Genomic DNA, 144,179 nt, shown 5'->3' with positions numbered 1-144,179 from the left:
AAAACAACCCCCGGTGTAGTAATATCATTCATGTATACTTTGAATACATATGGAATTTGAATCATTTCAGTAGGACCAAAGATATCATACGGTACTTTATCCAAAGCAATCCCATCAGGAACTGGAACAGCTGAAATGTTCAAATGGTACAAGTCTCTTCGGACCTTGTGTGATGATAGGTAAGGTGTTAAAACCTCATCTACCAGTTCAACAGTAGAGCATTCAGGAAGATAGTGGCCATGTATCAGTAGAAAGAAGACGATGACAAAACCAATCCAAAGCAGAAAGGCAAGCAAAGTCAGTAGTATCCACAGACAGTACCATGGACGAACCAAGTAATTATTTTTAAGCCAGTTGAAAAGCGTATGTGCTCTTGATACAGGTTCAGTAGCTGAGTTTGAAGAAAAGTCATCAATGTCTGTAAAGTAACCAGAAGCAGTCTGTGAAAAACTGGATACGGCGCAGAACTGGTAGATGTACCCAAAGGTGTTGGTTAATTATAAACAATTTCATTTGTTTGCGTTGCATTGGAATAGTATAGAACTACATCCTGGACATTTATTGTTGTTGACGTGGTGAAAAGTTAATTCTCTGCCCTCCCCAAGCTTGGGGAGACAACTGTATCATTAAGTGCTTGAAGAGATATATCCTATGGGGTAGTGAGAGATGCAAGGGAATTACCCAGGAATCTTCTTAGTCTACTGTGCAGGATCTGCCACATGGCACAACTTGATTTTGTCAATTGAAACTAAATGATTTTCTTTAGAACAAGGCAGCAGTGGTAAAATAACAATTCTGGTACTGTGTATTGCCAAAACTTGAACCAGTGCTCAATTTGATGGACCAAACTGCATCTACACAGGTATCTTTTCACAAACCAGATCCCCAGGTTTAGGAATTCAGCCTGTGAATGGTGGTAAATCCCTAATTCCCAAGGTGGCGACATGTGTGGATGAATTTTCATCACAGAACTGTTGTATTTCTTGCAAGATAGTGACATGTTCATTTATGTCAAAAGGTGTTTCTGCCGCCACCGCGCCAGGGCTATCAAATCCTGGGACATACGTAGGTATCCCAAACAAGACATCATAAGGGGTCCGTTCTCCCAAAGACCTTCTGGCCAGATTGTTTAGTGCTCTCTGGACCCCATATAGGTGATAAAGCCAGCTACAACCAGAACCTAATACCCTTGCTGTTAAGGATTGCTTTAAGACCCATTTCTTTTCGCTCACAATCAAATTTCCCTTGGGATGATAGGAAGAACTGTAATGCACTCTAACACCCATCGTTGCAATGGTGTCCCTGAATGCCCTGGAGGCAAAAGCAAGACCCTGGTCCAAGCGGAATGCTGCGACTGCATATGTCCTGATGAAGAGACTTGCAAATCTTTAATAACAGTTTGAACCTCAGCCGACCATTGTGGCTACCTCCACAGAAATCTGAAGTGTGAATCTAAAGCGACTAAAATACAGTTGTATGCACCATCTGGTTGTAAGGAACCACAGTGGTCCAGGTACACACACTGTAGCGGTTTGTTGGAAATTAAGAGGGGTGTCTGCAGTGGGCGTTTCTTGGTGGACCCCTTTATTTGTTGGCAAATGTCACAACTAAGGACATATTGCTTGGCCTGTTTTTAAAGACCGGGCCACCAATAGTATTTCTGTAATAGTGAGTTGGTAGCCGCCACACTGGCATGGGGAGAAGCAACACCCTTATGAGTTCCTTTGAAGAGATCTAATCTGGTCTTGGTTGTGGATCACACGATCACCCACCCCTAGCATTTTTGCAAAGGCAATATTCTGGGCGCTTGAATGGTAAGAATATTTTGCAGGATATTCTTTTGGTAAGGGCTTGCTGTCAGCTGAAGCTTTCACAGCAACCAATGCTTCATCATCCATTCTGTCTGAGAACGAGTAATCGCAGCAAAAAAAGCTGTAGCAACTGCAGATTTGGCAGCTTTATCAGCTAAAGTGTTTCCCACAATCTGTATTCATACACGTTAGTAATCCAATGTATGGAGTACATGGGCCTGTGGCAGCTTCTCTTTTAGATCAGCTACCTTCTCCCACAAGAATTTGTGTTTTATGGTGTCACCCTATGAATCTCTGAAACTATTAAGACAACAATAATGTATGAATTACACACAATCAAAGATGAAATTTCAGGATCCGTGTGCTCCATTGCCAAGATTAGAGCCTTAAGCTCTGCACGTTGTGGTGTGCCGTCCCCTAGGGTCTGTGTGTAGATATGGAATGGGTAGAATTCACCATCCCTCATTAATCCACTGATGGCTGCACAAGCCGCGGAGTATTGGTGTTTTGAACCTATAGCTGGTTGTGCTGAACCATCAATCTAGATGATGATTCTGTATTGATCAAGAGGCAAAATGTTAGTGGACATGGGGTACTCAAGTTCATATTGAAGGAATTCTTTGGTCCGAAGTTTTTGTCCGAAAACATAATTAACACTGGTTGTGATTTGTGAGGCGGCCCATTGAATCCAACCCGTATGTAATGCTTTTGCGTTTGGAACACTTGCTTTTGTAACAGCCTCTAGGGCTGGTATTGGGGTGATGAGAAATATGTGTTTCCCCTGGGCAAGTGGCCTCTCCTTAATGACAGCCATCTGAACAGTAGTCAACATTTTTTCTATTGATGCAAAACGTTTCTCTACATTAGAGTAGAAATAAGATTTGTATGCTATGGGTAGCTTGTCACCATCATTAAATGTAACACATGTGAACCCGATGGCACCAGGAATTATCTTTATTATCAAGTTTGTTTTGTTGTCACATGTAAGTGTTTTGCTTCAAACATGTCAATCTGTAGTGCTCTGAGAATTTGTTTATGTTGTGGTGTCCAATGTTTGCTTGAAAAGTTTGGAAGTATTAAGTCATAAAGAGGTTATATGCGCTGTGCATATTCTAGAATGTAGGTCCTGCTAAAATCGAAGAAACTCAGCAATGACTGCAGTTTCTTGATAGTACTAGGAGGTTGTAGTTGTGCGCACTTCTCTGCAAATTGTGGTGCTACGCTCTTTCCTTCACCAAATAATTTGTAACTCAGGAATAGAACACTAAGAAAAGCAATCTTGGTTTTCTTGAAATTAAATTTGTAGACCTGAGTGGCAAATCCCAAAACGTGTGATCCACCTTGGCTAAGTGTGTGTTGAGGTCGTCATCTGTGAGATAGATGTCATCCACATAGGACAACGTCTCTGAATCAATATCATGCAATATTGATGTCACACAGGCCGAGAACAATCCTGGACAGGCCTTTTACCCCTAGGGCAAACAGCAAAATTTTCTCTGAGAGCCGAGCATTGTGAAGGTGCTCAAGTCCATGCTTTTAGGTGCTAGATTTTGGCAGAGAAAAACATTGGAAATATTCAAGGTAGTTTTGTATTTTTTACACACAATATTGGTCATTATTGCTATACTATGCAAATTTTGCATTACAAATGTGTGTGTGTGAGACTGTTTAAGTGTCTGTAGTCTAATACTATTTTATATGAATGGTCAGGCTTTGCTATGGGAAATTACGGGTTGTTCATTTCAGAGACGTAGGGTTCAATTACTCTCTGATACTCCGGGTTCAATTACTCTCTGATACTCGAACTGTGAGAGAATTTCTCTCACTGGTGCTTTAGCTTCATGTTTGATAAGATACTGAGGTTGGATCGGTGGTGTGGATCTTATTGGAATAATGTATTGGGGGAATCTCTATCCCACCTTAGAGGGGTGCAGTATATCGCTGCCACTTGTGCCGATGCACAATCTGCAGCGTAAGCTTCTTTTACTGTGTCTGGAACTAGGACTAAAAAAGAAGGCAGAATGGCACCTTCCCTTTGTGGGAGCACACAGATAAATTCAGGTGGTTAATCTTTTGCCACCAACAATATATCACCATTTAGTGTTAATCCTCTCCAGAAGACTACTTTAATAGTGCGCTATATGTCTCCCTCAATCTGTATTCGTAATTTATAAACCCTGTCCGGTGAGGAGATGCGTCTGTCCGCTGTTTCAATTTCAAGAAAATTGTTAGTTGGTTTCACACCCTGAAGTTCTCTAAGACTCTGGCGACATATTGTGACTTCTGGTGTGCTGTCTAGCAGAGTCATTGCTCACGTCCTGTTCTTCAGTAAGGTTCTCAATATTTTTGGCATGTTTAGCTGAAATAGCCACAATCTTTTTCTTTTTGAATCATGGTTTTTGTTGTGGAATTTTCTTTTTCTTTTTATTGTGAAAGTTTCTGAAGATCATTGTGAGTCCTTTTTCGGCTTCACGTAGTCACTTTGGTGTCCTGACCGCCCTCCTCTCTCACGCCATTTGTCTGGTGAGTTCTGGAAGGAATGAGATGAGCGATTGTCAGTATATTGATATCTGTCAGGAGTTTTAAAGTTTCCCTATTTCTAATGTTTTGTCACTTTTCTAGGGACTCCAAATGTGGAGATCCTTCTCTTTGGCTTCTTCTATCTTTATTAGGTTTTGGTTTATCCCAGCATTTTTTAGAGTTCTCTTGTGCCTGATTTGTACCTTCCTTACCGGAAGTACTCTGTAATTGTAGTTTAGTTGGTCTGTCCCCCAGAGTATCCCAACCTCTGCTGATATAAGTTTCAGAAATAATCTTTGTCAGCTCGAGTTCCTGATCCCGTTGCAGAACCTCCCTTAGCCTCTGGCATATCGCCAAAGCTCCTGCTTTCCCTTTAATGTTACTTAAAATAATTGAGGAGACTGTGTGAAAATTGTGCATCAGTTTCATCCCCGATTTCCGGGCAGGGGCTGCCCCATGTTCATTTTGAATTTGTTTTAACACTTCCGGAAGATTCGCAAGTGTGGGTGTATCATGTGTTGTGATATATATTTGCAGTACTGACTGTACCCCAAGTGGTGAATTCCTCTATCGAGGGAACCATTCTGAAAGGCAGGCACATTGTGAGAATTCTATGTTTATCTTGGGGTCCCATATGAAGAAACACTGTTTCAAGCAGGCTTGTTTTTGTACAACCCAGAATGTGATGTTCTCCCACTCAGTGGATGCTTTTCCCATTGTTACATGGACAGTTTGGGGGTTTATTCCTAAGTCGGCCAACTGACTTATAGCTGGAGCAGCCCACGCTGGGGCAGTGTTTAAGGTCTGCATTACGAATTGTATTAAACATCTATATATATCAACAATATTGTTTCATAAAATACTCACTTCAGCCACTTGCATAGCTTGTACATTAGGATGTGCTGTACATGTAGTCAATGTTTACCATGTAGGTCTATCATTCATTAAAGGACCTAACCTAACTGGTTGTATTACATGTGGGAGGGTGCCATCAAACCAATCCTGGTTTTCTTGATAAGTTAGATGTGTTTCTAAATATTGGTATACTCTGTATTGTTGTGGTACATTTGCTAATCTGTACATGTGAAGTGTATTTGAGTCTGCGTTAACTGCAGAAAAGGTAACACATGAGTAGAATAGTTCTGTTCTGTACGCGTTGTGTGCCTTCCCAATGAACGTAGCATCCCCACCCTCATTTGTTAGTCCATGAGCTAAAAGAAACTGTGTGACATGTTGTCTACGGTTTTCTTGGATAATTACGGGACATGCGTTAGCCATATCATAAAGATAGAAATCACAGTTGGGAACACCAACGGGGGAATCCTTTTAAGGTTTAAGCTTGAACAACCTACAGCCTAAGATACGTACTATGTATTTAGCTGAGAAGGATTTTCCCGGACACCATGGACGTCTCTGTATAAGGTATTTGGGGTACCTTTAGTATGTGTGAGAGAGATACTCATGAGACCTGTAAAATTAGTGACTTAACAATGTTGGTGGCGCCATGTTTAGGGCTCTGCTGTTTTTCAGGTGGCAGCACCATCATGTGTGGGTGACTGAGTCATTCCCTCAGTGGTTGGAAATTGTTGTCCTAACCATTTTGGCTAGCTAGCAGCACCTCACCTAAACATAGGAAGTAAAGGTGATTTGTGGCAGCCTAGAAAACATGACACTATGACTCCTCAGGGAGGTCACGGTTGGCAGATCTTGCCCTTACCTCTCATCTGCAAAAATCTCACACATGCAAAGACAGACAACGAGATGCAGGACAGTTTTCAATGTGTGTATTGAAAAGACTGCATTCTATGATAAAAGACATGAGCTGTGATTATTAGGAGGATGAAACATATCACAGTTAGAATTGTGACTATTTGTGAAAAATGGATGAACAATCCCAACATCCTGGAATAAACATATGTCTAAGGATTCCTAAGTAAATCGCTAGCATCTATGTGAAAGCACAGCAGTCATAGCCCATTCTGCCTGTACTAGTCCATGGAAGGAACTCCCGCCCCATCCCTGAAAACAGGGGTCTGCCCATCGTCTCCTCGGTTGACTGTAGAGACATGGCTGAGGTCAGCAAAGTTGTAATGAAGTGGTGCACAGCATAGAATGGCTCATCTGGCTGGAATGACCTGTGTGTTGTTTTTATAACAAAACATGTTGTGTTCTGAGAACAGGCCTGACGTAATAATGCGTCTAAGTGTTGAAGGTTGGCTCTGCACTCCGCAATACTAGATAAATGATCAGGCACAGCCTTGAGCAAAAGCACAACATGAAATGTTGTGCAAGGGAACTAACAACAACGCTTTTGCAGAGTAGCAGGTGATTAGAAATATAAAATATTCCTGCTAGCAGCAAGCAGTGTTAAAATGAAATAAAATGAATAAATGAATCAACTAGGTAACAGGGCACAGGCCGCAGAACTAAGCTAAAATAAATGTGCCCAAGCAAGGTGCTAAAATGAACCTATAACAACACTTTACAGGCACTTTTCCCATAATACTGTTTATAGTCTGTGGACTGATTTCTGTATGGCAAACTGTGCCTATGGTGCAGGTTCTGTTTGAACTGTTCTGCCTTCTCTCATCTGCAGTTCTAATTGTCGTAGCCTCCTATATTAGGCTACTGTCTGATTTAATATACCTACTATTTTCCTAGCCTGTAGGTTTCCTGGAATAGGAAAAGCTATATACTTGGCCAATACGGGCCAGCTGCCACCATCATTACTTAGTGAACCCAATCTGACATTCTGATGTGTGTTTGGTAATTTGCCACCAAACCAATTTTGGTGTTCTTGGTCAAAGGGACCTCCAAGTCATGATATGCTTGGTATTGTGCAGGAACGGCTGCAGATTTGTATCTGTGAAAATGCCCACTATTGGCATCTATAAGATTAATTTCCACCCATGAGTAAAACTTTCCAAATGCATATGCAGCATGTGGCATGTGCATGTACAACTAATGTTGCTGCACCCCCAGTGTTGGGGATGCCTCTGACTTTGAAATGTTGTGTAACTGCTGCCCTGTAATTTACTCCTATCGCAACAGGAGCTGCCATTTTTAATGAGTAGATTCAATAAACATGAGATCCAAATCCTTCAACACCTTCCTCAAGGCCAAGGATTTTCAGGTTATTTCGCTGTTGCTTGTTCAGAGGAAAGATGGCGACCGTGTGAGAGGTTGTGCTCAAGCTCTGCTCCTTCCCAGCTGAAGGACCCATACGATCTGGAAAGACAAGGCAGATCTGCGGCATGAGCCTGTGCCACTGTGGTTATATGGGGATGGAACTGTGGTCATGCTGTTTCTTGGTCTTCAAGATTCAAGGAGCTATGAGCCATGCATTCTGGCGTGGTGCATACCGGCTAGGCAGCCATGGCGGACACCACTTTTTTCTCCAGACTCTCAGGAAGCGGATGTGCTCTCTGCAAGGCATGCCGCCAAAGATTTTGCACTCGGCCTGGGTTGGAGAAAGTCTGTTGGCAGCACCTCTGGCCAACCCCGCCTGAAAAAGGACCAAAGTGGTGGGTCAACACAGAAGCCAAAAGGTTCTGAGTCCCAGTTTACTGAGAGAGACAGCGAAAAGACGAGTGCTGCTAGTGCTGCATTGATTTTCAGGCTTGGGCCTCAGTCCTCCATAGAGGTCCTCCTTGTGGCAATGGGAGGGCTAAAAAAGCCCCTAGGAGACCAGGATTTAAATGGAGACCATGGTCAAGGCACAACTGAGACACAAACTGAGAGGCAGTGGAAACGCAGTTATTGAAAGTGAGGCCTTGTGTTTGTATGGGGAGTTCGACCCCTCAGTTTGGACTATGGTTGTGCTCTAGGCTTGTTTTACTGAACTGTCTGCCACTTTAAAGGACAGATCATCTCAGCAACTCAGCACTACTCACATGGACTCTGGGGCCCAGGTCAGTCTAACCTTTCATTGTGCTAAGCAGTGGGGGTGAAATGGCCTCATGTGATGTGGTACGTTATGAGGCCTTGGTAAGAGCAGAGGCTAAAGGGTAAACCACGAGTTGGATACAGCAAATGCTAATCTACAGAGTGAGAGGGTGCCCTCTACTGACTCCTTGATTTTGATCTCCCTTTGCTGAGCTATCCAATATGAATTTGCCCTTTGCTGTAGCGATTGGATCTCTACTACCCGAGTAGAAGCACTAGAAGCATCAAATGTTCACCCACTTGGCTCAATTGGAGCTGCAACTGGGGGTCTAAGTCGTAGGATTCCTGCAGTGATCAGCACTCATGGCAGTAAAGAGCAGAGATTGTGGGAGAACATTTAAGAGGCTAGGCAAATGCTCATAGCCGGGAAATAGATTATTTTTGTTAACTGAAGGATCAGATACCTCTAGCGAGGAGGACATAGACTTCTCATTAGCATCGGACAGCACCACCAGTGGCTTATCAGAAGAGCGGAGCCCCATAACAGCATCTAAGCATATGAGGTGCTGTAGGAGGTTCAAAAATCAAAAGACAGTAGGAGGAAAGGGCGAGAATTTATCAGCTCCTCCATTGAAACTGGATTATTCAGCAACCTAGCAGATGCATGATGATTTACCAAACCAGCAGGAGGCTTCCTCACGTTACATAAGCTCACCAGTTCCACCAGAGGAGCAAGGGGGGGCAACATTGGAGCTTATATATCATTCTATCAGGCAACAGCAGGAAGAAACTTGCTCTGATGGTCACAAGGTGAGAATGGCAACAAAGAAACTGCAGGGTGCAATGAGAAAGATTTCTACGGCTTGTACTGCAATTGGAGAAACGATTACAACATTTGAAAGTCAGGCCTCAGTTCTGGAGATAGAGCTGACTGGGCTGAAAGGCTAATCAGAGGCCCAAGAATCACAGATCCTGGACATACAATGGCAACTTGAGGACGTTGGGAACAGGCAATGGCAAAATAACCTGAGAAACATATTGCCTTTGATGCATTTGTTTTTACAATAGGTAAGCAAGGGCTACTTGCTTTGTTGTAACTGTAACTTTTCATTATAGACAGATCACACCTAAGGAATGTAATATAACCTTTCCCTCTAGCCTTTACCAATGGCTTCACACTGTATACAACATAGGCCTACTGAAGTGGGCATAAACTGGCAACCATCAGTCATACATTTATAAAATTACAAATATGTACACAATTACAGTTAGCAGAGCAATATATAACCCCTGTCAATATGGGCCTAACAAGACTCAACAAAGTAAAATTCTACTCCCAGGCCTTTGACACAACATTTCATCGTAAGCAGACTAGAGCTATAGCATTGGGCATAATTTTTCCCAGTACACCAACCAGGCCTACAACATCTTGTCACCATAACCAACTCAGGCCTACAGATTTGAATACAAGCTTTTCAATAGGGCTACCATTAGATACACAGACACAAAAAATTAGAAAGGTATACAAACACACAGTTGGTTAAGCAAAATACTATGGGGGTCATTATGACCCCTGCCGTGAGTGGAAATGTGGCGGTAGTACCGCCAACAGGCTGGGGGTACATACTGCCACATTATGAGAATGGCATGTTGGCTGCAGCCAACCCGCCACTCCTCCACTCATACCGCCATGGTGGTATCAGCCCCTGGGCCGGAGATGTCAATCTCCAGCCCAGCGGTTGGCACAGTACCGCCGGCAGCATTATGAGCCTGCCTACCACCATGGTTTTCGTGGCGTTAGCAACGCCACGAAAACCATGGCAGTAGGCCCTACCGGTGACAGGAAATTCCTTCCCTGTCACAGGTAGGCGGCTCCCCCCAACACACACCTGACACCTCCCACCCCCATCCAAACCCTCCCACCCCCTCTGATCAACACACACACACACCTCCTCTGATCAACACACACCCCCACCCCCTCCGATCATCACACACATCCCCCACTCCCTAAGATCAACACACACACACACCCACCCCCTCCAATCAACACCCCCACCCCCTCTGATCATCACACCCCTAACCCCTCTGATCAATGCACACACTCCCCCACCCCTTCCGATCATCACACATACCCCCACCTCCTCCGATCATTATAAACACATACCCCATCACCACCTCCGATCTACACACACACACCCACCCCCTCTGACCAACACACACACACACCCATCCCCTCTGATCAACACACACACACCCCAACCCCCTCTGATCATCACACCCCTGCACCCACTCCGATCAACACACACACCCCCCACCTCCACCCCCTCCCCCTCCGATCATCACCCCCACCCCTCTGATCAACACACACACACCCCCACCCCTCTGCTCAACACACACAGATCCACCCCCTCCGATCATCACACCCCCCCCATACACGCACAAACCCGCAGACACACACCACGCATACACCCAATCACTCACAGTGGGATACACACATTCATACATGCAGTCCCAGACATGCTTGCACACATTCTTACACACAACCATACTGAAATGCAGTCATGCACTCACTTCACCATTCTTACACGCATTCACTCACACGCATACAACTACGCAAACAACACAACACACACATACGCATTCACACACACACTCACACATTCATGCACACAACCAGACACACACACAACACCCCCTCCCCTGTCGGAAGCTCGAATTACCTTTGTCAAGGAGGTCTTTCGGCAGGGAAGGGGCACTGCTACCTCCAGCAGCGCCCGCCAGCAGAACACCACCAGGCCGTATCACAGGTCATGATACGGCTGGCGGCATTCAACTGGCATGGTGGTGCTGGTGGTAGCAGCACTAGCTTATCACCATCTGCCAGCATGATCACTGCTGGAATTCCGCCCTTCTTGTGGCAGAAGTCCGGCAGTGATCATAATATTGCGGATGGATGGTAGCCGCAGTGACAGAATTTTGGCGGCCGTCACCGCGGAGGTAGGCGGTTTTTACCGCCAATGTCAAAATGACCCCCTATGTCTCCAGAGTGAGCCTAGAAATATTTTCAATTAGAAAATCTTCTACAGCCACACTTTGTCATGTGGGGCAAAAAATTAAACCATTCTGTGAGATTCCATTTAACAAAATACCTATTAATAGGCTTTGATTTAGATTAATAGCTAGCTACCTTTAAATTCCTATTGACTGTAACATATGCTTTTCGAATAAATGTCAGGCCTAGTGCCTTTACCCTAACATTTCATAATAAACAGATCAGGTCCATTGCCATGAGCATTGACTTGCCACCATAACCCACTCAGTCCTGCTGTAGCCATTACAAGCTTTGCCACAAGCCAAAAGTGCAATACAGGCAGTCTTTTTAGTGGAAGCACACACATTTGCCCCAATAAAATCCTGTACTCAGGGAAACCAACATGTGGGTGGTACCTAAGCCCTTCACACAGTAGTACGCTGAAAAGTCTGTTTTTGATGATGACATAAGGTCAGGTGACAGTTGGACTCTCAAGCTAGACTGAAAATCCATGTAGATTAGTGTAGCCCTGGGAATCCCATGCTGCTCTCAAACACAAAAGTGGACTCTGAAATCTAAAGGTAATGATGGAAGTCTTGGGTTCTAGAGTTGCAATACAGTCCACATAACTGTGTCCTTCAATCTGAGGTGCTCATAGAGAAAAACAAACACCATCAATTACTAGGTATCTAAGTCAATTTAACAACATTATAATATCCTGTCGGTGCCTCTGAAGTTCAGGCTCAGGCAGCTGGGTAAACAAAAAAAAACGCAGTTGTGTAGAGGGGAAACGCTGCTTTTCTGTGAAAGCACACACATTTTGCTCACTCCTGGCTGTCAGCATGTGGGCTGAGCCAAAACCCCTTACTGTAGTACTCCTGAAAACTCATTTTTAGTTTGATTACATAAGGGCTGGCGAGAGCTGCTCCTTGAATCTAGACCTAAAAATGTATTTTAGAGGAACTGAAATGTTTTAGTTGAATGTTTTTGCAAAAAACAGTAGTACTACACACAATTCTTAATCAGTTCTGAATGATCACCATCATTCCTATACACGGCTTCCTGCACTATTAACCAATAGTTAGGATATTTGCTTAGGGCTATGATATGTTTTTATTTAATAAAACCACATTAACAGATATGTTGCATTACTGTAGGATCTGATGTGTTGTGTGCTATAGCATACACCTATTGTAATGTTAACCCCTTGATTGCCCTATTATGTAATTATACCATATACATCATGACAAAGTGCACAGAGTACCCCCATTTGACACATGCCCATGTAATGGGCATGACATACAAATATCGAGCTAAGTGTTTATATGAAGCCTTGGCTGGCAAAGGAGGATTCAAACACACCATTGGTGAAGGGGTTAAAATGCAATGCAATATCTAATTTTTCCATGAAACACAGACCTAACTGCTTATTTTATGCAGCAGCTCCAACAGTATTTTTTTCCGTTTTGCAGCAAGTTGAATAACAGGTGTCCCTGTCAGGTCCGTGATACTCATTTTATCTGTCCTAGAACCATGAAATGCTGAGATGCCCATTCAAGCCATGCCATTCAGTCGTGGCACATATGCCCATCTGTATACATGCCCATATCATGTAGAACAGTGGTTCCCAACCTTTTGACATCTGTGGACCCTCACATTATCATTACTGGAGCCACTGACTCACTATTGGAATCCGGGGACTCACCACTGAGTCATTACTGGAAGCCAGGGATCCCGGCCTAAACATTGTCGATGATTTGAACCACAAAACAATGCACTGAAAATACAGAAACAAGCATTCATCAAACACATACACAAATAACACATGGTATTTAATTTTCAAACAAAATAAATAAAAATAATAGGAAGGATGGAACTATTCTAAATTCAATTGAAGCCACACATCATCCATACTATATTCTGTTTGGCGCATTGCTCCAATGAATCAATCCGAGGACACTAATAAAATTTTGAGCCTCCAATTTCAAATTCTTTGACATTTACAGTACGTTTTTAAAATGTTTGCCACTTTATTCATATACACTTCAGTAATCTGTTAATATCATTTAATTTTCTAGGCACTTGTTGACCCCCTGAGGAGGCTTCGTGGACCCCCAAGGGTCCCTGGACCTCAGGCTGGGAACACTAATGTAGACTTTGTAAAATGATCTTTTTAATGTTATTTGTTTAACCAAATGTTCATGTAAAACATTTATGTTATTCACTTTTTCCTATAATTTATTTTAGGAATGGCCTCACGACAGGAAGAAAGGAAAACATCACCTTGCTTACCTGCTACATCATAGGCAGGTTATATAACCTTGTTCTACTGCAAGGAAGGGGATTAGGCTGAAAGTGAAGGACTCACATCCACAGCAGGGGCCTCCTCCCATCTACATCTGGACCTGCTTGATGTAGTATAGCCACATACAATAAAAGTAGCCTATGGCATCACAAAAAGGCCGCCTCTGACCTCACTAAAGACAACAGAACCAACATGTGAATTCATCATACTCAACCGAAACAGCTTGTGATATCACCACAGACAATGAGAGCAGCCTGTGACGTCATTCCAGACAATGAGGGCAATCTGTGACATCACCACAGAAAATGAGAGCAGCCTATGATGTCATTCCACACATTAAGAGCAGTCTGTGACATCACAGACAATGAGAGCACCCTGTGATGTCAGTCCAGACAATAAGAGAGTTTGTGACATCGCCACAGACAATGAGAGCAGTGTGTGATGCCATTCCAGGCAATAAGAGCAGTCTGTGACATCACCACAGACAATGAGAGCATCCTGTGACATCATCACAGACAATGAGAGACGCTTGTGATGTCATTCCAGACAATAAGTACAGTCTGTGACATCCCTACATACAATGAGCATAGCCTGTAATTGTCATTACAGACAAAACGAGCAGACTGTGAGCGCAGACTGTGATGTCATTCCAGACATTAAGAGCAGTCTGTGACATCAAAGACAATGAGAGCACCCTGTGATGTTATTCCAAACAATAGGAGCAGTTTGTGACATCAGCACACACAATGAGAACAGCATGTGATGTCATTCCAGGCAATACGAGCAGTCTGTGACATCACCACAGACAATGAGAGCAGCCTGTGACGTCATTCCAGGCAATAAGAGCAGTCTGTGACATCACCACAAACAATGAGAGCCTCCTGTTACAACCTTCCAGACAATAAGAGCAGTCTGTGACATCACTACAGACAATTAGAGCACCCTGTGATGTCATTCCAGACAAGAAGAGCAGTCTGTGACATCAGCATAGACATGAAGCACAGCCTGTGATGTCATTAAAGACACCACAAACAATGAAAACTGCCTATGACATCCTTCCAGACAATAAGAGCAGTCTGTGACATCACTACAGACAATTAGAGCACCCTGTGATGTCATTCCAGACAAGAAGAGCAGTCTGTGACATCAGCATAGACATCAAGCACAGCCTGTGATGTCATTAAAGACACCACAAACAATGAGAACTGCCTATGACATCCTTCCAGACAATAAGAGCAGTCTGTGACATCACTACAGACAATTAGAGCACCCTGTGATGTCATTCCAGACAATAAGAGCAGTCTGTGACATCAGCATAGACAACAAGCACAGCCTGTGATGTCATTACAGACAATAGGAGCAGTCTGTGACACCACAGACAATGAGAGCACCCTGTGATATCATTACAGACAATAAGAGCAGTCTGTGACATCACCACAGACAATGAGAGGACCCAGGGATGGCATTCCAAACAATAAGGGCAGTCTATGACATCACAGACAATGAGAGTTCCCCGGGATGTCATTCCAGACAATCAGAACAGTCTGTGACATCACCACAGACAATGTGAGCAGACTGTGATGTCATTCCAAAGAGTAAGAGCAGTCTGTGACATCACCACAGACAATGAGAGCAGCCTGTGATGTCATCCAGGCGAAAAGAGCAGTCTGTAACATCACCACAGACAATGGGAGCACCCTGTGATCTCATTCCAGACAATAAGAGACAATAAAAGTAGTCAATGACATCACAGACAATGAGAGCCTCCTGTGATGTCATTCCAGACAATATGAGCAGTCTATGTCATCACAGACAATGAGAGCAGCCTGTGGTGTCATTCCAGACATTAAGAGCAGTTTCTGACTTCACCACAGACAATGAGAGCCACCTGTGATGTCATTGCAGACACGAAGAGTAGTCTGTGACATCACCACAGATAATGAGAAACGCCTGTGATTTAAATACAGACAATTGCAGCAGTCTGTGACATCACCACAGACAACGAGCGCAGCCTGTGATGCCATTCCAGACAGTAAGAGCAGTCTGTGACATCATCATAGACAATGAGAGCAGCCTGTGATGTCATTCCAGACAATAAGAGTAGTCTGTGACATCATCACAGACATTGACAGCAGCCTGTGATGTCATTCCAGACAATAAGAGACAATAAAAGCAGTCAGTGACATCACAGACAATGAGGGCCGCCTGTGACGTCGTTCCAGGCAATAAGAGCAGTCTGTGACATCACCACAGACATTGAGAGCAGCCTGTTATGCCATTCCAGACAATAAGAGACAATAAAAGCAGTCAGTGACATCACAGACAATGAGAGTCGCCTGTGATGTCATTCCAGACTATAAGAGCAGTCTGTGACATCATCAGAAACAAAAAAGTAGCATCAGGAGAAGCAAGTCAGTGAAGACAAAGAGAGTGATCAATGACATCATCAGAGACAAGAGGAGACTGTGACGTCATCAGAGACATCAAAAGCCGTCTGTTTTCATGGTGAGAACACACGAACTCTCTGTGCCATGACCTCCAGCAGTGGGCGCAGTCTGTGACATGACCTCACATCCTGGCAGGGGGTCACGGGCAGTGCGTGCCATCACATACAACCCTCCACCTGATCGCTGCAGCAGGCGCTCAGCCCACTGAGGTACATCGGTGCTCCTGTAAATCTCGCTGTGGTCACCCGGCCCTCCCTCACGCCCGCATGGAAAGGTTCGTGAAAATACCACCCAGCTTCAGCCGGGCCTACTGGCCCGGGGTGAAAACGAAGGAATTCGCCATCTTCAAAAGTATTTTTTTCATCCCTTAATTTCCACCGACTGAGGTCAAAGAAACACAATCTTCTTGTAGCCGGGCCTCGCCGTGCGGCGCGGGGCGCTTTGTTACCCGGGGCAGAGTCTCGGCATTTTGCAAGGGGATTAACTGGGTGGATGAAAGCGCTTTAATTAAACGAGCGGAAAGTCAGTGTCTTTGATAAGTGGGCGAGGTGTGGGCCTGAAAGCAGAGGGGCCGCCCCCGACACCGCGGCTCCTCCTGGGGTTTCCCCCGCCTCTGGAAACCGAAGCTCCGGGGACCCTTCACAGAGGTGGCGGGCCCTGGTGCCTGACTCCTGTTGGTGGCATGGACGGATCCAGGGCCGGTCCTTAGCATGGGCGAGCTGTGCACTGGCCCAGGGCGCCAATAACCTCGGGGGCGCATGGAGCTGTGTGTGTTAAAGTTATGCCAGCCCCTCTCCTCTTGCTCCAGCCTTGCCACTGCCTGTTCGTCTCTGTCTGATTTGCCAGTTTTAAGTGGTTTTAGTCTTTCATTATCATACACCGGGTGATATTTTTAACACCCCTTTAGCCCCTTCCTTGCCCCCCCACTTCACCCTCTGACCCCTGCTGATACACATAGGGTGGCCGGCTCCTGTTGGTGGCATGGACGGGCACTCTCCTGGGCACACCACTTTAAGGCTGTTGTAAATTAAGAAGTGCCAGGGTCCTCAGGGCCACTGCAGCTTGCAACTCCCACCGCCCCTGCCAGCGCTGACCCTGTCAGTACCAACACAACTACCAACCACTGTGCTCCTGCAAGTGGGACAATTCAGACTATTCCAGGCCCCCAAAGCTATGAGAATGTCCTTGGCGGCAGGTTTTAGCATTTTTTAATGTGTATTAAATTAATAAACATCTGTTGTTGTGCTCATCTCTAAACTGGAGTAAAGCAGCGCCACCATGTGGCGTGCTGTCATAAGTGCTGCTACTGACAATTAAGTGCCTGTGCCGAGCACCAGACATCACTGGCACAAATTAAGCACTGCTGTTTCTTTAAAAAGACAGAGGAGTCAGCCGCCTCAAACACACCTCCGTCAGCGCCGCACAGGGCCTTACTGATTCAGATGAGCCATACTTTGGCGAACATCACTATACATCAACCTCACAAAAGGTGATGGGGTAATGCTTGCAAGAAGTGTAACCGCTGGCGATTGCTTGGGGTAACATTCCAACCCATCCTTCTTTTTCCCATCATGCCACCTCAGATTAGACCCAGCCTTATGCAAAGCAATCTTGAACCTGCTCCAATAGGAACAGTCCAACCTGAAACGCCAGGCCAGGCCCTCCCTGAACTGCAACACAAGCAACCCAAGACCGGTTTCACCCTCTCTGGCGCTCTTCAGTCAGGTGTAGATTGGTTCCAGTGACACAGCGAGCAACAGACCCACACCTGGGCATACCCTTGGACACTCAGGGTGGTACATCAGATACACACAAGGTGAACAACACCATTGTCTTGAGAACATCAAATTTACGTCTGTTTCTCCAAACAAAGTTTAGCTCCATCATTTCATCTGCACCCACCCTTAGCTGCGGACAGACCATGTCCTGCCACGACTGATGGAGCTGGGATGAATGGCCTGTGCCAGACCTTTGTGAACCTCATGTAAGGTCCTTTTCCCCAACCAAAGTGGAGGCCATCACCTCAACCACACCTGCCCTCAGTACCGGTTTGACCACGCCCTTCCACAGATGGTGAAGCTGGTATGGATGGGTCACACCAGCCTCCTAAGAATCTCATATTGTGTCTCTTTCTTCAACCAAACAAAGGGTGGCCTGCCACCTAAACTGCACCCGCCCAGAGCTGTGGACCGGCCGCGCCCTCCCACAGCTGATATGGATGGAGTAATACAAACTCAACTAGAGTGCAGTCCACCACCTCCAGCACACCTGCACCTCCCACCCTTCCACACCTGGTGGAGCTGGTCTGAATGAGCTGCATCAGGTTCACATTACGTCTACTGGCCCAACTAAACAAAGTGGGCATTTTTCTGCTGCCCGATGCCTCCCCTGCCAATCTCCACTTGCACACAGGTACAGGCCTGTACGGAGCTGCCATGGACGACATCTGAGTTGTCTTAGTGTGTCTGGGCACTACGCCTCCCACATGGGCCCTCTTGGATCTTGAGTTAGTTGGTTTTGTTAAGGATTGTGTGCTGCTATTAACCTGCTTCTTAGCACTTTGGGGAGAAACTGGAGAGCTGGATTAGCGAGCTCCATGTTGCCAGCACAGTTTGTTTCCAGTCCTTCTTGAGGTCTCCAACTGTCTGCGGACCTATAGTTACCTATTCTTTAAAATACACAAATAGTGGACTTTGGCTCCGCCCAGAGAAGTATGCCCCTTTCACCTCCTGCTGTTGGTTGTTTGGTGTATCATTCTGCCTTGTATTACGTGTTTGCACTGCAATGTCCGAGGGACTATTTTACATCTAGAATAGGAAATCATAACACACTAAATTATTCATCCCATACATGCACAGTATACAGAAAACAATAATTTTTGTTTTTTTTCACCGTAGCAGAATTTTTAAAAATATGTTGATCAGGACTCGTGTGCCTGCTTTCCTTGACTTTTTCCCATTGCACCTTTCCCTCTGTGCTGATGTCTTACTCATTGGCTTTTTTACTTATGTATGTTTACCGTTGCTTTGTCTTTACCCATATGAATGTGTTATTGTTTCATCCTTTGTCATTTATCCATTGTTATATGTGCTGTTTCACATAAAAAAGCTTGGCCAAAGCCAATAGGTCTAGCGTTAATGAGCGATCACAAATACAGCCATGCAGACATGCTGATAGCACATTAAAGCCAGACCCATTTCCCTTGATGTTGTTACAAGTCATGCTTATCAGGTGCATTAGTTCAATTAGCACAGGACTACAACTCCCAGAACTCCTTAGGTTGTCAGAGGGTGCATGTTGAGGGACAGTACAATGGCTTGAGGTGAAGCCTCCTATAGTGCCAACCATTATGAGTAAACTGTAAAGTTAACTAGCTGAATGAATACCAGGACACCTTCAAAATGCACATTCCCTGGAGGGTCACTCACTTAAGTCCTGCGGCAGAGTGATTTGTATAATGTGTCACAGTTTCGTAGAGTGACGTTGGCAATTGAGTGCTTCTCTCATGTGCCCTGTGACAGTGTACTTTGATGTCACTAACTGAATGCAGTTAGATAGCAGCAGTGATATCAGGAATAAGACAATTTTATGGTTCAAGTGTTTGTCGATCCAGGTGTTTTGATACAGATGAATATGATGTCATGCTTGTGATTTGCTGGTGTAATACGAAATAAATACTGTTTTTTGACACAGATTGTCTCCATGTTTTTACATCCACCTTACAGGTCATATGGTTCCTGAAGAACTCAACATTCACGTGGAATTTTAGGGCTTTTTTGTGTAATTTTTTATTTTTAAAAATCAGGTCTTCTATGGAGCTGTAAAATGACCACCACACTGAGTTGTTTTTGTTGTTCCATGGAAATATATTTGATAGAACCCCACTTAAATATTTTATAGCTTTTGAGTGACTGTTGATGAATGATGTTTTTCAGTGCTGCAGAATGGCAATATGTGATGGTCAGACCAGTCGGTGTTGATAGAATATTCAACTTTAATGAGATTAATTAGGATAATATGAGGTTTTGTCAAACCAGCTAGGATTTTGTGATTTCGAGAGTTGCAAAAAAAAAGTGAAATTGGCACATATGTAAAAAATCCTGCAATTTTTACAAAAGCCCATGAGAAATCTTTAAAAAACACACTTAGTTTATTTGCCCCTCCTTTAAGTGAGCCTGCACTGCCACGCCTGGTCACTAAAACGAGGGTGGGTAGGAGAGAGGGGTTTGATTCTTTCTCTTGCTCTGCGACACTACTATGAGCATGGGGCTGCTGCAATAGCCCCTCCACCCTCATCCCACCTTATAATGGAATGATGGTGCAGGGGGTCACATTAGCTGCTCCCTCAAGCTATGTCATGCTGGGAAGTGAGGTGCCTGGCTTGCGTAAATTTTAAAATGTATTCTGCACTCTTCCTGGCATCAAGTGTCCCATTCTCCAGCTCACAATTCCTGCCCAGTGATGATTTGCAAGCTGGACCAAGGTATTTTTGTGACAGGCAGATCTTGTTTTTTTCTGCAACAATTTTCTTGTTTTGTAGCCCCAAAATCTAGCACATCAGGCTACAATGTCATGGGGGCGGGATCCGTTTAGTATGTTTCCTTTGCTATGTATTGTTAGATCAATTAGTTATGATAGTTTGCGTAGATTGCAGATTTCTCGTAGTGTAGTGAAGGGGGGGGGTTGCTGATATTTCAAGTTATTTTGAAGTGTTCACGGAAGATGTTAGTGGTATACTGTGTCCGCATAAATATCATGTTTGTGCCCAGAACTAAGCAAAAGTTCAGAGCGTACCCAATTTATGCGGTTTTGAGAGGGGAAGATGCCTTCAACGTCCAGTATGTTGCTGCATGCCTCACCATGTTGAGAGCAGGGCCTTGTGCCTGTCGGAGTCAATCCAGGTCCTCCGCATCAACAGCATCCGAGTGGTATCATATGCATAGAGTGATGGGTAGAAAGCGCCATGAAGTGTGGAATGTTAAAGTTCAGCTTCATGGGATCGCAAACACCAGCACATTTCTAGTCAAGGGTGTAGTTTAACCATCAAAAGTACCCTAACCAAGATGGTGGTCTCACCATTGAGCGTTATTGGAACTTCCCAATCCAAGATGTAGCAGAGTCGCTTCCTGTGAGGTCAGTTCCCGCTCAGGCTTAGAAAAGTTGGTGCTTCAAAAGGCAAGAAGCTTTGCAGCTCCTCTGGTTCCTGAATTTTCATCACACTCTGGAATCCTTGTTATATATTTCTGTCTCAGATTTTTCCCAGAGGTTTGGATTTTTGCTTTTGAAGTAAACCTATTTCATCTGTTGTTCTACTACACATTTTTTGCTATTGTTGTCATTTTTCCTCTAGTAGTTTGGATCAACTTTCTTGTGGCTCTTCTGACCATGGAACTATATCTACATCAGCTCTTTTCTTGTCAGCTCTTTTCTCCCTCCTGATGGCAGGGGGAGTTTGATTCCCTGCTGCTCTGCCCCGCTGGGTGTCTGTGTGACTCCTACCCGGCACCACTGGTGTCGGATTGTTATGAACGACTTTGTCACGATGCCGTGTTAACACCTCATCAAAGCATTTTGTGTTTCTAAGCGCTATTTTTAAGTTTAATCTTGAAAAATTCATAACTTGACTTGTGTATGTTGGATTTTTGTCGTTTTGGTCTTGTTCTGATAAATATTGGCAATTTTTCTAAACCTGTGTTGAGTCATTTTGTGGTGTTTTATTGTATTACTGTCTGTGTTGGTACAAATACTTTACACCTTGTCTCTGAAGTTAAGCCTACCTGCACGTGCCAAGCTACCAAGGGGGCGAGCGCAGGTTAACTGAGTGGGATTCTCCTTTACACTGACTAGGGTGAGGGTCCTTGCTTGGACCGGGGGTAACCTGCCTGCCAACCAAAGACCCTATTTCTAACAACATTAAATCAGTGTGTTGCTTTGATTTGCCCTGAAAAATATTGAGAGCTGTTCCTAAGAGGAGAATGGGCTTGAGTCAACTGGCCTTACTTGTGACTGGTTGCAACTCTGTCTGCATGTTTATTGGATCAGTCTTTTTGGGGGATCTTAAAGCTTTGTGGAACTGGGATGTCGAAAGAGGTTGAGGATGCTTGTGGAAGCCAAGTTTCTCTGATAACTTAGAGGTCTAATGAAAGCGCAGTGATACGTTCTGCACTCTTGTAAGTGTGACCATGCTTAGATCTAGGAATGAGGATTCTAATATTAACAAAACTACAAATAACACCACCACTAGAGTCTGGTCACTCACACGTGACACCAACACCTCCCACAAATGCCTGCTTGCAAGTACAATACCCTTCCAACCACCCGCTCCCTCATAGTGGAGTGTGCTATCCATAAGGTCATTCACGTTGGTGCCTTGTAATAACGTATCAAGCGCTATAGAAACGTGAGCACAGTCACATCTATAAACAGTTATTAATATTAGTGGTACTATCATTACTATTATCATGATTAGTAGCATTAGCATGATAATTATTATGCCAGTAATAATGATAACACTAATATTAACAATAGTATCATTATTATTATTATTACTATTAGCATTACTAATTATACATGTAACCAATAACAATAATAATAACAATAATAATAATAAAATATTATTATTATATTTGTTACTTTTATCATTAGTATTCATGATTATTACTAAAAGTAAATAGTAATATTTACATATCGATATTAATAGTTATTGTTGTTATTATTGCTATTATATTGAAAACATGATAACATGCCACATTATCATTCTTATTATTATCATTATTAATATTATTATCATTATTATTATTAGTAGTATTATTAATATTAATATTAATAATACTAATAACAATCATAATACTACTTGATATTATTATTGTTCTTATTATTGCTATTAATATTGAAAACATGCTAACACACTAACATTTATTATTATTATTATTATTAATAATAATAATAATAATAATAATTATAATAATAATAATAACAATAATACAGATTATAATGATGATAATAGCAACAGTGTTAATGATTACCATTATTAATGTCCTTTTATTATTGTATCTTCTAATATTATCATCAGTATTACACACACACACACAGGGTAGGGTGTGCACCCAGCAGGCAGTCTCGCTTCCACGGCCCTGGGGTGTCCACCTTGGGGTGTCAAGCTGCTATCCAAGCTTGAATAAAACTCATTATGTAGGTCCACCCCTCTCCCCTCCAGCCCAGACTCTGCTACCTACATGCTCGGTGCACAGCTGTCGATAGTCGTCCAGGTGCTTATAGCCTCAGGTGTCCTCTTTCCTAGGTGCTCCACAGTGGACTCTCAGTAGTTAGATTGTCACACCAAAAGAAACAAGCCTGTGGCCGCATTGCTGATGGAGGTATAAGGGCTGCCACTCAGGATTAGAAGCTCAGACTTTTACTCTTATTAAAATACGACTTCATTCCATGTAGAATCTCCATATTACACTTTGGTTGTGACATCACTACTCACCTGTAATAAAACAATGACATTGCTGTTCATCTGTAATAGTGTATTAGAAGTGAGTTGTGCCATCACATTGCTTGTTCTCAGGGGGAACTGATAATGTGAGAAGCAACTTTTACACAATGAAATAGAAAAATGGAAGACTTGCTCTTCAGGCCATTCTTTTCTAAACACAAAAAGTACAAATGATGGACGGAACGCTGAACAATGTTAAACATTCACCTCTAGTTACAGATGTGGGCCTAAATCCATTGTTTTGTCCTTACCACGCCATTCCCGTTTGAATCCAGCCATATGCAAATCAGTCTTGACCCTGATCCCCATGGGAACAGTCCAGCCCAAACTGCTAGACCAGGTTCTTCCTGGACTGGAAACAAGCATCTTGGGACTGGTTTCTGGGTATCACTCCCCATCAGCCAGGCTAGCTTAAATCTGGTGGCATAGCAAGCACAGGGTCCACGTCTGCGCATACCCTACCCACTTAGGGCAAGAAATACAAAAAGTAGAAATAATTGACGGAATGCTGAACAATGTGAAAAAATCACACCCGGTCACAGATCTGGGCCTAAATCCATTGTTTTTTTTATCTCACCACACTATTCCAGTTTGGACCCAGCCATATGCAAATCAGTCTTGACCCTGCTCCCCATGGGAACAGTCCAGCCCGGACTGCTAGGCCAGATCCTTCCTGGACGGAAACAAGCACCCTGGGGCCAGTTTCGGCATATCACCCCTCGTGACCCAGGCTAGCTTGAATCTTGTGGTACAGTGAGCCAGGGACCCACGTCAGGGCATACCCAGCGCACTTAGGGCAGCAAATGCAAAAACAACAAGGTGATGGATGAAATGCTTGAATTAAACTCACTAAGCTCATTAAGCCACTGGCAATCACTCGTAAAATTATTTGCACTAGCAGCAAGGATCTAGCTCCATGTTACACACACATTCTAAAACACAAAAGCTTTATTAGTGGTTCAGATTAAATGATTTATTAATGTGTTTGCAAGAAATTACAAGATGTTTATTGATGTCTTTATTTTCACAGATCAGATTCTACATTTTTATACATAGATTGCTGTCCTAAAATCTCTTTCATGAAGGAGTAAGAACCAAGGGGCAGATTTATGGAAAGTGGTGCTGCACTGAGGGCAGCAACATTTTCCCTGCGTCCCTTAGCACCTCCTACCCCACCATGTGTGCGCCGTATTTAAAATACGGTGCACCATGGCGGAGGGTAGAGGGCAAAAGAGTAATTTTTAATGACTATATTGATGTACTCTGCAGGAGTAGCTCCCAACTGTTGGCGCTACTCCTGCAGAGTACATAGGGTCCCATTCTAAAGAATGGAAGCCCCCTTTTAATGCGTGCTCTTGAGCAGGTGTTAAAAGTGCCGTAATAAATGGTGCAAGGAAATCCCATAGATTTCCTTGCACCATTTTACTGGCTCCCCTAACGAGGAAACGACCCCTTTGTATACATTATGTCTGGTGCAGGCATAATGTAGCGCAAAGGATATGGAGTGGCGCAATGCATGCATTGCGCCACCCTGTAAATACAGCACTGGGATTTTGGCCTCATTGGGCCACATTAACGTCAAAATAAATTACGTTAATGTGGCGCAAGGTGGTGCTAGGGGCCTAGAAATATGCCCCCAAGTATTTAAAAGGGGACTACGAGAGATAGTGATTGTGTGACCATGCATTATAATACATAGTACATAATGCATGGTACTTTATGCCAAATATTATTATTTATCACCTGTTGATATATGGCTTGATTCACAAAGGTAACTTACACTTTTGAGTAAGTTTAACTTTTGAGTAAGTTTACTACAATTTGATATTCATAAACTCAGAGTGTAAGTTACTACTAAAAATAATTTTGAATTTAAAAACTAATGTAATAATACCTTCCATTAAAAAAATTACATTATTTTGTATTAAATCTTTTTATCACTTCTAATAATTATTAACACATACTGAAGAAACTTTTCTTTTCTTTACATTGGAATTTATTTTTTGATTTAAACTACAGAAACATAAATTTAATTTGATATAGTTCCATTAATTAAAGTTCTAATTCAAACTAATTAAATAGTACTGAATCATTTCTTGTTCTAAATTTACAATAATATTTAACATAAGCAAAATTAATACATATCTTCAAGTTAAAAAACTTTTCAATTTTCCTCAGTACTTTCCCTATGTAACTTTTATGTGAGCAAATCTCATTTTCCCTGGTAAAATCTGCCCCATATGTCAAGTAGGGGGCGAGGAGGACGACCGGGATGACAGGGGAAACAACATTATTTAACTTACAGAAAGACCGCCGAAGCTGCCGGCGCCACTATACCGCCACTGCTGGCGGTATTTGTGGCTCCCTATTATGACTTTTCCGCTGGGCCAGCGGAAAGGTCACATCAACATTGCAGCCGGCTCATAATAGAGCCGGCGGCAATGTTGATATGCAGCGGGTGCAGCAGCACCCGTCGCGCATTTCACTGCCCGAAATTCTGCAGATGAAAAAGCTATCGTTTTATTTTTCATCTGCTGGCTCAGCGAGGGGGGCGGCGCCCCTCCGCCACTGCAGAGGAGCCGCCCCTGCCCATTTGGGTACCACTACATCGCTTTTTTCCCAGCATTCTTCTGAGGATATGAGTGAAGGTGTTTAGCATGACCTCTGTGCACAGCGCTTTGGACTCTCTCCAGCTGGCAGGAGATGTCAAGAAGACTTTCTTACATTTTGCACAAATCTGAACTCTTTCCTGCTCACACACTATTTGAATTGGGAACCCACGATCTCCTTGACCTCCTGTGCTGTTTTCCCACTTTCTGTCCTTTGGTCCATCCCTTTCTTCACTATCCCGGCACTTACCCAGAGCACTACTTCCTTTTTCATCCTATGCCCTCATGTCTCTTCCTCACACTCCTCTATCTGCCCTACTTATGCCCTGTAACTCACATATGATCACCATGGACCACATACCTAAGGCTTCAGTGCCACATGCTGTGGTATTAGAGATATCCTTTAATACTCATTAGTTGTTAACTCCAGACCTAGATCCCACAGAATGTTTCAACATAATCCTGAGGTCTTCGTCTCCAGTGTTTATTTACTATAAAGTGCACTGACACCTCCCGGTAGAGTGGATCTATAGAAAAATGTAAAATAAATAAATAAGTTACAGTCTATGGAGAGTTACAAAGTTTAGAAAGCCTGCCAGAACAAGAGGAGATCTTTTCACTCTCCATGACCCAGTGCAAGAAGCAATATGTTATATTATGTGTATTTGTAATGCACACTTTCACTAAAGAGGGTATTGTGGCACTGAGCAGGTGTGTGTGCCTAGCCCAACCTAGGGTAGATTGGTTAAAGATTGGTTAACTCAAAAGCCAGGTCTTCAGCTTCTTGTGGAATTCAAGAAGATAGGAAGAAGCTGTGATGTAGAGTGGGAGGCTGTATGGGATGGCAACGATGTGACAGGCCTCTGAACATATATCACAATTATATGTAAATGAGTCCCGGTTAAGGGAGACTTTTAGAACATTTTAAACATGGAAGGCCAGTTGGCATCTCCCTTGATGGAGATAAGCCTAAAGGCCTGTCCCCAACTAGGAATCAGGCTGCCACCATCACAAGTCCCAAAAAGCCCGGGCACCAAGGAAAGTAGTATCCTTCTGACAAAGGGACCACTTTGGCTGCCATCCTTAACTTCAGACCACCGCTCTTGGGTCCCATTCCATGATGCAGGAAGTCCCCACAATGAGCTTGCTTGAGTGTCGGGCTTTCTGGTGGCAAAATGAAAAAATACAGCAGCCACACAGGTAAAGGGACATAGGGCAAGGAGGACATGCACAGGACTTTTTACCCCAACAGACATGCATTAAGTTGCCCTGACAATACTTCTCAGCACAGGTTTGTGAATGAATCTGCAGGTGTATAAATCCAACATGAGCTTTGACAAGTATGGATTGTGTATAAATAGTGGATATGATTTATCAACAAGAACAATATTGTAGGAAGCTGGCCCATTGTGTGGGGGACACCTAAGGTGTTACACCTTATACTAGATCCAAGCAAACCCATATTAGTGAGTGTTACAGTGTCTAGACAGCCAGGGCTCTCTATGATAGCTGTGGTGAGAAGCCAAGACCTATCTAGAAGGCATATGAAGCACTTGCAGTACTAAAGTAGTCAACCAGTAGCTTATCACACATGCAAGGAACCACACAGTGTTGCAAAAATAAAGGTACTTTATTATAGGCACACCAAACTAGACTACCATTGGTATACTTCCCTGTGGAAGTATGAACATTCTAAATATACACAGGTAAGTAATTAGGAATAGCATAAATTAACAAGGGCCCTATAGGGGGCCAAACCATATACCAAAAAAGTAGAATGCGAACAGGTGCCCACCCCCCAGAGTGTATGGTGTAGATAGACAACAGCTGGGAGAGAGTGGAACCCCAAAAGGTAAGTACATAGGAGATCCCCAGCGGCAGGGTGCAGAGAGGTAAGTTACCCGGTTTTCCCATGGGCTAACATGGGGACGTTGCGGTTGGAAAATGCAGAAGCAGGAAAGGACCAGTGGAATCCAAGGGTGGATTCTTGGTGAAGAGGACCTGTAAAAGAAGGGGGCAGAGTCAAGAACACACAGGAGTGTCCAGGTGGCGCAGGAGCCAATGCCCACCCTTCCGTAGCTGAAGATCTGGGTCGACAGTGATGGATGAAGTCCCGATGCGTGGTCCAGGAGCTGCAGAGGAGTTCCTGAAGTCAGCTACGAGCTGGCCCTCAATGGTCACTAGATTGCAGATGGGTCAGTGGTCAGGATGGCCACCAACAAGTACAAGCAAATGCAAGAGGAGCTGTTGAAAGTTTTGCAGAGCTGTGGAGGACCAGCAAGCTCCTGGGGACTTGACCCCTCGAGGGGAGTCTGGGATGACCCTCAGAAGACAGGAGAGCCAGCAGAAGCAGTCGAAGGGCCAGTCAGCACATCTGAAGAGGAGCCCTACGTCAAGGTGTTGGTTCCCTCAGACCTGTGCAGTCTGTGGTCCTGTGAACTCAACACTAAGAGCCATTCCTTGCTTCATCTGAGGATTTCTTGATCCAAACCAGACACACACATCCTGGCTGCTATGACCAATGGACTCAGCAGCACAAAGTCATGCAAGGGGCAGTGGAGTTAGAGCCATAAAGCCATATACTGCCTAACACAGTACCCCCAACTTTCTTTCAGCTACATATCCACTGCCAATCTTCCACCACTTCATTTACACCACATCACTCACATTCACACACATACACACACCACATCTCCCTCAACAATATCTGAACACACTACGGGGACCCATCCTATAGTGCAGTGGTCCCCACACCAATGGAGCTTGTCAGACTTTGTGAGTGTGTACCAGCACTATGAGGACTCTCCTGGTCCCTGTAGTGTGGGGTATTCTTATTACGATTCTCTCTCTATCACACAACCACACAGACAGACACACATACAGACACACAAAGACACACACACACACACACACACAGACACACACACGTACACACACACACGCACACCAACACAGTCGCACACACAGATGAGCACACAGAAACACACACACACACACACAGACTCACACACACACAAACACAGACACACACAGACACACACACACATAGACACACAGACAGATACACAGACACACAGACACACACACACATAGACACACAGACAGATACACAGACACACATACACACACAGACACACACACAAACACAGTCACACACACAGACACACACATACATACACACAAACACATACACAGACACACAGACAGATACAGACACACACACAAACACAGACACACACACAAACACAGACACAAACGCCGGGACAGTCACACACAGACACAAGTACACACACAGACAGACACAAACACACACATACACACACACTCCTACACACACCCACACACAGACAGACACACACACACGTGGGTGCTTGCGTCCCCTGCCTCTTGCCATAGTCAGGGCCTTGCAGTGCACCCAGGTTGTATTGTTTGAGGCTTTAGCCTTCCTGCTAGCTTCACCCTTTCCCTGACATCTCTAAGCACCAAGGTGTTGCTGAGCATCACGCAAGCAGTGTGGTTAGGCAGAGCAGACCCAGGATACTCTGAAGCTTGAATGGTCCATGGCCTTTACATACTACTGTAATCTGTGAGACTGTATGCAACGAAATACCTGTCTCTAGCCTGTAACACAATGTGATAACCCCTAAATATTTGAGGTTTACTGGCTTTAACAAATGTTTCTCACAATAAGATAGACCAACTGCCTCTGTTGTATTGTTTCATGACAGGCAGGCCAGACCTATGGATACAACTTTTCCAGCGCACCAAGCAGGCATCTATAGCTTGTCACTGTAACCAGTTCAGACCTGCAGTTTTGAGTGTAAGCTTTTCCACGTTGCAACCATCAGGCACAGTCATAAAGTTAGAAACGTGTACACATTTACAGTTAGCTAAGTGAAATATTATCTCTCCTAAGAGGGCCTAACAAGGATTCTTGCAGAGCAAACCTTCCATAGCCATAGTTTGTAACGCAAAGTAACCAGTGCCAAATCCATGGCCTACTACATTGATCTGTAAGATTCCATGTCATATAACGCTAATCTGTAGGCTTTAATATAGGGTAATAACAACGCACTCTTAAATGCCTGTTGACTTTAAAATATACTTTTCACAATAAATATGTCAGGCCTAGTGCCTTTATTATAACATTTCATAATAAAAAGGTCAGGCCTATTGCCATGATCATTGGCTTGCCAACATAACCAACTGAGCCCTGCTGTAACGATTATAAGCTTTGCCACAAGCCAAAACGTGCAATACAAGCAGTCATTTTAGTAGAAGCACACAATTCCGGCCCTATCAAATTCTGTACTCAGGCTAACCAACATGTAGGTGGAGCCTAAGCCCCTCTCTTCATGGGTAGAGACACATTCCCCAATGTAGCTTGAATTGAGAGGGAATAGTGTTCCTTTCAAGACTGAAACGCTACATAGAGTAAATCCTGTGTAATTAGGGTAGGAATACACTGCCCCCCTAGCCATGGCAAAAAAACATTTTTTTTAAATGTTTGCCGCAAAATAACACCAGATTCATGATTCCACAGCGAATTGTTTTTAAAAAACAATGGTAGTGTCCCGCACTTGTTTTCAGAAAAAAAAAACATGTGGGCCAAGTCCTGAGGACATGAAATTATATTAAAAAATAAAGGAGGTGGAGCATGGATCCCCCCTCCATTGGACTCTTTGAGCCCCAGGGACCACCACCTCCCTGGGGCTTTAATTAAAAAAAGGAGGAGGGCCACGAGGACCCACCTCCTGGGCATTACTATTTACCGGGGACCACTACCTCCCCAGGCTAAACTATAAAAAATGGGAGGGCACCTTCCTGCACAAAAACAATCCTGGGTGGCTTTTTCCTCTTTCAAATTGTGCTGCAGAATACAGCACACATAGAAAGAGGAAACAATGAGGAGAAATTGTGAAATTTCTCCTCGTTGTGCATCCCCTACAGAGGAGTAAGGTTTTGGTGCATCCCTAGGTTTACAAGGTCTTGGAAATCTGGGGATGCATCAAAATCCATGGGTGTTGCGTGGGAACACCCAACATACCATAGAACACACCCATGGAATGCCTCCCTAGTACAGAGTAGGGCAACGCAGATGTAGGAAAGTGGAGTACCATGCAATACTCTCATAATACCCCAGAGATGATCCTTGAATTCACAATAATACATCCTAAGCTCAGTTCTGGTAGAGTGGCAAAGAGCAGTCAGGCTTTGCTAGAGGAACATGTGTTAAGCATTTCATTGCACCAACATAGATGATAAGTAATTGACAAGACTTGAAAGAAATCTGACACCAATTTATACAAATAAAGCTTATTTGATCTTAATTTAGACACCAAAATGAACAGAATTGAATCAGTATAACCAGACATAAATTTTAGAAGCAAAATTAAATCACATAAAAACTGGCATTTAAACATTATGTTGATGTCAATGGAGAAAAAACACTTGTGTCAAAAGACCGATTTGAGGTTGAGTTGCGTGGAACCATTGCAGGGTTAAGGTTGTGCGGGTCCTAGGACCAGGCCACAACAGTCAGTTCAGTTTTACCTGGCCGATGGCATCTGGGTGCAGAGTTGTCCTGGCTGTCTGTGGAGCTGAGTGAGACTCGCGCTGGTTCTGATTTTACCACTTACACAACGATGCAATAAAAATGATGCAAAAACTCAGCGTCGAGGGTGGCAGTCATTTATAGGACTGGCAACCAACAAGTCTTGGCAGCTGTAAAGGTGATGAAAATCTTTGGGAACTACATGGGGCATGGGGGACTGACTTAGTGTCCAGAAATATCGGGGCAGGTGAGACTACAATTCCCAGAAGACACTAGACCACCCAAATTTGGGCGATCCTATGGAGGGACTGATGGCCAGTGAATCTTCAGATCTTGCAAGTGTTTTATCTGCCGTTTGCAGGGAACTAGTGGCACTAGTCCAAGGGAGACTGAGAGTGCTTCTAGCATCCACAGGGGTAACTCTGATCGGGAGTGCCGAGTTTGAGCCAAGGACAAAGGTCATTCACACAGTTCCCAAGCTGTTGTTTCCGGGACAGAGTATAACTCTTTTGCTTTGATGCAGTGTCCGGTTGTCAGTGATGCAGGTCTTCTCTTTGTCCTTCTTCAAAGTCAGTTGTTCAGATCTGAGGCTCTGGTGTCAGGAGTGTCCCTTAAATCCTGGACTTAAGGGTGTGGAGGCTAGTGGCCAATGGGCAGCTAGCTCCTACAGCTAATCTGCCCCTGAGGTGACCACATCTGGTGGGGTGGTCACCTTTTGCTACCCAGAACCCTTTATTCTGCCACTTCTAAGATGGCAGAAACCAACATTTAGTGCACAGACCAGGCTGCTCACCCAAGAGTTGTGGTCAGCCTGCTGCGGGTGTGCACTACCCTCCATATCTAATTTCCCACCTGACCGCAAGCAAATGTGCCTGGGGGTGGGAGAGGACTGTTTCCTTCTCTGGGGAAACAACACAGATGGCTATCCGGGGCTGTGAAACCTTTGAAGCTCACCTCCCTGAAGTGCCTAGTCACTAGCCCAGCTGGGGTTGGGGTGAGGTGTGACCTCCTTCCTACCTCAGCCTTTGTCTCTGACTCCTGGGAATGTCCACACTACCTGGCAGGAGCCCTGTCTTGGTGGCAGCAAGTGGGGGAAAGCGTGGGCTGACCAACCAGAGCACAAATCCTGTTGGTGCAAACGGGTGGGTAACTTCTAAGGTGCCACCTGGGTACATGCCAGCTTCCCCTCCACACCAGATTCATGTCAGGGGAGAGAAGGCATGTTGTTTGACACCAAACGCAATATATCTAAGTGGTACCATAATGGAGCTAGCAACTGGAGCCTGCCTGGGTCCAAGTCCCATCTTATCCTATAGACAGGCAATCACTTAGAGTGTACCTTAATGGCAAAGTCACTACAGAGACATGTCAGCTCATGATTACATGTCTACACTGTTAATGTCCTGCACCCTGCCTCCTGGGTGGCACAGGAGACCAACTCTAGGGTGACTGACATATACTAAAAGCAGTGTAGGTGACTGTGCCACACGTGGTGTGGGCATAATCGAGATTGAGCAGTTTTTACTGCTCCTGCAGTCTACATTGGCAGGCCTGCTGTCAGTATTTGCTTGGGACGCTCAGGGTGGCACAACCGCTGCTTCAGGCCCTGGTGACTCCTTTAATACCCATGCCCTGGGTACCCGGTACCATTTACTAGAGACTTATAAGGGATTTAAAGCACAAGCCAATTGTGGATACCAATTAATGTTTATCAATTTAGAGAGAGAACACGGGCACTGGGACCTGATTAGCAGGTTCAAGTGTACTGTCAGATTGAAAACCAGCATCTAGTAGTTTAAATGTGAGCAAAAAGTGGGGGACATCTGCAAAAAGCCCGGCGTTTTCCTACACTTCTTCTCCCCCCCCATCCAACACACCCAGGAGTCGCAGCCCAATCATGGGTACGTTTTCCTGACCTGTCAGGCGGGGAGGAATGTAAAGAAAACTGTCTGTGTTATTGCAGGGCCAACTCTGCCTTACATCTTCCTGTCCAGGTCAATCCTACTGGGCAGTCGACCCATCTCAAAAGTAACAGGACCCATTTGAAATTGAACTTTCTCTACAGCTGTGTCTTTTTCTTTCTCCCATTTTACTTTGAGTACTGAGGTGTCCACATCTTCTAACGCCATACTTGCTAGCCTACCCACACAGGTCACTCAACCCTTGACCAACAGGGTCAGAGGGCCTAACTTACTTTTGTCTATGGGGTCTGTCTCCCATGCCAAGTGCAGTGCTGCCATAAAGGCCAGCACCCAGCAGAGACTACTGACAGCCGTCAGAATCCAAAACCACACCCTAAGCTCTCCACTGACATGTGGGTGAGTTGCTTTGGGGCAACTGTGGGTCCTTTGAACCTCTCTTGCTGTTTAGAGTGGGGGGGCTATCACTTCCTGTGGTGGGCACCCTTCTTCCACTCTCCCTTCTGTAAGTACAGGGAAAACACCCTGCTGCTGGACCGCTGCCTGAAAGCTCAGGACTTCTTTGTGGTCAGGTGAAGCCCTCCCCTTGTCAATTTTGGGTTCTTCCCTTACTGGGGTAGAGGTACCTTATCTTACTGGATCTCTAGTTAGGAGTGTTTTCTCTTTCTTTTGGGACCCCAGTCTCCTAACTACAGGGACTGGGTCTCCAGGATCTTTGCTTGGGGGGGCGCACACTGGATGGCCGCCCTATCTGAAACCAGACGAACCTCTGGGAGGTCATTGCCTAGGATGAAATCAAAGGGGAGGTCAAAACTGACTACGACCTTACACCAGCTAAGTATACCCTCCCTTTCAAGGGGCACTATGGCTACAGGTCTAACTGTGACCTCCCCAGGGACTACCCTCACCCTTCTGGTCTTTCCTGGCACATACTGATCTGGGGACACCAACCTGTCAACCACTGTGGTGTGACTGGCACATGTCTCAGCCCAATGGCAAGGATCCCATCCACCTGAATGGGGTGGAAGTGCCTACTACCACCCTCAGGGATTACTAGCTTACCATCTGGACCCGTCTCCCAGTTAACTGCTAAGAGGACCTTCTCATCTGAGGATTCCTCCCCTAAGGCTACACTGGACAGCCCAGTGCTAACCACCTTTTTTTGGGGAAAGCTACATCCCCTCTGTAATGACCTGCTTGCTGGCAGTCAAAACACAGCCCGTTGTCCAAGAGTTTTTAAGTCCTGGGTCACCCTGGCACTGTTTGTCATAGTTGGATAGGGCCTTGCTCTCCTCCTTTTTAAGGTTGTGGGTTCCTGATGGAGTCTCTTTGGTTGGATTACCATCTCCCTCTGTTGGTTTTTGTGGGCGGGCCTAACTCCCCCTTCTTAGAGTCACCCAGCTGGGTCTTTTGGGGTACTCTTGTCCTTACCCACTTATCAACATTCTTAGCCAGCTATCTGGGACTAGAAAGAGATGAATCCACTAGATGGTAGCGTAACTTGTCTGAGGTACAGTTTGTCAAAAAGTGTTGTTGCATAATAAAATTATAAAGCCCATCATATGTGTCAACCTTGTTACCATTTATCCAGTACTCTTGTGCTTTGACTGAACAGTCTACGAAATCTACCCATGTCTGGCTCTGGGCTTTATAGGTGTCCCCAAACTACAGCCTATACTCTTCTGTGGTGAGTCCAAACCCTTCTATGAGTATCTCCTTCATATTTTTGTAGGACTCAGCCACATCCTCAGGGAGAGTCACAAGTCTGTCTTTGCCCTTTACTGGGAATAATTCCCAAAGTAGATGGCCCCAGTGTTGATAAAATATCCTTCTCATTTCGCAGGCCTCCTCAAAGGCTGCAAGCCACTTACCAATATCACCACCACCACTAAACTTGGGGACAATCGCTTTGGGGATCTTTGGGTCAAAGGACTAGCCTTCTCCCTTGGATTTTTGTCACTGCTGCCATCTTTGTACTTCAAGCCCAACCTAACCCTTCTCACTTCAAGGGCTAGTTCCTTACCTCAAGTTCAAGCTTTCTCTCCTCCAAGGAGATTTGGTCAAGCTTGTCCTCAAGGGTTCCTACCACCCTACTAATGGGGAGGACACTACAGTGACTTCTGCCACTTCTCACTGGTGAAGGGGGTCTAGGAAAGGGTGGAGAATCTTGATCTTCACCTTCTTCCCCTTCATGTACTTGGGCAAGGGCATTTTCCTCAACCTCTATATGGTCATTCTCTGAGGAGGTGTCCTCCTTTTCTACTCTCTCTTGTTCATAGAGTCTGAGGGCCTTCTCAAGGTCCTCCTTCTCAGCAGTACCTCTATAACCAATGTCTTTTGCTTTGCACAAAGCACGTAGGTCACTGATCCTAAGGGCTGGAAGGATGAACAAGTTAAGACTCTTGTCAGCATCCATTGTGCCTTTTAAACTAGGAGTTGGGACCCTATTAAAAATTTAGGAAAACTTTTTAAAACATTTTCCAACTCACTAAGCCTTTTTGAATGTCTGGTGGAATGGAGGTCTACAGAGAGCCCTTACAAACCAATTAGAAAAATCTAAAAAACATTTGCAAAAATATTTTTTGATGCTTAAGTCAGTTTAGTGGATTTCTCGTGCAAAATTCACTTATGACCAAGTGGTACTGCAAAACACAAGATCAGCATCCCACCGCTGTAACACCAATGTAGGAAAGTGGAGTATTATGTAATATGGGGTTAGTCCTTACCATGTAATATTCTCACAAAACCCCAGAGATGATCCTTGGATTCGCACTAATAAATTCTTATCTCAGTCCTGGTAGAGTGGCAAAGTGTAGTCAGGCTTTACTAGAAGAATATGTGTTAACCATTTCAGAACACCAACATGGATGATAAGCAATTGACACAATTCTAAAGAAATCTGCCCCAATTACTAAAAATAGAGCTTATTTTTATCATAATTTAGACAACAAAATGAATGGAATTTAATCAGTACAACCGGAGTTATAGATTGTAGGAGCAAAATTAAATCACAGAAAATCTGTCATTTAAATTTTACATTGAAGTCAAGGGAGAAAATCCACTTGTAACAAAAGACCACTTATAGGCAGAGTTGTGTGAAACCGTTGCAGGGTTAAGGTTGTGAGGTTCCTAGAACCAGGTCACGACAGTCAGTTCAGTTTTACCTAACCCCTGGTGTCCAGGTGCAGAATTGTCCGGGTTGTCCGTGGTGCTGAGCGGGACTCACACTGGTGCTGATTTTACCGCTTACATGACGATGCAGTAAACAAGATGCAAAATCTCATCTGGGGCTGGGTTGACGATGTCAAATGCAGGCTGCACGGTGTGCCCTGTAGATGCAGCGTTGAGTGTTGGGGTCAGTTACCGGGCTGGCAACCAACAAACATTAACAGTGATAAAGGTGACGAAAAGCACTAGGAACTACACTGGGTCCAGGGAAGTGTTGTAGTGGCCTAAAACTTTGGGGCAGGTGAGACTACAACTCCCAGAAGACATTGGACCTCCTGGATTTGGCCGATCCCACAGAGAGCCTGTTGCTAGTGAATCTTCAGATCCTGCAAGTGATTGTACCTGCAGTTTCCAGAGGACTAGTGCCACTAGTCCAATGGAGGCTGAGGGTGCTTCTGGCATCTCCAGGGGTCCCTCTGGTTGAGAGTGCCGAGTTGGAGTCAAGGATGTGGGTCATTCATGCATTTTCCAGTCTGTTGCCTCAGGGACAGAGTATCCCTCTTTTGCTTTGATGCAGTAGGCAAAGTCCGGTTGTCAGTGACACAGGGCTCCTTTGGGTCCTTCTTCGAGTCAGTTGTCCAGATCTGAGGTTCTGGTGTAAGGGGTGTCCCTTAAATCCAGGATTTTGGGGCGTTAGGAGGTGTGGAGGCTAGTGACCAATAGGCAGCTAGATCCTACAGCTAATCCGCCCCTGAGGTGACCACATCTGGTGGAGTGTGTCACCTTTTGCTATCCAGAACCCTTTATTCTGCCACTCCTAAGATGTCAGAAATCAAAATTTAGCACAGACCGGGCTGCTCGCCCTATAGGTATGGTCAGCCTACTGGTGGCGTGCACTGCCCTGAATATCTAATTTCCCACCTGACTACGAGACATTGTGCCTGGGGGTACGGGGAGAGCTGTTTCCTCCTCTGGGGGACAGCACAGATGGCTATCAGGGGCAGTGAAGCCTTTGAAGCTCATCATCCGAAGTGTGTATTCACTAGGCCAGCGGGGGCAGGAGGTATGATCTCCTTCCTGCCTCAGCCTTTGTCTATGGCTCCTGGGAGCCTCCACACTACCTGGCAGAGGTCAGAACCCTGTCTTGGTGGCAGCAAGCGCAGGAAAGCGTAGGCTGACCAGCCAGAGATCAAAAGAAGTAGGGGCAAATGGGTGAGTACCCTCTAAGGTGCTACCTGAGTACATGCCAGCCATCCCTCGAGATCAGATTTGTGTCAGGTGAGAGAAGACACATTGTTTGACATTAAACTCAACATATCTAGGAGGTACCATAATGGACCTAGCAACCCGAGTCTGCCCTAGACAAGTCCCATGTTATGCTATGGACCGGCATCACTTATAGTGCACTTGAATGGTAAAGTTACTACAGAGACATATCTGCTCATGCTTACATGTCTACACTTATTTTATTGCACCCTGCCTCCTGCGCACAAGAGACCTTCTCTAGGGGTGACTGACATATACTAAAAGCAGTGTAAGGTGACTGTGCCTCACATGGTATGGGCACAGTTGAGATCAAGCAGTTTTCACTGCTCCTGCAGTCTGCAATGGCTGGCCTGCTGTCAGTAGTTTGTTTGGGTCAATCAGGGTGGCACAACCAGTGCTTCAGGCCCTAGTGACCCCGTTAATACCCATGCCCTAGATACCCCTAATACCATACACTAAGGACTTTTAAGGGAATTAAAGTACAAGCCAATTGGGGATACCATTTCACGTTTACCAATTTAGGGAGAGAACACAGGCACTGGGGCCTGATTAGCAGGTTCAAGTGTACTGTCAGAGTCGAAAACGAGCATCTAGTAGTTCAAATGGGGGCTAAAAGTGGGGGGACATCTGCAAAAAGCCCAGTTTTCTTACAGCAGCAATTTGCACTTCCTTGCCGTACTATGAGGCCATTCAAAGCCATGCAAGGTGGCTTTGCGTGACTTCATAAATATGATTTACTGTTTTGTGCTGCCGTTGCATCACAAAAAGTGAGACAACGACAGTGCAAGGGTGTGAATATCAGCCCTAGTTTCCAGGCTGGCTCCCTGCTCTGTGTTCAAGGCAGGGCAGTTTGGGTGTCCAGTGTCCAGGCTGCTTGGGTGGTGCGATATATAGGGACAGATTTATGAGAACTCGCACATTTCTGTGTTGCTGCAACGATGAGTCAAAAAGGTTGTGCTGCCCTCCGACAGAGTACAGCAACAAGGATGCGCCATATCTATGTAATGGCGCACCATGCCACAAGCTTCCAGGTGCGTCAGAATTCCTGACGCATCTGTGGGAAGGATGGCGCAACACATCTGCCCCCAAAGTGACACAGATTGTTTTAAGTGACTTCAGCTGGTCAGATTCCTGTATCACAGCCGCTATGTCATTTCCTAAGGCTGGGTTACCAATGTGCAGGGTTTTTGGCACATTCCAACCTCCCTTTAACGTAGATATATTTTATTATTATTTTAACAGCCACATTTGCGGTCTTGTTTTATTTTCTCTATCTAGATGTTCTTCGCCTGGGTCAGCACTGCATTCCTAACCCCTCGGGTGCCGTAGACCAGCTGGGCTCGCTCTCAGCCACGGTTGCTGTGTGTCGAGGATGAGCCTAGCTCGTCCTGCACCAAGCTCACAGAGGAGCGCTAGCACTCGCCCCGTGGGCCTTCCACCCACACCCCCATCAGGGACAGAAGGGGAATTGCTTCCCCTTCCACCCCGACCACTGATCCCTCCCAGTGACGTCTGATGACATCAGCACACGATTGCGTGCTGACCTCATCAGAGGTCACCTCTCATGCTTCCAGCATGGGAGGAGGGGGCAGTCAGAGGCATGAAAGGAAAGGCCTTTCCTTTCTTTTCATGTCTCTGCAATCATTTCTGTTGCGCGATCGAAATGCCCACTAGACACCAGGGATTTTTTTTTTCATACTTCCGCTCCCCAGGGTGGGCAAAATATTTTTAGGCCATCCGCCTATTATAATCAGGCCGATCTGCCCCGGGGGGAGGGCCAGAAACCCCTAGACACAAGGGATATTTTTTTTTTGTTGACTTTATGTATTTATGTATGGGGAGCAACCCCTTAGGCAAGGTTCGCTCCCCTGGGGGGCAAATTGTATTTAGGCCATTTCTGCCCCCCTTGGGGGCAGATCGGCCTATTTTTATTAGACCAATCTGCCCCCAAGGGGGGCAGAAACCACTAGACACCAGGGATTTTTATTTTTTTGCGTCAATTTTACGCAAGGGGAGCGACCCCTTAGGCAAGGGTCGTTCCTTGGGGGGAAAATTTATTTTAGGCCATTTCTGCTCCCCTTGGGGGAAGATCGGCCTATTTCTATTAGGCCGATATGCCCCCGGTGGGGCAGAAACCACTAAGGCACCAGGGATTGGTGTGTGTGTATGTGTGTGTTTTGTTTGTGGGGTCAGTGCCCATGGGGGCACATTAGTGTTGGCCTATTTTTGGAAGTCCCATCTGCCCCCAAGGGGGTCAGAAAGCCCATCAGAGACGAGGGAAGATTTTTTTTTTCAAAATAAGAGGGTGGGAGTATGGCCATACCCCCACCCCAAACAAATGGGCCAAAGTTGTTCTGCCCATCAGTGGGCAGATGGGGCAATTACGCCCGATCCACACCCCGGGGGGGGGCAAAAAGTCTACTAGATGCCAGGGAATTTAAAAAATATATATAGTGTGGTGGTGGCTACCAACCAGTATGGGCATGGTTATGCCCCCCACCCCAACTGAAGGGGGTAACAGTCTTTCACTCTCCCCTTGCACACTAAAACATCTTATCCCACGGCAAGCAAGAGGACATTTGATTATTTTGGGTTTGTTTTTTTTGTTTTACATTTGGGCCATGAGAACATGGCTAACTCTCAAAATCGTCCTACTTGGAATGGTGAGGGCTACACGTTTTTGGACTTTGGGACGCTGCCATGTAGAACAATCCGGAAGACCTAGACACATCTGAAAACTAAACATCTGGGTGAGTCCATGGTGGTGTGCTTCACATGCACCCCGCACCATTTCCTTACCCAGAATGCCCTTCAAAACTCCAACTTTGCTGGAAATCACAATTTTTTTCCATATTTTTGTGATGGAACCTTCCGGAATCTGCAGGAACCCACAAAATTCTTACCACCCAGCATTGTCTCATCTATACCAATAAAAATGTCAACCTAAAAATGTATTTTTTCAAACTACCTTTTTGGACCCGCTTTGGTTCCCATGTTTTGGTTATTCCCTGTCACAGGCACTTGGCCCACCTACACAAGTGAGGTATCATTTTTACCAGGAGACTGAGGGGGACGTTGGGTGGTAGGAAATTTGTCCCGGTGCTGTGATCCCACACAGAAATGTGGGAAAATGTGATTTTGATTATTTGTATCTAAATTTGAGGTTTGCTAAGGATTCTGAGTAAGAAAACATTGGAGGATCCATGCAAGTCACACCTCCCTGGATTCCCTCAGGTGTCTAGTTTTCAGAAATGTTTGGGTTTGGTAGGTTTTTCTATATGGCTGCTGAGCCCAGGACCAAAAACGCAGACCCCGCCCCCCCAGCAAAATAAGTTTGAGGTGTCCACATAGTATTTTGGGGCATTTCCTTTTGCAGGCACTAGGCCTACCCAAACAAGTGAGGAACCATTCTTATCGGGAGACTTGGGGGAACGCTGGGTGGAAGGACATTTGTGGCTCCTCTCAGATTCCAGAACTTTCTGTCACCAAAATGTGAGGAAAACATGTGTGTTTTTGAGCCAAATGTTGAGGCTTGCAAAGGATTCTGGGTAACAGAACCTGGTGAGAGCGCCACAAGTCACCCATCTTGGATTCCCCTAGGTGTCTAGTTTTCAAAAATGCGCAGGTTTGGTAGTTTTCCCTGGGTGCCAGCTGAGCTAGAGGTCAAAATCTACAGGTAGGCACTTTGCAAAAAAACACATCAGATTTCAATGTAAAAATGTGATTTGTCCATGTTGTGTTTCCTGTCGCGAGCATTAGGCCTACCCACGCAAGTGAGGTACGATTTTTATCAGCAGACTTGGGGGAACACAGAATAGCAAAACAAGTGTTATTGCCCCTTGTCTTTCTCTACATTTTTTCCTTCCAAATGTAAGACATTGTGTAAAAAAGACATCTATTTGAGAAATGCCCTGTAATTCACATGCTAGTATGGACACCCTAAAATTCAGAGATGTGCAAATAACCACTGCTTCTCAACACCTTATCTTGTGCCCATTTCGGAAATATAAAGGTTTTCTTGATACCTATTTTTCACTCCTTATATTTTAGCAAATGAATTGCTGTATACCCGGTATAGAATTAAAACCCATTGCAGGGTGCAGCTCATTTATTGACGCTGGATACCTAGGATTCTTGATTAACCTACAAGCCCTATATATCCCTGCAACCAGAAGAGTTCAGCAGATGTAACAGTATATTGCTTTCAAAAATCTGACTTCGCAGGAAAATGTTACAGTGTAAAACGTGGAGAAAAATTGCTGTTTTTTTCATCTCAATTTCAATATTTTTTTATTTCAGCTGTTATTTACTGCAGGAAAACCTTGTAGGAGCTACACAAATTACCCCTTGCTAAATTTAGAATTTTGCCTATTTTCCAGAAATGTTTAGCTTTCTGGGATCCAGCATTGGTTTCATGCCCATTTCTGTCACTTACTGGAAGGAGGCTGAAAGCAGAAAAAATATTTAAAATGGGGTTATTTCCCAGTAAAATGCCAAAATTGGGTTTTCTGATTCAAGTCTGCCTGTTCCTGAAAGCTGGGAATATGATGATTTTAGCACCACAAACCCTTTGTGGATGCCTTTTTCAGGGGAAAAATCACAAGCCTTCTTCTGCCGCCCTTTTTTTCCATTTTGTTTTTAAAACACAAACTTTTTGCTGTATTTTGGCAAATTTCTTGGTCTCCTTCAGGGGAACCCACAAACTCTCAGTACCTCTATAATCCTTAGGATGTTGGAGAAAAAGGACGCAAACTTGGCGTGGGTAGCTTATGTGGACAAAAAGTTATGAGGGCCTAAGTGCAAACTGCCCCAAATAGCCAAAAAAAGCCCTGGCAGCGAAGGGGTTAAACAAGACATTTCTTTCACTCTGTGCTTTTCTCAAGGCTGCAGTAAGATAGGTTGCTGGTAGAAGTGGTAGGCTTTGTCTCCAATGTTCACAGAAACATTCATACTCTTTCTTGGAACATCCAATGTTTTATTATAAAAACACTACTTTGACCCATGTACGTTAGAGGGAGATTCCAGCCAGATGACCACGATTTTATTCTGATTGTTTCGCTACAGCGGCTTATGTAGACTAAAGGCCTCTTGCTCAGGTATGAGGGATGTCTTCCCAGGGGGAACCTGAAGGGCAGAATTAGAGCTTAACATGCTGTGCTCTAACATAGCTTAGGTAGGAACTATCTCTACAAACCTTAGTGACAGTATGGTAGCGTTATTCTTGTGTTTTACTCTCCTTGGCACAATTTTAATCTTATTGTGCTTCATCGTTTTAGTTATTGCAATACATGCTTTATTATCTAAGATGCAGTTACTTCAATAAAACCTTATTGAACTTTACTCTGCCTCTGATTGCCCTTACATATATGAGACTAATATAATTGAGAGAAACGGATGAGATCTGAGTGACCACGATTCCTTGAGGAGTCATGTATGTCATGCGCCCAGCTGTCCCAATCATCCCTGGCCTTGGGTGGAGATGAGGCACTGCTAGTTAGCCGGAACAAACCTGGATTAGGCCGGCAGGTGTCACATGGTACGGGATCAGACTCAGTCCCCGCAGTACAAGTGATTCCGCCGCCCGAATCCAGTAGTCTCATTAGGATAATGAGAACCTACGCAATATGGCGCTGCCAACGCTTGCTCAGGCACTAATTTTCTGGTCCTTCTGAGTATCTCTGTCTCACTACATGCAAAGACACCTCAGTACTATTTACGGAGACGTTCGTGGTATTGAGGATTTTTCCTGCTCAGCTAAGTAGGGAGTACCTAACTACTGCTGCAGGTTGTTCAAGCTTGAACCCTAAAAGGAATCCCCATTTGGTGTGCTTATCTCTGAACAAATTTTACCATTTACCTGGCGAACCCGCAACGGGTAGTAATTGCAGTTAATATGCGACCATCCCGTACTGCACATTTATTGGCACATGGCCTCACAGCCCAGGGGGGTCCAGTTACATTTGTTGTTGAAGCATATCCAGCATACAGAACAGAAATCTACTATTCTTGGGTCACATTTCCAATGGGAACACAAATACATTTCACCACTATACACCTGCAAACATGCCTGCACAATATAGAGCATATGCATATTTAGAAATACCTCTATCTTATCAAGACCATAATAATTGGCTTGATGGCACCCTACCACATACAATACTACATGTTAGGTTAGGTCCTCTAAGTAGTGATGGTCCGACCTGGCCTTTATTGGCCACATATACACCACACCCTGATGCAGCAACCTTGGCGGTAGGTGAAGTTCGCCACTTGTATACTGAGCTTACGGCAATATACAGACTATTAGTACAGTTTGTAATGCAAACATTAAATACAAACCCAGCATGTGCTACCCCGGTGCAACCACATGCAGCAACGCCAGGTATTAATCCTGGGACTATACATTCGATTATGGGTAAGGTACCCGCCAAACGGGAAGAGATTCTGTTTTGGTTAGCTCAAAAAATAAATGCACTGGAAGCAGTATTTCCCCATATGGGACCTCAGGATAAGCATAGAATATTAACTATGTGCTTGCCATTTGGGATGGTTCCCACAGTAGATGACTGCAATACTTGGGGCACGGTATTTGCCATGCTCTATACTACCGCACACAGTACACCGACACTTGCCAATGTTCCGGAAGTGTTAAAACAAATTCAAGATGAGTACGGGGCTGCCGAGTGCCCTAGACTTGGGGATGCAATTTATGGGCAATTTTGCCACTGTATCTTCCATTATACTGAGGAACCTTAAAGGGGAAGCAGTAGCACTAGCAGTGCGTATGCGGCTCCGGGACGTTCCTCCACAGAATCAAGAACGTGAGCTGCCAAAAATTATTGTGGAGACCTATTCTGGTATTGGTCAAGACAGTCTGGGGGGCTGACCCATAAACCACAATTTCAGGGTAAATCTAATAAAGATTCTACTATGCAATCACCTGAGGGTTCTAAAAAACGCTGGGATAAAAAAACAACAAACACCTAAAAAAGAAAGGGGAGAATCTCTGCATACGGAGACCCCACAGAATAGATAAAATCTCAGAAATAGATCTATGGTATGGCGCACAATGTCACAAGCTTCCAAAGTGTGTCAGAACTCCTGACGCATCTGTGGGAAGGATGGCCCAACGCATCTGCCCCCAAAGTGACGCATGGCTGAATTTGGGCTTATGACAAGCACAACTTCAGCAATCCGTCACGCAACAGAGGCAATGCGTGGTTCATAACTGACACAACTGGCCTAATGTGTGGGGACTAATGTAATAAATATGCGAAGAGGAGGAATTCTCACCTTGGACACAATTCCATTGGTCCAGGATGAACAGCAGATAAGTATGAAGTATGGCTATGTGTTACATTACAGTGGGCATAGTCTACTTATGAGCACCAATATACCTAAGTATGTGTGACATACAGAGTGAAACTTTAATGTGAGTGGATACAAGCAATTGATGTAATGTAATGTGACATTTCCTGTTTTACCTACCTTATGCGTGCACTCACCTTTTGTAATCTGTAGTAGGCTTGGCTGGACTTGGGAACCCATTTATATATGGTTATGTGGCAAGCCTGGACTGTCCCTTACATGCAGTACACTGCATCACATTGCATTACGCCAGTTGTTGATAATATTAGGAGCCATGGCCCCAGTTTGCTCAAGGGGTCCGACAACATGAAAGACATATGTGTAGGCCTACTACAAACTGAGGGGATGTGATTTAAAAACTGACGAGGTTTTGGGCAAGTGCGTTGCCGCATAGATATGGATTAGTGATTACACCGAGGTTGCATCAAAACCCAACTGGAGCAAGCCTCTCATAAATATTCCCTCAAATCGTAAACTTCGCAGTTGTATAGCACACTACTCACCTGTTAGGGTCTCATGGCTGCTAGAAGCATAAGCTGTGGAGCCCCTCCTGGCTTTTCCCTGTGAGGTGCCCACTCCTGGGCAATCACCAGGGTGAAGCCACGCATCCAAGCGCTGTGAGGGCCTGTGGAGATTAAGCAAGCTATTGCCCAGAGTTACAGGGTGGGACCCACTAATTAGATTAGGCACTGAGAGGAGAATTATCCGGTCCAAAGGAATTGAGCCCAAGATCCAGGTGGGAATTGAACCCTGGTCCAGGGCCAGAGCTGGGCATCAGGGTCTGCTGCTCTAACCATTGTGCCACACTTCCCCATAAACACACAAGTCGTTTATTCATGGATCAGAGAATTTGGGGAAAGGTGCCCTTTTCATTTGGAGTCGCCCTAGGGGCCAGGGACATTCCGCAGGCCAACATCTGGCTGGCAGATAGCCCTATGACCGGGCTGGGCCTCCCCAGGTATCTGGTGAACCTGGCGGCCCTGACTTTGGGGCTTTATTTCAACCAAGAAACACCTCTGCGGCTTGAAGACTGGAGATCTCAGGGTGGGGCCACAGGGGCTGCGACGAAGGGGGGCCTGGAAACACCTAAAGCGGGAAGAGACGTAAAACCCCGGCCTGCGGCTTTCCGCCGATTTCTGCCGTTTCGTCAACAGATTCCAGGAATTCCCTTTAATAGCATGTATGTTATTTCATTTCTTTCTTCTGGATACACTATTAAATTACCACTTTTATTACTTTAATATAAAGAGTGCGCTTTTCACCGTGTAAAAACTAAAATAAACAAACAGGGTGGCGGTATTCCTAGCATTCCTTGGTAATAAAATAATGTCTTGTGTTTTGATTTGGGTGCGGGCAGCCACGCACCCCCACTCCCCCTGAAATCTGTATTGTTGAGAGCAAGAAATACTCAGTTTACAGAGCTTGCATCAAGTGACAGCTATGATGCTTGAGTACAGAACGTGGATTATGTTTTACGACCAAAGCACACTAAAATGTGCTTCCACACGCACGCACTGTCTGCGGGTGAAAGGGGCGTCATCTCACGCGGGTGTGTGACTGGGGCCTCATCTCACGCGGGTGAAAGAGGTGGTCATCTCACCCGGGTGAAAGGGGTGGTCATCTCACCCGGGTGAAAGGGGTGGTCATCTCACGCGGGCGGGTGAAAGGCGTGCCATCTCACGCGAATGAAAGGCGAGTCATCTGGCTGGAGAAAGCGTGTCATCTCACGCGGGTGAAAGGGGTGGTCATCTCACGCGGGCGGGTGAAAGGCGTGTCATCTCACGTGGGTGAAAGAGGTGGTCATCTCACCCGGGTGAAAGGGGTGGTCATCTCACGCGGGCGAAAGGCGAGTCATCTGGCTGGTGAAAGCGTGTCATCTCACGCGGGTGAAAGGTGTGTCACCCCCTGGGGGCTGGTGAAAGGCGTGACATCTAGCTGGTGAAAGGTTTGTCAGCTCATGCTGGCCAGAAGTTAATCGCCTCAGTGAGTGACGTCAAGGCCTCTTTGTCAAAGATGGGCCAATGGCGCCACCATGTGGTAGCTGAGCGACTTAACGTCTCCCGCCACCTTTGGACTTACTTACAGGACAAGGGTAACAATGATTGTTAAACAGAGGGAAGGAAGTCCTCAGCCCTCAAGTACAAAGGTCCGTGGAGTTTTGTTCATTTCAGGAGAAGTGCAGAGGAAAGAGACTTGTGTTATTCAAGGGAGAATCAAGGAACAGGGGTGTAGCTTTGCGGGGGAGGAGTGGGGATGTTTGGTGTGTTACACCCCACCAATAAATGTATTTTCTGATGAATATAGTTGGGCACAGCTGCTTTGTCAGGTGTGGAGGAGGCTGTCAGGTTTCACCTGGGGTTTTTTCATGCACACACAGACGAAAACACACACATATGGTCTCTCATCTGTTTTGAAAGCTCTAAAGATGTTTGTTATTTCACAAAATATTGTTTTTTCTCTCACTTAGGGGCATATTTACAAAGAACTGGCAGCGCCACGCTGCATCAGTTCGGAATCACATGGATACGCCATATTTTCAAAAATACGGCACATCCCAGTGTTTCCCCCCTGCTGGCGCTAAATTAGCTGCCCAGCGCCAATGTAGCCACCTTTGTGCCACGGTGCAAGGGTGGCTGCGTTGCGGGGTAGATTGTTTTTGTGCAGGCAGGGACACCTTCCTCCACAAAAACAATCTTGAATGGCGATTTGCTCTATCTATGTGTGCTGCAGAATGTTGTGCCATGCTATCTCTGGGGTGTTAGATTTTGGCGCTGCCACAGGTTTAAAATTTCTTGTGGGGGAAGCATCAAAATGCAATGGGTGTTGCTGTGGCACGCCCACGGCAACACCCACTGCATGCCCCTTCCACGCAAAGTGCTGCGTGTGAAGGGGCTGTATTTAGAAGGTGATGTTAAGCCACAAAAAGTGGCTTAATGTCGCCTTGTAAATACGGTGCAGTGCACAGCGCCACCGGAGCGTCACGAAAAGTGGTGCTCCGTAACGCTAGGGGCTCCTAAATATGCCCCAAGTATTCCTACAAATCCGCGCTGCTCTCCCTTCCACTGCCCCTTAAGCCTCTCTCATGCGCCCTGCTTGTCCTATAAATTATTTTAACATTAAATGCCAACGTGATTGTTGGGAAATCTGGAGCTCACACCTCCCCAATATTACGCCCCTGTCAAGGACTAAGTCAGGGGGAGAAGCTTCAGCAATGTCAACAACCAACTAAAGTTATAAGAGAAAGAGGGTTAGGGTGAAGGAGAGGCAAAGATAAACGGGACACCTAGAGGCATATTTGAGCCCTGTTGCATCGCTCTGCACCACGCAACGTGGTGCAAGAGTCAACGCAACTCAAAAATAAACTTTATGGAGCCACGAAAGGCCACCTTGCTCGGCCCTGAGTGGCTTGATAAATCTGGAGTAAGGCAACGCAGTGCTGCGTTGCGTTGTTCTGCCCTGGGAAGCAGTTCCATGGGAGTGCTGTGGGTGTTCCCATGGATTTTGACGCATTCCCAGAACTGGTAAATCTGGGAATGCGCCACAATACTGCGCCTTCCCAGGGGAGGCATAATGAGGAGAAATATCTTTATTTCTCCTTGTTTTTTCCTCTTTATATGTGAGCTGAATTCTGCTCACACCTAGATAGCGGAATATGCGTTGGGATTGTTTTTGTGCACAAAGGTGCCCCTTCCTACACAAAAGCAATCCTGCAGGCGAAGGAGGCATCCTTGCACCATGGTGCAAGGGTGACTGTATTGGTGGTAGGCTGCCAATTGTGTGCCAGTGCAGGGGGAAAGGCCAGGAATGCATCGTATTGGGGTACATACAACACACTCCTGCTCTTTCATTGTGACGCAGCACAGCTGCGCTACTACATCCCCGTAATTATGCCCCTTGAAATATTTGATAGCAGATAGAGTGCGGCTGCAGCAGAATATGAACAGCATTCAAGGCAGTTTAAAGCCGCCTTAGAGATCTGGAAGGGAAGGGTACCTCTTGCTAAGGTGTCTGATTACTTCTGTGATGCCGAGAGCGTGATTACTTTTGTGATGCGGACGGTGTGGATACCCCTGTAGTGCGGAGAGCATGATTACATCTGTAATATGGAGAGCTTGATTACCTCTGTATTGCCGAGGATGTAATTACCTCTGTTGTGCAGGCAGTGTCATTACCTTTGTACTGCAGAGCGTGATTACCCCTGTAGTGAAGACAGTGTGATTACCTCTTTAGTGTGGAGAGCATGATTACCTCTTGTAGGAAAGGGCCCTCTTTCTTGGCATGGTTACCTAATTTTCTGCCTGTTGTCATTGTGTTTGACTGTGTTCACTGGGATCCTGCTAACCAGGACCCCAGTGATTATGCTCTCCCTTAAAACTTGGTTACTTGAACCACTTATACCCCACATTTGGCATACTGGTGCCCCCATATATGTCCCTACTATACGGTACCCAGGGCATCGGAGTACCAGGGGATCCCTATGGGCTGCAGCATACATTATGCCACCCATGGGGAGCCCATGCAAAGTGTATCTGCAGGCCTGCCATTGCAGCCTGCGTGAAAGGATGCATGCACCCTTTTCACTACAGTTCACTGCACCAGGTCACTGTAAGTCACCCTTATACCAGGCCCTCCTAGCCCAGAGGGCAGGGTACAGGTACCTTTGTGTGAGAGCACCCCTGCACTAGCAGAGGTGCCCCCAAGAACTCCAGTTACATTTTCCTGGACTTCGTGAGCGTGGGGACCCCATTTTATGCGTGTACTGGATATAGGTCACTACCTATGTCCAGTTACATAATGGTAACTCTGTACCTAGGCATGTTTGGTATCAAACATGTCGGAATCATTCCCAAATACTGTTGCCAGTTTTGGAAGTATGATTCCATGCACTCTGGGGGCTCCTTAGAGGACCCGAGCATTGCTCCTACCAGCCTTCTGGGGTTCTCTGAGCAGCCCAACCTGCTGCCACCCCTCAGACAGGTTTCTGCCCTCCTGCTGCTTCCAACAGCTCAAGCCCAGAAAGTCAGAACAAAGGATTTCCTTTGGGAGAGAGAGGGTAGCCTCCCCAAGCCACTGGTATGCTTTGAAGGGCACATTTTGTGCCCTGCGTGCATTAACTAGTCTATACCTGTCCAGGGACCTCCAGTCCCTGCTCTGGTGTGAAACTGGACAATGGAAAGGGAAGTGACCACTCCCCTGCCCATCACCACCCGAGGGGTGGTGTCCACAGCTCTTTGAGAGGGTCCCTGGGTTCTGCCATCTTGAATCCAGGGTTGACAGAGACCTCTGGGCGCATCTGAGTGGCCAGGTCAGGCAGGTGACATCCGAGCCCCTTCCTAATAGGTGGTCACCTGTCTAGGTGATCAATCCCCCATTTAGGGCTATTTAGGGTCTCTCTCTTGGATGGGTCCTCAGGTTCAGCTTGCAAGATTCCAGCAGGACTCCTCTGCAACCTCTACATTGACTTCTAGCCACTGGAACCGCAACTGGACTCTCCAGGAACCGACAATCTGCATCCACAACAAAGACTCTGCTTACAACATTGGGCCTGATTCTAACTTTGGAGGACGGTGTTAAACCGTCCCAAAAGTGGCGGATATACCACCTACCGTATTACGAGTCCATTATATCCTATGGAACTCGTAATACGGTAGGTGGTATATCCGCCACTTTTGGGACGGTTTAACACCCTCCTCCAAAGTTAGAATCAGGCCCATTGTCTCCATGGCTCCTTACAGCTTCTGTAACATTTCCCCAGCTGGGCATCCTCTGAGGGCAGCAAGTCTTCAATCTGCATGAGAAGGAAGAAGGAATCTCCTTTGGGGTGAAGGAGTCACTCCCCTGCATCTGCAGGCACCAACTGCAATGATGACCAGCTGCGTGGATCTCCTCTCATCCTGAGCTGCATGGTTCCTGCATCACTGGTGATGGTCCGGAGTAGTCATCTTGGTCCTCTCTGCCAGCTGTCTAACTTTGGTGGAGGTAAGCCTTTCCCACGCAGGACAGTACCCTGTGCATCGCGTCTCTTGCAGCTACCAAGGCTTGTTGGTATCTCCTCCAAGGGATCTTCAGGCTCTGTGTAGCCCCAGCCCCCAGCACTCCTTCCTGTGACGCACAGCCCTCTGTGTGCTTCTCCTGTAGTGTGGGACCCTTCTCCAGTTGTGCTGCATGAGCTCCTCTGTGACTCCTGGTTCCTCTTCCAGTGGGTCTCCTGTGGGGGCTGCCTCTTCTTCTGTGGACTCTCTGCTTTGCTGAGGGTCCCCCTAGGACTCCCTCGGTTGGTTGAGTCCTCAAGGACCTTGCTGGTCCCCGGCAGCTCCACTTGTGCTTCACCATGACTTTTGCCTTTGCCAAGGCTTGTTGGTGGTTTTCCACGCCACTGACCGACTGGAATCATCTATCCAGCGTGGGAAGTCGGCTGCATCCTCCCGGAACTCTTCACCTGCTCCAGTGCTGCATTCCTGACCGTCTTCGTCCTACCGTCGACCAACTCCTGCAACCACAGCTGGGTGGGTAGTAGCCACTGTTGGTTTCTTGCAGTCCTGTCTGTGTGTTGTATTTTTTTTTTTTTGCTTCCTTTTGAGTGGTTTGGGGAAAATCCAGTAACTTACTCCTTTCCTCCTGGTCGCTGGGAGGCACTGTGGTACTTACCTTTGTGGTTTCCTAATTCCCCAAGCCCCCTCTACACATTCCACTTACCTAGATGGGGGTCCTTCATTTGCATTCCATTTTTTTAGTATATGGTTTGGGCTCCCCCTAGGGTCACTGTTGTCTATTTGCACTTGCACTGTTTTCTATGGTTTTCTATGCCTATTTCTGATTACTAGTGTACATATCTAGTGTGTTACTTACCTGCTATTGGAGGGTTGACCTGCTAGTACTTTTTGGTAATTGTGTCACTAAAATAAAGTACCTTCATTTTTGTAACACTGAGTGTTTTCTTTCATGTGTGTAAGTGCTGTGTGACTACAGTGGTATTGCATAAGCTTTGCATGTCCCTAGATAAGCCTTCGCTGCTCATCCACAGCTCCCTATGGAGAGCCCGGCTTCTAGACACTGCCTGCACTTCACCAATAGGGAAACCCTGGACCTTGTATTATGTGCAAGTATTTTAGTACCCACCACACACCAGGCCGGCTTCCTTCACCTCTGTAGTACAGAAAGTGTGATTACCTCTGTAATGTCGAAAGTGTCATTACCCCTGTAGTTCAGGCAGCATGATTACCTCTGTAGTGCAGAGAGTGTGATTGCCTCTGCAGTACGGAGACCATGATTGCCTCTGTAGTGCGGAGTCTGTGATTACCTCTGTAGTGCAGGCAGCGTGTTTACCTCTGTAATACGGTGAGCGTGATTACCTCTGTATTGCAGAGGGTGTGATTACCTCTGTAGTGAAGGCAGCGTGATCAACTCTGTAGTGCGGAGAGCATGATTACCCCTGCAGTGCAGACAGTGTGATTACCTCTGTAGTGCGTAGAGATTGATTACCTCTGTAGTGCAGGAAGCGTGATTACCTCTGTAATGCAGAAAGTGTGATTACCTCTGTAGTTCAGGCAGCATGACTGCCTCTGTAGTGCGGTAAGTGCGATTGCCTCTGTAGTGTGGAGACCGTGATCATCTCTGTAGTGTGGAGAGTGTGATTACCTCTGTAGTGCAGAGAGAGTGTGATTAGGTCTGTAGTGCAGAGAGAGTGTGATTACGTCTGTAGTGCAGACAGCGTGATTACCTCTGTAGTGTGGACAGCATGATTACCTCTGTAGTGCAGGCAGTGTGATTACCTCTGTAATGTGGAGAGCGTGATTGTCTCTGTAGTGCAAGCAGAGTGATTACCGCTGTAATGTGGAGAATGTGAGTACCTCTGTAGTACAGAGAGAATGATTACCTCTGTAGCGCAGAGAATGTGATTACCTCTGTAGTGTGCAGAACATTTATACCTCTGTAGCACAGAGAACGTGATTACCTCTGTGGCACAGAGAACGTGATTACCTCTGTAGTGTGTAGAGCGTGATTACCTCTGTAGTGTGGAGAGCCTGATTATCTCTGTGGTGGGGAGAGTGTGATTACCTCTGTAGCGCAGAGAAGGTGAACCTCACATAAAACTGCTGACTTGCTGAAGCAAAAGTTCATCATTGTTCTAAGTAGTGTGTAGAGCGTGATTACCTCTGTAGTGTGGAGACCGTGATTACCTCTGTAGTGTGGAGAACGTGATTACCTCCGCAGTATGGAGAGCATGGTTACTGCTGTAGTGCAGAGAGCATGATTACCTCTGTAGTGCAGAGAGCACGATCACCTCTGTAGCGCCAAGAAAGTGATTACCTCTGGAGCGCAGAGAACGTGATAACTTCTGTAGTGTGGAGAGGGTGATTAGCTCTGTGGTGTGGAGAGCGTGATTACCTCTGTAGTGTGGAGAGCCTGATTAGCTCTGTGGTGGGGAGAGTGTGATTACCTCTGTAGCGCAGAGAAGGTGAACCTCACATAAAACTGCTGACTTGCTGAAGCAAAAGTTCATCATTGTTCTAAGTAGTGTGTAGAGCGTGATTACCTCTGTAGTGTGGAGACCGTGATTACCTCCGCAGTGTGGAGAGCATGGTTACTGCTGTAGTGCAGAGAGCATGATTACCTCTGTAGTGCAGAGAGCACGATCACCTCTGTAGCGCCAAGAAAGTGATTCCCTCTGTAGCGCAGAGAACGTGATAACTTCTGTAGTGTGGAGAGGGTGATTAGCTCTGTGGTGCGGAGAGCGTGATTACCTCTGTAGTGCAGAGATCGTGATTAGCTCTGTGGTGTGGAGAGCGTGATTACCTCTGTAGTGCAGAGATCGTGATTAGCTCTGTGGTGTGGAGAGCGTGATTACCTCTGTAGTGCAGAGATCGTGATTAGCTCTGTGGTGTGGAGAGCGTGATTACCTCTGTAGCACAGAGAAGGTGAACCTCACATAAAACTGCTGACTTGCTGAAGCAAAATCATTGTTCTAAGACTTTTTGAGCACTGTGATTCTAGTGCCTCACTACAGCCCCTCATGCCATATGCAAGGACACCATCCTTCTGCCTGTCCCACGGTTTATTTGTCCTGGATTTCAAGTTCTGAGGCTGTGCAGGCTGTCGCCAGTCGAGCGGGTCCACAAAAAGTGATGCTCCAGTGGCGCTAGGGGCTCTTAAATATGCCCCTAAGTCTCACAGGACTGATTGTTGCTCAGAACGTACCATCCTCATTTAATGTGCAAAAGGTTTGTGGGTTACAGGTTACCCACAGTGAGAGTGTTTTCTTGTCACAAGTTGGTAAACTGGCACTAAGCCTGTACTAGTGAGTCTAGAGGATCTAAAACTGGGCTGTATTTTCATAGGATTGAAAAAAAAATGTATCTTTATCGCAGTTGGATGCCGAAAGACTTCAAACACCAGTGAAATTGCTAGTAGCTTATTGTGCCAGACGCCATGATGCCGAAGGCGAGGGTTTAGTTTGCCTATGTTTGCACTGCTCTCCTTTGAGCAGCTGTTAGGGTACGTGCTGCCTGATCCTTCCAGCTTTGAGCAGCTGTTAGTGTACATGCTGTATGATCCTTCCAGCAGCTGTTAATGTACATGCTGCCTGATCCTTCCAGCTTTGAGCAGCTGTTAGTGTACATGCTGCTGCGTTCTTCCAGCTCTGAGCAGCGTTTGGTTGTGACATGATGCCTGATCCTTCCAGCTTTGAGCAGCTGTTAGTGTCCATGCTGCCTGATCCTTCCAGCTTTGAGCAGCTATTGGTGTACATGCTGTCTGATCCTTCCAGCTTTGAGTTTATTTGCTGCCTGATCCTTACAGCTTTGAGCAGCTGTTAGTGTACATCCTGCCACATCCTTTCAGCTTTGAGCAGCTGTTAGTTTGTGACATGCTGCCTGATCCTTCCAGCTTTGAGTAGCTGTTAGTGTACATGCTGTCTGATCCTTACAGCTTTGAGCAGCTGTTATTATACATTCTGCTGCATCCTTCCAGCTTTGAGCAGCTGTTAGTGTACCTGCTGCCGCATCCTTTCAGCTTTGAGCAGCTGTTAGTGTACATGCTGCAGCATCCTTCCAGAATGAACGTCACTTACTTTTGCCCGTTTTGAAGGTCAGCCCACAAGTGTCAGAAGTTATTACCTTGTCCAGTGTTACCGCAACGTACCTGCTGGATGTTCTTCAGGCATTTTACCATAGTGAGAGATTAATTGCTATGGGTTTGGGCAATGGTCCAATTACAACAGTCATCATCAACTTGAACTGCTATTTCCGGTAGGTGTACTCTCTAAGTATTGAATGTGCCCATGTCACTAATAGTTTAAAGCCTTTACACTCCAATCATGCATCAGTGTGGAAATCAGCCTCCACCATTAATGAGGAACCCTGGTGAAGCTAGAGTGAGGTGAAGCTCATGGCTGGGGATGAACCAGAAGTATATGATTGCTATTGTGGGTAAATCTTTTAACCAGCTAGAAAAAAACATTGCTGTTAAACCCATTGGGAATTGATGCTCTGGAACTCCTTCATCGCTTGTCGGTTTGTATTCCTCCTACAGAGTTAGAAGTTAGCCAACATGATGAGTACACAGAGACTCTAGCTAATCAGACATAAGTTAAGATTTTACAGAAGAGCTACATTTGGGTATGGAGAGGTTTAACGTCTACTCCACGTATCAGTTAGCTAATGAACCCTTTGACACATGTCTGGCATCCAAGAGATTGCAAATTGGATAATATTGTTAATCAATACATCTGGGCCCAGATTTATAATGGATTGTTACAGTATCAAAATACAAGTGTAACTGTTGAAACACAAAAATCCTAGTTTCACTGGGATTATGGATATTTCCAGAGGTGTAGAGAGATCTACCAAGCTCTTCGGTGTGCTAAATGATGAGCCAGGCACTAATGCTATGGGAGACCCAATTAGAGGAAAGACTAATTGGGACAAGTCTAGACCAGATGAAATTAGGGAGTGGACAGTGTTTAATATTAAGAACAAATTAATTGTCTGTGAGTGGCTTTAAAACACATAACAATTGTTTTAAGTTGTGTCCAGCTCTCAGAAGGAAACATTTTAAGAGTAGAAAGGCAGGCCATTGTTCAAATGTGTGTGAAATACTACCAAAATATTATATTAACCCAAGAAATTCAGCAATAGGTACAACCTTATGCAGAGCCAAAGTGGACTTAGTTTTGGTCCTTGCTTGTTCAAAAGGTCATGATAAAGGTTTAATAAGCACATCGTACTCCAACAGTGGAATTAAGAATGTATTCACAGGTGTTGACGAGAAACTATGCAGATCTCCTAACTGTGTTGTAGCTATTGACGATTGATCTTTGGAAGTCTGGTTGGACTCTGGGTCACCTTTTACTTTAATATCAGAAGCTTCTTTAACAATAATTGGAAGGACAAAACTCCAGAGCTGAACAATGTGAAATCTTTTGCCAATGAAAAAATATTGATTTGCCAGGATAGTTTGTGCTATCACAGTTCAAATATATGAGAAGGTTTACATGGCCAGACTGGGTCAACAAGTCCTAGGTTCAGACATCAGTGCAACCTTGGCATCATGTGGTACCTATCTACTGAGACATCTGTATATTGTATAAGTATAGAAGTAAGTTCTGAGCTTATTCATGGAAAATATAGACATCTTTTTCATAACAAGGGCAAGTCACAGAATTTCCACACACGATTGAGCTCTAAACCAAAGCTAATCTTGTGAAGACAATTTCTGTAATGTTCCCTTGAGTGCAAGGAAGAAATTTATGTACGTTGTAGTAGTTTCCTGAGGAGGGAGTCATAGAATTAGCTGACTTCACAGAATGGGTGTCTTGAATAGTTGTAGTATGCAAAAAAAGGGCTCATTACGATTGTGTGCCGACATTAGGTTACCTAACAAACAAGTTACAGTGGAATGCCATCTGCTGCATAAAATCCAGGAGTTTTTGTCATTGTTAGCAGAAGCCACATTTTTCACGTCACTTGATTTACGATAAGTGTATCATCAAATTGAGCTATTCAAGTGCTGCCGACATTTAACCACCTTAATTTCTGCTGATGGTGTACTTCGTTATACTAGAATCTCTTTTGGATTAGCTTCAATGGTTTCTCTCGTTCAAAAACATATTATATTTGTTTAGGTATATGGTGCAAAGAAGTGGCAGCAAACGTCTTAGGTAAGCTTTTATTCAGAGTTACATGTAACAGCCATCAAGAGATGAGCCAGAAGGAACTGCCATCTACATTAGTCAAACATAAGCATTCTCAATTTCAAATTCTAACTGAACAGTAAAGTCAAGGAATACAACTGGAATAGTTATTATGACAAGAAGACCCAACTTATGGAGTGACTGCCTTCCAAGATGATATGTTAATATTGCTGATGCTATTGAAATGCATGATCAAAGATTGTCTAAAGCAGGTTTTCCAAACTTTTTAGGTCCATGACTTTATAAATACAAACTTTCATGACATATCTAGCTTTAATGGCAATGAGGCAGGCGTTTTTTTTTTTTTTATGTAACTATAGCATCGTGTGGAAGCGCACTGTTATTTACAAACAACATATTTTCTATTGAAATAACCACAAAATTTGCACAGACATACAGTTTTACTGATAAAACTATATTGCACACAAATGATGATGTGTGGAAATCGAGTTTCTGTGCATATTTATTATTTGTGTATCACCAAGTAAAGTGTGTTGATTGTTTTGATCCTATTAAAACCTTTGCTTCCATCACACTTCAGTTTACAAACAATGTGTATAAATGTTGCTTTCCTAACTGCTAAACGTGTACAGTTCATTTACAGGTATTTCCATTTTGATGTGTGTTATAAGAAATGACACCATACAGCCTTTCTGTTCACACTTTCTGTACCCAAGAAAGATTGTCACATTATTAATTTCACTTTTCTTTCTTTAACTCCAAAGTGAGAGAGGTTTGTAAACACCAATCCTGTGTTAAAAAATAAGCAGCAATTTGCCAGAAGGCATAGCTTGAAATTTGACCTCTGTCTTTGAAGCGCAGCAAATGTGACAAGTTAAATACCGAGTTTAAAGTAATCTATATTTATTTTTGTGACTTTCACAAGCTGGTGACCCACTAATGGGTTGCGTCCCACAGTTTGGGAAACACTGGTCTAAAGCATTAAAGTTTTGTAAGAAAGAGGAATGACTCTTCCAATGGAGAAATTTAAATTTCTGGTGGAAGAGAAGTAATATTTAGGGAATTATATTATGCATGACGGTATTTGTCCCAAGTTCAATTTCTTACAAGTGATTGAGAAAATTATGGCTCTCAGAAACAAGGATTAACTCTGTACTTATTTGGGTTGATGTTGCTCCAGCAATTTAGCCCAGACCTGCCCTTTCTGTCCCCACGGTGTGCAGAAAGCCCATTGGATTCCAGGTATAGATCTAAAAAAAATGGCCTGTCCTGGCATTGGACCATATCTCTGCCCCTAAAGAACCAACAGTTTTTCTACCCCTCTAAGGCCTAAATCCCGATTACTGCAGCATCCCCATGGCCAGTGTGAGCAAATTTAGATTGTTTTGCCATAATTCTGACATATCGGTCATTCCAGAGGGTGCTGCCTCTCACCATAGACAAAAAGACCATCTGGTGCCCGGGGATGAGGGCTTAAGTGCAATGCCAGGACTGGCAAGTCAATACCCCATTCAGTTTATCACTTTTTATCCCTTATGAAGCTTTCTCACCTCTCGGGCAGGCAGATTCTGCGATAAATAACCAGGCATCTGAAGGTCCACCAGTGCAGCAGGGAAAAAGTGAGAAAAGGAATGGGGTGGATTATCTTGCTATCTAGTCCCACTCCGGGCCACCAGACGTATATCTGCCCAAAGGGGGAGGCTGGATGGGGGTTTACGTCCTTTCTACCAGCCCATATGCCAAAACTTCACACAAAGATATCCCAAATGTCCTCACTTTCTATGGTGAATGGTTGCAGTATTTGGGTTCTTGGTGTGCTGGCAGCCAGGAAACGCTATGAGCTATGTAAATTTCTGAAAACTAAAGGCCCTAAGGAAATCCAGGGATGTGTGGCTTGTGTGAGTGCAATTAAGTTTTTTTGCCCAGAATGCCCCATGAAAGTCAAAGTATGGATCAAAAAAGAACATTTGTCAAATATTTTTTGTGACAGAAAATGTAGGCACTTCCAGCTAATGACAAGCCTTCCTACACTTCTTTGAAACGCTGCCTCCCATGTGTGGGTAAACCTCATGTGTGTCATAGGAACTAACCAAAACCATAATCATGTGAAGACTCCATTGACAGCACATTGACTTTACACAGTCCGCATTTTAACTTTTTTCAGTTGCAGATAATAAGCCCACCCATATAAGTGGGGTACTATTTTTATCAGAAGAAGTGTGGGAAAAGTACGTGGTAGGTATTTCATGGATCCCCACAGAAATGAAAGGAATATCTGTGATGGTATCCAAGTTTGATATTTATGGCATGCTAGTTAAGAAATGGAGGGAAATCCATGCACGGCCCACCACTCTAGACTTCCATAGATTTTAGTTTTCAGAAATGTCTTGGGCTGGTAGATTTCTCTTGGTGCCAAAGAAGTCAAGGCCCAAATACTGCAGCTACCCATACTGCGAGAATTGCTTAATTCGAAAATTTGAATTTGTGTTTTGAGGCGTTTTATGACATCTTGGTAAGCCCACCACATTTTTATCAGGGAAAGTGTGGGAACACAGACTAGTTAGAACATTTATTATTATAGCATTTCTCTCCATTTGTATCTTCCAACGTGTTAGCCAGTATACAAGAAAGAACACATTTTGCCAAATTCATTCTGAATCATATGATATGGAGGTTAACCTCAAATTCAAAGATGTGCAAATAACCAATATTCTGATAATTCTGGACACATTTAGGAAATGCATAGGTTTCCTTAATACCTATTTTTATTCCTTAGGTTTTTCCATATGAATTGATGCATGGAAGGTACACAATGAACAAACATTGTAAGCTGCAGCTCAGTTGATGGTTCTGGGTATTATGTGTTTTTGGACAACCAACAACAATAATATCTCTGGGACCAGAAGATTCTGATAGATGGATCAGTATACTACATTTCTAAATCAGGCAGGGGGTTAAAAATAACAGATAAAAACATTGTCATATATTTCTATTTTTTCTACTTATTTTCATTAGTTTTTTATTTTAACAAATAGTTTTTGGGAGAAAACCACAAGCGATCTACACAAATAACTCTGCTGAATTCATACTTTTGTCTTCTTTTAGAACATGTATAGTCTTCCGGGTTCAACCGGATGTTTTATAGCTGTGTCCACCACAAATCCATCACCCCTTTTTCCCTTGGTGAGGTCCATGTAGTGAGCCCCGGCATACTTGTAAATCTGCAGAACTGATTATAATATTGGCTTCCGCACTCTGATACATCCAGTGCACAAATCCCGTGATCTGGGACTGTTTGATGAAGTCTGTTGGGTTCTCGACATATATCGTGACACTGTCCACTGGATTGCCACTGTCTCTGCAGAATTAAGGAAACTATGGGGTCCTGTCAAACCACTGCCAGAAGGCCTAATTTAGAGTGTCAAAGTGACGTCTTCAGGGCAGACAATTAGCAGTAACCCGATTATCGCTCATTTTGTGACCTCCAGCAGATTTAGAACGATTAAAGAATTAAACATCACAGAAAAAGTGATTAATTTTCTTTGACACTGTACTGACCCAAACTCAAATACTTGCAGAAAAACATGTGAAATATTTTTACTGCAGGGTACTCACTGCACATTTACACAAAAAGCCAGATCTGGAGGCAATCCCGCTAGATTTTGCCCCACACTCTAAATGGGCACATTAGCATGCAGACTTTTAGGCCAGTAGTAAATACCTCGAGTGCCACCTTTAAAGATGCTAAGACGCCCCTGTATCCATCAGAATGTGGAGTTAAAGTCTCACACAGCATTCCCAGTGCACTTCAGTTCTAACCTGCAGAACCCTCTCCTACCCTAGGTGGGGTCAATATAATCTTACAAGGAGCACCAAAGGTGAGGTGACTTACAATAAGCACACATGAAGATCATCCTCACACATGTGTGTGTGTTTCTGTGTGTGTGTGTGTGTGTGTGTGTATGTATATATATATATATATATATATATATATATATATATATCTCAACAAAAGATTATTTCCTTTTCTTTCAATAAAGCCAAACCATTTTGATGCAAGTGAAGAATTATTACAAGAATGGGGCAAACACATCTTACAGTCATCGATGGGATTAGTACTCATTTTGATCAAACATGCAGCGATTGCATTAACAAAGATTCAAACACAGTTGAAAACAGTTGAAACTGAATTAGAAGGTTTAACACTTTCAGAAGAGGAACGCAAATTCAAACAGGACAAAAATAGACAAACATGAGGAAACAGTGAAAACACGTAAACAGTCCAAATTTCAAAGAGACAAAGTGGATTAGGAAGTGGGTCGTATTTTCACTTTTGCTAAAAGATATAATACATGTTTGTTTAAGTAATGGTAACGATATACAAACACTGGTGACGGACTGTGCAAATATGCTTGTGAACAAGGTCGGTGAGACTGAAACTCGTAGAGCTTTTTACTGCCGGAATGAGCATTTTTCTAAATAAATATATGCCAGCACAGTGACCTCTGAGTGTGGTTTATGTCTTTTCTGGATAACAAAGAAAAGGAAAGAATATTTTGTTGATTTAATTTGGCGTCCCCAGCCGTGAATCTAGCACTGCCAAACGAAAGGAAAAAGTGCGCCATATGATGCCATGACAGGCAAAACTGTTTTGAATATATATATAAGTCCAAAATTTTTCACACGAAGCACCCACTCAGGCAATGATACGGTACTTAAGGGAAGCAAGGCCGTCGGAACGGCCGAAACACGTCATGAAGGATATAAAATCTTCTCTTTAGTACCGTATCCTTGCCTGAGTGGGTGCTTTGTGTTAAAATTTTGGACTTATGATTTGTGGGACCAGTGCGCTCGTCTGGTCAGGCACCCCACCCCTCTTTGGGAGCTGTGGCTCACGTCGAGCAGGATTGCGATATACATATATATATATATATATTTGCTGTGCATTCAAATGTCAGATTCTGTCTACCAAGGGAGCCTGGTGTTCACTTTTCTTTCTCTAACTTCAAAGTGAGAGTATTTATCTGACAATCTGGGGCTGTGAAAAGAAAGGATTTTTTCTAGCACACAACAAAATTGAAATGTGTATAAATTAACTGAGCCAGGATTTCATAACATATCAGAATAAGAAAAGCACAAACGTAGCACATTTTTTGTAATTCTGAAGTGTGCTGGAAACAAATATTTGAATCCATCAGAACAAATCAATGCACTCGGTAAAGCCATTTATGCACATTATTGTTTATGCGCTGCATAGTTATATCAGTAAAAATGTAGGTCTGTGCAAATGTAATGGATATTTCAATTGAAAATATGCTGTCTGTAATGGCAGTGCACTACCACACCATGCATACTCCACTCTACACCAATCCACCCTACTTAGGTCTATGCCACTCTGCGCTCCACCACTTTCATCCACTTGACGCTACTAGATAGATAGATAGATAGATAGATAGATAGATAGATAGATAGATAGATAGATAGATTATTAGTTAATTAAAACCATAAACAGACAATTAGCACAAAAAAAGTATTATATAAAACATAAGTGATGCAATATTACTAATAAGTCTAAAAAGAAAATGTAATACCTTCTACGGATTTACCCCCGGTTTTCTTCAATTACTAATACAAAACTTCCTGATTTTGCCCTTTCTTATTCATAGTATGTACCTATTGTTTCCGCTGGGATTATTCCAATCTGCTAACTTGTTTTTGTGCAGGAAATTTTAGAGGGAAAAAATTCCAAAAATTGGATAAGCCTAATATTCAGCATGGTGTTTCTTGGGGGAAACATCCTTTATGCCGAATTTTTTATAACGAAGTCCTGGTTAACGAAAGCGGAACAACGCTTTCTTTAACCACGACTTCGTTATTTTGTGCCTTAACCACGCATGTCCTGAACAACGAACATGCATGGTTAAGGTACAAACAAGGGAGTCGGCTGAGGAGGACGACGCAGATGACAAGGTGACGACTCAGGTAAGTGGGGGGTTTTAGGTTTTGGGGAGGGGGTGGGGGGTCAGGGGGTTTTAGGTTTTGGGGTGGGGTTGGGGGGTGGGGCGTTTTTGGTTTTGGGGAGGGGGTGGGGGGTCAGGGGTTTTAGGTTTTGGGGTGGGGTTGGGGCGTTTTTGGTTTTGGGGAGGGGGTGGGGGTTGGGGGTTTTAGGGTGGGGTTGGGGCGTTTTTGGTTTTGGGGAGTGGGTGGGGGGTCAGGGGGTTTTAGGTTTTAGGGTGGGGTTGGGGGGTGGGGCGTTTTTGGTTTTGGGGAGTGGGTGGGGGGTCAGGGGGTTTTAGGTTTTGGGGTGGGGTTGGGGGGTGGGGTGAGGGATGTAGGGTGAATGGTGCCTATTGCTAATGATTTTATCATGAATGCCTTTACAACAAAATATTGTTGTAAAGGCATTCGTGGTAAAATCATTAGTAGTAAAGACGAGGTCGGTGTTCCGACCTTGTTGTTAAGGTTAGTAGTAGTTTAAAATTTGGTGTTCCGTCATATAACCGTTTCTTGGATTTAATGCTTCAATTAAAGCTTGTCTGCATGTTCTGACCCCACTTCACGCTATTCCATGACTCTACTCCATTGTATGCCACTCCACTCTATGCCAATCAACCCTACAACTCTACTCCACGACACTCCGCTCTATGACAATCCAGTCCATGACACTCCACTCCACTCTACAACACTCTCCTCTACATCACTAACTTTAGCCATGCTGAGCAGAAGGCACGCTGGTGTACAACATGGCTAAAACATTGGCAAAGCCAATAGCTCTTGTATAGGGGGGACCTATTTGCCTTGCTTGTTCTTTGAAAGTGTTATTTGCATTGCCTAAAGGAGTATATACAAGGCACAAGGGGTATTAGAAGTAACACAGCCGGGGCACAGACCTCCGCTAGCCCAATCCTGGTGATGCAACTCAGTAGCTTAGTACAGTGACCCACGTAGCTCTTTCAATGCATGTCAGTTCTTCCTGTCTGCACACTGCTATTTCAGCACTTGCACATCTCTGCTAATGCACCTTATTTGTGACATTGAGAAGAAGTGAGGGACCTTGATTGGCCCAAGAAACAAAACATGAAGGATTATCCTGTCAAAAGAAGTCATCAAAGATTGCTTGAGGGAATCTAATACTGGCCAGACTCGCAGAAAGATGATTTGTTCCTTGACCGCCACCTTTACATCGTAACAATGTTCATGGTCCTAAGGTTATAGCGAAGTCGAGGACAAAACTTGACACAAAATGCATCTTTCCTTCTCTCCACATCTGAACAAAAGGCTGGTCCTCCCTGCCGTAACATCAAACTCCCTCAGGGACTGATTACAGAAAAGGACTAGAACTTTCAATTACTCCAGGGGGCACAGTGTGCTTAATATGGTGTCTCATCAAGGTACTAGTGCCAGCATCAGCTCCAATGTACGCGTTCTCTAAATGGAGAGTGGAAGTAGGGCGGTGGAGCCATCCACACACACACACACACACTGAGTGGGTCATGGAGCGCCGTAGTGTATGGTATAACTTGCGCTTTCTTCAACCCGTAGGTCAGTGTTATCCTAGAAGACACTACAGGGACAGACATGGTATAGTTGGAGAGAGGAGCAACAAGGGAGAGGATGAGAAACGAGTGAAGGCAAAAAGAGGAGAGCCAGAGTTCAATGTCACTAATTGGGGCTTGGGGTGTTGGGACAAAGTTTATTGCTCTCAATTGAAAAATGTGATTCACAGTTGTAAGACTCAATAAAAAATAACCTGGGCCATTAAGCCTGGCCTGAAGTAAGACTCTGCTTCATTGAGTAAAACTCTGCTGAAGACAACTGAGGCCACTGACACTTGTTAGGGCCAATAGGTGAGACTCTGCTCTAGACATGTGACAATTAATTAAAGTATTTTGGGGCAGAGATGCTGACTAGAAGTAAGTTTTCTAAAGTAGTCACCCTATTTGAGTGAGAGTTGAGGTGTGTAGAGATGAGAGACACACAGCCTGACAGTCTTGAAGAGTGAGACACTGCTTCCTGGTTAGACTCCCAGGGGGTGAGGTGAGGGAGGGATAAAGGAGACACCAAGTGGGTGAGAGAAGAGATACATATCGAGCTCCAGGGAGACCCTCCTACAAAGTATGAGCACACACTTTGTGAGGATGGCACAGAGCAAGAGCAGACTACAGCAGAAAGCTTAATGTAAGATGGCTACAGAGGGCACTCAAAGAGGATAAAAAATACTGCTACAGCAGACATAGGAAGACTTCTGCAAAATGCAACCTGGCACTACCCATAGGGTCAATCAGCGAAGACTGCAGAAGAGGGCTCCGGGGCATTAATGAATGTGCAGCACACAGCAGGGACTGCTGCTCAAGACATCAGAGGTGACTGCTGTATTAGGGCACCAGGACACTTCCATTAGAGACTGCTGCTCTCATGGACCAGGACAACAGGAAGTACTATAACATTAGGGCACCAGATGCTAATAATACTGCTAAACAAAGCACCAGATGGGACTGCTGCACTAGGCTGCCGGGACACTAAAGACACTTTGCACCAGAAGGGACTACAGCAGTAGGGCACCAGGTTGCTCATTCTTGTCACTTAATGCATCCCACAAACTTAACATAAATGTTGCGCAAAGTGAAGTGTTATTTCCAAGCTCAGGCTGATTGGCCGAGACACTTTAGCGTTGGCACCATGCCGCAAAGCTTCTCATCGGTTAAATTAATCATGGGCTGTCTCTTGGCTAGCATTTAGCTGCTGCCTCTGGCTGGGGTATGACAAGGGTTAATTGCCATGGTTACAGGTTTGGGCCCTGCACACTGTGCTAAGAGTCAGAGTTATTTAACTGAATGTGAAGGGAAGGAGGCGAACGGTTTGGGAATTGATGCACAAAGAAGAAAATAAGTGCAGTGTGTGCTCTAAGCAGTCACGGACCTTCCAAATCTGTGATAATGAGCTGGCCAGGCCTGGTTGCCAACCTAAAGCTGTAAACTTTGGACCACACACCCCAGTCAGTGAGGCAGTGCTCAGGGCCGGCTTTAGGGCAGTGTGACTGGGCGGCCGCACTGGGCGCTGACCTGGAAGGGAGGCACTGCCCTTTGGGGGGGCTGTGTTTAGTAATAACTTACAATTTAAAAGCACCTTCTACAGAGTTCCTTGTGCATCCAGTTTTCAGGGAGAATTAAAAATGTCAAGATAACTCTTGTGATTAATGTTCCTGCTAAAGAAGGAGATCGGAGTTATGTCTAGTGGCAGTTTTAACTTGCCATAAAGTAGCGCAGATGGTTACTGTGCCTGCTGCAAAGAACAGATCCATATTGTATGTGGGTAGCTGAGTGGATTAGTATAGCCAGCCAAATATATGTGAGAGAGGGGCTATGGAGTGATGAGAATGCTTTTGCTGGGTGGTAGGGAGGGAATCTGAGGAGGAGGTCATGGGGAGGGATACACTAAAAAAGATTGTCACACCGGGCTCCACCAGCGCTAAAGCTAGCCCTGGCTGAGCTGGTTATTGGTAAGCTGCAGGAGAGACTGAAGACTACCTAGTGCTGGGAGCCGTGGACTGAGTGTGTCACTTATCATCATTGTTTATCTGTGCTCAGGGGTATAGCTACCATTAGTGCAGCAGATGTAGTATCACCGCGTGGGGTGACCAGAATTTTATGGTCAAAAACTAGATTTCATAAAAATAGAAAAAGGAATGCAATTTTAATTCAAGTGAACACGCAGAATGACAACAATCATCAGCACAGAATTACAGCAGAGGGGCTAAGAAGATTAAAAAAATGCAATTTATACAAAATAAAAACAAAACTTTCCTCACACAACTTTTCCACTGTTAGGAAAGCCCAAGAATAAAGTATGCACAATATTTGGGGAGCAGTGGCATAACAAAGGCCCCCACTGCCGGTGCACGGGGGCACAGGGGCACTGAGCTCCAGGGGGGCCCTTCAGCACAGCACCTGGCCGAGTGAATGTGGAGGGCAGGGGGCCCCTCCATGTTCTTTGCACGGGCCCCCTGCAGTTTCATTACGCCAATGGTGAGGAGGGCTTATATTCCTGTGAGCGTATTCTCAACATTTTGCAGCATGCCAGTCTTCTCTTTGATCCATAAAATAGTGGAGGACATCAGTGCAGATGCATGGTGGGACCTGAGCAGTAAAATAAAAGTGCACCCCATTTACAAATTGGGCCGTTTTGAACTTGTAAAGGCATGCTGTATAGGTGTTTTGCAATGTATGGGAGACTGCACGCAATTGTGCTTTCTGCATGCATATTTATGGTAATATCAAAGAAATCAGCAGTAAAAGTTAACCCACCATTCCACAAAAACAGGCCCACAAACATCCAAAATAGGCCTGCACGCTGATCTGTCAGACTAGCCATTCTGGCGCTACCAGAAGTGTCCTATAAGCTACTTGGATCCTGTGCACATGTAATAAGAGAGACTCCCTCAATAGTGCAGCACACCAGCTCGAGGACTGCTGCTAAGGACACTCTACTTCGAGCCATACTGCGAATAATACCCTATACCAAGATGGCTGCTGCAAGACTGCCACGCTTCTCTTCCTTTTTGATGCATATTCTCGACCGCCCAATAGTAAGATAGAGACGCGGTCCCATTCCAACATGGCCACTGCGCCAAACACGTGGTGACGTCTTTCACGCGCAAGCAGTGACCTAACGCCGACCATCGAAATGAAAGTAGGCGGGGCTTACGGAAGGAGCGCCTCCAATGGCGAGAAAGCAGGAATAGAGGCGGGTTCTTAAACTCGCAGATGCCTGGATGGCAGGTGAGTGAGGATGGAGCCGGAAGAGCGCACCTGGGGTGACCCCTGCACGCGGCTGCAGCCCAGAGGGGATGTGATTGGTCGTTTCCGTGGACGCCTCAACATTCGAGCCCTTGGTGCACCGATGTGATTGGTGTATGTTGCAGTGACGTGTCTCAGTTGTTAAAGGCTCCGGTCATGCAGTATAAACTTAATGCTGACCCTCCCCGTCCCTTCTGGCCCCCAAGAGAGGGCCACCGAACACCGGGGTGGGGGCTGTTTCTGTGGAAGCTGGGATCGCCGAAGAGGTTGAAGCATTGAACTGCTGCAGCTGTCAAAAGAGTGCAGCATCCCTGGGCCTCAGGGCTCCCCAGACACCCATCCTCCCGGCCCCAGGCAGTGACCCGGGATTCTTGGGTCAGTGCTTGAGTAGCTCTCCTTCCAGTGCAGGTTTGTGCTGTGCATGCTGGGACTTGTAGTCCTGATTTCAAAGTGGGATCCAGAAGACTCCAATGTAAAGCTCAAGAAGTTTCCCTACTTGATTGTTTGTTTTTTACCCGTGGGCCTGGGAAGCGTGAGAGCTCGGGCTTCACTGTCTCCAGGCTCTTGTATCACAAATTAACCCCTGCTTTAGAGACACCCGCATAACTGTCAAGTTTCCCACGTCCTTGCGTGATGGGCTGCTCCAGTCCTGTTTTTAGCCTTGAATTCTGGGACTTGTAGTCCAGATTTATAATGTAATAAACAGGACTACATTCTCAGAATTCAAAGAAAAAAAAACCTGTACTGGTGCAGCACATCAAGCATGGACTTGGGAAACTGGGCAGGGCTGCACCTGCAACACAGATGCCAGGTTCCTGCAACACACTCACACCCAGTCTCCTTTTGCAGTTCCTCCCATTGGGCACCTACAGAACGTGCATAACATCCCTGCAATACTACTTCAGTTTACCTCTAGCACCACTCTTTCTCCATTTAGTCTTTTGTGGTGCTCACTCCATCCACATTCTCACAACACTCAGTCACCCCCAGCCTCACCCATAGACGCTTGCTGCAGCGGTTCCAACAGCCAAGCTTCTCCCTTCACTTTCTTCATTCTGGACCCTACAGCACCCACTCCTGTTGGTGCACAGACGTTCTTCCCATCTGCCACTCCAATCACAGGTTCCTGCCGCACACACTTTAAGGTCCTGCAGGACGTACCTCACTCCAGCACAGCCCTCCGTGCATAGCTAACAAGTGGCTCTGTGTCATGTGTAATTAACTTCAGTCCGTCCTGAAAGTCTAGCTAGCAGTCCTCTGCATTCTGGGGATTGGGGGTTTTGGTTTCGCAGTTGGTCCTGTAGGCTAAAACATGTCAGCCGAGATGCCCCCTAAAAAGTCAGGCGTAACTGACATTTTCACGTGATATAGGATTAATCCTCATTTGTCTTTCTCGGCCCACCTTTAAAACAACATTTACAACACTTGCCTTTTTAATATTTTTTTAAACATTTGTGTTGGCTATTTGGAGTGCTTGACATAGTTCGGCTGTTTTAACATGATAAAATAACCATCTAATCAAATCTGAACATAACAAGCCCATTTGAGCCCACAACCTAACCCCCTGCAACCAAAGAAGTATGATTAAAACATCTTTTAGGAACATTCAGCCCTCTTACAGAGATGGCTCGACTGGCCCTGGGTGAACCACAGACCGACAACAATAATTTTTCTTCATGCAATATTTTATACATTTTAAGTGGTGACTTGTACGTTCTAAAACGAAGCCTTTGTTGAATCAAAAGTAATGCTTCATCAGTTGTATAAACAAAGTTAACTGGCAAAATATCTGCCAAAATTTCAGTGCACCAGTCAGGGCGATTTTAAAAACATGACGATTGTTATTACAAGCCATGATATATCTGCAAGGCATGGATGATGCTATTCTCAATAGATGGAAGTAGCTGATGCTGTTCTCTATAGATTGAAGTAGCAAAGGTTATGAGAGAGAGGATTTTGATGTCAGAATCTTGCATCTTAGACATGGATCGAGACAGGACGACCTATGGGTATGGTTCAGTGTCTGTGTGACATCTGGAGTGTTTTTCTATGCAGGGGACTTGTGTTACGAGTCACCCCAACAGATGCTGTACAAACATTTGTTCTGCTCACCCTCGCTGTGCTAGATTCTGTTAGATAATGGGTATGCACCCAGGTGGTGACTCCTTTTTCCATGAACAGGCCATGACACATCTTATAGTTGGCAGCAGCTGATTAATATGGTGGTGATTTGAGTAAGTTCTAAACAGTTCTACATCTAATATTCAGGGATGGTGAGGTGTGTTGTCAATATTGTAATACAGCAGCAGCTCATTAATATTACTGCAAATAATCTCTGTGACATCCTCCCACTTCTCATTTGTGAGGTCCTGTTTTGAGCTTAAATAATTTATGTGGATGTTGTGTGAAACATAAACACAACATTTCTCTGCAAAATGTCTGTAATAAACTCTGACACATCACCCACTTTAAGAATAAAATAATGGAAAACAGTATTTAAAACAATCTGTTTAAGAATTATTCAAGGTAATAATGGCAAGAGACTCTGAGAGAACAGAGTTGGCTCTATCAGTGCCCCCTCTGAAAGGCTGGGGCCATGGGCCAGAGCCTACTTTGCCCATGCCTTAAAACGTCTCTGCTAAATGTGTTTCTGTCCCCCATGCTGTTCCTTCCGCACCATGTCCTCGCAAAAATGACCATAATACCAAGTGTATGTGTCTGAATCGAATTCACAATAACTTAAATGGCTTATGACTGACTGTGTTCACATTCCTTGGAAGAAGTCAGTCCAGCCGGTCAGCCTGTGGTTTCGGTGGTGCAACACCTAAAAAAAAAAAAAAAAACTTCTGGCAAAGGCGTGACCAAAGCCACGCACCTACACAAAATAGTTGAGCTCCATGCCCTTTGCCCCGCATTCTGTCCCCTAAGCTGTTGATGAATCAAGAGCTTCTCAGCAGCTGACCAGAGGCCTGTCTGCCTCCAATCTATTAAATAAAGGGGACATTATAGGATGCTTGACTCATCACCCTCCACCCCCACAACAAAAAAAAAAAACTTGGTTGACAGTGAGAGAATAAAAACACGTGGAGGTGCTAACTTGTTTATAGTAGCAAAGTAAAAAAAAATAAGTTGGCATTTTATGTAACACAGCATTACAATGATTAGTTCAGCACACATATTCAAGACACCACCAGGAGATCTTTGGAATGTTATAAAGGAACACCCTGAACACTGCTTCCTTGAATGTAACACAAATATTACATTACAAACAACATTGTTTATTTACCATTCTTTTTCGATGGATAACCCCTTAAGCCCACAGAGAAAGAGAGAGGCTTTGCTGACATAAAATAAACATGCACTATTATTCTGCTGATGCGAATGGTTGTCAGTGCAAACTATCTTAGGCCTTGTCAGGTTAATCAAAATAATGCATTGTTTCTAATTATCAAAAAACCCTCTCAGACAGTCTACACAATCAGAAACTCTGCAATTTGAGCTGCTTATCCCAGATGTAAGGCTGAAACTGCAAGACCCTCCGTCTTGTCTCAGAATGCTTAATGTAGTTGAAATTGATAAAGGTTCTAAGCAGTCTGAGACTTAACACAAATAGTCATCTCTTTATAAATAAACAACAGGTTCAGTTTGAGTGATCCAAGTGCTCACTGAAGCTAGACGTTCCAGCCCTCACCATAGTGCAGAGTAAGCTGTCACTCTGGTCTCCTTATCCCTGAACCTCAGAGCTTATAATGGAAGGGCGTCTGCAGCGGTGTCTGGATCCTCTACTTCCAAGGACAATGAGAGTATGGCTTAGTGCCCCTTGACTTTCACAGACCTTACAGAAGTGTTTTTTTTTTTAAATTTTCATTAATCTAAGAAAGACCTCAGAGGCCAACATTAATATCTGGTAAGTTTGATTTTGTCATGTATACTAAAATCATGTCTTGTTTCCTTGTTTCCCTGTGTCAGTGATGAGCCATCACGAGTGGTGTGAATAGGCCAGAATCTTCCTCCAGCCGACAGTACAAGAGGTTTATGTTGCCCAGTTCCAGGCTGCTTCTTCCCTCCGCCCTGATGTTCTGGTCCTGCTGATGCCGGTGTGCTGTGGCCATAGGAGGGGGAGTCGCCTACACACAATGAAGTGCATCGTCACTGGAGGCAACGTAAAAGGTGAGGTGACTTTTCGCTTGAAAGGAAATGGGCTTCCCTGCAGTTTTGGGGCCCCACTCCGTGTGACATCCTTTTCGCTGTCTTGGTTAGTCATCCCTCTGACACTTTTCATTCTTCCAAACTGCCTTTCCTTTTTCCATCCTCGCCACTCTTCGTTGTATAGCTGTAATTGAGGCATTTTTCCAAGCTGTTCCCTCCTAGGTCTGCAGTTTACTTCCACTTCTGCGGACGCTAGGCTCCATTGTCCTCGATAACCAGCCTGTTAGCTAGCTTTCTGTTTATGCCAAAAAGATGCATACATTTCCATGCAGTCCAGAAATACCTGTCCGGCAGGTGTGCACCCCCCTATGGAACATAAACCCCCATTCATTTTACTGTAATATCCTCTGACAAAATATCAGTCCATATTAAAGATTTTCTTCTTGATACCATTTATGCTTTGAACAATGAGCCAGATTTAAGCCTGTTTGGGCACTGTTGTGTCAGAACAGCACCTTGGAACAAACAGGCTTGCACAGTTTAGGAACAAGACCCCTAAAGGATTCGCCTCCTCATCTTGAGACTTTAAACTTTGGATGGTGAATAATTTGTCTGCTGCAGATCAATGAATCAGGGAGCACCTAGTAACATGCTATGCCATGTACACTGGCTGCGCATAATAGAAGATTAAGGGGGTCATTACGACCCCAGCGGTTGGTGATAATGTGGCTGTAAGTACCGGTAACAGGCTGGCGGTACTTACCGCCACAGCCTGTCAATGTACGACTCCGACCACCACAGCGGTAACAGCCGTCTGGCTGGAGATAATCTCCAGCCTGGCGGCCGCCATTATTCCACTTGCAGGATTATGACCCCACCTACCGCCATGGTTTTCATGGCGTTCGTAACTGATAGGGGTCTCCCCTCTCCCTCCCCACCCGTCCAGTTGCCCACCCACCCTCCCTACCTCTCCAATTACCTCCCCCCCACCAACACCTACATCCTCGCCCTCCATACACACGCATACACACACACACACACTTCCAAACATAAACGCATTCACATTCCACAACATACACTCACTCACACTTCCATACATGCACGCATTCACCACTCCACACTCACCGCATTCACGTACACACATACATTCACACACCTCCACACACACAACACCCCCCAACCCCCTCCTCTGTCGGAGACCCGACTTACCTGGATCCAGGGGGTCCTCTGGAAGGAGATGGGACGGGCGCTGCTACAGCCAGCAGAACACCACCAGGCCATATTATTTTTCATAATACAGCAGGCGGCGGTCTACTGACGTGGCACTGCTGGTGGTAGCAGCGGCACCTTACCGCTATCCACCAGCATGGCCACAGCCGGATTTCTGCCATTCTTGTGGCAGAAATCCAGATGTGGTCATAATATGGCGGACGGCTGGGAGCCATGGCGATGGTCTTTTGGCGGCCGCCGCCATGGCGGTAGGCGGTTTTTACCACCAAAGTTAAAATGAGGGCCTAAATGTTGACTTAACGGAGACATTTTCTATGTGTTGAAGTTTGTGAAGATTTCTCGTAGCAAAGGACAGTCATCCATAATGAGATGCCAAAATTTGGAGCCCTATGTACTAGGAGAATTGGGTGGGGTCAGGACCCCTGTTTTAGAGGGTTTTGATATTCATCCACTTTCTGAGCCCATGAAGTACTCCTGAAATACCCTGAATTCCCTTCTCCCGAATATCCAACAGTATTTGACTATCATCATCATGCATGAAACAATTGAGGGCTAGGCAATGTAGATAACAGGCCATTGGTTTCAGATTCAAGTTTAATATTGGTTTGGAGACGGCCGAACCATGAGGTACACCTCATGGGTATCAGATTAGGGTGTTGAGGTGAAAGAGCCAAGTCAAACCACTTGCTTTCTATCTCTGAGAAAAAGGTAAACATTTCAAAGCCAGCCGGCGAACGGAGATGTGAGTCAGTCGGTGAAAGAGGATCTAGTAGTCTGCCATTCAGCTACAGGGCACATAGGACCAAGGCTCCAACACTGCCTCTGTGCACGATGGTTCTGAGGTCATCTAGAGCTAACATCCACTAATGCAGTACTGTACCCTGGGCAAAACCCTGTCTTGTGAGAATCAAGAATTTATTTTTTCTCCACATAGCCTTGTTGTTCAGTAATGACAGTGACTAATTTTTACACAGTTGGAAGGTGTGGGGAAGAAATTATAAGAGTTAAAAGTTAATAGGTTCCTCAGGAGACAAAGTGGATTTTTAAAATTGGGATCTATTTAAAAAAAAAAAAAAATGTAATCATTCAGGTAGAAAAGTTAAAGGCATTACAAGTTGTTATCACATAAATAATAATGAAAGCGAGACCAACAAACAAAATAATTGTTCAACTCTCACCCCTTCCCCTAAAGAAAAACTGAGTAAAGAAAAATGGGGGGTCGGGTGCAGAAAAAGAAGATGAAATCATGAGGCATACACTTCATGAAGCATAGAGAAATATAGATTAATAATGTAAAGTCTGTGTTCCCAGATAGACTGAGATTTCTGGATGGCCCCATTCTTTGCGCATATAGTTTTCCCCTTGATTTAACTTTCCCCATTTTAAGCAACCAAGCTTCAAAAGAAGGGTCTTCTACTGATTTCCAGTTTTGTAAAATTAATGACTTGACCACCAAGGATGTTATGAAAAAGAATTGTCCCTGTCTAACCAATAGGGTCTGCGTTATTGAAATCCCGAAGAGAGCTCCATAAGGATCAGTAGTCTGGGTTACCTGAAACTTGCCTCTGATCCATTGGAATCTCTTTCGCCAAAACTGTTCTAGCGCGGGTCAAGTAAAGCACATGTGTAGCCAATCACTGGAATCACCTCCACACATGAAACGCTCCCCGGAAATTGATGGAAACCACTTGTGGATATCAGTTGGTGTATAATAGAGCATCCATTTTGAAAAGAAGGCTGTTCTTCTAAAGTTAGCTCCCCTGATAGCTTTATGTGCGAATTGGTTGTAAAAGTACCATGTTTGCAGCTCTATCTTGCACCCTGAGGTTGCTTCGATTTTGGCTGGGACCTGCGCTTTGAAGGTCTGTTGTAGCAATTAATGATACCAGTTACCCACACCGGTCGATCAGGTTATGAAATACGCTTGGGAAATATTGTTGGCCAATAATTCAGTTGCTGGCTGACTACTTTCAATACATTGATTAATCTACATGTAGGAAAAAAGCTGTGAAAAATTGAATGTCCGGGTAATCTCCTATCAACTGTTCCCAGGTTTTCGGATTCCCTGCCACTATGAAATCACTGAATCAACTGATTCCTACCTTTTCCCATCTCTTAATCTTCGTCCCTAGCTGTAGACCTAGCAAACCACATTCCCTTAATTGCATGAGGGGGTGAAACTGAGGGAAGCAGTATTCCTCTTTGAATTGGGTATACTGATAAAGCATCATGTGGGGAAGCTTATACCTTGTAGTTTTTGGGAGTTTAGGAATCTTACGGAAAGTGGGGATCTGGACGTTGTCTTCCACAAGTATTTGTTTGAGATAAAAAAGATTGTGGGGGGTGGAAGAAATTACCGCCCGCGTAATTGAATCTAAAAATGCGGCCTGGTAGTATTTGTTTTTTTTAATGGGGCAGCGCTAGACCTCCATCTTGTGCATTCAATTGTAATGTCCGTAGTTTGGTATGGGCTTTCTTTCTTTGCCATACAAATTGACACACCATCTAGTCTATTTCATTGAAATATTTTTGGGAGACTTTGATGATAACATTAGCGAAATTGAAAAGAAATAACAGAAGAATCATCATTTTGAACAAGGCTATTCGCCCAATGATTCTAAGGGGCAAATTTTGTCATTCATTGAGAAGACTCTGTGCTTTATGCAGGGTATTTACATAGTTAAGTCGATATTTACATAGTTAAGTCGATATACCTTTAAGAGGTTATGTGATACGAATATACCCAGGTACCTAACTGTCTGTGAGGCTGTGTAATGAGGCCGCATTACACTAGAGAGAACTGACGCAGAGTTATTGAAAAGAAGAGCTTATGACTGCATGATTCATATCCCCAGAAATTAGTGAATATTTGGATTTTGTTGAATGCTCTGGTGATGTTCTGCTCTTATGCTAACAAATACAAGATCATATCAACTGCGAACAGTTTGATTTTGGGTGCACCCTGCATAGAGGCCTTAATCTGAGTGTCCTGATGCAGAGAGGTGGCCAAAGATTAAAAAAAATAGGCAAAAAGGACCGGCTCTTTCACTTGGACCTTAAGATGGGTTTCTTGTAGCAGAATTATTTGTGATCCCGACCCCTTAAGCCATTAGAACGCTGATCAAAACTTAACTTTATTATTTGCCCCATTAATATTGCACAAGGCTTAATAGTTTGGGTACTCATCCTAATGATGTTTTCCACCCTGTGGGTATTCCACAGTGAAGTCAGCTCAAACTCCTGTCCGTTTCCTGTCCTTTCTATCTATGTTCTTTCTCTGCCCCAAAGTGACCCGCCATTCCCCAACCCGTCGATCACCCTGGAGCCCCATTCGTCATAGGCTTTCTCAGCAGCACCAATGACCCCACTCTTGTGACCCACCCTCTTCCCCTGTGCTTTCCCACCACCCTCCATCTCCCCCACCAGCCCCTTCCCTTTGACAGTGGTGCATTGACATGGCGCCTAAGGCAGGTTCCTAGAAAAAAGTAGTTGGGGCGCTCCCAAATGTGACACATCTACCAGTCTAGTTTTCCTGATCATAAATAACTTGTGTGCATAGATGCCAAAATCAAAACAAGAAAGATATTTACAATAGTTCACTTTTGACAAATTTGATCTAAAAAAGCCTTGGCCTGTTCTACAGGCTGAAAGATGTGTGCATGACCCCTGTATAGGACTTTTAGTTTCAATTGCTGAACTATTCTAACAGGTGCCCCATGAGTTTTGAAGATGTCGATCATACCCTTCAGCTCCTTCGGTGTCTTGCTGCCATAATATACATGTCTTGGAACACCCTGAAAGATAAATTGTCTGCTGTATGATATACCCTGCCTTTGATGGCACTGGATAATATTATTTTTTTCTACCCTATAGTCTCCAAAGTTCACCAAAATAGTTTGTGGATGTTGGAAATTAGGGTTTTGGCTTAGCGGTACTCAATGCGCTTGAGTGATGGTAAGGTCTGCTGCTTTGGGAGCCATATCTGGGCCGACATACTTATTGATAAGTTCAGTTACTACTGCTGTAATTGTGGCCCTGTTTTCTTGTCCTTCTGGGATGCCCATAAACTGCAAGTTGGTCCACCGAGATCGGTTCTCGAGATCGAGTTTCCACTGCAAATCAGTGAGTTCAGACTGTAATTTTGAGGATACTAGGTCCAACTTTAATTTGAAATCTTCGAGGTATGAAATTATTTGTTCTGCCTGGGACACCAGAGTATTTAGGAGCTGTAAATTCGTATTGAGTAGACTGAGTTGTTCATACATTTTCTCATGGGCTGCTTCTTGGGAGATCTTTGTTTCATGAATTTCACCTAGTATCTGTTGTAGAAGAGTTTCAACTGAGCATGCAGTTGCCGGAGTTGAGATAGGATCTCAGAGCTTGTGAGGCAAGATACAATGTGAAGGGGGATCCTTAAAAGCAGAGTTGTCTATCAATCCTTCTCTGCACCTGAATTGAATTATCACCATTTCTCCCCTCTTTATCTGTGCCTGATCTCTCAACTGGCTGTTCTTGTTGGATTTGTTGAGCCTGTAAGTCCTTCACATTAGAGTTAGTGATAACCTCTCCATCCACGGGGATAGCACCAGTGGTGAAACTGTCTAATGCGAGCCCCTGCTCGAAAATTGTTCCAGTCTGATTTTTCGTATTGATGACCATTGTCAGTCCCATTCTTTCCATATCAGTAAACAGAGGGGAGGTGGGGGTCTCCTTTCCAGAGACTGCCGTATTTCTAAGGCAGAGGTGGCGGATTTCCTTATAAATGCAATCCCCAATAGCACTGGTGGCCCTGGTATTTTGGTTGGGTGAGTATTATTGGTCACTAGCTGTATACACTCCGATAGTTGTGAAAAGGCCCCTGGACTGGCTGGACAAATAGAACTATCCATATTTGTTTTGTCCCGGGATGATAATAAGGCTTTTTACCGGTGACACAAGCTCACATCGAAATGTCCACAGAGAGCTTCCTCATTCCTCCTTGCCGCTTCTGGCCGTGGGCCAATTTATTGGTTCCCACCGCAAGAGTTCGATTGGGATGGTTTGGCAAGAGAACACCATGCGGCGGGACCATCTTTGCAATGAACACTCCGGCAAGTAACAGTAAAGCGTACATGCTGTGCCTCAATAGCAGGAAAAGCTGTGCTTACTTAACTTGCACAAATAAGTTGCCTTACCATTTGTCTCGCTTACAGGAGGATACCCGCCATTCATAACGTGCTCTCCACCTATCCATCAGTACCTGATGCAGCTACTAATGGTCCTGATGAACAGTGTCTCTGTCGCGGGAATCCTGCTTTCTGCTAGATACGGCTAAATTCAGTGCAGGATGTGGCTTGGGACTCCGCCTCCGAGCTGAATCCCTCTGCTCCGGGACTTGGCTGTCGTGCGCTGCAGATGTTGCTGTCCACCATCTTGGGACGCCCCTCCAGTTCCTCCGGAACCCAGCCTAGCCACTGCCATGACGGGAGCACCCGTGGCTACCCACGCCCTACCTTAAATTGTGTTTTTACTATTACTGTCTAAAATTTTGTTTGAACAATCCCAGAGGATAAAGAGGCATTAGAGGACTAACTGAAAAAAATAGCTCCTAAAAAAAAGGGAGTACTTCAAATGAAGTATCCAGGTTAATAGATGCATGCTTCTTTTCTAGTTTCTTTTTTGTATCATTTTTCACATTGTCAAATAAAACATTGAAAACAGATTCACCTAGTTCTATGACTTGCACAGTGTTGCTGGCTAGAGCTAAGGATGTGACAACCCTCTCTGCAGTTTTAAGCAAATGTTTATGAGAATTGTCAAAGAAACTTTGCTCTCAAGGAAATATATTTTCTGTGCCCGTTAAATATATTTAAATTTGAAGAGTTGATAAAGGCAGTTGGCCTTTGCTTCATGTGCTCCCTCCCAGGCTTTCTCGAGATGTCTTAATTACTTTGTCATAGAATTGAGGTCAAGAGTGAGCCACTTGCATTTTGCAGATTTGTTTCTAAAACGTTTTACTACAGGAGGAATAGGGGTGTTATACTAAACCATTAAAATGATTCAAATGCCTGTCAGGGACACCAACAGTATATTCAGAAGAGATTAACATTTTATGGATAATGAAAAAGGTGTAGGTCTGGCCCTGAAATCTTTCTCAAGGCCTAGTGGTAATGTAAGCTGCTGAATTAGCTGATAGAGGAAAAAAGTAGTGTCACAAGATTAGACTACAGGAGAGGAATCAGTGGCATCAAAACCAGGCAATCATTAGATAGAAAAGTTAGATATATAATCTGTCCTTAGCTGGAGTAGGCCCTCTCAGCCTTTGCGAGAGCCGACAGGTGTTAGTGTTGTAACTAAGCACTTTAAAAAGAGGGCAGAAAGTATCCTTAGCCCATACATTGAAATCATTCCAAGCTATTGGCTCGTCAAAATAGGTGGAAAGATGAACCATTACATCATCCACTTCAGTGGTTAATTTGTGCTTGTTGTTTCCGGTGCTGAGCACCGGCACTTATTTTTGAGGGCCGGTGCTTATTCTTCTGCCTCAAGCATTTGCTGCGATCAAAAGACACGTATGGGAAAGACGGAGGAAGGGAAAAACGAAAAAGCTTACCAAAGGGAGACAGTAGAAAGCTGCGAGAGTGAGCTGAAGGGGCAGGGAGTGGCTTTATATGGATTAAAGAGGCCCGAGATGGCTTCAGGATTACGCTGCCTCAGTATTCCGTGCTCGTACATTTATTTGCAGCAGCCGCGTGTTTAAGAGGAGGGCTTTGGGCACCAGCACGTTTTTATTTACAAATTAAGCACTGATCCATTTGCTGTCAGCCTTAACAATAATCTTGTCCATTTACCCTATAGGGAAATCTAGAAAGGACAGCTGTTTAAACTAATTGTCCAGAGCCATTTTTTTTATGTATTCCATCTCATTCTCCAGCTGTATTTTAACGGAGCCATTAAACTGATTCTGAATGGATTGAGTAACATGAATATACAAATTATTTTTAGGTCGACTTTTAGCTTTGATTTTAAGGAATTTTATCAACAGAACTTTTCATTTAAATGAATTTGGACATGTGTACATATTATTATTATATATTTAAGATATGCCTTTTTAAAAAAAACGTGTGTGTGTATGTGTGTGTGTGTGTGTGTGTAATATATATATATATATGTGTGTGTGCATACTGAATGTATTTCAATTTTTTCTATTCTAAAATTCCTTAACCTATTGTTTGCTTGTTTTATAAATTCTGATATAGCGATCTCATATAAGCAATCTCTTTTGATAGCAACAAAATCAGCTAAAAAAGCTACAGTCAACAAGAAATGAGGTATGTTATGAGGTGCTGCCCTAACAACGTTAATTCTTGTATGTATTAACTACTTTATAGCCAGTGCTTGAAATGGAAAAAATAATGTGCAGGTACTCTGTGCTAGAGTACCTGCTTGTTTCTGAGAAGTGCCGGTACTCCCCAATTAAAAGTATTACGTTTTTCTTGAGATGTGCCGGTACTCTCCCACTCAAAATAGAAAAGTGCCGGTACTCAGTACCGGACAGTACCGGCCCATTTAAAGCACTGTTTATAGCTTAGGTCCTGATTACAAGTTTGAAGGTCGCCTCACCCCCACCGTATTACGATGTTCCCGTCGAGCTGACCGGCGGGGACTTCATATTACGACGTTCCAGCTGACAGCCTGGTGGGAACTGTGCAATGGTATTGGTCTTGGCTCCGTTAAGGGAGCCGAGGCAAATACTGTAGCACATCAGCACCCTCGGAATGCGCACTGCCTGCAAAGCAGACAGTGTGCATTCCGAGGGTGCTGGCAGACGGGCCCCTGCACAACCTTTCTGCCAGCCTTTCCGTGGTGGTTGAACCACCATGGAAACGCTGGGGGAAAGGGAACTCATGCTTCGCACGGCAGTTCTGAACTCCACGCTGCCACGGCTGAACACGAGTCAGACCTCTCTCAGCCCATCGGGAACCATGTTCCTGGCAGGGACGGCGGTCCCCTAGCGGTCCAACCACCAGGGTCATAATATGGTGGTGAGACCGCCTGGAGTGCGGTGGACCAACCTCCACCGCGTGGAAGGCGGTCTCGAGACCGCCAACCTCGCAATGAGGCCCTTAATTACTACATTTTGTAAAAAGAGGATAATTTATTTACAACTTTTATCTGTAGTTGTAAATAAATTGCTTAAATTGCATTGTGATGTTGTATGCCAGCTTATGTTTCGTCTGCTGTCTGTATTTGTGTTTGTCTTGAATATACAATTCAACGTAACCGTTCAGACAGCCGCGAAGGAGCACCATCTACAAAACACGTGTTGGCTAAAGACTAAGTTACTGTTCTGTTGATTTGTTGTTAGCTATTGTTGCTCCGTGCAGTAGCAGTTTGTCAATACTCATTCAATGGCGAAGGAAGGCACAGGGGTGCCTTGTGAAATGAGGAGAATCCTTAAAATCACAGCAAAACTGATGGTACCCTGGGTGTTATAGAGCCACACATTGATAGTTACCCTCTTCTGCCACCTCCAAGCTGCTCAATACTGCCTCAACAGTTTCTGTATTATACTGCATTTCTTTGTTAATTTTCAATAAATCATTCTTAAACTAAAACAAAATACTCGCTCATCATTCTTTCTCCTACGTATCTCAGTGTTTCCATGTGTCCCTCTTCTCTACTCGTTTTCCTTTCCCTTTAATCAGGTTTCTGTCTGAATCTGTCTTTATTTCTCTCTTGCATAGTGTCTTTTCTTTCCACTCCTGATCTCACTTATTTTTTATTATCTCTCACTCCAGTATCTCTTGCATTGTCTCCTCCTCCACTCCATCTTGTTAGCTAAAGTTTTATGCTTTGTCCCCTCTGCAGTGCTGGGGAGGGCGATCCATTCCCTCTCCCGGATTGGAGATGAACTGTACTTCGAGCCTTTAGAAGATGGGGTAAGTACTTAAATTGCATCTGTTTAATGTTGATGCTCGTTTTGCCCAGCCCTGTTGTCACTCTCCCTCAAGGCCTGCCATTGGAAATATGGGTGAATGCCGAGGACTCTCTTTACCTCTGTCTGTCTTTTTAGAGTCTGCCTTTTGGGGACTTGTAAGATGTATTGAGGGATTATAAAGCTGCAAGGGCACTCTCTGTTTCAATACTATCACTAAATAAAATGACAGACGGGCTGGACTGTTCCAGGGAACATGGCCAAGACTGATTTGCATATGACTGTCCAAACTAGGGTGGCGTTGTGAGCACAAGAACAATGTATCTAACCCAGATCTGTGACTGGGGATGAGTGTTTGAAAAATGTCAGCACTCTGTCCATCTTGTTGTGTTGCTATGTTGAACCTAAGAGGCAAGGGTATGCCCAGACGTGGGTCCCTAACTCACTGTACCACTGGATTCAAGCTAGCCTGGCTAATGAGGGGTAATACCCTGAAACCGGTCCCAGGATATTTGTTTCCAGTCAGGAGGACCCAGCCTGACAGTTCGGGCTGGACTGTTCCCATGGGGAACAGGGTCAAGACTGAGTTGCATATGGCTGGGTCCAAACTGGGGTGGCATGGTGAGCAAAAGAACGATGGATCTAACCCAGATCTGTGACTGGGGGTGAGTGTTTGAAACATTTCAGCGCTGTCCATCATCTTGTTGTGTAATATTATCTCTCACCACAAAATGTGCTTCTGAAGAATATAGGCTGAGGTCTGTCTTGTCTCCAGCGTAAACCCCTGGTTGAAACACTTAGAACTCTGTCATCATTGTCTTTAACTCCGGTTAGTAAAAAAATGTGAGAGTTATCTCCCCACTATTGTTTCTCATTCCCATAGTGTGGCGTAGATGTATGTAGGCTGCATGTCAGAGGGCTAGGTTGTATGCCTACCTACCTGCATGTATGTATGCCATTCCTGCAAGGTTTACAAGAACACTGTTGATGCTGGAATGCTGCGACACACACAGCCCACAGGAGCAAAGGTTGCTCCCACAGGAGTCCCAGAGGACGGGGACACAGAAGTCGCTGAAGGAGCCCAACCAGCACTACAGAAAGGGATCCCACGCCGCAGGAGAACCATGCAGAGGGCTGTGCGTCGCAGGAAAGAGTGCTGGGGATTGTAGCTATACGTCGCCTGAGGATCCCTTGGAGGAGATGCAAACAAGCCTTGGTAGCTGCAAGAGACTTAGTGCATGAGGGTACTGTCCTGCGTGGGAATGCAGGGGGTTACCTCCACCAAAGTTGAACAGCTGGCAGAGAGGACCAAGAGGACTACACCGGAACACCACTCATGATGCAGGATTCCCGCAACTCAGGATGAGAGGTGATCCACGCAGCCGTTGTCGTTGCAGCAGGTGCCTTCGGATGCAGGGGAGTGACTCCTTCACTCCAAGGAAGATTCCTTTTTTTCTTCTAGTGCAGACTGAAGACACGCTGCCCTCAGTGGATTCGCAACCGGTGGAAATACTGCAGTTGCTGGCAGGAACCCTGGAAACAGTGTTGCAGAAGAGTTCTTCTTCTTGGAGGCAGCTTGTCAGGTCCTGGAGGTTCCAGTCGCAGTTCCGGAGGCCAGAAGTAGAAGTGGCAGAGGAGTTCTGCTGGAATCTTGCAAGCCGAATCTGAGGACCCACCCAAGAGAGAGACCCTAAAAAGCCCTGAAAGGGGGATTGGTCACCTAGCCAGGTGAGGGGACTCTGACGTCACCTGCCTAGCCACTCAGATGCTCCCAGAGTTCCCTGCCAACCTTGGAAACAAGATCGCAGAACCCAGGGATCCTCTGGAGGAGCTCTGAGCACCACCCTTGGGGTGGTGATGGACAGGGATGTCCCCTTTCCATTGTCCAGTTTTGGGCCAGAACAGGGACTGGGGGTCCCTGAACCGGTGTGGACTGGTTTATGCATGGAGGGCACCAAATGTGCCCTTCAAAGCATATCAGTGGCTTGGGGAGGCTACCGCTCCCAAGTCAGTCACACCTATTTCCAAAGGGGGAGGGTGTTACCTACCACTCCCAAAGGAAATCCTTTGTCTGCCTTCCTGAGCTTGATTGGATTAAGCAGCAGGAGGCAGAAACCTGTCTTGTGGGTGGCAGCAGCTTGGGCTGCCCGGAAAACCCTGGAAGACTGGTGATAGCAATGCTGGGGGTCCACTAAGAGTGCATGGAATCATACTTCCAATACTTGCAACAGTATTGGGGTATGATTCTGACATGTGTGATACCAAACATGACCAGGTTCGGCGTTACCATTATGTAGCTGGACATAGGTAGTGACCTATGTCCAATACACACGTAAAATGGCGTACTCACGAAGTCCAGGAAAATGGAACTGGAGTTTGTGGGGGAACCTCATGCAGGGGTGCCCTCACACAGAGGTACCTGCATCCTGCTCTCTGGGCTGAGAGGGCCTACCATAGGGATGACTTATAGTGACCTAGTGCAATGACTTGTGAAAACGGGTGCCTGCACACGTTTCACGCAGACTGCAATGGCAGGCCTGCAGAACCCTTTGCATGGGCTCCCTGTGTGTGGCAGCATAACTGCTGCAGCCCATAGGGATCTCCTCATACCCCAATGCCCTGGGTACCATATACTAGGGACTTACCTGGGGGGACTAGTATGCCAATTCTGGGAAGAAAAAGGTACTGTTACCAAAAGGAGGGAGCATAACCACTGGGGCCTGGTTAGCAGGATCCCAGTGGACACAGTCAAACACACTGACACAGGCAGAAAATGGGGGTAACCATGCCAAGAAAGAGGGCACTTTCCTACACACCGTCAGTGCAGGCTTCCATTTTTATATTAGATGTTCCTGGAGATACAGCTTCCATACAAAGTAAGAACATTGCTCAGATGTATAAGTGGGGGCTGTAAAACTAGATGCAAGAAAATTCACGATAATAGACAGCCCGGAAGAGTTCCTTTTTTCTAAATGGAGAGTTTTGAATATAGATCCAGTGTCTGCTGACTTTAAGGGCTGAAAATGACACTACTCCTTTTAGAGAAAGCAGCACCATCTGTGCGGGGGGTATGTCATCCATTATAATTGATGGCTTCATGATGGTGCTTTTATAAAGGTCTCTGTCCAGACACTCTTCCTTCCTCTTTCAACAGACTCCCGTTTCCCAGGGGTGATGTTACAGAGGGAGGAAGTGGGCAATTGTATTTGTAGCACAACATTTGCTTATGCCACTACTCGCTTGCAAAATGTTATTGTATTTGAGTAGTGATGTAATTTTATATTTTGCAGTTGTGTTCTGACATCAGCAGAATAAACCTCTCATTTAGTAGCTGTTTTAAAAGTTATCTGGGATTCTGCAAAGGAATTGAATGAACTAATAATTCCCAATGGCTTTATTTAGGATAATTGGAAGGCTTGGTGACTAACTACTCCTTTTGAATAAGCCCTTGTAGATATAGATATGACCTTAAACATGTTGACATTACCAGAATAGAGCTCAAGGGACAAGAGGTTCTGTACGGTCACATTGTGGTTGTATGATGTAACCACGCATGCCGGATTGACGCATGCCTTAACAACGCGGTCGGAACCACAACTGCATTGTTTCCATGCATGCCTTTACCACGCATGCCTTTGTAACGAATTTCATTGTAAAAGCATGCCTAGTAAAGGCAAGTGTGGTTCTTTCATGCAACCCCACCAGCCCTGAGGCCCAAAACTGCCCCCACTCCTAATGCCTAAACTACCCGACCACCCCCATTCCACCCACCCTGAGCCCTAAAAAAAAAAAACTATCCTGAACCCCCCCACCCACCCCTAAAAACTAAACTACCCCGACACCCTTAGCCCTAAAACCTTCCCCCAAAAAGTAGATTATCCCGACCCCCCCCATCCACCCTAAGCCCTAAAAATAAAACTATCCTCACGCCCCACCCCTAAAAACTAAATTACCCCGACCCCCCCCACCTGCCCTAAAAAAAATAACCCCACACCTCTACCCTTAAAAACGAAAGTATCCCAGCACCCCCACCCTAAGCGCTACATCCACCCCACTGCCAAAAACTATCCGTCAACCCTGCCACAACCCCTCTTACCTCACCATGTCCTCTCCTGATCCTTGCTCCTGTTCTCTCCTCCCGCCCTTCCATAAACCTCCCCCACCCCTTTAAAAATAAACTGCCCCCCCAAAAAATACCCAATCCCCCACCCCTCAAAACAAATAGCCCGCACCACCCCAATCCCTTAAGCCACCCCTGCCCCACTTACCTCACCGAGTCCTCTCCTGAACAGCGCATGGCTATTTCTGTGCGTTAACCACACATATGGGTAGTTTAGGACATGCATGGTTAAGGCACAGAAAAAGCCACACTTTGTGCCGGCATGCATGGCTACGCTTGCGTGGGAAACGTCTGAGTTGTTAAGTACGCAAGGTTAAGAACGTTTCCCTCACATGGTATTTCTTTGTACTTGTACACATTCATAACAGTTTCTTTTAAAACCACTGATTCTTAGCAAAAGTATGTGACCTGTCGTTCCTAACTAATGCTTTTTTGACCTAGTTTAGCACAAAATGGGGCTCCAATTTTCTTATAAACATTAATAGCACACAACATACTTTAATGAAGTGAGATTAAAACAACATGCCATTATTGTATTTTTGTGCTTCTTATCCTGTCTCCGTAGAGGGAAAACTCTAGCTGGGGTGATACACCATGGATAAAACATTTCATCCCCCTACGGGCTTCCATTGTTGGACTAATAATATCGGTCCCTCCTGTGACGTTTTCTTGAATTATGTGGGCATGTGTAGTCTCTTAGATAGTAGACAAAGGATTATCTACTCAGCACCATCTCATGCCTCATTGTCTGCTTCCAGGGTATATAGGCCTGTTATATCATGTTTCACATCAGTCTGTTGCCTAAATATATTGTTGACGCCTAGTGAATATAGTCTGGGCCATTTCTTGATGAAAAGGTGGCCAGGCTGTGAACCTTCTACTCACTGCGGCCCTTCTCTTGTAGCTCGCACTGCGCACGGTCAACTCCTCGCGCTCGGCCTACGCTTGCTTCTCCTTTGCTCCGCTCTTCTTCCAGCAGTTTGAATCTGGCATCGGGGAGGAGCAGGATGGAGACCAACCTTTCCGCTGTAAACTGCTCATGAAGGTACAGAGGGCTTCACTTCATACACCGTCTAGATGGCTAAATTATGGTCACGTTTGTCCCCCTCTGTCTCCTTCTTTTACCTACTCACTCTTTACTCACTGTTCCTCCCACCTCACCTTGCCACTCTTATTTTGCTCTTTCTGTCTCTCCCCACCAAGCTCCGTTCACGTCTTATTCCATCACCATGCTTTAACCTCTCTGACTACCAAGGTGTTCTCTTTCCTTGCTGTCCCCTGCAACCTCCGTGGATTATCTCTGACGGCATCTAGCTGCTCTATCTGACATGTAAGTGGTACTACAGGAGAACTATCTACTCCTCAGTGAAGTATTCAACATGGAACTCCTCTGTCAGAGGTATGAAGGAGTACCAGGATCTCCAGTGATAGAAGCAGTGAGTAATGCCAGATGGACCAATTCCTTCAGTCTGTCCGGGTTGCTTCTGAAGCTCCTCCTGTAACCCTCATGACTAACAAACTACGATATATCAGAATCAACAACTTTGGGTCTGTCAGCCGACGACTGGTGACAGAAAAGTGACTATCTGGACTATACTTGTATTATAATGTAAATGTATTGTAGCCATTACCCTTTCCTTTCTATAGGTGTAGCGTCGAAGGCAACTGAAAGGTGGCATGTTGCACTCTTTAAAACACAGACAGAAATCACTAAATACCATTAAATGGTGGCTCTTCCAGTTGACAGGAAAGGGCAAGAAGGGCAGGGTTTATAGTGTAAAGCCTCGTTCAGAAGGCAGACCCCAGTAAGTATGTTGGTGGACGTACAGATGTTCCTGAGATGTACAAAGTGTAATATTCTAACCAGGCTGTGACTCTGTCAGTGGACCTTTTGCTGGAGACCTTAGTTGATCCACAGAGTGGTGGATGGGTGGACAGATGGTAGAACAAGCCCACCAGAAAAATCACAGCTGCAGTGACGTGGAGCCCAAGACACTGTTACTTTAGCGCCAGAGGCAGATGTCTTCCACTTGTTCTTCCTCGCGTGCATGTCCCATCCCACCTCAAATGTGGGGTGGCATACATTTGACCATGTGCTTTGGCGTGGCTTCATTGATCTGATCCTCCTAATTTTTGAGAATTAAGACCCAGATGGGATGAGGGGTTTTGGGCCATGCAACTGGGACCTAGAACACATGCTCGCTCTAGGCCTATCTGCAGGCTTTTGCCTGTACTGGGGCTGTTAAAGGTGTAAATGTGATAAATACAAACAAGTACCAGCACATAGGTCTCCCTTCGCCACATCATATCCCGGCCTGTGGTTCGGATTCCTAATGAAGAATTTTTTAGCCCTTCCCCTTAAGTTTATAGCTTGTTTTTGTTCAGGTTGAGGGAATGGTGCAGAAAGGGAACAATTCTTTCAGGTCCCGAGGAGTCTTCCAGGTAGATTGTCAGACTACAGAGGCCCTTCGGCTATCTTTCTAGTAGCCGAACAAAGTCGTATTATTTATCCTCTCAGGCCCTCCAGTTTGCATTTTCATCACAGTTCGTTCGTTCTCTCTCTCTCTCATTCTCTCTCTCCCTCTCTCTCTCTCTCTCTTTTTCTCTTTTTCTTTCTCTCTATTTCTTGCTCCGCCACCATCCTTTCTTTCACTTAAATCCTTCTGCTTCCCTTCCCTGCTTGTTCTGCCTCTTTACCCTGCCTTGGTTTCTTTCCACAGTATCTTCCTCGCTTTATACTTTTTTAAAACCTGTTTACTGCCTCTTTTGTCTTCGTGCTCTGTCTCTGCCTTTCCTTCCAGCTCTTTTCCCTTTGTTCACCGCCTCCAAATACTTCTCATTCCTAATGTAGCATCTCCTTCCTGCAGTCAGTGCTGAGTGTGTTCCGCTCCCTTGCCTCTCTGGAAAAGACCGTAGAACGCTGCAGAATCACCATGAACCCCAAAGCCAGCCGCCTCGTCATCCAGCTTCTCTGCAAGTACGGTGAGTGCCCTGGGAAGTTTGTCTGCTGAGACCTTGTGCAGGCTTCCTCTCTCACTCCATCACTTCTTTTCACTTTGTCTGAGTTCCATGTCAAATGGGTGTTTGTCCACCTCCATGAAACGGTTTAAAACGCGCGAATTAAATTGCAATAGCCACGTTTTTACTAGCTGACAATGTTTTTTATATGCCACTTTAATGTATATACATTGTACCAAGAAACCAGTACTGCGCCGTACATTTTCACATGTACTGCAGAGTATTACAAAGTATCCATGAAGTTATTTAGGCAAAAATATATTGGAGCAATCCAACAGTGTGTAAGTGATAAATATTCAGGCTGCCACAAAAATCATTCTTCACAGAAGCCTCAAGTCTGGTTTTATTTGTTTGGTTAGAAACAGAGTTGCAATAAATGGGATATTGCTGAAACATATATCACCCGATTGCTGACAAACACGGGGCGATACCCACACACTTAACAACGTTCTGGGGGAACTGACCAGGCTACCCAGACTCCACGGCTTTCATTTGCCCTCAGACCAGAGCGACCAACCCGAAACTTTGTATTTTTTTTTTTGTCCATTGTTGACTGAGGGGCCGGGGAATAGGGGTCATTATTTGTATTCCTAGTGATTTTATTGGTTATTCCTTCTTCACTGGAAGACGTGGATAGTTGTTTTCTTTTCTCATTGGAATTCTGTTCTACAACGGTGCATGGAACTGTCCCTGCGGTACCATGCAGTGTGTATTCTGTATTGTACGGAAATCAATAAAGAATGTGATACAAAAAGGAGGATTTTGCACAGTTTGCACCTCAGCACTCCCATCTGATCTCTTTAAGCACTCCTTGTTATCTCCTTTAAATCCACGTAGCCTCTCCCATTCTTGCTTTCTCTCCCAGTCTATTCACACTTCTTACTGAGCCTCTTCCACAATTTCACTGAAGATGGAGGCTTTGTGCCCTCCTGCATAGACTGATGATCGCTGCACGTTTCAGCCGAACTAGCCTAATCCATGCTCTGCAGGAAACGACCACTATCGGCTTACTCACCATAAGCACTACTTACACCATTGTTAAGATGCCTTCGTTTCAGAGCACATTACCTCTGCCTCTGGGCTTCCTTCTTTCTGCAGGCTTGCTCAAGCCCATGCGCGAGGTGAGAACTTGGGCAACTTCTTTACTTGGAGGATACTTTATGCATGTAATTCAAGACTAGTATGGCTTTTGTCTGGCCTAGGTGAGAGAGAATAGGATGGTTTCCACTACCAAATCCCCTAGTTGAGGGAGCTTGGATGTCGTCTTTTAACTAGACAGCTTAGAAGTAGAAAAGGGCTAGGCAATGTGACTACTCTATCCCAGGTGTCGTACCATAGGCATGGCTGAGTTCGAGTAGGATGATCAATACTCTCTGGCTGCGAGAGTCTTAATACACTCGAGGATTAAGCTTTTGGGACTTGGACGGATAGTGTATAATCCTGCTATATATAAACTGCTATGTCATGGATCACTTTATCATCCCAGTATCCCTAATCAATCGTTTTAATCGTTTTTCTGGGGGGAAAATAAACCCAAGCTCCTAAGAAGTTTCAGCTTAGTAATCAAACAGAATTTGTAAAGCACGACTACGCCCCCAAGTTATCCAGGTGCTTGCATGTCGGAGCTGATGGTCCAGAGATGTGTGAGGAGGCTCTTTCAGGTTTTGGCTGCTATGTGGCAGAAGGTATGTCCTCCCCTTCTGCTTCAGTAGGTGCGTGGAGAATGAGCGAGCGATAGAAAAGAGGATTGTAGTCTTCGTTATGGGCAGTGGAAATCCAGGCTATGGTTAATGTAGGCAGGTCCTTGGTTGTGTAGAGCTTTGTGTGCATAAGTCAGCAACTTGAATATGCATCTCTGCTGCACGGGGAGTCAGTGGAGTTGCCCAGGTTGTGGGGTGGTGTGGAATTGTCAGGGAAGGTCGAGGATAAATCTGGCTGCTGCGTTCTGTATGGTCTAAAGTCTTTGTAGGAGTTGCAAGGTGATTCCTACATAGAGGGCATTGCTGTAGTCTAGTCGACTGGTGATGAGGGTCTGTGTCACAGTGCGCCTCTTGTGTGAGATTAGCCACTTGAAATGTTATATGATCTCAAATCTTGTATGTGGATGCTTTGCACTGTTGTGCCACCCCCAGGTCCATCAAGGGCTTTCTTTTCTATTTACTAAAGAGTCTTTCTCCCCTTTGAGTTTTGCTCCTGCTCTGGTCTTGAGACCTCTGTCCCTCCATCCCCTAACACTCAAATCTCCATCCCATTCTTTCTCCGTCATTTGGTATTGCTTTATCTCTCTAATGGAGCTGTTGAAGTGTTTTTCGTAACTTGTCATTGTAAAAGTAGCAGGAGTTGCACTGGATGTTATACGGAACAGACAGGGTTCCTTTTCCTCTTGGAACACATTTTCCTCCAGAGGAACAACGGCAAGACTTACCTCTAGGACAGTCATCCTAGACACTTTATACCCACTCTTTTCATTTTCCTTCAATTACACAATCTCCTTGCCTGCTTCTACCCACCTTTTCCCTGCTTTACTCGTAGCCTTCCCTTTACATTGTCTGTTTCTCCCTAATGCTCCCTTGGTCTCACCTGACTTTGTTGCCATTTGCAGGAGTGACGAAGACCCACAACCTCTCTTTCCAGGAATCGGAGTCGCTGCAGGCCGTCTTTGCCAAGGACGAATGTCCCAATGTGCTTTCTGCACCAGCTAAGTATGTAGAGTTGTGTAGGAACTGGGAAGATAACCGAGGCATAGAATGAAGGGGACCTAAGCACCGGAAAGGCAGGGAGGATTTTTTTTTGTTTGTAGAATAAGGGGAAACAGTAGCCCTTTGTAGTTATTTATTTGAGGTTTTCATTTGCGCAGACCACTTATAGGTCGACGATGGAGGACTTAAAATGTATATTATATGTAAAGCACAGTGGTTGGCTTGTGGCCCAGCTTGCTCCCCGTTGACACTGTTCTTGTCCACTCTGTTTCCAGGGTACTGGTGGATGCTGTGGTCCATTTTCCACCGATGCTGGCGGAGGTGACACTGGTCCCGAGCCACTCTGGGAAAGTTCTCTTCAGGAACTACCTTGAAGAGGAGACGGGTGAGAGAAAGAGGAAGTACAATTCTGCATGAGTGCGAGGTATAAGGAGGGAGAACACAGAAATCTGGGGAAATGGTGTAGGAAGGGAATGTAAGTCAACATATTGGGCAACATGAACTCCATTAATAATCTCTGTAATCGCAGAATGAACAGAGAGGAAGAGTTGAGGGATTGTGTCACAGACCAATCCTGACCCCTGGTATTTTCCTACCTCAGGAGTATGTTTCTCTCCTGATACTATTTATTCTACAATAAATTAATAGAATTCGTTTCCAAATACCTGAGGTCTTCAGAAAAAGGTTAGAAAGCCCAGATCAGAAGCCTGCAGTTGCTCAACACCAGGCGCAGTGCCTGCATCTGTAGCTCCCGCTGTGCTTTATAAATATTGACCTGGTGCTTTCCTTTGATAAGTGTCTCGTTGGGGCCTACAAAAGGCTGGACTGGTCAACTGCCAAGGCTCTATGTTGGTTGAGCTTATGTTGGTCTTTGCTGCTTAGGTTTAATGTTGAGTCGCCTGACTTTAATGTGTGATTCGATTTAAAGAGTGTGAATTGGAAGCGTTCTTCAGCCCGGGGGGGACACAACAACTGTGCCCAAAGAAATGTCGTTTTTTTTAACATAATAGGGCAACCAAATATTCCGGCATGGAACTTGGGAATCAGTATACAGAAAAATTGTTCCTGGAGGAATTATTTTCAATCTATTTTTAAATTAATTGGTCTCATAATCCCAACACTGTAATCAACCTATAAAACCAAAAAAAGAGACTAAAGGCGTACTGTTCTAAAAAAAAAAATTGTTTAGTTCTTTACAATTTCCTATTGATCATACATTAAACATACAAATTCAGGGTCAGACACAATTTGAAAATATTAATGTAACAACACTGTCGCAATCCACATCATCAAGAAAGCAATCACAGAATAAATCTGAACACAGGACCACTGGGAAGCGAAAAAGCCTCCTAACCCCATATGTTTATAAATCCTTAGTCCTGTTAGAGTTCTTCCTCTTTGTTCCAACAATGATAGACTAATAAACAAAACCGTTGACGTTTCGGTCTTTTATGGCCAGGAGGTCCACAAGACCATCATCAGGACACAGTGTTGATATGCCCAAATCAGGACAGTCCCTGAATAATCTGACAAAACAATAATGAAAATAAAATAATAAACAGTACGCCAAGAAACATCATGTGCACCACTTGCCCACAATATATCACCTTTATTAGTGACTCCCATTTTCAAACAAACCGTGTTGCCTTAAAACACACCCAAAAAGAGCTAAAATACATGTAAGGTGTCTACCAAAGCCCATACCAAAAATGACTACCACCTTACTAAAGATATGCCAGATTAAAAACGCCAAAAGGTGCTTGGTATAAGGCACCCCAAAGTGCCTCCAATTTACCCAGTCACAACCAACAAGAAATGGTGTGACATTTTGCAAGAGAGTGATGGGGCTCAGCAATGATCCTAAGGCAGGCACACCTGCATACAGACTCTCATTAAGTAATATTGTGTCTGTCCCATCCACAAAGCCTGCAATGTGCAAGTCTGAGCTTCAGTTCAGTAATTTCTATTCCAGCTTCAAACAAAGTTAAGGGAATACCTACTCTGAGTCTATTGAATGGGGTTCATATGAAGGAGATGGGGGGAGGTCTAAGCAGCCGCAATGATGCCTCAAGGGGGACCAAATGTTAGAAGCCCTATATCTCAAATGGCCAGCAGAGCTAAGATTGTTTTTTTTATTATGGAGGAAACCAGTGCACTTATTTTCTTGGCTTCTTCGGCAGAGAGTACAGGGTCCGATTAGTTAGAACTGGGTCAAGGTTTGGAAGTAGGATGTAGATTCACTCCAGATAGAGGGCAAGGGCAGGCTACTATAGTAAGGTGACCTGCAGCAACACAGAAAGAGGAGAGTGCTGGGACTCGCTGTAACAGGAAATATACATTTCACAAAAAACGAAATGGTATGACTTAGAGCACTCCCACCCCCCTCCCCCCCATATGAGCGCCAGTAGTCGGCTACCCCACAGGAATACACGTACAAAGGCTTGTGTCACTCTACTAGACTCAAACTTTTACTGACGATGGTCGCTACAGCCTGGGATGAGGGGGCAGTAACCACCATTACTCAGGTTTGAGGTTCACTGAAGGTGGCCTCAGCCAGCAGAGTTTTAGTCTGCTGACAAACAGCACAGCAAAGATTCTGAAAAGGTGAGTGAGTGCACTATGGGTGAAGGAGACTGACTCTCCTTCCTTCCTGCCTTCCCAGATCCCAGCAAAGTGATGCTGACAGAAATGACTCTTCACGCAGAGGAATTCCTTCACTTCCAGGTCCAGACGGAACCGGAAATTACCTTCTGTCTGAAGGAGTTCAGGGTGAGTAGCTGAGGTTTGACCCTGGAACTCAAGGTGCCTGTGGAAGTGTGGGAAACGGAAGTATGGCTATGAGAGAGGAATGTGGTCTGTGGTGACATCTTGGAGAAAGGTGGCACCACTGGCCTTCTGACAGAGGGATAGGCGACCTTAATACAAAGGGAGAAATGGGGGGTGGGTGCACTGGTCTTGGGAGAGAGGGAGCCTCTGAGGGGCATGAGGACTGACATCTGTGTGAAACGTTTGTGTGGTTAATCCTGGGAGATACAACATCTGAGACCAATGAGGTGGAATGTGTTATCTGTGAGGGAACTGCAAGTCACATCTAGGACAAACCAGCACTACTGACACCTGAGATAGAGATCCTGCCACATGAGGTGGGGAGTGGGAGGCAGACTCTTCAATCTTGGTGAGAGTGTTTGACTCCCATGAGATTGAAGGGGCTGTAATCCCTTGGGAATAGAAGGGCTCTGCTCAGATTCCTAGGAGGAAGAGTCAGCACTGATGACTCTGGTAGCTGGAACCTGACTCCCAGCAAGATGCCTGAATCCTACTTGTAGAGGTCTCCTTAGGAGAGGGGGCTATAAATCCCAGGAGAGTGAGGTGCTGCTACAGTGAGGCTCTGAGTGCTCTGGGGGAGCGGGGCTGTGACGCCTAGGCTGGTGGTGGCTCTGTTTGTAAAGAAAGCAGGAGCTCTGATTTCTCAGGAAGAGGGGGGTAGTGACTCCAACGTGAGATCTTCAACACTTGGGAGAGAGGGGGCACCTTCCACCTAGGGTAAACTGTGTCCTCTGACCCGTATCTGTAGGAGGGCCTAAAGGTAGGGGCTGTGTGGCACCTGGTGAATGGGCAAGGGTGTGTGAATTTGGAAAACAGACTTCCTCATTCCCTTCTCCAGCACCCAGGGGGCGCTGTCGATGAGGGCAGGATACCTTTACTAGCAGAAGAGAGGTTTTGCAGTCCATGCCTCAGTTTAGATTACTTTTAGCCCTTCATCCTGAGGCCTGCGTCACCTGCACTGCGTGTTAGTAATTTGCTTGCTTTTTATTTCAGGGTCTACTGAGCTTTGCTGAGTCTTCCAACCTTCCTGTCAATATTCACTTTGACTCAGCTGGACGGTGAGTTTGAAGCTTGCTTTCTAACCATTTAGAGGGAGCACAGGAAAGAGAGGGGTGAAAGGGGAAGAGAGAGAGAGGGGGAGCGAAGATAAAGTGGGAGATATAGGAAAGTCAGTTTCCGAATTTGAAAGTCCTGAATTCTGCAAGTCCCTGATCCTCAGCATCCCCTGAGCTGTTGGCACCTCCCTACATCACCAGCAGCAGCCGGTAGTGTTTACCAGCAGAAGGTGCCTGATTGGTGTGTCACTTTACTTAAACAACACTTCTGGGAGGGATGTTTCCATGAGTGTGAGATTCAAAGGCCTCTTCGTTACCTTCATCTTCAAACCACCATGTCAACCGCTGCAGGTGCCACATAATCATCCACATAGTGCTCAGAATCTGGTGTAGTTTGTTCAACACAACTCTGCATCCGCCTCCTCCACAAGTCACGGCCACAAGTAAATGAACTGCCTTCAGTCTGGCTCCAGGTAGTTTTGCAGGGATGTTTCCAAAACAGTGCAAAGAACAGGAAGCAGGACCGTCTTAGAAACTGCTTCCCAACCGATCCCTGAAAGGGAGAGCCTTTCCCAGAATGCCAGTGTTTCCAGATGTTGACATCGCTTTGGTGAGATTAGTTTCAATAATCTCAGCTTGGTTTGACATATTTGTGCCCCTAGTTATTTAAATGTTTCCAGTTTCCGTTCAAGCATTGTTTCAGGAAGTTCCCATTAGTACCAATCACTGCCTGGCCATTATGAAACAGGCAGGATTTGTTTGTGTTGCTTTTCAGACCAGACAGGTTACTAAAGGTCTCCAGTTTGAAAAAGGCAGATGGAAGGCTATTGATTACTCATTATCTGCACACAGTGTAAAAAAACTGCAAACAATAAAAAATACCCATGCATTTCTGTTTCCCTGTTTATATCTCCCTTCCTCATCAGTTCAGCTACTGACTCGGTTGTCATTGCAGATAGGGGTGGGGACAGTGGACACCCTGCCTAAGCTCCCTCTTTGAGAAGCTCAGAATAACTGTTAATAACTCTAGCAGTTGGACTCACATGTAGGAGTTTAGACCAACTTTGTATTTCCTTTCCAAATACCATTCCTTTGAGGACTGCAAACACATAGTTCCAGTTTAAGTATTCAAGTGCTTTCTAAAGAGCTAGAAGCCACCGCCAACAAAGGGCATCAGTAATAGACTTGCTAACATATAAAACAATCTTCTGACATTGGTAGATGTGCTTCTGCTTGGTGCAAACTCGCATTCATCTGGTTGCCCCAAACATGGTGGCACTCCGGTTATTCTACTTGCCACCATCTTCCTTAGTTCCTTAGAATCTAGTTTTAACATTGATAAAGGAAGATATGCTCCAACATCTGGTGGGTCCTTTCTGGGTTTCGGAATAGCCGCCTCAGTTGCTTCTCTGATAGTTGGAGGTAAAGAACTGCGTTCTCTTGGTTACTGAGACATCTCTTACAGATGTGGCATTAGTGAGTCTTGGTATGTCTTATAGAAATAAGAGTAGTCTGTTGCTGTCTGGTGTTCTGGCTGTTCACAATCACATACCTACATTGAGAGATTCTGCTCCCCGTGTAGAGCATCTGGCTCATCAACTTTCATCTGTATTAATTGTTTCAGAATTACAGATTTTTCATAACCTTGTACTGAAGATTTCCCTACCTGCTGCATAGCTGCATTCACTGTTTTGTAATATTCTGTAAATGTATTAGTGATCTTCAAATGTGAATAGGCCACAAGACCTTCAGGAGTCAACAGAGCAGAATCTAGGGCATGCAGTGCTTCCCTCTTTAGTAACCAGGCAAAGAAGAGACCATCCTGTCCCTTCCTCACGCTTTCTGGCCGTGTATTCTCTGTAGTCTCGATGCCTTCATCTCGCCAACTACCTTTGAATATTTTACATGTATTTTCATCAGTTTTGACCCATACTGTCATTTAGTCAGTGGTTCCCACTCCAGTATCTTAATATCTTGCTCTATTTGTCTGATCTCTGATTAGTATTTTCCTCGCTTCACTTGTGGGTCCCAAACAGTCCCACCTTGCTTCTCCCATTCAGTCAGCATATCCCTGTGTATCCAGCATTCTCTTCAGAGAAGATTTCAGTTACTTATGTGAAGTTGTCTTAAAAGGCTTCCCCACATAGTCAGCACAATCAACATGTTTTGTACATTTGCAAAGCATAGGGACAAATCCACTCTAAGATGGAGATCCTCTACCGTGGTGTACAAGGAATAATCACTTTCCATGGGGTGATTGGATTGCCACATATCTATAAAGTCCCAGTTATGGATCCAGGGTCTGAAATTGTTTGATTACGTTAGTAAGGGGAATGTTCAACGTCTGGCGCATAGTCAAATCCCCTACCCAGATTGTTGGACAATGCAGTAAACTAATGAGCCAGCCTCCTAAGTCATTATTATGTTAGTTATTATGTATTATTGTTATATCAACGCTAATGGGTGAGCATCTAGGTGCCATTCAACTACAGTGTATTGACCCTCTGGATCCTTTCGTTGTTTTGTGATTGCATTTGGGACTCATAGGGACTCCTTAGCTTACGAGGAGGAGTTGGAAATACTTACCTGAAATCCTTTTGAGCATTTGTGGCATTTGACCCCCTCCTCCTTGGTCAGATGCATCTCTAGCAGTAGTGGTGGTATACCCTCTCTGTGATGACATGTGTAAGGTTGTAGTTTATGTATTTGGCTGGGCTTTCATTCCTCATACATTTACATGAGAAAAGTATATTGGATCAAAGGATCATCTTAAATACAAAGAGAGACCTTTCAGTATCGCCCTTGGAGGTGAAAAACATATATGCATGCCACAGACAAGGAGGGTAAGTCCTTCATCTCGCATCTTCTCATCTGATCCAGTGGCTGAGTGGTACATGCGGGGTAGGCAGGGCCACTGGAAATATGCTATTGTGCAGGGATTTTCGAATAATTATAGCTTTGCCTCATTTGCCACATAATCCACCATCTGCCCCATAATCTAAAGATTTTAACAAATATAATTGTTTCTATCTCAAATGTTTCGAAAGTTACAAAAAATGCAGTGATGCGTGTTGCTGTGCAGTAAAAGGCCCTTTGCAAAGCTGGACTGGTCACCTTTCTGTTGCTTATTTTTATATTTGGGTGTTAAACTGGTACTACTGATGTGCAGCCAAAGCCCTGACAGTGTTACCAAGTCAAAAAATGAAATAATGAAGTAAAACTATTACAAAATGTGCTGCATTATGCCACATAATTTGCCTTTCCTTGCAACATAATTTACTCTTCCTTGCCACACAATTTACTCAACCCTGCCAGATAATATGGCCCTTTCCTAGTGCATAATCACAGTGGCCTTGGGGGTAGGTCTTTGTTTCCATCCTCCACACCTATATATTTAGTTTTCCGATGCCAAAAAAGGATATCTACTTCAGATTGAGAGAGGCCATCTGTCCAGCTCATCGTCAACTTTTTCCATTGCCACCTGAATCTCAGTTAGTCTCGATTGGTTGAAAGGATGGCAGGCTGCTCCTGTATGCAGTAAAAGAAGGGGTTTATTGACATACAGTCAGACTGATGCTAAGTTAAACAACTATCCGCAGTCATTGGTGTACTATTTGGGGGTGTTTTCTTCAGTGGAGCATGAGTTTTCCTCTGTGTCTGATCCATATGGACAGAGGGCAAAAAGGCCTCTGTCAGAATGTTAGATTTACTTTCCACAGTAGGTAGAGGTAATCCCAGGATGTCTGCAGCCTTTCGTGTTATCGAGTGATAGGAGGCTACACTGTTTGGGGAGGTGGAAGGCCCCGCCGGGTCTGAAAATTCCATGTCTGTGGAGGTGTCAATGCGACCAGCCTTGGCCAGGCCTTGAAACTCAACAGCTCTTGACAATCTACCTGCTCTGAATCTGCGCCAAAAATCTCATGCAGAGAGGGATGCACTTGTGCTTGTACTTCTTCCGCAAGACATTTTGCATCTCTTCTGGATGCATGAGCAGGATCTAGGGGGTGACTGCCCTGGAGCTGGTATGGTCGCCGATGGTGTCGGGGCTCTGCTCGGTGGTGCTTCAGGAGGAGAAGGCTGTGATGAAATTCACATTGGAAGCGAGGGTGATGTTGGGAGTGCCAGCTGAAGAGGCAGAAAGGGTGCGAAAGAGTTGAAGTAAACCCTGCTGATGTGACACCAGAGGTCATCCCTAAAGGTCCCATGGGGCACGAGGGCCCTCCAGAAGGAAAGATCCATAAAAAAAAAAACATGAACATTGCATTGAGGTATGGTCCCGGATCGCAGCTAGGCGCATGGAATCTGTGGGACTGGAGCTTAGAGCAGTGTCACAGGAATCTCAGACGTCATGGAATGCACCAGTTCCTGCAACAAAGAAATCCTCAACGAACACCTGCTCTGATGATGAGTCTGAGAGTGATCCTGGTGACTTACCTTGTTTGTGCTTGCTGCTGTACCTTCTCTTCTTGTGGGAAGACCTCTACTCCAACGACAGCAGAGAACTGGAACGGGCCTAAATCTACATCTGCCTCTGCTGTTTTTGGCCCTAGCCATAGAAAGTTTGACTTTCTGCTCTTTCATGACTATACTGTGACACGACTCAAGATATAGAGTTGTGATCAGAACTGAAGCACCACAGACATCGGTGTTTGGGATCGTTGACAGACATTTGACCCTCACAATCCTGACAACATCAGTGGTATTCTGAATCAAGGAGAATCAGTAGCTCTGATCCTGTTAGACATCTCGATGGCATGTGACTCAATATCCCACTCATTGCCAGGGGCCCAGCAATCCCAGCTGGGAATTAATGGCAAGGCATTTAAGCTCAGCGCCTTGTTCCTAACAGAACGCAAACTGAAGTGTGTAAACCATTAGGTTGAAATATGTTCCCTACACTGTGGAGTCCCACAGGGCTCATCCCTCTTTTTAATGTTTCAGTTGAATCTCTGTGATCTAGAATGGGCAAGGACAGCTTGCTACACAGATCTGCTGGAATTGTGTATTCTTTCACTTCTCACTGGAGTCGATCAGCTTTTGCAGCAGCATGGGCAGGTCCACTGTCCTGGTGCTCGGACGCTTTGCTTTCAAGTATGGAGATTGAGATGTGCTAGGCAGTTTTTCAAGCAACCACAGAGGAAGGGGATTTTGTTTGGCTGTCAGAAAACATACCACTAAGGGCCTGATTTAGATCTTGGCAGACAGGTTACTCCGTCACAACGGTGGCGGGTGTAGGAGGCTGGACTGGCTTGTAGTGAGTACCAAGGGGTACTTGCACCTTGCACCAGGCCCAGTTATCCCTTATTAGTGTATAGGGTGTCTAGCAGCTTAGGCTGATAGATAATGGTAGCTTAGCAGAGCAGCTTAGGCTGAACTAGGAGACGAGTGAAGCTCCTACAGTACCACTTAGTGTCATATGCACAATATCATAAGAAAACACAATACTCAGTTATACTAAAAATAAAGGTACTTTATTTTTATGACAATATGCCAAAGTATCTTAGAGTGTACCCTCAGTGAGAGGATAGGAAATATACACAAGATATATATACACAATACCAGAAATATGCAGTATAGTCTTAGAAAACAGTGCAAACAATGTATAGTTACAATAGGATGCAGTGGGGACACATAGGGATAGGGGCAACACAAACCATATACTCCAAAAGTGGAATGTGAACCACGAATGGATCCCAAACCTATGTGACCTTGTAGAGGGTCGCTGGGACTATTAGAAAATAGTGAGGGTTAGAAAAATAGCCCATCCCAAGACCCCGAAAAGTGAGTGCAAAGTGCACTAAAGTTCCCCAAAGGACAAAGAAGTCGTGATAGGGAAATAAGGCAGGAAAGACACAAACCAACAATGCAACAACGCTGGATTTCCAATCTGGGGTACCTGTGGAACAAGGGGACCAAGTCCAAAAGTCACAAGCAAGTCGGAGATGGGCAGATGCCCAGGAAATGCCAACTGCGGGTGCAAAGAAGCTTCTACTGGACAGAAGAAGCTGCGGTTTCTGCAGGAACGCAAAGGGCTAGAGACTTCCCCTTTGGAGGACGGATCCCTCTCGCCTTGTAGAGTCGTGCAGAAGTGTTTTCCCGCCGAAAGAACGCCAACAAGCCTTGCTAGCTGCAAATCGTGCGGTTAGCGTTTTTGGACGCTGCTGTGGCCCAGGAGGTCGCAAATTGGACCAGGAGGTAGAGGGGACGTCGAGCAAGACAAGGAGCCCTCTTAGCAGCAGGTAGCACCCGGAGAAGTGCCAGAAACCGGCACTACGAGGATGCGTGAAACGGTGCTCACCCGAAGTTACACAAAGGAGTCCCACGTCGCCGGAGACCAACTTAGAAAGTCGTGCAATGCAGGTTAGAGTGCCGTGGACCCAGGCTTGGCTGTGCACAAAGGATTTCCGCCGGAAGTGCACAGGGGCCGGAGTGGCTGCAAAAGTCGCGCTTCCCAGCAATGCAGTCTAGCGAGGTGAGGCAAGGACTTACCTCCACCAAACTTGGACTGAAGAGTCACTGGACTGTGGGAGTCACTTGGACAGAGTTGCTGGATTCGAGGGACCTCGCTCGTCGTGCTGAGAGGAGACCCAAGGGACCGGTAATGCAGCTTTTTGGTGCCTGCGGTTGCAGGGGGAAGATTCCGTCGACACACGGGAGATTTCTTCGGAGCTTCTAGTGCAGAGAGGAGGCAGACTACCCCCACAGCATGCACCACCAGGAAAACAGTCGAGAAGGCGGCAGGATCAGCGTTACAGAGTTGCAGTAGTCGTCTTTGCTACTATGTTGCAGGTTTGCAGGCTTCCAGCACGGTCAGCAGTCGATTCCTTGGCAGAAGGTGAAGAGAGAGATGCAGAGGAACTCGGATGAGCTCTTGCATTCGTTATCTAAGGAATCCCAAGAGACAGAGACCCTAAATAGCCAGAAAAGAGGGTTTGGCTACCTAGGAGAGAGGATAGGCTAGCAACACCTGAAGGAGCCTATCACAAGGAGTCTCTGACGTCACCTGCTGGCACTGGCCACTCAGAGCAGTCCAGTGTGCCAGCAGCACCTCTGTTTCCAAGATGGCAGAGGTCTGGAGCACACTGGAGGAGCTCTGGGCACCTCCCAGGGGAGGTACAGGTCAGGGGAGTGGTCACTCCCCTTTCCTTTGTCCAGTTTCGTGCCAGAGCAGGGCTAAGGGGTCCCCTGAACCGGTGTAGACTGGCTTATGCAGAATTGGGCACATTTGTGCCCAAGAAAGCATTTCCAGAGGCTGGGGGAGGCTACTCCTCCCCTGCCTTCACACCATTTTCCAAAGGGAGAGGGTGTAACACCCTCTCTCAGAGGAAGTTCTTTGTTCTGCCATCCTGGGCCAGGCCTGGCTGGACCCCAGGAGGGCAGATGCCTGTCTGAGGGGTTGGCAGCAGCAGCAGCTGCAGTGAAACCCCGGGAAAGGCAGTTTGGTAGTACCAGGGTCTGTGCTACCGACCACTGGGATCATGGGATTGTGCCAACTATGCCAGGATGGTATAGAGGGGGCAATTCCATGATCATAGACATATTACATGGCCATATTCGGAGTTACCATTGTGAAGCTACATATAGGTAGTGACCTATATGTAGTGCACGCGTGTAATGGTGTCCCCGCACTCACAAAGTCCGGGGAATTGGCCCTGAACAATGTGGGGGCACCTTGGCTAGTGCCAGGGTGCCCTCACACTAAGTAACTTAGCACCCAACCTTTACTAGGTAAAGGTTAGACATATAGGTGACTTATAAGTTACTTAAGTGCAGTGTAAAATGGCTGTGAAATAACGTGGACGTTATTTCACTCAGGCTGCAGTGGCAGGCCTGTGTAAGATTTGTCAGAACTCCCTATGGGTGGCAAAAGAAATGCTGCAGCCCATAGGGATCTCCTGGAACCCCAATACCCTGGGTACCTCAGTACCATATACTAGGGAATTATAAGGGTGTTCCAGTAAGCCAATGTAAATTGGTAAAATTGGTCACTAGCCTGTCAGTGACAATTTGAAAGAAATGAGAGAGCATAACCACTGAGGTTCTGATTAGCAGAGCCTCAGTGAGACAGTTAGTCACTACACAGGTAACACATTCAGGCACACTTATGAGCACTGGGGCCCTGGAGAACAGGGTCCCAGTGACACATACAACTAAAACAACATATATACAGTGAAAAATGGGGGTAACATGCCAGGCAAGATGGTACTTTCCTACACAACCCCCCCCCCCCAAACGAAGGACAATAAGACTAGCCATGACCTGATGAGTCTTCATTGTCTAAGTGGAAATATCTGGAGAGTCCATCTGCATTGGAGTGGCTACTCCCAGGTCTATGTTCCACTGTATAGTCCATTCCCTGTAGGGATATGGACCACCTCAACAATTTAGGATTTTCACCTTTCATTTGTTTTAGCCAAAGTAGAGGTTTGTGGTCTGTCTGAACAATGAAGTGAGTGCCAAACAGGTATGGCCTCAACTTCTTCAGAGCCCAGACCACAGCAAAGGCCTCCCTCTCAATGGCAGACCAACGCTTTTCTCTAGGGGTCAACCTCCTACTAATAAAAGCAACAGGTTGATCCTGGCCCTCAGAATTAAGTTGTGATAGGACTGCCCCTACTCCTAATTCAGATGCATCAGTTTGGACATAGAATTTTTTAGAGTAACAAGGGCTTTTCAGGACAGGTGCAGAGCACATGGCCTGCTTCAGCTCCTCAAAAGCTTTCTGACAGCTAGCTGTCCACAATACCTTTTTAGGCATCTTTTTGGATGTGAGGTCATTAAGAGGGGCTGCAATGGAGCCATAGTTCTTAATGAACCTCCTGTAATACCCAGTGAGGCCTAGGAAGGCTCTCACCTGAGTGGTAGGGGGAACCCAATCTATAATAGTTTGGATTTTCCCCTGTAGTGGTGCAATCTGTTCCCCACCAACAAGGTGTCCCAGATAAACCACCTTCCCCTGCCCTATCTGGCACTTTGAAGCCTTGATAGTGAGGCCTGCCTTTTGCAGGGCCTCCAAAACTTTCCATAGGTGTACCAGGTGGTCATCCCAGCTGGAGCTAAAGACAGCTATATCGTCCAAATATGCTGCACTGAAAGCTTCCAGCCCTTGCAGGACTGTGTTCACCAACCTTTGAAAAGTGGCAGGTGCATTTTTTAAACCAAAAGGCATTACTGTAAATTGGTAATGGCCTCCAATGGTTGAAAATGCAGTTTTCGGTTTAGCATCTTCTGACAATTTGATCTGCCAATACCCTGCAGTCAAATCAAAAGTGCTTAGATACTTGGCAGATGCCAGTGTATCTATGAGCTCATCTGCCCTGGGTATAGGGTGAGCATCAGTTTTGGTTACCAGGTTGAGACCTCTATAGTCTACACAAAACCGCATTTCCTTCTTTCCATCTTTGGAATGGGGTTTTGGTACAAGTACCACAGGAGAAGCCCATGGACTTTCAGAGTGCTCAACCACTCCTAGTTCTAACATTTTCTGCACCTCTTGCTTTATGCAGTCCCTGACATGGTCAGGCTGCCTATAGATCTTACTTTTGACAGGTAAACTGTCTCCAGTATCTATAGTGTGCTCACACCAAGAAGTGGTACCTGGCACAGTAGAGAAGAGTTCAGAGAATTGATCTAGGAGATTTATGCAATGGTCTTTCTGCTCAGCAGTAAGACAATCTGCCAAAACTACACCTTCCACAAGAGCATCTTGTTCTGTGGAAGAGAAGAGATCAGGTAGAGGATCACTGTCTTCTTCCTGTCCCTCATCAGTTGCCATGAGCAGGGTGAGATCAGCCCTGTCATAGTAGGGTTTTAGGCGGTTTACATGGAGTACCCTAAGGGGACTTCTTGCAGTGCCTAAGTCAACTAAATAGGTGACTTCACCCTTTTTCTCAACAATTGTGTGGAGTCCACTCCATTTATCTTGGAGTGCTCTTGGGGCCACAGGCTCCAAGACCCACACTTTCTGCCCTGGTTTGTACTGAACCAAAACAGCCTTCTGATCATGCCATTGCTTCTGGAGCTCTTGGCTGGCCTGAAGGTTTTTAATGGCCTTTTTCATATACTCAGCCATCCTTGATCTGAGGCCAAGTACATAATCCACAATATCTTGTTTAGGAGCTTTTAAAGGTTGTTCCCAACCCTCCTTTACAAGTGTGAGTGGACCCCTAACAGGGTGTCCAAAAAGAAGTGCAAAGGGGCTGAAGCCCACTCCTTTCTGGGGTACCTCCCTGTAGGCAAAAAGGAGGCATGGTAACAGGATATCCCATCTCCTGCGGAGTTTTTCAGGGAGACCCATAATCATGCCTTTGAGAGTTTTATTAAATCTCTCCACCAGTCCATTTGTTTGTGGATGATAGGGTGTAGTGAACTTGTAAGTTACACCACACTCCTTCCACATGGCCTTTAAGTATGCAGGCATGAAATTGCTTCCCCTGTCTGATACTACTTCCTTTGGGAAGCCCACCCTTGAAAATATTCCCAGGAGGGCCTTTGCCACTGCAGGTGCTGTAGTGGTCCATAAAGGAATTGCTTCAGGATATCTTGTGGCATGGTCCACTACCACCAAGATAAACCTATTGCCTGAAGCAGTAGGAGGGTCAAGGGGGCCAACTATGTCAACCCCTACCCTTTCAAAGGGTACCCCAACCACAGGCAGTGGAATAAGGGGTGCCTTTGGAGTGCCACCTGTCTTGCCACTGGCTTGACAGGTTTCACAGGACTTACAAAATTCCTTTGTGTCCTCAGACATCCTAGGCCAATGAAACAGGGGAACAAGCCTGTCCCAAGTTTTCATTTGTCCCAGGTGTCCAGCTAGGGGAATGTCGTGTGCAAGAGTTAGGAGGAACTTTCTGTACTCCTGACGAATCACTAATCTCCTGGCAGTTCCAGGTTTAGGATCCCTTGCCTCAGTGTACAAGAGGTTGTCCTCCCAGTAAACTCTGTGAGAGTCACTGACATCCCCATTAGCCTGTTTGACAGCTTGCTGTCTTAGACCCTCTAATGTGGGACAGGTTTGCTGTGCCACACTCAGCTCCTCCCTGGCAGGCCCCCCTTCACCCAAAAGCTCAGCAGTGTCTGCTTGAAGCTCCTCTGGTGTAGGTTCTGCACAGGGAGGGAATTCTTCTTCCTCAGAAGTAGAATCCACTGTAGAGGGAGGGATAGTAGGAAGTGGTTTGCTTCTACTAGCCCTAGCTTTAGGGAGCACTTGGTCCATTGTTCCAGGATCCAAGCTTCCCTGTCCTTTTTGCTTTTTGGCCTGAGCCCTTGTCAAAGCAAAAATATGCCCTGGGATGCCCAGCATTGCTGCATGGGCTTCCAACTCCACATCTGACCAAGCTGATGTCTCCAAATCATTCCCTAATAGACAGTCTACAGGTAAATCTGAAGCTACCACAACTTTCTTTAGACCAGTAACATCCCCCCCCCCCCCCCCCCAGTTGAGATTTACAACAGCCATGGGGTGGCTAAGTGTGTTGTTGTGAGCATCGGTTACTTGGTACTGGTGACCAAGTAGGTGTTGTTCAGGGTGGACCAGTTTCTCTATGACCATAGTTACACTGGCTCCAGTGTCCCTGTAGGCCTGAACCTCAACACCATTTATTAGGGGTAGCTGCTTGTACTTATCCATATTAAGGGGACAAGCAACTAAGGTGGCTAAATCAATAGCCCCTTCAGAGACTAACAAGACCAACCCCAACTAAGTTACCAATAGTGAGCCCAGCTACTCCCTTGGATTGGCTATTAGTAGGTTTGCTCCCACCACCACTGCTATTAGTAGGGACACTAGGTGTAGCAGTAGGGGTTGTAGTGGTAGGAGGCTTGGTGCTTTTCTTTGGACAACTGGGATCTGTTGTCCAATGGCCTTTTATTTTACATAAATAGCACCATGGTTTCTTTTCCTTGTTTTGACTAGAAGAGGATTTGGGCCCACCACCCCCACCAGAGTGTTTTTGTGGGTCTGATGAAGACTCATTTTTAGATTTGTCCCCACCCTTGTCAGAAGACTTACCATCCTTCTTCTTATTGCCATCTTTGTCACCCCCTGTATGAATTTTTCTGTTCACCCTTGTTCTGACCCATTTGTCTGCCTTCTTTCCCAATTCTTGGGGAGAGGTCAGATCCGAGTCCACCAAGTACTGGTGCAACAAATCAGACACACAATTATTAAGAATATGCTCTCTCAGGATTAAGTTATACAGGCTGTCATAATCAGTAACTTTACTGCCATGTAACCACCCCTCCAAGGCCTTCACTGAATGGTCAATGAAATCAACCCAGTCTTGTGAAGACTCCATTTTGGTCTCTCTGAACTTTATCCTGTATTGTTCAGTGGTTAAGCCATAAACATCCAGGAGTGCATTCTTAAGAACTTTGTAATCATTAGCTTCATTTTCTTTTACAGTAAGGAGCCTATCCCTACCTTTTCCACTAAATGATAGCCATAGGATAGCAGCCCACTGCCTTTGAGGGACATCCTGTACAGCACAGGCCCTCTCAAGTGCAGCAAACCACTTGTTAATGTCATCCCCCTCCTTATAAGGGGGAACTATCTTATGCAGATTCCTGGAATCATGCTCTTTTGCAGGATGACTATGGGGAATACTGCTGCTGCCACCATGGGTTTCTAAACCCAGTTTCTGTCTCTCCTTCTCTACTTCTAAAGTCTGTCTATCCAAATCCAGCTGTTGCTTCTTGAGCTTCAGTCTGGTTTGTTCCACTCTCAATCTATTGAGCTCCCTTTCTAACAATCTGTCACCAGGGTGGGTGGGAGGGACATGCCTTGAAACAGAAGTATGGTGAGAATGGACAGAAGGAGACCTGTCCCTTACAGAGGGCACCCTAACAGCTTGGCTAACAGAAACATCAGTACCACTGTGGTGAGAATAAATGCTTTTGCTATGATGTTAGACAACACTATTTGTATGGTGTGACTCAACATCATTACCAACTATGCTAGACTGTCTAGTAATGGGCAGGCTAGGAAGTTTCTTTCCTGAATCTTTTCCTGGGGGAGTCCCTGGATCAGATTGGGAACCATTAGCTACTTTTTCAACAGATGGGGCACTTCTTGCCTTATCTTGTTCTCTAAGCATGTTAAGTAACAATTCCAAGGAAGGATTCTTCCCTACACTCACCTCTCTCTACACAGAGACTCCTTGCTCCTTTCCAGCTAAGGTGGTCATATGAAAGTTTGGACAGATCAACACTTTGGCCTGTGCCAGACATTTTTAGAGAGAGTTAAAGTGATAGAAAAAGAGAAAAAAGTTTGTCAGAGCTTTTAGAAAGACCGAGAAAAAAACTTTTAAAACTTTTTAGAACTTTTTAGAAAGTTAGAAGTACTTTTCAGCACTTAGAAGAGTGAAAAGAGGAAATGCAAAACTTTTTTGCAATGTGTATATACACTGAACTTGTTTTGTATATTTTTCTCTTATGAAAAGTACAATGACAAGAGTGGTAAGTAGTCTCAAAGCACTTATCCCACCGCTGCACAACCAATGTAGGAGGCTGGACTGGCTTGTAGTGAGTACCAAGGGTTACTTGCACCTTGCACCAGGCCCAGTTATCCCTTATTAGTGTATAGGGTGTCTAGCAGCTTAGGCTAATAGATAATGGTAGCTTAGCAGAGCAGCTTAGGCTGAACTAGGAGACGAGTGAAGCTCCTACAGTACCACTTAGTGTCATATGCACAATATCATAAGAAAACACAATACACAGTTATACTAAAAATAAAGGTACTTTATTTTTATGACAATATGCCAAAGTATCTCAGAGTGTACCCTCAGTGAGAGGATAGGAAATATACACAAGATATATATACACAATACCAGAAATATGCAGTTTAGTCTTAGAAAACAGGGCAAACAATGTATAGTTACAATAGGATGCAATGGGGACACATAGGGATAGGGGCAACACAAACCATATACTCCAAAAGTGGAATGTGAACCACGAATGGACCCCAAACATATGTGACCTTGTAGAGGGTCGCTGGGACTATTAGAAAATAGTGAGGGTTAGAAAAATAGCCCACCCCAAGACCCTGAAAAGTGAGTGCAAAGTGCACTAAAGTTCCCCAAAGGACAAAGAAGTCGTGATAGGGAAATAAGGCAGGAAAGACACAAACCAACAATGCAACAACGCTGGATTTCCAATCTGGGGTACCTGTGGAACAAGGGGACCAAGTCCAAAAGTCACAAGCAAGTCGGAGATGGGCAGATGCTCAGGAAATGCCAGCTGCGGGTGCAAAGAAGCTTCTACTGGACAGAAGAAGCTGCGGTTTCTGCAGGAACACAAAGGGCTATAGACTTCCCCTTTGGAGGACGGATCCCTCTCGCCTTGTAGAGTCGTGCAGAAGTGTTTTCCCGCCGAAAGAACGCCAACAAGCCTTGCTAGCTGCAAATCGTGCGGTTAGCGTTTTTGGATGCTGCTGTGGCCCAGGAGGTCGCAAATTGGACCAGGAGGTAGAGGGGACGTCGAGCAAGACAAGGAGCCCCCTTAGCAGCAGGTAGCACCCGGAGAAGTGCCAGAAACAGGCACTACGAGGATGCGTGAAACGGTGCTCAACCGAAGTTACACAAAGGAGTCCCACGTCGCCGGAGACCAACTTAGAAAGTCGTGCAATGCAGGTTAGAGTGCCGTGGACCCAGGCTTGGCTGTGCACAAAGGATTTCCGCCGGAAGTGCACAGGGGCCGGAGTGGCTGCAAAAGTCGCGGTTCCCAGCAATGCAGTCTAGCGAGGTGAGGCAAGGACTTGCCTCCACCAAACTTGGACTGAAGAGTCACTGGACTGTGGGAGTCACTTGGACAGAGTTGCTGGATTCGAGGGACCTCGCTCGTCGTGCTGAGAGGAGACCCAAGGGACCGGTAATGCAGCTTTTTGGTGCCTGCGGTTGCAGGAGGAAGATTCCGTCGACCCGCGGGAGATTTCTTCGGAGCTTCTAGTGCAGAGAGGAGGCAGACTACCCCCACAGCATGCACCACCAGGAAAACAGTCGAGAAGGCGGCAGGATCAGCGTTACAGAGTTGCAGTAGTCGTCTTTGCTACTATGTTGCAGGTTTGCAGGCTTCCAGCACGGTCAGCAGTCGATTCCTTGGCAGAAGGTGAAGAGAGAGATGCAGAGGAACTCGGATGAGCTCTTGCATTCGTTATCTAAGGAATCCCAAGAGACAGAGACCCTAAATAGCCAGAAAAGAGGGTTTGGCTATCTAGGAGAGAGGATAGGCTAGCAACACCTGAAGGAGCCTATCAGAAGGAGTCTCTGACGTCACCTGGTGGCACTGGCCACACAGAGCAGTCCAGTGTGCCAGCAGCACCTCTGTTTCCAAGATGGCAGAGGTCTGGAGCACACTGGAGGAGCTCTGGGCACCTCCCAGGGGAGGTACAGGTCAGGGGAGTGGTCACTCCCCTTTCCTTTGTCCAGTTTCGCGCCAGAGCAGGGCTAAGGGGTCCCCTGAACCGGTGTAGACTGGCTTATGTAGAATTGGGCACATTTGTGCCCAAGAAAGCATTTCCAGAGGCTGGGGGAGGCTACTCCTCCCCTGCCTTCACACCATTTTCCAAAGGGAGAGGGTGTAACACCCTCTCTCAGAGGAAGTTCTTTGTTCTGCCATCCTGGGCCAGGCCTGGCTGGACCCCAGGAGGGCAGATGCCTGTCTGAGGGGTAGGCAGCAGCTGCAGTGAAACCCCGGGAAAGGCAGTTTGGCAGTACCAGGGTCTGTGCTACCGACCACTGGGATCATGGGATTGTGCCAACTATGCCAGGATGGTATAGAGGGGGCAATTCCATGATCATAGACATATTACATGGCCATATTCGGGGTTACCATTGTGAAGCTACATATAGGTAGTGACCTATATGTAGTGCACGCGTGTAATGGTGTCCCCGCACTCACAAAGTCCGGGGAATTGGCCCTGAACAATGTGGGGGCACCTTGGCTAGTGCCAGGGTGCCCTCACACTAAGTAACTTAGCACCCAACCTTTACTAGGTAAAGGTTAGACATATAGGTGACTTATAAGTTACTTAAGTGCAGTGTAAAATGGCTGTGAAATAACGTGGACGTTATTTCACTCAGGCTGCAGTGGCAGGCCTGTGTAAGATTTGTCAGAGCTCCCTATGGGTGGCAAAAGAAATGCTGCAGCCCATAGGGATCTCCTGGAACCCCAATACCCTGGGTACCTCAGTACCATATACTAGGGAATTATAAGGGTGTTCCAGTAAGCCAATGTAAATTGGTAAAATTGGTCACTAGCCTGTCAGTGACAATTTGAAAGAAATGAGAGAGCATAACCACTGAGGTTCTGATTAGCAGAGCCTCAGTGAGACAGTTAGTCACTACACAGGTAACACATTCAGGCACACTTATGAGCACTGGGGCCCTGGAGAACAGGGTCCCAGTGACACATACAACTAAAACAACATATATACAGTGAAAAATGGGGGTAACATGCCAGGCAAGATGGTACTTTCCTACAGCGGGTATCCCGTTCACCGTAATATAAGTCCCATTATATCCTATGGGATTTATATTTATATTTTTGCGGACGGGATATCTGCCACTGTTGTGATGGTGTTACCCGTCTCCCGAGATCTAGATCTGGCCTTAAGTCTCTTCGTACTGGGTGCTGGGACAAGTTTGTGTTTTGGTGCCAACCTGAAGGTTTGAACCCCTTCGATAGTCGCTTATCTGATGTTCAGGTCAGGAACTCGCTCCCCCACGACCGCAGCACCACCTTGCTGTGTCCATGTCCCTGACCCCCGCTGCTACTCGCATGTTCGAGGCCCTCCTCCACCCGCAGGCACCCGCCTGCGCCTCATCCCTGGTGTCTAGTGGACTTCTGGTAAGCGTCGCTAGACTCGTGTGCATTGTGCCGTTTTCCTTTTTGTGACTGTTTTTCTGTGCCTTGTTTACAGCGTTTATTGTGCCACTGTTTACTGTGCCTTGTCTATAGCATTGTGCCTTGTGTATAGCGTTTTATTGTGCCACTGTTTACTGTGTCTTGTTTATAGAATTGTGCCTTGCTTATAGCGTTTCATTGTGCCTCTGTTTACCTTTTGTGCCTTCTCGCTTTTGCGACTGTTTTTCTTGCCCCTTGTGCGCTCCCCCGCCGGCCTCTGAGCTGCGTTTCTCCGCCGCTGCTTCCCCGCGGCTCCGCCCCCCTCACGCTCCCATTCGCCGATTCCTCCCGCCTTCCAGCTGCTCCTCCATCCCCCATCCCTTCTTAATGGCAGGCGGATGCGCCCTGCGTGCACGGCGATGGCGCGCCAGAGGCAAGCCCGTCTACGCCTGTCCGCGCCTGGACCGCGCCCATCGCCACCCCCCCCTGGTCCGCACGACCCCCGCACCACCAGACGCCTCTACACGGCCAACCAGCTCAACGCCCTCAACCCCGGCCACCTCACAACCTGCTTCAAAGCCTCCCCGAGGAACACCAAAGGACCCTTCTCCTGCCACGCCTGCAACTTCACCTGCGACAGAACAAGGAAACCTGCAACAACCGGTACCAACCACCTCCACTGCATACTCCTCAACACACGCTCCGCACGCAAGCACGCCATTGAACTCTGGGACCTGCTCGACAGCATCGCCCCAGATGTAGCCTTCCTGACCGAAACCTGGTGGAACGACGCCTCAGCACCTGACATTGCCATAGCCATCCCGGACGGCTACAAGATCACCAGAAGAGATCGCGCCAACGGAATCGGAGGAGGAATAGCCATCGCCCACAAATCCACCCTCAAAATCCACACCCACACAGACGACACCCTCAAGACCGCGGAACACCTGCACTTCCAAATCCACACAGACCCCAACACCACTCTCAGAGGAACGCTTCTCTACAGACCCCCTGGGCCACGGGCACCCTTCAGCGACTCCATCGCCGAGCTGACCAGCACCCACTCGACGGACTACATCCTCCTTGGAGACCTCAATTTCCACTTGGAGAACAACAATGACACCAATACCGCAGCTCTGATTGACAACCTCTCCAACCTCGGCCTAAGACAACTCGTCACCACACCCACCCACATCGCCGGACACACGCTCGACCCTATCTTCTCCGCAAGCACCCACGTCACCTTCAACCACATCAACGAACTGCACTGGACGGACCACCATTGTGTCCACTTCAGCTATAAGAAGAATATCGAGCACCACCGCACCCAACAACCCCTCCGCCGTCACTGGAACAAAGTCACCGAAGACCAGCTAACCAGCACCCTCGCCCAGAACCCACCCCCGACTCCACCGACCCAGACACCGCCGCACTCAACCTCCGACGGTGGATCGACGACTGCGCCAACACCCTCACTCCACTTAAGAGACCCACCGCCAACCAAGAAAGAAAAAAAGCCGCCTGGTTCACAGACGAACTCCTCACCTCCAAACGCATCTGCCAGAAACTAAAAAAGAAATGGCTCCTCGAACACACGCCCGCAGCCTTACAGCCCACAAGGAGGCCACCCGCAGGCATCACCAGCTTATCAGACTAGCCAAGCGATCACACTTCACTGAACGCCTGAACAGCAACGCACACAACAGCAAAGAGCTCTTCTGCATTGTGAAAGAACTCTCCAACCCCAGCTCCAACGTCAACGACATCCCTCCATCCCAAGAACTCTGCGACGCCCTGTCCACCCTTTTCCACCGAAAGATCGACATCCACGACAGCCTCAACACCACGCCCACGACAGACCCCACCCCCGAAAAGTCCACGACTCAAACTCGCGAGATCATGAAACTCCATCCACTCAGGATCTCCATCAGACCCATGCCCCCACCACGTCTACAACAAAGCCGACTCCTCCATCGCCCCCCAACTTCGAAAGGTCATAAACCTATCCTTCGAAACAGCGACATTCCCGGATAACTGGAAGCACACCGAAATCAATGCCCTCCTTAAGAAGCCCAAAGCAGACCCCAACGACCTCAAAAACTTCCGACCAATCTCCCTGCTCCCTTTCCCGGCGAAGGTCACCGAGAAGATCGTTAACGCTCAGTTAACCCACCACCTCGAGAGCAACTCCATCCTGGATCCCTCCCAGTCCGGTTTCAGGCGAAACCACAGCACCGAGACTGCCCTTCTTGCCGCCACAGACGATGTCAGACAGCTAATGGACAACGGCGAAACATCTGCCCTCATCCTCTTGGACCTATCCGCCGCCTTCGACACCTGTTCTGCCCTCATCCTCTTGGACCTATCCGCCGCCTTCGACACGGTCTACCACCGCACCCTAAAAACTCGCCTCCACGAAACCGGAATTCAGGAAAAAGCCCTCAACTGGATCTCCTCATTCCTCTCCGGCTGAACCCAGAGAGTCCACCTCCCACCCTTCCACTCCAAAGCCACCAACATCATCTGCGGCGTCCCCCAAGGCTCCTCTCTGAGCCCAATGCTGTTCAACGTCTACATGGCCCCCCTCGCACAACTGGCCCGTCAGCATAACCTCAACATTCTCTCTTACGCCGACGACACCCAGCTCATCCTCTCCCTCACCAAAGACCTTCTCATCGCCAAGGCCAACCTCCACGAGGGAATGAAGTCCATCGCCAAATGGATGAGTCACAGCCGCCTGAAGTTGAACTCCGACAAGACTGAGGTCCTCATCCTCGGGCGCACCCCCTCCGCCTGGGACGACTCCTGGTGGCCCGCCTCTCTAGGACCCCCGCCAACACCCACCGACCACGCCCGCAACCTGGGTTTCATCCTCGACTCCACCCTCTCCATGTCCAAACAGGTTAACGCAGTCTCTTCCTCCTGCTACCACACCCTTCGCATGCTCCGTAGAATCTACAAATGGATCCCGACGGAAACAAGACGAATGGTTACCCAGGCCCTCGTCAGCAGCAGGCTAGACTACGGCAACGCACTCTACACAGGCATCTCAGCAAAAAACATACAACGCATCCAAAACGCCTCCGCCCGACTGGTCCTCGACATACCCTGCTGCTGCCACATCTCCCACCACCTAAGAGACCTCCACTGGCTCCCCGTGGACAAGAGGATCACCTTCAAGCTCCTCACCCACGCACACAAAGCACTCCACAACGCCGGCCCAGCCTAACTGAACAACAGACTCAACTTCTACACCCCCACCCGCCAGCTCTGATCGCCAACCTCGCCAGCGTTCCCCGCATCCAGCGCAAGACTGCCGGTGGCAGATACTTCTCCTTCCTCGCCTCCGAGACCTGGAACACCCTCCCGACCTACCTGCGACAGACCCAGGACCTACTCGCCTTCAGGAGACTTCTTAAGACCTGGCTCTTCGACCAGTAGCAGCTCCCCCCCCACCCCCACTCAGCGCCTTGAAACCCTAACGGGTATGTAGTGCGCTCTACAAATTTCTTGATTGATTGATTGATTGATTCTGTGCTTTCGCTCACAACAGGTTTTGGTGGTTTCTACCATGAAGGGGTACTTGGCTGCCTCCCTGGCTTTTTATTCCCTTCTGTCCAACCTTGCTTATGCTCCTGCCCAGGTGTTGTTTTTTTGGCAGCAGGAGTTAAACTTGGGGCCTGATTTAGAGTTTTGGCAGACCAGGTAATGTGACGGGGTACCCTGCACACCATACCTTTGGTCTGTCTGCTCTCTCATTTAGAGATGGACAGGCCGTAATTATTCCTTGGACCAACCTCTCCCCTCCCCTCTCATCCTCTCCCTCCATTGACTGAATGCTTCTTTTGAAGTCCCAACAGAGTTGGGGCTGTCCAAGGAAGCACATTACACCATGCACCCTAAATAGGGCAGGCAATGTAGTGCCTTTTCTGCTGCTCTTCACTGCCAGGAAAAGCCTGGCCGTTAGGGACAGGAACAAAAATAATGATCCTCGCACCCCAGGAGAGCATTCCCAGGATGTGGAAGGCATGAGTTTTTAACTTTTCAGACAAACTCCAAGTTTGGAAGTTAGTTACTGGAAAAAAAAGGTATGGTGGCCTGCAGTCAAAATCAATGGTGGCCGTCCACCAAACTTTAGGTACTTTTAAAGGAACTGGTGGTTATGGCTGTTGCCTTCAGTTTACAGAGATGACCGCTGGGCCAGTGGTCGGGGATACCCTCCAAATGGCAGAAGTAATGTACTCTGCCATTCCAACAGACACTGCTCTGCCAGACTGTAAATCAGGCCCTATCTCTGACTTGGTAATTCGAACCGAAACATAGTTGTTCTGGTTGTCTTTGACCAACAAGACTGTACTCAGGGTAGCAATTACTTCAGCCCACATTGTTGTAGAGTAGCAGGTATGTTGGTCTGCCTGCTGTTTACTGTATTGTGTCCAGACAAATGGGTTCTGCGTACTTGGCCTTCCTTTCTGCTAAAGGTAGTGATCGCCTTCTACGTCGGTCAGACTGTCACGCTTTTATTTTTTACCCCTTGGTCTCCTTTCCGTGGAGGTGGAGCAATTACACATGCTCGACCGTAGATGAGCATCTCCTGCTACAACGTCCATTGAGATCAGAGCATTACACTACACATAATTAAGTATTGTGTGTATTGAGCTCCAAGGAGGTTAAATGATCTTTAAAAGGTTGCCACCAAGCCACAACCAGCCCGCCGTATTAAGTGTCTCATTGGCCATCAGATTTTTTTTAAAACCTTTTTTAAATGGTGGCAGGCAGCACATTCTTTTCTTTAACAAAGACAGATGCCTGAAAAAGCAGTTTTTAAGGAAAAAATCGAATGTCCCTGGCGGTATGGGAGTTTTCTGCTAGCTCTTGGGATTGTTGCTGTTTGACAGTCCTGGACTTGGCATCTGAAAAGCAACCACAATGTACACCAGCCTGTGCCCGCACAAAAGATATTTCCAGTTGGTGGAGCTAGTGAGGCCTCTGACTTCAGGAAAACTATCATCCCTGACCGCTAATTGTAGGGGGAAGCAGCAGATGGGCGGTCTGGAATCCACCAGTTTTTGGCCAGTGCCCTGATATTTCTCCCCTTTAAATAACACCCTACCTGATTTCTCCAGAAAAGCATTCTTTTCTTGTTCAGGTGCAAACGCTTTCATTAGTCCCCAGGTCTTCAGGTACCAGAGTTATTTTTTGACAGTGTGTTTTTGAACAAATGTTGGCTAATATGTTTTGCTGCTCAGTCACCTGCAACTGCTTTGCTATTCTGAATTAGGAGTACTGCTGTTACTGGTCTGCAGTGGTCATGAAGGGATATTGGAGTCATGCTGTTGTGTAGTCTCACACCACTGTGCACGTATTTTTGACTGTGAGTTGTTATTATGGCACACCAGTGTACAACAATTTCCAGTGCTCTGTGGTACAGCAAAGATACGAGTTCCCCTTAGACGTCATTTGAACAGATTTCCCAGGAGGCCACTGGCTGATATCTGCATGAGGGCTGGATGGGGATGAGGGCTGAACAAGACATGCATTCCCTAGATTTGACACTCCTGACAAGCCCAAACCTTGATGCACTGGCCATGATTATCCCATTTGATAAGCTAATCATTTTTCTGTATTTCGTCTATTTTTCAGGCCAGCGGTGTTCAGTTTGGAGGACTCGGTGTTGGAGGTGCACTTTGTCCTAGCCACACTAGAGACAAACACTCTTAGCTCCCAAACATCTTTAAGAGGAGCAGATACAAGGACGGAACAAAGGTACGGGGACTTGATGTCATATAGATCACACTGTTGCTTACCTGACATCAGCCACCTACCCTATCACTTTAGCGTTCTTGCTCGAGCTCTGATGATTTTCTCCCGACACTGAGAAATGTTTCTTCAAATTGTATGTGTGGACGTGACCACACGCCTCGCATCTCAGGAGTATGAGGCCTTTCCAAGTTTGTTTTGGTGGTGGCGAGGAAGCGTGCTTGCATGTACACCTGGAGATGTTCAGGTCTGAGTGAACGTTACACCTCCAGGTCAGGAGTGGATCTTATGATGGAGTGATTTATTTATATTGTTGCTTCCATTGCTGATGATTTGGGGGAGGGGAGGGTGTGTGTGAGTCATCCAGGGTGGGAGACAGTGATGGGAGTATTGTGTGTGAAGAAATTGACTTCAGGTTCATATTAGCCCCTCCTTGGCAAAGCGATTTCTGTGCAGACTTACTGATTTTGTGTCTCTGCAGAGCTTCAAAGAAAAAAGAGCCTGCAGCGCTTTCTGATGACTTCCTGAATGATGACATAGACTCCTACATGATAGCCATGGAGACCACGATAGCGGAAGAGGCAGCAGCTCAGGCTCTGCTACCTCCTCGGAGCCCCACCTTTCCTTTGAAAGCCTCTGACCACTGTGGGGACAGTGCCAGCTCAGTGTTAACCATAGACACTCCACAGAGGAACGAGCTGTCTGTACTTCACCTGGCGACTGACAGCGAGGAAGAGGACAGTGAGAAAGAAGATGAAGAGGTGCCTGGGACACCCCCCAATAAAAAGGTAACATATTGATGACCATCCTAAAATTATTAAAATCCCAGCCTTGAGACGATAGAGATTCAAAATAGCTCTTCGATTCTGATTAATATGTCTGGGGCTGTGGTAGTAGAGGCTCTGGCACTGGGGTACACCCATTCTTATGAGTTTGGTGGAAGGTGAGATGGTTCTGGTGTTTGGTTTTCTTGTTGGAGTGTTCACTTTTCTCAAAATCAGGAAGAACCTCTTTATACTTTTAAAATGTGGCCACCTGATTGGTCCCCTTTCGGGTTCGTGAAGCATTTGGCAGTGGCTAGTTTGGTGGAATTGTTTCTTGCTACCATCGGAAACAAGAGTTGAAACTTTACTCTTTGGTACTTAACTCTTTTTCTCTTTTTTTGGCGAGAGTCACAGTCTCAAAAATGGATTTTCTTTAAATTAATGTGCATTGTAATTTATGCCGCACAAGATTCTTGTCAGCTGGCCACTAATAAGTAGGTTTTTGGTAGCAAAGAAACTTTGAATTATTTGGGACAGCTAACCCAAGGTCTCTCTTTCAACCACCTGGGAATCCTTTTCGGAATAGTTTGCGTATGATTGGGTTTGGGGTGGGAGCAACTCTGACTTAGGCTTTCAGGAGATATTTTGTGTGCATTGTTGGTAGTTCTTTTGGTTGAATGCAGCCTCCGCTCTGAAGGGAAAATGACCTTGCACACACGGTACCTGCAGGGATGCCTCTGTGGACGTTCCAGTCTTTCCTTTTGTTTTCGGGGGCATATATTGCTATCTGAACATTGCCCTTCCGTTCGGCCTTACCCATCTCCATGGATATTTACAAAAACCCTAAGTGTAGTAATAGCACATCTTTGTCTACAGGAGTTGGGTATCTGTCCTTAATTTAACCTATGTCTGTTTTGAGAATCTTCTCCATTCCTGGTCTTTGAGTCCCTCTATTCAGTGGGTTTCCAGATGAACTGGTGTAAACTGTGCATTCAACCACCGTGTTCCATCCCCTGGAAGAAACTTTTAGGCACACACTGTGTGTTCTCTTTTATGAAGTGAGACTACAGGACAGAACACAATCAGTTGAGTGCATGTTTTTTCTTTACCCTAGTGGGGAGAGGTGCACTAGCTTTCCTTTGTACAATCCTTGGCGTCTGCCAAGAATTGAACCCATTGCTTCTCTTCCAGATGCAGGTGACTTTCTGCCTCCATGAGTTTAGGGCGTGCCTAGGGCTCCGTGTGGGAAGTAGATATGGTGTGTGTGAGGTGGGGGGGTTGTTTGTTTGTGTGTGTGCGTGTCTGTGTCTCTAAGCGGGTTACCACAGAAAACGCTTAAAGACCTAACTGAAGGCTGTCTGTCTGTGTCACTGCAGTTGCCCTTCATACCTGCCAAAGCGCAAGCCAGTGCAGTGGACATCCTTGTGTGCCTGTGTTGGATTGATAAATACTACAGCATAGCATAGAAGATATCTCTGTGTTTCCTCCATGGATCTAGGCAAGCACCAGCAGGTCAGTCTGTAGCCTGCAAGAAATGATGAGGGGAAAAGAAAGCTCCAGTGGTATGAGCACTTGCTCTCACATGAGACCAAAAGATCTCCCCTCTACCCATCCCTGGTATCCTGTATCCAGCTCAGAAAGAGGAGCTGATGTCCCATGTACAGACTGATATGCTTGCTAGATCTCCCTTCAGTTACAGCTCTCATGAGAATTATGGGATATCTTGCATCATCCTGAATTCTGAAACAATGTAGATGTTATGGAAAACCTTGCCACTGCGTGAATGAACTGCATGCAGTGAGAAAATCTGTTGTTTCAATAGTCCCAGTACAAAACAGCCATGAAGTGTGTCCCAGGTGAGGCAAGACTTTACACAATGGATTTCCTAATCCCTAATAAAGCTTGTACTCTGTAACCAATATCAACCGCACTTCTCAAGTTTGAAAAAGTGTGATGCAGATGCTATAAGGTTTGTCTGCTAATTCTTCACAACAGTGCATGTGTCTGAGGCACAAGTGATACATGCACTTTACAGCAGGCCAGGGTCTCACTATATTAGGTGAATGTGTTCTCTTCAGCATTACTTCTGCTATCAGGGTGTTCATTAATGTTGTTCGGTGGTGGTGGTGGTGGTGCCTATGTCAGAGGGGATGCTTTCAATGTTTACCCATTACTAGACTGGCTGAGAGCAGAGTGAGAGGCTGGGCGTGCTCGTTCCAGTGCCTGTCTTTTACAGTAAACCCCAAATACTTTACATTTGGAGCATCACCAAGGCAAATCAAATTCTAATGCATAATCGGAAACAGCGTGCTAGTCACCGCTGATTTTATTAAAAGATTTGATCATTTAATTCAAGGGAATTGTATTTCTATTTACTGACACTGAGAAAAACGTTTGTTCAGAGTGATTCATCCAGCGTACGAGCATGGCCAGCAGCGCCATTGAGGCTGTGTCCATTGCAAGAACGATCAGTAGACAGCAGCAGGAAGATTTTAAGGTTCTAGTGATTATGTTGTGATAGGTTGTTCAAGTTTAATGTGCAGACAACTGTGTGGTTAAGCGGTAATCTTCAGACTGCCCTGACTAACTTTCACAATTGACTTTCTATCCTTGCATAATAGATAAATGTTGTTAAATGTTAATTCTGAAAAGACGGAAATGCTAGTTGTTGCTGCATGTCCTACTGGATGGCCGAGCAGCATTTGCACCCTCCCACCCCCCGTTGCCTCTGAACACTGTAGGGAATTGCTTTTTTTAACCAGACATTGTCCATCTCTGCTCAACAAAATCTCTACCAAGTATTTTTTTTTAAGTTGCTGAGAAAAATTATTTTGCGCCTGCTTGTAAGTATGTCAGTGCACAACGACCCAGGCAGGGATTGCCTTACCCATGAACTACTGTGATTGACTGCATTTTGGTCTTCGGCTCTGTTTGATTAACCCACCACAGAAGGTCCAAAGAGCTGCAGCTCCCTTGTCGTTTGACCTTCAACAGTGTGCTACCATTTCTGGGCACCTGCACAGGCTGGGCTGGTTGCTTGTTGTGAATCACACTGTGTTTGAGTTATTACACTTGTCACAGGGCAGGTAATGGAAGGGACCCATTGTTCTGCAGAGGAGTTTCTCCCAGTGTGTCCGGTCAATGAAACCTCATATTCCCTCTCTGAAACTTCGCTCATCCTCCAAACTGGTCAGCGTGCCAATCTGAAAGTTCTCCATTGGTGGGCTGGCTTTCAACTTCTTGATGGCTAAAAAGCTATACATTTTGTCAGTCATCCTTGCTGACTCTAAATAATATTATTTTCCAGAAATTGTCAAAAACTTTATTATTTCCAATCTCATCCACTCCCTTTCAGGATAGCTTTTTCAGCCTTTGCTAGAACAAGGACACCCACTTGCCCAATTGAGCCCTTTTCAAATGTGGTACATGAACAAATTAGTAAGTGCATTCGCAAGGTGTGTTAACCTCGAGACAGACGCAAAACATGACACACTGCTGATGCACGCAGCACTGGGAATGTAATGACTTCTTCAGTTTGTAACACTCTTCCTTAAGAAAGCAACCATTGTCACGCTGTGCAAGCGATAGGTATGCCACAGCTTCATATTGCAAAAAAAAAAAAATATCTTTCTTATCTGTAACTCTAGTTTTGCAGCTTAACATCTGTAATTCAGATGTGAATCTTCTCCAGAGTGGAAGGGGTAGGAGCTGACATCACATAAGAGCTTAGTAAGAATTTATAAGAGGAATCGGGTTGAGGGTTTTTGTGAGGGACACCTCTGAATCATACAGAGGGTTCGTATTGCAGTCTCACCTTTTTTTTTATTTTTATATTTTTTTGTTCACATTTTATTGTGCGTTAAATACAAACAATAATATGACTCAACAGTTTCTTGTTGCATCATTTGCCAACATTTCTTGCTTCCACAGTGCACGTTTGTATTCACCATTTATCTTATCTATGTTACCTTGTCTCTATGAGTGTGTTTCGTTGTTACACTTTCTCTGTCATGTGCTTGAGTGTAGCTTCTCCAGCAACCTCTGTCTTGTAATATGCTATCCCTCCCTCTCTTTCCATTTATCTTAACAACCTATTATTATGATGGCGCGCGTGGGAGCATGCTAAGGATAGTTACTGTAGGATGTGGGGCAGGCTTGTACCGGGGGGGGGGGGATGCCCAGTTCTCCTTACCGTCTACATCCCTGTGTTGTCTCTCGGTGCATGTCTGGGGTCTCCCCGGTGTGTCGTGTTACTCTCCGGGCCCGATTGGTGAGGAGTCTGAGGGGGCCTATATCTCGGTCTGATTCCTTATTATGTCTCACCGTTCTGTCGTGGGCCTGTCCTTCCCTCTCTACACGCTTGTCCCAACCCGTAACATGTGCCCTCTGTTTCACATTATCAGGTCTCATTTGTCCGCTGTCGCCTTCTCTGCTCCTTCCTCTCCCCTGACTATTTGTTCCCACTTCATCAATATTTCTTCCCATGTCGGAGCAATGGGCGTTAGTCGTATGCCCCGCGCTTCTTCACATTTAAGGGCTTGTAGCTCTGCTCTGGCCCATTTCAGCCCGTCACGTCTCCATTCACTCAGGGAGGGGCTCCTAGGTGACCCCCAGCCAATTGCTATTAATTTTCTAGATTCAGGAAGCGTTCCTTTATCTTCCCCACTACTAATTCTGTTTTCAGGCCTAGGAGGCACACAGCCGGCATCCGGTTCACCTCGAGCAACTCTTTCAGTTCGGATACCACCTCTCCCCAGCCCCTCTGAATGTCAGGGCAGTGCCACACCATGTGGTCAAAGTCAGCGTCCACCTCATTACATTTAGGGCATACCTTGGGAGTTCCTCCGTGTATTAAAGTCAATCTATGGTGGGGTAAGGTACGTCCTGTGTAAGTAATTGAATTGGGTATATCTTAGTCGTGTGTTCCTTGATACGCCCCATGGGTATGCCATTCCCTTCCGCCATTCAGAGTCCGTGAGATCCCTACCCAAGGCCCTCTCCCATCTCTCCCTGTGAGGTTGTAGTGGGTCCAGTACGCTTTCGACCTGTGTTTTGTATAACTTTGTTATTGAGTGAGCATCATCTCCTGCTGTCAGCACTAGGTGCAGTACTTGGTGAGTGGCCGGTTCCGCGTTTACCGTGCCCCAGTGTTTCATTAAATTATGTGTTAGTCTCTGGTACAGGAGAAACTGTCCACTCAGTACCCCCCCATTTTCCATCAGTTCTGTGAATGTCCTCCAAACCCCGTTGCTAAAGAGGTCCCCAATTGTCTCTACTCCTGCTTTCGCCCATGTGCCTAGTCCGGTTCCCTTCCGGTCCCCGCCTTTCCATTCCAACAGGAGTACCGATAATGGTATTCCAGGTGAGTAAGCCGGTCCTACTCCCACCCTTCGCGTGCATCTCCTCCAGCAGACCAGAGCCACCTTCGTCATTCTACTTTTTTCCTGTGGTTCCACCTTCCGGTGTATCATCTGTGCTATGATGTCATCTCGACTCGTTTCGTCGCTCGTGACACATCTGTCCAGTCGGCTTCCTCCTGCCATCCACCTGGTGACCCACAGTAACTGGCACGCCAAGTAGTAGGATTCGAAGTCTGGGACACCAAGTCCACCCTCTAGAGTTGGCCTGCAGAGTATTGCTAGCGCTGTGCGCTTTCGGCCTCCGTCCCATACCAGTTCCCTGAGCAAGGTATTCAACTCCCTCAACCACAATGCCGGGATTGTCACCGGGAGGTTAACAAAATAGTAAAGGAGGCGGGGCAACATGACCATCTTAGATAGTGATATCCGGGCCATTATCGGTAGTTTCAACGTCAGCCAGAACCTAACCGAGGCCCGAAGGGAAGAGAGTGCCCTTCCCAGGTTCCCATCTCGAAGATCTTTAACATCGTGGTACACCTGTACTCCCAAATATTTGATGGTTTGTGGAGCCCACACCATATCCTGAGGGCATGAGGATGGGCGTGCCAACCCTGTTGTGATAGGGAAGACACACGTTTTGCTCCTGTTAAGTCGAAGCCCGACATATTCCAGACGCAATCCAATATTTGTAGTGCCCAGGGCAGTCCCGTCTCCCTGTCCCTAAGATAAATCAGGACATTGTTAGCATAAAGTGAGATTATGTGCTCAGTTTGTCCCCATTCTACCCCCCTGCCCGCTCCTTCCATCTGAAATTGTGCCGCCAAGGGTTCAATAGCCAGGGCAAATAATAATGGTGACAATGGACAACCCTGCCTGGTGCCTCTGTGTATTGGTTAGGGTTTTGAGATCGTCTTCCCAGTTCTTACTCGAGCCAGTGGGGATGTATATAACAGGTCCACCCATCTTACCCAGTCTTCCCCTAGCCCCATCTTAAGCATCACTGTTCGTAAATAGTCCCATCTGACTGAGTCAAAAGCCTTCTCAAAGTCGATAGCTATTAGCGCACCAGTTTGGGGTCGTTCCGTAGTTGGCATCTGCAATATGGCAAAGAGGCGTCTGAGGTTCAGTGACGTACTACGGCCTGGGACAAACCCATTCTGGTCCACGTGGATCAGCCCTGGTACATGCTGGAGCAATCGATTAGCCAGGACTTTACTGAGGATTTTGAAATCGCTATTCAGCATGGATAGCGGGCGAAAATCAGTGACTGATGCCTCGCCTGATTTCAATTTGGGTAGGGGCACCACCAGTGCCTCTCTAAGAGAGACCGGCAGTCGTCTGTCGCGCAGCGCTTCCGCATATAGTTCCACCAGCTGGGGAGCCAACAGTATTGTGTATTTTTTTGTAAAAATCCATTGGGAGACCATCTGTGCCAGGTGTCTTCCCAGGGGCCAGCTGTGTGATAGCCTCCCTAACTTCATCTATTGTCACCGGTCCCCCCAGCTCATCCCTCCCTTCATGCGCCAGTACAGTCATTGGGAGCGGTCGTAGAAATTTATCTAGTTGCCCTTCCTCTATCTGGTTGGGGCTCCGGTACAAGTATGTATAATAGTCCCTGAAGGCATCGTTTATAGGGCCTGGTCTGAATCTATGCTCGCCTTTCATATCTCGAATGCTCACGATGGGGGATCCCTCCCCTCACGGTCTTACCAGCCAGGCTAACAGCTTACCTGCCCTACCCTCTTCAGTTTGTATCGATGTTAAATATTTCTGTGTGCGGTGGTACCTGAGCTGCTCTTCTACCTGGGAGTGGGTCCTCCTTGCCTGCTTATATTCTTCCTAGTTCAGTGTGCCTCGGCTCCCCGCCTTTTCTGCCTCCTGTATGGTTGCCTCTAGTTTGGTTAGTTTGCGCTCTAGGGTGCGTTTAATCCCCACCGTTTGCCCTATACAGTAACCTCTTGTCGCTACTTTAAGTGTTTCCCACTCTATATGTCTAGTAGTGGCTGATCCTTTATTAATTTTAATGTGGTCTGTCAGGAATGAACGTAGCGCCTCCCTGTATGCTTGGTCTTCAAGTGCGGCAGGTGTTAATCTCCATAACGGTATGGGGGGGGGGCCTATCCTCCGCGACTCTCCAGTTGAGTAATAGGGGATTGTGGTCAGATATTGTGCGTCCCAAGTATTCAGAGTGGGTTATTCCCCGTGCTAGGGCAGCAGCTGAGCACACCACTCTGTCAATCCTGGTGTATATGTGGTGTAGCCCTGAATAATAGGAGTAATCCCTGTCCTCTGGATGTTGTTCGCGCCAGACGTCAATCAGTTCCCAGTCATGCATCCATTCCCTTAGTTTTTGGGCTACTTTATGGACCGCTGCTCCGGGTAATGGCGGGATGGATTGGTCCAAATCTATGTTCGTTATACTATTGAAGTCCCCCCCCCCCCCCCAGCAATAATTCGCCGTGCTGCTGACGTGTGAGACGGCTCGACAATCGTTGCATAAAGAGAATCTGGTCCTGATTGGGGGCGTAAATACTTTCCAGCACCAATGGGGTCCCGTGGAGTTTCCCTTCCACCAATAAAAACCTACCGTCCTGATCAATGTCAGTAGAGACCACTTCAAAGGGGACACCTACCCGCACCCGAACCACTGCCCCCCTCGCCTATGCGGAGTATTTAGTAGCAAACACCTGTCCTCTCCATCTACGCCTTAGCTTTTCCACTTCCCCTGCTGTCAGGTGGGTTTCCTGCAACATCGCTACATGTATGCCTCTCCTCTTTAGATAAGATAGTATTCTGTGTCTTTTAGCTGGTGACCCCATCCCTCTAATGTTCCACGTTAGAAAACTATAGTCTGTCATTTAAAAAGCATCAAAGAGGGTCGGCCTAACCTACCACCCCCGGTACTCCACATCCCTCTATCCATTATTCTTGGTTGCTCAGTAATAATCTGTTGTCCCCAGGTGCCATCAAAGCTTAAAAGTGAAAATCCCAACTCCCCCTCCCCAGGGCGCCTCCTAAACTGTAGGTAGCCCAAATAACCAGTGCAACAGTGCAACTTTGTCATCAAAGTGAATATAGTTCTCGCCAGTCTAACTGAGTGGACGAGAAGCCGGTAGGGGGGTGGGTGGGTCCATGCCCGTCGGGGCCTTCTAAGTACTCCGTGTGCCCCGTCACCAGACCGGGTCGAATGCAGTTACCCCAAGTCATCTGCTGTTTGCGGAGTCACCCTCTGAGGTCGCCCGGAGCAGCCGGAGCCCTCCGCTGATGAAGCTGTCGTGCCATCTGAGTCTCTCTCGTTGCTCCCTATAGGGGATGCTTCTCTGCCCATAGCAGCCGCCACCCTCAAGGCCTTCGTCCTCTCAGACTCCCTCTGAGATTTTGTCGGTCCGGATCGGAGGCGGGTCCGGCGACGACGCCCCCGGGAAGCTCCCCACGTCATTCTCTCGGTGTTGTCCGATTTCGTAGCCCACCCTGCTCGTCCTCCACGGGTCTCTATCCACTCCCACGCCTCCTCTGTATTCTGGAAAAAAGTGGTCTTGTCCTCTGCGATCACTCAATCTTGCTGGAAAAAGGAGGGAGTATTGGATCCCTTCCTTTCTAAGGGCTCTCTTCACCGCCATGAATGACGCTCTCCTAAGTTGGACGTCCATGGTAAAATCTGGAAAAAGAGTTACTTCTCCATTCGCCACCTTAAATGGTCCCGCCTCTCTGGCTCTCTGGAGTAGAATGTCTCTGTCTTTGTAGTGGAGCAACCTGGCGACCACTGCACAGGGCGGTCTTCCTGGCGCCAGGGATCTGGAGGGGACTCAGTGTGCCCTCTCCAATGTAAAGAATGGTGTCAATTGTCCCGGTGCTACCACGGTGCGCAGCCATTCCTCAAGAAATACTGGCATATTGGTGCCTTCTGATCCTTCCGGGAGCCCTACCACTCTTACATTGTTCCTTCGATTCCTTCCCTCCGCGTCTTCTGCCCTGTGCTCCAAGCGCATCACTCTGTCCGTGAGGCTCAGTACCGAGGCTTCTAGGTCTTTTTGTCTCGGTGTAATGTCCGCAAGTGTGGTCTCCGTTTCCTTGACTCGATCGGCTAGCTTCTGGTGATCCGCTTGCAGAAGGCCCATTTCCACCGCCACCTGATTGATGTCATGCTTCAAGGTTGATTTTGTGTCCTCAATTGCCCCCAGTATTTTGTCTAGGGCTATCTTGTACTTTGGTTTGCGTGAGGTCCCGCAGGTCCCCTCCACCGTGATCAGCGTTAGTGATGCGCTCCATCGCTTTACTCCCGCGCCGGCCCTTAGAGGTCATCAGCCCAGAGTGACACGGAGCCCGGGATCTTAACAGTGCTCGAGGCCAGAGCCGCACCCCCGCAGGACCCTTCTCTCTCCAGATCCGGTGCCTTCAGTTCAGGTTTTTACTAGCACGGTGGTGCCCGGTAAGTCCTCCGCTGGTTACCCCAGTTGTTCATGTAGAGCGTGTTCTCTGGTTTGCACTGTCCCAACGTGCATGCCCCCTTCCAGGAATTGACGCCAGGTGTAGCCTTAGGCACAACTTTGCTTTGCACTCGATGAACTCGTCGTCGACGGGGCCCCCCCAACCTGGCATAGAGCCTTATGTCTTCTCCAATGGCTTGTTGGTGTGCCCCTCCTTCTGTTCTTAACTTGTATCTGAATCTAGGCCTCGCAGTGAAGTCGGCTTTATAGAGGGTCCCTCCCGGGTGTCCAGTTCCTCTTACCCCGGTGCTCTAGGGATCTAGCAGGGTCTGAGATGTATGGGGGGGGTCTCTGCTTTTCGCCGGAGAAAAGTTCGGGTCCGGCAGGCCCAGTGCCGTTCGCACGGTCCACCCGGGCAGGACTCCGCCTCCACCGCTCGGGCGGTGCGCAGCACGCCGATCCCCCAGTCCGCAGGTCCCAACTGTGTCTGCCGCTCCTCCACTCTGGGCGATGCACCCTCTCCCCTATCTAGGGGGCCGCGCAGCCGGCGCTGCCCCTCCTCAGTTCTGTGTCGCAGCGTCTCCTCACCGTCACCAGGGAGACCAGCACTCGAGCCCCGGCTCCTTTTTCTTCCTGGGCCCCAGTCGCGACGCTCCGCAGCTCTCCTCCTGAGGGGTTCATACAAAACGTGTTCACACTGTCCCTTTGTTGAGGCCCTCCAGGCCCGGATATGACTTCTTCCAAGAATTGGCACCAGGCGTAGCGGTAGGCCCCGCTCCGCTTCGCACTCGAGAAACTCAACGTCCCCTGGGCCCCTATTATCTTTGCAGAGAGCCTAATGTCTTCTCCAGAGTCTCGTTGGTGTGCCCCGTCTGCTGTTCTCACTTTGTTGCTGTGTCTAGGCCTCACGGTGAAGTCGGATTCATAGGGGGCTCTTCCCGGGTGCCCTCCAGGCCCGGATGTGACCTCTTCCAAGAATTGGCGCCAGTTGTAGCGCTAGGCCCTGCTCCGCTTCGCTCTCGACAAACTCATCGTCCACTGGGCCCCTATTATCTTTGCAGAGGGCCTAATGTCTTCTCCAGTGTCTCGTTGGTGTGCCCCATCTGCTGTTCTCAATTTGTTGCTGAGTCTAAGCCTCACGGTGAAGTCGGATTCATAGGGGGCTCTTCCCGGGTACCCGACTCTTCTCACCCCGGCGCTCGTGGGTGTCAGGAGGGCCCGAGGTGTTGGAGGGCCCCCGCTCTTCCTCTCTGGTGAAAAAATCTGGGTCTTGCAGGCCCAGCGCCAACTACCTCCACCGCTCCGTCAGAGCGTAGCACCGCTCCCCCAGCTCGTAAGGGATGATCATGCACCCTGCTCCTCCACCCGGAGCCACGCGCCTCCTTCCCCCATCCAGTGGGGTTGCGTGGCCGGCTCCGCTCCCCTTCGAATCTGCGGCATCACCGGAGAGATCTGCCCTCGGCTCCAGTTTCTCCCTGGGCCCCGGCTGAGACGCTCCACAGCTCACCTCCTGAGGGGTCCCGACGAACGGGAGTCCCTTCCGCCGACTATTCTCTGTTCCAGTGACCCCCTTGATGCATGGCACTCCGAAGGATGGCCAATCGATGGGGTTCATTTTTGCGGATAATTAACAGGCCCTCAGGACCCGATGTGCTAAGCGGCCGCCATCTTGCCCGGCCCAGCCACGCCCCTTGCAGTCGCACCTTTGATCTGAGAAACCTCAAATGACCAAATAAAAAGACAATCCAAGACCTAACTCGTGATTCTGTGACCATGCGTACTGCAGAACCAGTTTTTTGATCTAAAGAGGATCGTTGAACTCTGGATGTGCCAAGGAATATATATGTTCTTGCTATCAAGAAAAGATTCTCTGTCCTATGTTCTGACCAGAAAGGTGAGGACTCCAAATGTGTGCATCCTCCTCCGTCAGACTACAGCATGTCATTTCTTTCTTTGGCTGTCTTTGGGCTTGATTGGTCCCCTTCTCTGACATAGTAAGGGCCTGATTTAGAGTTTGGCAGATGGGTTACTCTATCACAGATATGACGGATATCCCATTTGCTGTATAACTATTTTCATACTATATTACGGAATCGTAATACGGCGGACGGGTTATCTGTCACATTTGTGACAGAGTGACCCCATCCGCCAAACTCTAAAACATCCTCAAAATCTTGGCCCATAATTCTATAACTACCTCCGGCCGATGGCTCTTATCGACTCCACCATCATGGTCAAGCCAACAAAATGCATTAGTGTATCTAGCTGTCCAGGGATTGTGAAGAACACACTCCTTCTATCCTCTTAATGGGATTGATCTGGAAGAGCTTGAACATTCTCATGAGCCAGTTGTGTGCTGTTTCCACGCGATGGAACAGCGTCCCAGAAAGCTTCTCACTTTAGTTATTTTACTGTTTTGATTAAAACAGATCAGCCCCTGTAATAGGATGGGACTGATGATCTTATGCTTTTGTGTTTTATTTCAGGATATGTGAGTTTAAGCACTGCCGGTAGTAACTGAACAGCTATACACATGGTTAGGTATTTTTCTGATAGTTATTTCAAGGCCTTTCTTGCAGTGCTCTGGTTTTGGGGTCAGGTGTTTCTGAAGACAAGTGGGTTCCAGATTTTGAGACTGTAGATAGAGTAGTAATTTTTTGTTTCCTCTTTTTATTGTTTTATATAACATAGTCATGCATCAACAGTGCATGGTCACAGATACTCGTGGATAAAGCAACATGTTTAAATTTTATACAGCTTTTTGAAGATTAGTGTTTCTAAGTGTATATCATATGCCGCTGTACATGATTTTATCTTGAAGGTAGTCTGACGAATGGCGGTGTGTAGTTTTGCAGCCTATTCTATGTTCTGCAGACAAATTGTGGTTCATTGATGAGCCAGGGGCGAGATGCCAGAGTTGCGTTCATGACCCTCGTGGTGTGTCTGGTAGCTGTTCCACTGCTTCTGCACTGTGGCTAGTCTGCGTTTGTGAAGGTCTGTCAGCCTGCATACCCGTTGGTGATCTTGACACTGTAATGGTGATTGATAATCATTGCACGGAGGTTAGTTGTTGGGATCTATCTTTGAATCTTGCATGAAAGGCAAAGCACGAATTGTAGTACCTTGACTTTATCTCTAGATAGACCTCAGTGCCAATGAGGAAGTCTGAACACTTTCTATGCGTTTACCTGCTCCAACCCGCTACACCGGTCCCAATATTGCTGAATGTTGTGCAAGAGTTTGGCAACCTCTCAGGGCTGTGTCAATAGTACCAAATCGTCGCTGTTCCCGCTAGGCCAATTGAAAGAGCTACCCTTGGACCAGTTACAGGAATCGGGGCTGCTTTGGAAGCTGGGTAGTGTCAAGTACCTAGGCATGCAATCGCAGATGGTGAGCAACTCAATTATGATTTAAACTTGGGTCTGGAAATTAGTAATTTATGCATCACGATTACGTACTGAAACACACTGCAGTTATCGTTGATGGGGAAAAATAGCGCTCCTAAAGATGGTGGTGTTGCTTAGGCCTATATTTTCTGCAAGGTGCCATGTATGGGATTCCTCAGAGAGTATTCCAAGAGCTGGATGGCCTATTGGTGGAGGTCCTGTGGGCAGGGAGGTGCTGCCGGATTGGGGAAGCTTAAAAGAGATTGGACAAGAAGTGGAATGGAGGTCCTGGATCTAGAGTTATCCTACCTTGCAACACACCAACAGCATGCCATGCACTGGCTGGAAATGGAAAATAATTGGGAAAGGTCACTCCTTAAGGGTACCTATGATGGTTACCAGCTGGGAGCACTGTTGATGAGAGGTAAGGGAGCCCTTGATTCGCTCCCACATTTAATCTGACAGCTATTTCGACTCTAGGAGAGGACGGTGCGAGGAGTGATTCAGGTAACTCCATAAGCACCGCATTTGGATCTGTGGACCGTGCAACCATTTGCACAAAGCGCCCAGTCTATGGCCGTTTATAAATGGCAGGAGGGAGGATGCATCATATTGTTAGACTTCTACCCAGAGGGCAGCTTTATCTCGACACATGACTTTTTACCCTGGGTCCAGGTCAGTTCCTCCAGTATGTCAAAATAAAGGCCAAGGCGTGGGGTCTGTGGCCCTCGTTTCCTGAAGGCCCCAAACCTGTATAGCCATCAGTCAGTATGTTCTCATTGGCGGGAGCCACAGGTTGATATCACACCTGTATCGAGCATTGTGCGTGGACAGGCCGTTGAAAGTGGAGGAGAGATGGCAGTCCACCAGTGCGACCCCATTAGCCCCAAAGAATGGGTTGAAATACATTAAGGTAGGTGCAGGGTCTCGATTAAAGCTAGATTCAAATTGGTGCAATATGACTTTGTACATATGACTAACCTATCCCTGAAGAGATTACAAACGATTTACCCTGCTAGAAACTAGTATTGGCCTAGATACGGGGCCATCGCGGCTGATTTCTTGCATGTCGCGTGGTACTGTTCAATTATTGTGATCTACTGTGTGGAGATACTAACACACATACGGAGAATAACCGGGAGGGATGTTCCCCGTACAATTAAACAGTGCTTGCTAGGCCTACTACCTGATTGTGCCAAGAGGAAACCTAGTAGACGGTTCAGTGTTGGGTCTTACGGTGGTCAAGAGATGAATCACTATTGGTTGGCTGAGTCCTAAGCCACCACTGTGCAGGGACTGGAAGCGGGATCTGCTGGAATGGGCTGGTGAGGGTGGGAGATGACTTGCTCTCCTGGGACGTCATGATGCGTCGGCACTGGCAGACCCCCAGGAGGAGGATACACCTAGTTAACTGCCCCAGGTTTTGGATGGCACAGGTTGAACTGGTGATGAGCAGGGATGATGCTGGAGGGGCAGAGTGGTCTGCGGTGGGCATAGTAGAGGATGCAGATGTTCAAACAAGATTATGACTGCCACATAGAGGCTACTGAGGTCCTCCCTGAATATAGAGTTTGAAAGTACTTGTAAGCTGGGGGGGTGAAAGTAGGAGGATTTTATAGTTGCTTATGTTGGGGGTTTTCTATGTTTGTGGGTTTTTTTCCATCTGCAATGTGTGGACTACATTTGGAGGGTGAAGCTATAGACGGAATTTAGGAGTGAATTGAAGTATTACTCATGAATACTACTGTATTATTCTGGGAATATGTCTTGGGGTGCTGACTGTGCTCCTGTACTTGTTGAAATGCCAAGAAATACAATTTAACAAAACACTTTTTATGCATTATATCCCATTCACTGGCAGTTTTTTTTACCTAGTCCTAATCCAACTCTCCCAAACTCAATAACTGATCTAAATTGGAGTCTCTGCCAAATAAGCATTCTTCCCTCTACTGTTACAAATAGAAGCCCTAACACACTGTGTGCCGTATTCAAAGAGGGAATATGTTTCCAGCTTATGGGGGACATTTTTGCTTTTTTCCGGAGAGGAAACAAAATGGTTCTTTGGTATTAGAAAAGACCAAAACAAAATGTCCGCTGCAGTGTGGGCTGTCTCAGCAACATGTGGTGTTGACTCTGCTGCCGGGTAAACTAACCTCCCCCTGCACTCTTTATAAGGCAGGGGATGCGAGGGGGGACATCTGGCACTTGTTTATGACTGCTCCAGTACCACCAAACCTTAAATGAAGCCCTTATGTCATCGCCTTGAGGCCGATGTGTGAATCTCATGTTAGACACCTGAACCGTGAGTATGTTGGGACAGGGACTTGTTTGGAAAAGAGGAAGTTTTTCTACCTCTGTACAACTCTCCCCCAGTTTTGCCTTTGTATTCAAGGCACAGTATATAGTCACTCTGTGATTAGTCCTTGAAGCATCCAGTAAGAATTCTGGTTTGCATTGTTGGAATCACTCTGTCAGAGAAACATATTGAAATAGGCATTTCTCATGGGGGTTATCATAGCTATTTGGTGTCATTTCTTGTGGATGGGTGTGTGGTTTCCAGCACACACTAAACATGGCTATATTGGTTCTAAATCTCAATATGTTTAACCAAATATATGTGATTAGTCTGTCTCTTGCTCTGTGAACACTTTCTTTGGGCAGTTTTGAAGCACTATCTTCTTCCTTCTTGATCAAAATCGACAGTGGAGTCTGTGGCCTTTGAAAGTGCTTCCTTTGATCGGCTTTGAGAGAATGTTTATTTCATTGAGGCGTCTGAGACTTAACTATTGGCTTCCAGAGGATCATCCTCATTGGTCTTGTTGGTTCAGCTGTGTTGCTGAAAACACTGTGGGAGATGAACATGGGTGACAGACACACACTCTAATATTACATATGAAATCCTTTTTGATAACTGAGGTGTAACTTCAAAGGCCAACAAGAAAAATAATTTCTTAATTTGTGCTAGAGTCCAGACTGTTTTCTGACTGAGGTGGGATGTGGCAATTTGGTGAATGGGTTTGTTAAGAAGTGGAGTTCAAGGGGTCGGGAAAAGAGAGATGTATCGTTCCTGGCAGAGAGTATAATTTAGATCATGGATTTTGATAGATATGGGGTAGACTTACACTAAGAAGTACTTTGTTGGGCGGCCTTAACTTGCCCTCCATCACAGTTTTGTCAAGGTGTAGTTGTGACTGTCACATGCACGATTATGATGGATGGGGAAGTTAGGCTTGCCCTCTGAGGGGATTTGGACTCTGAGGTATGTAGAGTTTGCCAAATCTCGATGTCTGGTGAAAAATGAATTTGGACCTTTGTTATTGAAATAGGCAATTAGGGTTCTCACCTCTGATGTTTGATGGAATTGAAGGTAAAACTGACATGATAGCATTTGGCAGCTGCTTGTTAGATCTAGAATTGGTGGAGGAGAGAGGACTAGCCCATCAGGCAATATCAAGATGGAGATCTGGGAGTAGCTCATCATGGGAATTGAGGGGACGGGGTTAGTAACATATTTCCAAACCAGAAATAATTCCTTGTTGTCTTCTTTTCCCAGTTCCGTTCTTTGTTCTTTGGCTCTGTTCTGACTCAGACGAGCACTGCAAACCGGACCGGCTTCAGCCAGGAGGTATTGGCAGAAGACAGTGATGGAGAGCAATAACATCTGTGTATCATCCTGGGGGTTTTCACAATCACTGAAAAGGATGCAGCAAGACAGAAGATAAAACAGACTGTTTTCTTGTTGTTCTGAACGCCTACTCTCTCTGACCATGAGCCCCAAGGGCTTGTTCTTCTTACTCCTTATGGAGACTTTGAATCAGTTGGAGCCTGAGTCCACCCATTTAGGGAAATCATTCTCTGCATCAGCTCGGTGCTAGTTGACTGGTTGAATAACACTTTTGCTTAGTCAAGAGGTCGAGGACATTGAAAATAAAGAAGTATGGTGTTGACATTTAAAGTCCTATGGGGTTATTACAGTAGAATCTTATTTGCAAAAGTAAATAAAAGAAACTATTTTTGACTTGCTGGGTATGTGTGGATCCGTGGTTGAGGAAGAGGGAAAACATTAATTGTTACTGATGTCCTACAGGAGCTGCCTCACACTACCATCGCTCCGTATGCACACACCTGGAGTGACCACTTTGTGGTCTTGATAGTTCTCATGCCACATGCAGCTGTCAGGCAATGAATCTATTGATGTGATTCAGACATTTTTAAAGCATCTAACGTGTTAACCTTATGGACACCTCAGAGTGTCTTGAGGAATATAAAATGGGAGCAGAGATGACGGTTTACATCCAATGCAGAAGGGTTAGGGCAGCTTGAACCCTTGTACGTTTGTTGGACATGTTGTCTCTACATTCTCTACAGTTTTTATCCACTATTGCTTTCACTAAGCGTTAAATGCTTTCCGAACAAGATAGTTCTAAGCTGTTTATTATAAGGCAGGGTTACATTAGGTACTGAGTTCAGATTATCTGATCTCCCCTCACACCTCCACTGCAATCCATCTCCAAACATTAATTCAGAATGTCCTCAAAGACGAATTATAATGTTCCTCTTACAGATCTCTCTCTCCGAAGATTCCTCCGTGCCTCATTTTTTATAAAGCTCTGTCCTTTTTGGTGGTTGTCAAAAGAAAACCTTTGTCTGCTGCACACAACACCAAAGCCATTGAGCCCATATAGAGTTCTTATACGCAGGTCCAGCACATGCCATCTTGCCTTCAAGATGATCCTCCTTGGCTCTGGCCGTGGGAAACTCGGTTCATGAGTTAATATCGGTATGTTCTGTATTGGACAATTCCTGGATAAATATATATATATTGCGGCTTGTTTGTCTGATCTTGTTTGGACGTAAGTAATCAGTTATTAATTCTCAACTTTAATTACTTTTTCTTAATGCACATGTGTGGGAACTAGCCAATATTAGCATTTTATCCATCTTTATCATCACAATCCTTACTGGTAGGGCAAAGTCCTTACCGGAAACGGGCAGCCACATTACCCGTTTCCTTTTAAAACCTACTTCTAGTATCTTCACCTCCCCTTGCTCTGAGGACATTTATACTAGACCCCTAACTTGGAAGTATGTCTGTTTCCCTGAAATCCAGGTTCCTTTCTAGAGTTGGTTGCTTGCAGCGGTGTCTAGCAAAGGTATTTCTTCTAAATGTAAGTATAGCTTTTGGGCTCTCTTTGTTTTCTATTGCAGCAGTGTCAATCAGAGGGTGAGGCTTAGCCATCCTTGCCCAAACAGGCAGAATCTAGAGTTGGTGCAGCCTACATTGTAAACAAGTGATGGCTACCCAGGACTTCAGCTGTGTACCTACAGCATTATCTAGGTTGTATGACATTACCACATATTAAAACACAATGCATGGCTTTACCATGCATTTTTTAACCTGCTTTTTTTACCACGCATATACTTGTACAACACATGCCTTTAATACTCAATTAATAGTCTATTTAAGGTAAATACTAATAAAGTAAGTTTATATTCAAGATGCTGACCCATGCTTACAAGGCCTTGCACAACAAAGGACCGCTCACATCAACAAACCCCTGACCTTCCACCAACCATCCAGACACATTTGATCCGCTTCCCTCTCCCTCGCAGACACCCCACGGGTTTGCCTAGCCAACAGCAGAGGACGCTCCTTCTCAGACCTGCCAGCCAACAACCTCCCCCTACACCTCAGGACCACACAGTCGCTCCAGCAGTTCAGAAAAGAACTAAAGACCTGGTTGTTCGAATGATCAAACCACCACGCAGCTGCCAATAACTCCTGCACCTAGAGGCACTTTGCCACGCTTTATAAATGTTTGATATTTATATATATGAATTACCTACTGGAAGTCACCAGTAGGTAGTTCTAGTTAGGACCTTGTTTTCATAGGAAGAGCAATTTTGTTTTGCAAATAAATTTGGCCCACCGCTTGATGAAGCTTCACAAAATTTTCAAATCTTATACATCAGCCAGTTCAGCTACTTTCTTGAAAGTTTTGGGAAGAACCATCAAGCAGGGGCCAAGAAAAGGAAGGTCCTAAAATGAGTTTTCACCATACATTTTTCCATTGGGTTGTCGCGTAGGGTCTCATTATTCTAAAAAGACTACTGAATTTTGAGCGGCAGAATCGCCCGCGATGTGGGAGACTAAGGCCCTCATTCTGACCTTGGCGGGCGGCGGAGGCCGCCCGCCAAAGTCCCGCCGTCAGGTTACCGTTCCGCGGTCGAAAGACCGCGGCGGTAATTCTGACATTCCCGCTGGGCTGGCGGGCGGCCGCCTTCAGGCCGCCCGCCAGCCCAGCGGGAAAGAGGCTTCCACGATGAAGCCGGCTCGGAATCGAGCCGGCGGAGTGAAAGCTGTGCGACGGGTGCAGTTGCACCCGTCGCGTATTTCACTGTCTGCGCAGCAGACAGTGAAATACTTGTAGGGGCCCTCTTACGGGGGCCCCTGCAGTGCCCATGCCAGTGGCATGGGCACTGCAGGGGCCCCCAGGGGCCCCGCGACCCCCCCTACCGCCATCCGGTTCCCGGCGGTCGGACCGCCGGGATCTGGATGGCGGTAGGGGGGGTCGGAATCCCCTCGGCGGTGCAGCAAGCTGCGCCGCCTTGGAGGATTCAATGGGGCGGCGGGACACTGGCGGGAGACCGCCAGTGTTGCCGGTCCGACCGCGGCTTTACCGCCGCGGTCGGAATCCCCATTGGAGCACCGCCGGCCTGTCGGCGGTGCTCCCGCGGTCCTCCGCCCTGGCGGTCTTTGACCGCCAGGGTCAGAATGACCGCCTAAGTCTAACCCATTGCGGGTGACATCTGTCACTCCAATCGGGGTTTTTCTCCGGCTAACTAGCAGTGCCTCATCCCTACCAAAGGATAGTGATGATTGGGCAGCCGAGCGCATGACATATTTGGCTAGTCGTGGTCACTCAGGTCTCATCCGGTTCTCTCACTTACAAGTCAGTCTCATATATAAATGACAAACAGAAGCAGTATGTGTTTTAATAATGAATTTAATAAAACAACTGCATCTTAGATAGCAAAGCATGAGCTGCAATAACCAGGATGACACAACATGACAGTATTAAAATTGTGATGAGAAGAGTGAAGCATAAAAACAATGCTATCATATTGTCACTATAATCGATGGACTAACCCCTACCTAGGCTAGGATAGAGCACACATGTTAAGCTCTAATTCTGCCCTTCAGGTTCCCCTGGGAAGACATCCACCTCCATACCTGAGCCAAGGCCTGCGGTCTGCCTAGGCATCTTTAGCAAAGCATTCGTCAATCAGCATACAGTTGTGGTTCCCTGGCTGGAATCTCCCTCTAACATGTAAGAGACAAGGAAGTGTTTTTATAATAACACAGCTGATATTCTGAGAAAATGGCCCTCATTCTGACCTTGGCGGGCGGCGGAGGCCGCCCGCCAAAGTCCCGCCGTCAGGTTACCGTTCCGCGGTCGAAAGACCGCGGCGGTAATTCTGACTTTCCCGCTGGGCTGGCGGGCGGTCGCCTTCAGACCGCCAGCCAGCCCAGCGGGAAAGAGGCTTCCACGATGAAGCCGGCTCGGAATCGAGCCGGCGGAGTGGAAGCTGTGCGACGGGTGCAGTTGCACCCGTCGCGTATTTCACTGTCTGCGCAGCAGACAGTGAAATACATGTAGGGGCCCTCTTACGGGGGCCCCTGCAATGCCCATGCCAGTGGCATGGGCACTGCAGGGGCCCCCAGGGGCCCCGCGACCCCCCCCTACCGCCATCCGGATCTCGGCGGTCCGACCGCCGGGATCTGGATGGCGGTAGGGGGGGTCGGAATCCCCACGGCGGTGCAGCAAGCTGCGCCGCCGCGGAGGATTCAATGGGGCCGCGGTACACTGGCGGGACCCCGCCAGTGGTGCCGGTCCGACTGCGGCTTTACCGCCGCGGTCGGAATCCCCATTGGAGCACCGCCGGCCTGTCGGCGGTGCTCCCGCGGTCCTCCGCCCTGGCGGTCAAAGACCGCCAGGGTCAGAATGACCACCTATGTCCCTACGTAAGGATGTGTATTTTCTACAAATGTTGGAGACTAAACTTCTACCACGTTTACCGGCAATGTACCGTGCTGTGGCCTTGGAAGAAGCACAGAGTGATCAAGAATGTCTTGTTTGAGAACAGAGTGCTGGCCTAGGCAAAAACAGTTAGACGGAAATAAAACAAGACCGTAAAAATGGTTATTGTAACAATAATAAGACGGAGCTGAATAAAATATATCTAGGTTAAAGTGCACAGAGGCCTAGTGTGTTAAAATAACGTGCATGGAGCTATAACTAAAATGGCTACACAACAGGGTCTTCAGACACACCTACAGCCCAAACTGCTCAATTGAATTACACCAAATTTGGCAAAAAGTTAGATCTTGTTGGACAGATTGTGCTTTTTGTGATTTGGTGTAAATCCGTTCAGTAGTTTTGCAGATATTAAAGGTAAAAAATGCAGTTATCTAAGGATGCAGCTCCTCCGTGGATCCAACTGTCCCCGTGTTGATATCTGATTGGCTGCCAACACTTTAACAAGGAAATGTTGGCAGCCATTGAGGGAGTTGGCTTTAGCCGAGTCCCCGAACAAAAGTGAAAAAAAGAAAAGGGACCACGTTAGGGTCACCCTGAGCCCCTAGCCTTGGTCTAGAGGTCCTTTAGACAGACCTGCAGATTTTTACAAGATTTTTTAATTTTTTTAACGGATTGTCTCCCGCCCCCTTTTTTTTATTTGTCTCCTGGGTGGGCCACATCCTGGGGGCATTTGAGAAAGGAGGGAGGAGCGTGGGGCCCCCCCTCTTTGGGCTTATATTAGCCCCGGGATAAAAATCCTAGCAACCCTTGGGGACCGCCACCTGTTAGTACAATTAAGGGGGGGTTGACTGGCCCTGGCAGCCTCTGGGACCGCCGCCTCCCCAGGGCTGAAATAAGATAATGAAGGGGGTCTGTTGCAGACCCCTGGCCCCGGGGGCCACGGCCTTCCTGGGGCAAAGCTTAAGGTAGGAGAGGGGCCGCGCTGCCTCCCATTAGGAGCCAATTATGGCCCCTGGGACTGCAACCCCCAAGGGCCGGCTCCTGCTGTGTCCCGGGGTTTCCACCTTTAGGGAATAGCTATTTGTTCTGACTTGGAGCTTGCCAAGTCAGAGCCAACACAACTCCGCTCCCAGCAAGCGAGAGCTGTCAAACAGCTCTCGCTTGCTGGGAGTAGAGGCTTCCTATGTTGCCTTGCCTGCAGAGATGAGGGCAGGGAAACAGAGGAAATGATTGCTCTCACAGACAGGGGGCTCCAAGTTTAGCAGCTCCCTGTCTATGACAGCAGTGACTACTCCATTGCACACTGGGTGCCCTATGCAGCACCCAGGACAGTCGGCGGGCCCAGGGGGATGGGATCCCTGGGGCTGAGATTAGCCCGGGGAGGAGGGCCGCGCAGCCTCCCTTAACAAAAAAAAAACAAAAAAAAGTTAAGGCCGGGCCCTGAAGGATGGAGTACGGGCTGAAATCGGCCCGGGGAGGGAGACTGTGTACCTCACCTCCTAAAAAAAAAAAAAAAACAATATATGTTAAGGCTGGGCCATGAGGAATGTGGTCCCCGGGGCTGAAGTCTGCCTGGGGAGGGGGTCCTGTGACCCCCCTCCCCCATTGAAAAGAATTGGGCCCAGGGGGTTGTGGTCCCCGGGGCCGAACTCGACCTGGGGAGGGGACTGTGCAGTCCCCATCCCCTATTGAATAGAGGTGGTCCCCGTGGCTTCGCAGCACCCCGGTGCTTCAGGAAAGGACAAGAAAGAACCCACTCCTCACAGTCACATACAGATTGTGCTCCAATAGATCAACAATACATTCACCTCCACAAAGGTTTTCATATCATTTTTCAAAATGGAATCCCTGAGTAAACACACTTGCTTTGCCTCCGTCAGGCCCAGGAGTTAGGATCATTTGTCCTTTCCAGAAGTGGAGCTTCAACTGGGACATGTGCCATGTTTATATGTGTAAGTGCTTCCTGCTGAGGTTTGAATTTCTGTGAAATGAGCATTATGGCCAGAACTGAAGCTTACCTGCTTGTTTATCCAACAAGAGTCCACAGTTTTGCACAAAATGTCTACCCAACTGGAGTATTTTCTAATGGTTAGTAAGTGCTACCTCGTTGGGTAAATGTCCAGTGTGCATTCTACACTACAGCTGCCTTATGGGCCACGAGGAAATATCTCAAGGGACCCTGTGTGTGTTAGCAATTTGATTGTTGTAGGAGGCTGGCCTGGCTTATAGTGAATACCTTGTGGTACTTACACCCTGTGCCAGGTCCAGTTATCCCTTATTAGTAGAATAGATGTGTTTCTAGCAGCTTAGGCTGATAAAAGGTAGCTATGGCAAAGCAGCTTAGGCTGAACAAGGAGACATGCAACGCTCCTTATACCACTTATATAGCAAAATATCACAAGAAAACACAATACTCAGAGTTACTAAAAATAAAGGTACTTTATTTTAGTGACAATATGCCAAAAGTATCTCAGAGGATACAATCAGGAGGTAAGTAATATACACAAATTATATGTGCACAAACCAAAATCAGGTAAGTAACAGTAAGAAAAGTAGTGCACACAATGTAGAATCACAATAGGATGCAATAGGTAGAAATAGGCCTAGGGGCAACACAAACTATATACTCCAAAAGTGGAATGCGAATCACGAATGGACCCCAGGCCTATGGGAAGTTGTAGAGGGTCGCTGGGACTGTGAGAAAACAGTAAGGGTGTCCAAAATACCCCATCCCAAGACCCTGAAAATAGGAGTAAAGTTACCCTACTACCCCAGAAAGACACAATAGTCGTAATAGGGGGTTCTGCAAGAACCACAAGCACCAGCAAAACATTGAAGACGGATTCCTGGGCCTGAGGACCTGTAAAGGAAGGGGACCAAGTCCAAGAGTCACAAAAGTGTCCGGGGGGCAGGAGCCCACTAAACCCTGGATGAAGGTGCAAAAGGGCTGCCTCCGGGTGGAAGAAGCCGAAGATTCTGCAACAACAAGAGGGGCTAGGAACTTCTCCTTTGGATGGAAGATGTCCCACAGCGTGCTGGAGGTTGCAGAAGTGTTTTCAGGCAGAAATACCGCAAACAAGCCTTGCTAGCTGCAAGAGTCACGGTTGAGGATTTTGGGTGCTGCTGGGGACCAGGAAGGACCAGGATGTCGCCCCTTGGAGGAGGAGACCGAGGGGGTGCTCAGCAACTCAGAGAGCCCCCGCAGAAGCAGGCAGCACCCGCAGAAGTACCGGAGCAGGCACTTAGAAGATCTGTGACC

General features: G+C 46.2%; 1 protein-coding gene across 4 annotated transcripts; it reads left to right on the top strand.

The window, feature by feature from the left end:
• Positions 1–68,209: 68,209 nt before the first annotated feature.
• On the top strand, positions 68,210–136,896 carry RAD9A (RAD9 checkpoint clamp component A). Of its 4 annotated transcripts, none has more exons than XM_069232931.1 (12): positions 68,210–68,310; positions 72,298–72,498; positions 82,558–82,628; positions 87,649–87,789; positions 89,612–89,726; positions 92,365–92,464; positions 92,737–92,846; positions 95,124–95,230; positions 96,281–96,345; positions 118,825–118,947; positions 119,423–119,729; positions 136,432–136,896. In XM_069232931.1, the coding sequence occupies exons 2-12, from the start codon at positions 72,420–72,422 to the stop codon at positions 136,534–136,536; spliced, it is 1,323 nt and encodes a 440-aa protein (XP_069089032.1). In that variant the 5' UTR covers positions 68,210–68,310; positions 72,298–72,419; the 3' UTR covers positions 136,537–136,896. The 4 variants fall into 4 exon arrangements, with proteins under 4 accessions (XP_069089032.1, XP_069089033.1, XP_069089035.1 ...); XM_069232932.1 differs by having other exon boundaries at positions 68,305–68,442; XM_069232934.1 differs by lacking the exon at positions 68,210–68,310 and adding an exon at positions 68,450–68,736.
• The last annotated feature ends 7,283 nt before the right edge of the window (positions 136,897–144,179 follow it).

This window comes from Pleurodeles waltl, chromosome 4_2, assembly GCF_031143425.1.
Source record: "Pleurodeles waltl isolate 20211129_DDA chromosome 4_2, aPleWal1.hap1.20221129, whole genome shotgun sequence".
NCBI lineage: Eukaryota > Metazoa > Chordata > Amphibia > Caudata > Salamandridae > Pleurodeles > Pleurodeles waltl.
Note: the sequence above shows the minus strand (reverse complement) of the source record. Positions and strands in the feature narration are given on the sequence as shown.

What these genes read in the sequence shown, in the direction of transcription:
- RAD9A (XM_069232931.1), top strand. Translation starts at nt 72,420, where the DNA reads ATGCCGGTGTGCTGTGGCCATAGGAGGGGGAGTCGCCTACACACAATG. An exon ending in CACTGGAGGCAACGTAAAAG is followed by an intron (nt 72,499 to 82,557) that starts GTGAGGTGACTT and finishes TCCCCTCTGCAG; the next exon opens with TGCTGGGGAGGGCGATCCAT. An exon ending in CCAGCTTCTCTGCAAGTACG is followed by an intron (nt 89,727 to 92,364) that starts GTGAGTGCCCTG and finishes TGCCATTTGCAG; the next exon opens with GAGTGACGAAGACCCACAAC.